Consider the following 122,026-nt stretch of genomic DNA (forward strand, 5'->3'; position numbering starts at 1 on the left):
TGGGAAACCAAAATTAGTATAGCAGTAGGCAAATAGTTGTTATCGTTGTACATGCAAGTCTTGAATGGGCTGAGGAAAGTGAGATGAGAACTGCAGCAAGACAACAGTGTCTTGGTTTCTTCAGAAGAGACTGTTAGGAGGATCAATATGAGTGATAGATGTGAATGGCAGATGACTCTGATTTGGCCATCTGGATGTGCACGGTAAAATACACACTGAAGGTGAGCCACCTCTCTTTGAGTGGGGTCACTGGAAGGGATCGTTAGCAAATCTTGACATCCAGCCTCTAATTCCTTTGGAAGAGAAGAGGAACTGGATTTGTACCTTCCTTCCCCTTCCATGCAACAATAAGCACTATGGCCTCTGCCTCTGAAATAATCTTAAAAATCACCAACATTCTGGTGCCATGTCAGTTCTAGTTCTGTTTGAAATTGTACGTACCTGGCCATAGGATCCCTGAAGTGAAATCTGTATAGCTTTTGATCTTTCTGGCAAACTCAATTAGTCTGTCTCTTTCTTAAAGGAATACAAAAGCTTGTAGCATGCCTTCTGCACAGACTGCAGGGAGAAGAGGATCTGGCAGACACTCATGCGTGAGCAAGAGGCAGTCTTTATGTGTAGAATGTCATGGAAGGAAGGTCATTCAGGCCAAGTTCTCAGAGAAAAAACTGTAACTGAGTCTCTGCCTTATACTGCTTCTCCCCTGATTCCCTTACCTTTCCAAATAGTTTGGGAACCAACACAGCTGTGCTGCACTGCTAGATGTGAGTGCCCTATGGTTATAAGGGGAGCAGATATAGATGGACTTGAATAATTTCTATGGAACACACTTCTGCATACGCTGATTAATTGTGCTGTGTCAGTGGCCTTGAAATGCTGCTGGAGACACTGTGATGCCTGCAGGTTTTCCCAGCAGCTTTAGTCTCTTTGTGTCATGGAAAGATTAATGCTGTGAGACACATGACAGAAGGGTATACACTGACCTCCTATGCCCCATGATGACTTTTGGAATTGGTAGATAAGGTTGTTCTCCAGCTTTCTTGTTTTTCACGAGCTGTTATCTTCCCGCAGGATCCTGCAAATAGTGCAATGACTTCTTAGTAATGCATAAAGGCTAAAAAGATGTCCTATTATGGTAATCTCTTAGATGTGATACAGTTTTCAGTAAGGAGTTGATGTTGGAAGATTATTGTTACTGCTACAGTGGATCACAGAGGCAAATTTCCTTTTTTGTCTTTAGTTATAAAATCTAGAAGGAGAGTAAAAAAACTTGAAGCAAAGTTCCTGATGACATTAACGCCTACCTGATCTCCTAAAGACAGGGAAAAGGGACTATTGCTCCAGCAGCTGTAATGGATTCTTCTTACTTGTATTTTCAGAAAGTCTGATTGAGACCAAACCCTCTAGAGCCAAAACTCTGGAGCTTTGGGTGTTCATCCTTGACTAGAAGGCAAGGAAGAAGCAGCTTTTTCTTTGGAAGGCCCTCTTGGTATTGTAATGAAATCCTTCTGCAGATGATACACCATCAGTAATTTTCTATGCTTCCTACTGTTTCCTTTTGTGATTTTTTTTTTTTTTTTTTTTTTGTTAAGGAGATGGTTAAGTGGCTTCTTTAACAATAAGGACTCTGCAAATTAAGGGCATATTTTCTGGGAGTCTTATCTATTGATCTTCAATACAAATCCATAGCTTCCCTTTGTTCTTTTTAAAGAATGAGTGGGAGGGAAAGAGTTAGGAGAACTAGTCACAAATCTTACTATGTTTTAAACTGTCTTAGAATGGCTTTCTCCAGCAGAAGTATTTACAGTCTGTGGTTTAACAGATGACAGTATAAACTAAATTATTTTTTTTTCCCAGAAGGTGAAACTGCCGGTTACAACTCTAGTTGCTATATAGTATGCAGCAGGTTCTGCTTATAAAGACTCAAAAAACTGAGGAAAGTTTCAATGCAAGGGGACTGAATGTTGAAAAATGGTTCTCATTTCAGAACACACTTCTATCTTGTTTAAACTCATACCTTTTTGCATTATTCATTCTTTTGACTGCAGTTTGAACAAAATCAGCCTGAAGTATCATGTTTTTTTCTTAGATTTGTGTGCATTTTTATAGCCATCGTATTTGTTTGGTGCAAAAGTTCTTATTTCTATATTAAAATAAGGATGTAAGAACAACTAAGGCTTTCTTCGTTCAGAAAAAATATTACAAAAGATTTGAAGGATATGGATGGTTGTCCATTTTTAAATGTCATGTGTCTTTGCAAATCTTATGACATCAGTTGATTGGATTTTGTCTGTCTTTATGGATATAGTGTTAAAAGTTCTTTGCAGAACTAAATCATGTATTTGTGTGACTGGTGCTGTAGCTGCTTTTCCTGATAGCAACAGTATATGAGAAATTGTCAGATACATAAAATACATATTAGTTGTGAAGGCTTGAAAATGTTGGGAGCTGTAGTAATGTCTCTGAAAAACTTTCCTTTCTTGCTTATGTCCTGTCACAGCTATCTGCTGCAAAGTATGCTGATAGTTGTCTGGTATTTTTCTTAACACTATTTGCCCTGGTGATGAATAGATGTATAGAAAAGAAAAGGGAACAAACAATGACTTGGCAATCCAGCCTTTGATTCTCCCTTGCTTTCCAGACTCAGCTGTTGTGGGCCTTTCTAACACTGGAGTTAAAAAAGTGAGATGAGGTGTATCATAGCTTTTAGTTTAGTTCCCACTGTCACATTTCATCTATTGCTTCTACCATTTCCTCACCTGTATGAAAGACTAGTGTCCTACCATCACGATGGTTGGTCTTCACTCATGGGTCTTGTTTGTTCAGTGAACAGGCAGCAAAGTTGTGACCTGCCTGGTAGTAAATACAATTTTTTTTGAAGTTGCATGTTCCTTCCATAATCATTTTATCTAGAGTCCTGCAGGAATCTCTACTATTTTTGCATTGGCTGAAATGTTCTAATAATTGTTAAACAGATTGAACTGGAAGCCTTGCTACTTGACTGAGCTCTTGGCCTGCATGTCAGTGCATGCCTTACTTAAGTAAGAGGACCTTAACTGAACTGCATCAAATCAAATTCAACTTTTGCGGTGATAGCAGAATAGCTTCCTGGTGCCTTTGACTTTTGCTTCTCACTTGCATTATTAGAAAGGTCAGGTTTTCCTTTGAATAGAATGACCTTGGTCTAGTCTTGTTTTCCTGAAGATGCCATGTTGCCAGTCCAATAAAGATGTCAGAAATGCTGGGCGGAGGAAGGTTTCTGAATAATTCATAAGGACAAAGGCACTGACAAGATAGGAGAGTAATCTTACATGTAAATAGATATGTAGGTAATCAGCAGAGTTGACAAAGAGAAGGCATAGTGAAGAATTGAAAGTTAGGAGTGAAAGCTTGTAACGGACTCTGTGTGTGTGTGTATGTGTATATATAAAATTATCTGCTGAATTGCAGGGGGCATTTAAAATAATTTCAGTATAAAATTCATCTGAGTCTTGACAATCATATTATTTTTTTTCAGCAGCTCTGACAATGAAGCTTGTGGGGACATATTCTGAGGCCTCTCATTTAGACCAGGAGAGTTCTTACTACAGTTTAAGTTGGGATATAACTCATTGTTGACTCAGTCCTGTTCAGCTCCCCACTGACAGATAAGCTTTATCAGGAATTGAGCGCCTCAGTACAACTGAGAGGCAAATTAATTCTTGAGGTAACTCCATTGAAGTCAATGGGTTACAATAGCCCACTGGAATATTCAGCATGAAATTAATTTCTATGTAACTAACAATTTATTAAAGAGGTAGATTAATGAGATTTATTTTTAAAATCGCATGGTCTGTTCTCTTGTCTTGTCAGCCCTGCTTACTTCAACAGGAGCTGCCATTCTGGTCAATAGCAAGTAGTGTGTCTCTATAGCAACTTTCAATAAAAGAATGATTTATTTGTACACACACATGTCGTACCTTATTTATAACTTAAAGGATATGTCTGAATCACTGCAAACAAAGATTTATATAATTCTATCTTTTAAATAAATCAAACTCTACCCTGCTTCAGGCCCACCAAGGGAAAATACTCAGTGATTGAGCTTTGTGTGCAGAAGAGGAAACTGATGTGCTGTAGGAATGTTAGATCTGGATGAGGTGATACACACAGGTCTGTTACTGAACACCTCTAAGTTCAGAGACTTCAAGCTGTGTACATTCTGTTCCTTTATAATCTTTGGAATTTGAGGAGCAATTCTCAAGCTGAATCAATCACAGATGGAATTTGTAAAGATCAGCCCTGCTGGCTTTCTAAAAGTATTAGTTATTAGTCATAATTACTACTTCTTATTGCTATTTAAATGCGTAATTATGACTTATAAGCTTGTTCCATGTGAAAATACATGTATAAAACTTTAATTACTTCTGAGCTTTTCCTGGAGTGCAAAATGCATATTTCATATCTATCCATATATCTACAATTTATTCAATCATAATTATGTTAAACCTACTTTTTAACGTATTTGATTGCTTCTGAGTGATAATTTGTACAAGTTCATTAGGCCTAAAACTGCTTTTGGTTTTACTTGTGTAATTCTGAAGCTACCTGCTATTTTCCATGGTTGAGCTGAACGTAGAAGTAGGCTTGCATTGGGGAAAAAATTAGCTCAGGAAACTTATTATAAATTAATGTATTTGCAAATGTGTGAAATATTATTGTTTATCACCTTTGATTGTATGGGAGAGAAAATCAGTATTACCCAAGTAGAAGGCTGCAACTGAAATGAATCAGTAATAGCAGCTGTGTATAGTGTATTAACCAGAAAAGCTGAGAAATTGTATTAAATTCATTGTTTTTCCTTTGGAGGTTTCATAGAACTTATATGAATAAGCTTATTTCTCGAAGAGTATTAAATACCCCAGCATTCACTTGACAGGGGAAGAATAATGCATAGCAGGGTTACCTAAACCTATGCCATGAGTCTGAATGTAATTTCAGTTAACATTATGGACCTCAGTGATGTGCATTTAAAATTGCATAATAATTATTTCACATTAAAAAAAAAAAAAATCTTTGTACTGTTAGGTACTTCTGAGTTTTATCCAACACCAAATTTTGATATGGGTGGGATATGCTAGAAAGAAGTAGTTCCTGAGGCTAAAAGTACTTATTTGTTATTGCTAAAGAGCTCTTCTCTGCCTCTAGATATTGTCGTCTAAGTAGTTTTTATAATAAAAAGCCCCAGCAGGTCATGTCAGGCTTGTTTATTATCATTACTCCTAAAATTTCTTTCGTGTTATTTTTATGAAAGCCAGGCAGTGTCACAAAAAAAGCTATGGAGCCCTATGGTGCTAAGAAACCCTGAAAATGAGTCAGCCTTAAATAATTTGTAACAGACAACAATTGCTCTGTTTTCCAAATATGTGAAAACTATTAGCAGTTGCTAGGGAAGTTAATTTGACATTTAATTGCATGGTATTTGTCTGTCAGCCAGAAAATATATAGAGCGAGCTTTGTTTATTGTCATGTTACGCATCAAAAGCATGTGTGTATCAGTTTACCCCTAGGATAAATAGCAACTTCTCCAGCAATGATTTTTCATTTGGGAACCGTACTCTGTGGTGGAACTGAAACTTTTAAAAAATTTTGCTGCCTAGGAAGTTACATGTAACCTGGCTTACTTATTGTTGGCAAGACATGGGGAAAAGGATGTATGAGAGGAAGGAAAATTTTGTATCATGTTATTTTTGCCATGTGGACATGTTTCTTAGGCATCTGTGGTGCTGTGTTTTAGGAGACAAGTCACAATGTTTGTATCTTGCACATCAACATAAAGCAATATGTATGTGTTGTGGGACTGGTTTTAATAGCAGTCCTGAAGTTACTGCTTTTCCTCCTGGTCTAGCCATGTCAGTTATACCCCACAAGAGCCTGTGATGGTGGCTGATCTCAAACACAGGATTACTGCCAGTGCTCCCTTCTGGGCCAGTAAAACCATTCTGTAGATCAGCGCAGCCCTTGATAGTTCACTTGTTTTCAGGTTTGCGTACAAGTTTTGTTTATTTGGAAGGGAGTGATCATTTTATTTTACAGGTTATAGTTTTTCTTGTGCTTCAGATTTGCTTGCCAGGTCAGAGGCTTGAAATTCTTTGCCCATGTATAGCAGGAGTACATTTTCTTTCTGTGTTTCTAAATCCTTTAAACATTTTAATGTGGTGACTTGGGAAGAACTAATAATGTTTTGGTAATGAATTTTGATAGATATTTGACAAGAAAAGTGCTATTCATAGGGATTGTATTGCCATATAGCCCATAGCAAATCTTGTTTATAAATGGCTGAGGCTTTTTGCTTAGAGAATGCAGTCTAGTATTATTAAGATAGGTAAAGGAAAACTTCCTTCTAATAATGCTGTTCTAGATTTAGGAAAAAAAATTTCCAGCAACATCTAATGAAAAACGTTAATCTGCTTGTTACTACAATTGTCAGTAACCTGATGCTTGTGTAATCCTGGAGACACTTTTTCTGAGAGTTTATTATATGCCTTTGGTTCAGGTGAGATCACGAGAGGAATCTGCTTGTTTTCTTGGAGAGAAAGGCATTGTCATAGCTCTTTCAGAAAAAGTAAAATAGGGTGTGTGATTCCTTAAAAATGTTCAGAAAACATTTTTACGTATTCATCTACCGAGGCCTGTATTGTACTTGACAAAAGCATGGAATAAACTACACATCTGACAAACTTAACAGTACAGGTTTGTTTACTATTTTAAAATAGTACAGAATGCAAAATATTGACACATTTAGCATGAAGTTATATGAATAACTATGGTTTCAGATTAAATGTTCTGAAATTAATTTGCTGTGTTCTTGAACTGGTGCCTTTTTCATGTATTTGTGTAAAATATACGGTTTATAATTCATAAGATTTAAACATAACAACTGGTCTAAACAGAACAGTCTCAACTTATTCAGAGTTAATAGAAAAGCATAATCATCATGAACTGTTGGAAGCTCTGCTCATCTGCTGCAAAATATGGCTGTTGAGCTGTTAGTGGCTCATGAAACAACCCTTCCACCCCTCTGTTTGTTTCTGGCATGAAACTTCTGTTAAAATGATAAAATCCGTGAATGCATGCATTGTTCAAAGTTCTTTCTCATTATGTTTTTCTGCAATTTAAAAAAAAAAAAAAATTGAAATGGTTGCCATATGTATGTTTATTTATCTGTATCATTCAGAAGTACTTCTGTTCTCAGACTGTCCATATCAGAAGATATGTCTGCAAACAGTGCTTATCCACATCCAGCTTTGCCAAGAGAGTTTATGTTGTGAAAAGTAAAATTTGGTAGGTCAGATAGGATGCTACATCCACATAAAATGTGAAGCTATCATACCATAACTGAAACTCACGTTTAAAGGACCTAGTTGATAAAGAGCAAAGACCAAGATTCCAGAAAGCAATTCAGCCTATTAAAGATCTCCATCTTCAATGATGTCTGGTGATGCCGCCTTCTGCAGATTGCAGAAGTGTAAATGTGTATACATTAGTACTTACATACAGATCAGGACCGTGCTTTTAACGCACATTTCCTATGTGTGTCTCCTCATATGTTTTGGCTCACACAGAGCAGTATTGGAGCAGTCTTCATTGCACCTTACCTTCTGTGGTGGTGTCTGCAGAAGGTTGCGATCACACTGTTTTCAGTAATATATTAGATATTTCCCTTTTTCCTATGACTTCTAAGTGGTATGTGACACCAAAAAAATGGAGCCAACTTGGTCATCTAAGCTTGTAACTGCAGTTTTACCAAGGTGTGTGATTGCACAGCTTTGTGGGCCTAAACTTATTCTATATAAGTTTAACATAAGCTACTGGTAGAATGGAGATTAGCCCCTCAGGAGCTGCTTTTAGTTTTTGAGCAAAAAAAATTTTATGTTTGCACAGACTTGGCAGTTCAAAATTTCTTGTTGAATTCCAATGGATATTGGAATGCAAGATGTTCCCCTGTATTTCCTCTGCCCTACATTTTATTTGTCTTTGTGAACATTTCAAAGGAGATTGTCTGGTGACCAAACCTGAGAATTTTCTGCAGATCTTCTGTATGCCTTTTGCTAGACAGATGTTGATATGGTCACACAGTTGAATCTGGCTATATTTCTGAGTTGGTACCTTATGAAAATATTGCTGCTGTGGAAATTTTTTGAAATAATGAAGGCCCCCCTCTCTAGGGATTATGCTAACTATAGTCAGGGGATTTGAGTTTATAATTTATTATAGCCAGGTCTAATATAAGAATTTTCTCTTGGAGTAAACATGCATCAATCTAGTTGCCACTGGTTGGGCACACAAAGTACATAACCGAGACATGAGGAGGAATCTATAACTCTGCATACTTGAATCGTACTAGGGACAGGATTGGAATGAAGTGTTTTCTGAGATTTGGAGAAAGCTTGGAATAGCAGCTGAGTTGTGTTTTGGTTTTTGTTTTGATTTGTTTTGTGGGTTTTTTTTTTTGTTTTTTTTTTTTTTTTTATAAAATTATTTTTTTGTGGAAGTCCACTTGTAAAGAAGCTTTCTGTAAATTGGAACATTGCATTGCTTGACATCAGGTTCTTCTGTTATATTTTGTGATGTTGTACGAATATATACAAACGATATTAATGATAATTTTTAATAGAAAAAACACACTGCAGGAACTTTAGCTTCACAAATGACTTTGCTTTCTTGGATATTTCTTAACTACCTTAAATTTTGGATTTTTTTAATATTCAATATTTATAAATCATGGAAAGGGCTTTTCTTAGAGGCTTGTGCAAGAACCAAAATAGAGTGCTTGCACATATTTTTTTCCTGCTGGAAGATGTTTGACAGGTTTTTATGCAGCTTGAAAGCATTAAAATAAAATCAAATGCAAGTTTTTGAGAATGGTAGCTTTTAGATCAGGAACCAGACAGATTAATGTTTTGTGAATTAGATTAGAGTTGAAATTGCCTGAATGAGTTTGATACCAGCCAGCTAACCAAAATTTTTTTTCCTCTTGAATTGGATTAAACTGTTTTAGTCACAACAATTATGCTGTGGTTTGTGGGCACTTTACCGCCTTTTATTATTTAAATAAATTTTAAGGAATTTTGTAAGTTTGACCTTTTGTAACATCAGATAGCAGCAAGAGATTGGAAGGAAACCAACTGGCTAAAGAACTGTTGAAAAGCCAGATTTTCTCAAGCATATGATCACTATTGAAGATGGATAATGTTAAAACTGCGGAAGATCTTTGAAACCTCTTGAGTAATTCTAAGGGATATCTTCCTAATTTTTAGTCTTTAGTTCATGTCAGTTTTGATTTATTGCTATCTTGGAGAAGAAGCCTTGGAAATGAAGAAATACTGGGTGGTAATTGTTATTCCAGATACTTTACAACCCTCCTGATGTATTTGTTCTAGATAGGTAATAATTATTTATTCTGCTTGCATGCAAAAACTGTTAAATAACATCCTCCAGGAATAAAGGAAGAAAATCCCTGGGAATGTTTGATGACCTCTGTGGAACTCTTATTTGTCATTTTGACTCAAAATGGAAATATGGCAGGTAGGGATTTAAATAAGGATTATATAAACTGTACTCACATACTCGCAATTCCAGAGTTGTTTCAAACCCAATATAAGTAGCAGAAAAATCAGTGAAGTTAATAGCAATAAATTTCTCCTGGTTTTTGTCTGTTCAGGATCAAAATTTGTATGGAACATGGTTTTTGTGTGTGAAACCTAATAAACTTCCCTGTAGATCATCATTTCATATTTGGCCTAGAAATGGGAATGTAGCATGAGTTAAAGGAACTCAGGATCCAGTCAAAGACATTTAAATTTCTCTATCATCTTGTACTTATTCTGTATATCATACTCTGGTCTTATTAAAAATACGAGCAAAAGTTAGCTATTCAATATATATAAAAGGACTTTTTTTTGCTGGAATTGTAGCAAAATGTTATGTAAACCAAAGCAATAAGTAATCTCTCCCCTGCTTTGTAAAGAAGAATTTTCTGAAACAAGATCTTTGGAAGGCTGATTTAGTTTTCTTGACAGAAGCTCTAACTTCTTGCCTAAAAATACAGTCTTTATTTTACAAAATATGTCGCTCACAAGCCATTTTTGTTAGACTAAGGCCCTCATTTTGTCAATTCTAATTTTAATCTTATGGAGACTGAGGTTTCTAACAAAATAATCCAAAAAGTCTACTCTGGTGTAGCTACAAGACATATAGCTGGGTTGAAGATACTCCTGGAAATTGAGCTGGTATTGCTGATAGATAGGTGCTAATGATAGCTAATGAAAAATAAGAGTGGTAACTCACTGGTCATGGACTAGAACTCAAAACCCAGGGAAAAATGAAATGTCTCATGAAAATATGAAACTGAAATATCTCAGAAGTCTTTGGGACAGGCCCTATATAATACCTAAAATGATGTTTCAAGGGCTGTTGCTTAAAGCAAAACATCTAGAAGAGGGGCTAAGGTATCTTTGAAGTTTTGTCATACATGAGACTCCTATGTCTGGAAAAACCCCACAACCTAAAACCCACCCACAGAATAGAGCCTGAACTGAACTCTTTCTGACCTGAACTTGCCTGCTATCCTCATTTGTATTGTGAGGAATGTCAGAGCCGATATATCTCCAACAGGGCTCTGTATGGAAGGGGTGAATGGGAGCAGAAACAGTTGATCATTATTCTTTTTTTCTTTTTTTCTTCTTAGTTGCTTAATTGTATCTTAGCTTTATATACAGTGACTTTTCTGTGCTACTTCTTTCTTGATGACAACAGCCTTGTGTACTTAAAGGGTAATGTCATTTGGGCTTCAGAAAGCATTGAAGAGTCAGTGGAAAATGTGAACTACTGAACTGGCATATTGCAAGGACAAACACATCAAATCAGATGAGTAGAAAACAGCTCATTCTGTTCTTGGATAACAAAGAATATTCTACGTGCCTAGGAGGGACATTAATATTTCAGGTTTAAATCTTAAATGTAATAGATTTAAAAACAAAGAACAAAATAGTTCAAGGGATTCAGGGTCAGTTCAGTAGGTGCATTCAATTATTTGCTCTGTAACATGCTTAACAAAAAACAAAAGAGCAAAATAGTGATTTAAAGGTAAGAGTTTGAAATTCCTAGCCTTCTTGAGTGTTTCAAACTAGAGCAAGGCTGATGTGGGCTTCTGGACTTTCTAGGTAGGTACACTGACACTCAATCAGCACCCAAGCTTTTTATGCCATTCTTTTGGAGGAGACAACTAGAAATTGAGAACCAGTTTGTTCTTTTCCAAAAATGGGAAATCAAAGTTCTCATATAGTCAATTCTCAGCCTTATTTACTATCCCCAAAAGAATGGGGCCATTAAAGCCTGCTGAAACAGGAAGCCAAATGTATTATTTCCGTAATAAATAAAATAAAATCAGCTCTTTCTAACATTCAAACTTAATCATTTTCAAATGCAGACCCTTGCCTATGTTGTCTTAGATTATGGAATGTTTTACAGAAAACTTAAAGCTTCATTTTGTTCCAAAAGGATGGCACATTACCTTTCTCTCATCTGACTGCTCTATTACTTGTCCTTGACCAAATGAGCTGCACATGGTGTAAATAGCATAGCTGACTTGAACTCTTCTGAGTGCAGGGGGTGAGGAGCCCCATGCAGAGGCAGCATAGCTGGCAGACCCAAAGTGACAAGAGGCAGAACTGTAGCCTGTAGCCAGGTGCAGTGCAGCTTGGGGTGGCATTAGTGTTGACTAGCAGAGCTGGTGCTTTTCAGTGTGCACCGTGGCCTTACTCCATTAACGCTGCATGTTCATTTGGAGGGCTCTTCTTTCACTATATGAAACTCTGGGTGATCTGTGTCTCTCACCACAAAGCCCTGCAATGCCCTTATGCCCTTCAGAATTTTCATTACTGATGTCAAAAGCATAATTACAGCAGAATTAAAAAATGGCTGTAAAGTTAAATCAATATATTTGTTACAACTAACTTCACAGTTTGAAAGCAGAAGCTTAGGGAAGCTGTCGGTGACCTCTTAGAAGAACAATGAAGGCTGAATGTTGTTCAGCTGTAAGGACCAAAGTTCTAATGAAGACAGTAGGTGGCAGACAAATCAATCAGTTCTAAGAACTAAAACCAGGACAAGATCCATTATCTTGCAGTCAGTGTCTGTTTCACCTCAGGCTCAAAAATTCTGGTCTGTGGTTCTTTTAATATGCGTTCTGGAAAGAAGTCAGGAAATGGTTTAGATACATGTGTATTTAGTTGCAAGCAAATCACCCATATTTCTTTAAGCCTTGATTAAAGATAAGCTTCCTTTCTGGGGGAAGGAAGAAGTAGCCTTAATTAAGTATATATTGAAGAGATTTCACTTTTTCATCCCTTATATTGTACTTGAAGAACATAAGTTTTCTGTATAATTGGTCCACCTGCACTCAGAGTATCCTTTGAGACAGTAGTTCCTAGAGAGCCACTTTACTTCTGTCTCTGGTTTAGTGACTCTTGCACCATAAACAGAGTAGGTTTTCTTTGTAGGGAGTCTTTCATAGTCTTCCAGGATTGACTCATGCACAGTGGTTAATAGTGATAATGAAATCTTTGATCTTTTATTTTAGATTTTCTGGTTTTCCCTGTATAAATATAAGAATGCGGCACCACTCTTTCATGGTACTCTTCTACATTTTTTTTTTTTTTAAAGTGATTTTTCACTTGCATTTGTCAGTTGATGGAATACTGGGTGCCCTGGCAGGTTTGTGATGCTCACTGCATGTGAGATAGCAATAACAGTGGTGAGTAAGGTTTGCTCTGTTACAGGTTGGATTTGTCACAAACTTGCTTCAGGAGGAAGATGATGCTCTGTCAGGTGGCTGCTGTATTCCAGTTCACAGGCTGTCACACTTATCAACCTGCAGCAGCTTTGCCAAAACTATAGTCTTGCTTGTTCTTGGGGTGAAATGCCAATATAAGTTTTTTTTTTTTTGTTGAACTCCTTAGTCAACGAATGATTTGCAAGTGATTAATTGACATAATGACATCACTGGACCTTTTGATCTTGTATATATTTTTTTTCCTTTCTATTCTTTCTATACACCTGCATATACATGTATATGTGTGTTGTGGTTTGAGCCTTGTTGGCAGCCAACCACCACACAGCCACTTTCTCTCCCTTCTCTTCCGGCAGTAAGAAGGGACAGAGAGCCAGGCTTGAGGTTCAAGATAGGACTGGAATGGGGAAAAAATCACCCTTTATGGACACGAGCAAAAGGCAGACTCGTTAGGAAAAGAAAAAAAGAACATACATTTATTAGACACTAACAACATGTAAAAGAGTAGGACCGTGAGAAACACTGCCACATCTTGAGAACGCCTTCCCCCCACCACTCCCTTCTTCCTGGGCTCAGTTCTGCTCCCGATATCTCTACCTCCTCCCCCCAGTGGTACAGGGGCAGGGAATGGGGGGTGCAGTCAGTGCTGCCACTTTCTCCATCTTCAGTGGAGGGAGATCCTGGAACTTGTTCCTCCTGCTCCAACGTGTTTCCCTTCTCACAGGAGACAGTCCTCCACAAGCTTTCTCCGACATGAGTTCCTCCCACAAGCTACAGCGTTCCTCACACTGTTCTGTTGTGGGTCACCAATTTCTCCGACTGGATCCTCTCCCATGGCTGCAGCCCTTCCCGAGCTGCTCCAGCGTGGGACACCCCCGCATGCTGCAATCCTCCCAGTGCTGAATTACAGCAGTGGGGCTACCTTTTCCCACGAGACCCCGGCCTTCTTCGGCCACAGCACCTTGATCATTCAGTTGGAAGCCACAGGCCATAAATCAATGTCTGCTTCACCGTAGATCTCCATGGGTGGCGGGGGGGGCTGCCCTGCTGTTTCACCACAGGATACAGGGGGTTCTCTGCTCCGGCACACCTCCCCCCTCCTTTCTTCCTCCGTTCTTCCACTGACCTTGGTGTTCACGCAGCTGCAGCAACTCCTCCTCACAAGTCCCACTGCTCGTCACCATGTCACTTCTTAAATACGTTATCACAGAGGTGCAGCTGATTGGCTCAGTTTCCAAACAGAAGTGGAGCTGGGGGAGCTTTGAGAAGCTTCTCACAGGGGGCCGCCCCTATATCCCCCTCCCCTGCCACCAAAAAAACTCCACCACTCACTCAACCCAGGACAATGTATTAATCGCACCCACTGCCCAGTGCATATTGTCTTGGAAGACTGTCAGTAGCTTCCACTTTATCTTACTGACTTGAAACTTCTTTTGCAAAATGCACGTTTTGTCAGTTTTTTCACCTATCACTGAAGAAAATCATTATTTGTAGGAAAAAACTCTGATTTTCAGAAAGAAAAAATTATCCTTTAACTCTACTACGTTTATGCATATGCACTCCTTATTAGACCTCTGGTGGCAAAAGATCAGAGGTAAAATACCCAAAGTTGTTATGGTCAAGCTTAGAAGGATGTGTAGGATAGCTTTACTAGTTGTATTTTTTTTTTTTTTAAAGATAGATGTTTTCATATTTTTAAGGTTCATAAACAACAGTTACTGAGCTGCATGCACTGAGAAAAGACATACTTGGGAATGAAAAAGAATACTGTAGGCACATGCTAATTTGCAGATTAGGTGTTTCAGCTGCTCTAGCAGAGGTTTTATATGCAGATAAACTGTGAGTAATTGATAATTGTTATTAAGTATGGTCAGCAGTAGTCACACAGCTTTGCCTGTTGAGGTAAGCTGCTTCAGGCCTTTTAAAAGGATGTGCTCACATGTATGGATTTTTTTCTTTTTGTTATTAAAACTTACTTGACATTTGCATTCCTTGAATAGGCTTACTATGTGTAATAATAGTATGTGGGCTACCACTGATTAAGGTTGTATTAATGACAAATAACACCACATGGTTTGTGATGTCTGAATAATCCTTCTTTGAAAGTAACACAGAATGAGCTGTTATGAACCCTTCTTTCGACATGCTCCTTTTTTCTTTGTCCAGTTTATACAATAAACAAAGCAGTGACACAAACTGGATTTTTTCCTTAAAAGCCAAGTAGTGAGCCTGGTTCCTTCGCAAGCTTACTTCTGTATGAAAATCAATCTTTTAAAAGTACAAATATTGCAAGACCAAATACTTGCATTAACTGGGTTGGAATTACTGAGTTGGAGCATTCGGGTTGGGAATATTTCTTCCTTCTGACTTTTAAACTCAGCCACTGATCTTTTTTTCTCTGTGGTGAGATAATTACACTGAATTAAAAAGGCAACCTGTTTAAATATGTTATCACTCTGTTCTTAAGCTTTGAAGTTGAAGTATTGGGATCTAATAGGTTAAATGGGGCCTTAATTCTATCTGCCTTATGTTCACTGAGGCTGACCAATCTAGAGGAAAAGGTGTAATCAGTATCTGAGGGCTCTAATGAATCTTCATATGGATTAGGCTAGTGTAGCTGATCCTTCACCATCTACAGCAGAACAGGACTAGAAAATAAAAGACTGGTTACATGTCAGTAATGCTGGTCATGATCAAAATCCTAGTCCTTGTTTGAATTCACACAATTAAGACTCCATATGAAGGTACTCTGAATTCTTCCACGATCCTGGTGTTTTGCTCAGCTGCCCAGAATCAGTGAATTACAAAAGTGGCCTTACAGCAGAAACAGTTGATTTTGGCAGCAGAAGGGCACGAAATCCTTTAATAATAAAAGGTATGCAATATTTTAGAATAAAGGAGCATGTAATGAAACTTGATTTCAAGAGTGGTTTTTAAGAGCAGATATATGCACTGTTGAAGTTCCCAAGAGACTAGAGTATTCCTCAACAGCACTGGAAATGCAACATCAGCCATGCAAATAGTCACAAGGGCCTGTGGAATGGAGCAGTCTAGAGTTGTACCCCGAGCTGTCTGACTTGCAAAGGCACAGCTGAGCAAATATTTCCCAAAATTGTCCATGAATAACCACTTGGACCAAGCTGCCAGTTTTGTTCTCTGTAAACTGTTATATTCACATTTTTTAATATTTTTGCCAATAGTTGCTTGCAGAATTATATGTAGAAGCAGTAATTTTCATCTTGGTATTTGTGGAAAGCAAACACTTTTTTGGATAAAACTGAAAACCTTATTCTGAGCATTAATCTCATGAATTTATCAGAAGTGATATTGTGTGTCAGTTAGTTAAGACAACTTGAACTTCAAGCATTGTTTTACAAGCCAATCTATGGAAAATTCGTGATCAGGAATTTAGAAAGACAGTATTGACTAACAGCATTCCATGCTTGATTGTTTTCTGGCTTTGTCAGTAAGAAATGAAGTTACAAAAAATGGATTTTAATTTTTAAATGTTTCAGTGTTATGTAAGTATGTTAAATTATGGTGGTTTTTTTTCCCCAAGACTCAGTGACTACAAGTAATAAAACCCCAACATTGGTGCCTTCTGAAAATGTATGCAGTGTCCTATGTTTTGGTTAAAGTTGATTTCTGTCTGTGTAGTTTGAGAACTTAATCTTCACTGAAATGAAAATCAATGGCTTGACCATAAATTTTTCTCTGAAATTACAGTAAACTTTACAATTTGATCTTAACAAAACACTGAAGAGAAATTAATTCATTGGTGGCTGAACTTTAGTCTGCTTATGTGTATAAGGAGAAATTAAGACCAGTTGATACTGGTGTTTAGCTTTCCAGTTTGGTTCAATGATGGTGATTTGTGTATATGTGGATCAACTGTTCATTGAAATACGTAAATATTTCCACAGACACTGTGTAGACATCTAAGAAGAAAATTATTTCAGCCTTTTAATGCTTTATTACAAACCATGAGAAGAATTAAAGTTGGGTCTCCCTTATCTTGAACAAGTGATACTTATTCCAAAGTGATTTATAAGAGCAGGGAATCCTTTTTCTCAACTAGTTTTCTATGTCTACATCAACTCAAATCCCTCAACTTCTATATCCTTCCAGTGTCTCAGCTTGTATATTTAAATATAATTTTGAGGAAATGTTTACCTGTTTAACATTTCATGCTTTTGGGGGGATAACTAACTTTTGTAGTTAATGTGTCACTATATTTGATTTTGGAGTAAGTTGCTCTAGTCCTTTGGAGGTGATGTTACTATGAAAGCTTGAAGAAAAGATATCAAGTGGTAGGTGGGAGTTAAAGGAGTAGTCTATTCAGCAAACATTTTTCAGAGAATTTCCTTCTGTGTTTCATTGTGGAGACAGCAAAAGTGTCTTGAGTACCAAACAGCAGTGCTTGCTTGTGTGAGTAACCCAGGTCATCGCAAGAAGCCACAAAATTCGTCTGACAGTGATGTGAGCATCAGAGGAAGAAGTTACTTTTCTTTAGGGTAACTGTGTAGGAAGAAGAAAGAAATTACTCTGTTTGTGTTTGGTGTTATGATGATTGTATGAAAACAGGAAATGGGCTTGGGATATAGCAGAAAAACACTTCAGAATGAATCAAGCAAACACTTGGAGCTGACAGCATCATCGAATATAAACACAATAGCCCATGTTTCTGCAGTATGGCATGCTCATTTGGTGCATTGGGGTTTTGCTTTTCTAGAATGGACCCAAAGTAGGATAGTAATGCCTGTGTGAATGAAAGTTCTTCTGTTCTGTAGTTACAACAGATAGGAAATTAAGTTTATACAGAAGTCAGTTTACGTGAAAAAAAAGTTTGCTAGCTGTTTTACTATGTATGGTTAGAGTTTGACTAACTCTCTCTACTAGGAAAAAAGAAGAGAGTTGTGAACAATGGATTCCACTCATTCCTCTAGAAAATCTGGCAATTAGATGATTGAAATTTGAAGTACCAAGCTATTCTGTACTCTAATGGAAAATGCCGTCACGTATCTGTGAAGATCATCTGGCCTCAAATACATTGAAAAAAATTACTGTTTTATTATGTATTCCAACTATTTGAATATTTTTCTTCCGTAACAATAAAAAAACCTAAAGTAAAGAACAGTTTATCTGCAAAGAATTTCAAACATCATTGCTTTTTGTCAAGAAAAAAAAAGCAGGAATTCTTGAAGATTAAAGGTGCATATAATTTATGTATCTTCCTGTGCCCAATAATTTTTTCCTGCTATTGGCAAGCTGAGTTTTGAATGTCAGGTGGGCTTTGGATCTACTTAGCTGAATTTCTTCCCAAGTCAATGTGAATTGGCATTGTGTAAAATTTAAAGATCTGAAAAATATCAGCTAGTATTATGAAAGTATAAACATGTACAGTAAGGATAATATTTAGCTTTTACAGAACACTTTTCATCCGCTGATTTTAAAGTACTTTACAAGCGATCAGCTGCCTTACCCTGATTAGCCATTCTGTTGAAACATGAATTGATAGGGTATGCTTGTAAAGAATTATTTTGTCACTTGTGACTCCTAGTGTTATTCTGGTGGTTTACCCTTTTAATTCTTTTGATGTTTGAAAACACACTTGCTAATGATGTTTGTTTAATTTGCAAGATGTATCAGGCTTCAGAGTTGCTGAAATATTTGCTAAGGAGCTGTCCTCACTTAACCATTCATGTTTTCACTTCCAAGAATTCTTCATGGTTTCAGGATAGATCAGGAGCTGTTAGCTATAGAACCAATTCTGCTGTTTGAAAATTTAAGCTATTTGTAGTTATTTTGATTCTGCAAGAACTTATCTAGAATGTCTCTAGATTCTCTAGAGTATCTCAGTTGTTACCTGTTGTTTTGATTTCATAAGAAGCTCTGCTCTTCAAGTAGTTCACTCCCATAAATGAGGAGAGGGCAGAGCAGCGTATGTCTTCAGCCTTGTAAAAGTGGAAATAGTGGTTTTTAAAGAGGTTGGCATCTACAGACTGATCTGAAGTTGTTTGATTGGTAGACTTCAAACCTGGTTTATTTTTGCCTTTCATCTATTTTAATCTGACTAAATAAAAGGAAAATCCTTTTAGTTCTTAAACGCTGAATATTTTAGTTTTGTTATTTTCTGTTTTGTTCTTTCACCTCTGCTTCTGATGCAAGGCAATCAAGCTGGAAATTCTATTTGTTTATATTACTGTGTATTTATTTTTTGGGTTTGAAAAATTATCATTTTCCTGTAGGAACTCTTAATTTTAACTTTCATTTTCCATACTTGCTACTTTGTCTTCAGTGGTATGAATACACAATTCTGTCCCTCTGAGATGGGACTCTTCTATATTTTAAACATCAGCTTTTCTATTCCTATGTGTTTCAAGCCTTTAGAATGGTAATGCCTAGATATGGGACTTTCTCTGTCTTTTTAAGACAATTTAAGTTTAGCACTTAAGTCAGAAGAAAATGAATTCTCTAGCAAGATTATCCTGGGAAAGTAATTCTGAAAATAATCTATCATAATAATTTATTTAGTCATGGCACCAGCTGTTTATATTTCTGTCACATCTCATCATATTCTGTTTGTACATCTGCCCACAACTGATGTTTTCCAATCTGAAGTAAAAGCAGACATGCAGATTATGTTTGAATTTGGCATAACTTTTTTTTTTTTTTGGGTAGATATCAATTTTATGCAGCTCTAGAATGTGTCAATTTATTTTGAATGTGCAAGGGGAAGATATGATGGCTGTTCCCTTCAGCAACTTATCTGCGTATGTTTATGTAAATGATATTGCTACTTTAACTGGGTCCATGCTGGCTTCAGATTTTCATTGTTGGCTGAGATGGATAATTATTAATATTAATGGATAAGCTTTTTATAAAATCAGAAGATTGATTCCTTGTCCTGTTACTGTGAGATCTGAGAGAACTGTGCTTCACAATACTGATGTTAAACATAATCTGATATCTAGAATAATTCAGTGGAAAATACTCAGTATTTGGATGTATGTGCTGCCAGGGACTATAAACATATGGTATGCTGTTATTCCTGTATTCTGAAGGAACATAGTGAGCATTGACCTAGTCTGCCATGCCAAAGAATTATTAATCTGATACCAAGAGTATGAAGATGATTTTTGTGGGAAATGATTAGACAATAAATTGTGATAGCATAAGGAAAGATCGTATTGATGTAAGAAGACTGTAGTAGTCACTCTAAACATGACTCTCTAAATTAAATTTCATCTTTTATATTCTCAGCACGTTAAATACATAGCGGGATAACTGATCCAATTTACATGTCTCTTAATTTGCATCTAGAAGCATAAGGAGAAACAACAGAACGTAATTTGACAGCTGCAGTGATACATTAGCTGAAGGGTTGTGACTGGCCATTCTTTTCTTAGTCTGTACTACACAGGGATTTTGCAAATCTGTCACTGACCTTGTGAGACAGATAATCTCTTTTTCAAATTTGGCCAAGTTTGAGGGCAGGACCATGATGGGGTTTGGCATCCCAAGGCGTGGTTCTTCAGTTCTGGACTCTCAGACCCTAATCTGCAGTACTGAGTTAGACAGTGAGCTTTCTCTACATGTGTGTGTGGGAACCCTCTCTGAGAGGAGATGGTGGATTTAGGAGGTTGTTGGCCAAGGCATGTCCAAGGTCTATCTCGTGGATCTGGACCTTTGTTTGCTTTGACTTCTGCAAGTAGCACTAACAACATGCTCTTATGAGGATGTTAGAAAGATAAAGGCACAAAGAGCTTTCAGGAGGGTACTAGAAACCCCACAAAATTCATAGGTGACTTAGAAAATAGTCCAGAAAAAAATAGGAGTAAGAGAGGAAGGCATATGGCTGGATTGAGAGGAGCAAGCAAGAGGCGGCAGGTAGTTTCACCGGAAAAGATTGCTGAAGTTACTTTAAGAACCATGTAAAATGCAGACCCTTTCAATGGAAAAGTGCTTTCACCACTTGAATGATTTAAAGTCCTTAACTGAAAATAATACTTTTCAGTGCAGAAATGAAAGAAAGCTAGCTAAGGCAAATATATTTCCTAAATGTAGGAGAACAGATACGAGCGTACAAAATTCTGGGGTTTTTTGGTGCTTTAGTAAGTTTTGATAACTGTAAGAGTGAAAGGCTAGACTGTTTTCTCTTTGAAGAGTGCAGTAACTTTTTTGCAGCATTGTTGATTTGTGTTACAATGAAAAAAGAATCAGATGTATTCTGACTTTTCTCCAGCCTTCAACTGTCTTTTCAAAGACAAAATTTTTGTTGTGCTTCTGCATTTTAAATTAATTTAGGTTGTAAATATTAGCTTATGTAAGAGAGCAAATTGAAATTTCATGTATACTTGTACAAATCTGACATGCTGAAGAATGAGAGATGCTGAAGCAGTTCTGTTCACTACTAGCAGCATCAGTACCTAATCTGCCTCTCTGTTTTGGGTGTTGAAAAAGGATATAATTTAAGTTCCTGCATTTAGAGTAAATTAGGGGAATAGCAGAAGAGATGATGTAGTTATCCAAAAGCAGACAGGAAACTTGGTTTCTATAATACTTCCAGGACAAAATTCTTCCAGTACTTCAAGTAAGCCCTGCCTAGTTTTACATTAATAATAGTATGCTAATGATGAGTCTAAAAGACTTAGCAATTGACTGAGATTTGAAGAAAATAGTAAACAGGAGAATGAAGAGTGGTGAAAACTAAATATTCTGTAAACAGGATTTTGTTGAGCATCAAAATAGATTGAAATAAACTTCTGTGAAACACTTAAAGCATTTTGAAATTAATTAACTTTTGAATTATTTCAATACTAATTTGTGGTTTTAAGTGTTTTACATTCTTAAAAAACTGACATACAATAATTTCATTACTCAGTTTTTCAGTTATATTAAAAAATAATTTAAACCATGTTTTACTTGCTTGAAGACAGTAGTGGATTATAAACAATTGGAGGCTGTACCTTAATAATTTTGAGATCTGTTTAAAAAAAGAGGGGGGGGGGTGAGGAAAATAGATTAGTCTGTACATGCCAAATATGAAATTTATATGTACATAACTGAGATTTGCCTAACAAAATGTAGCTTTGGAAATAGCACTTCTCATCATTTTGTGATGTTCCATGTGGAAATATAAGAAAATGGTATAAGTTTTAGTAAAAAAAATCATTGCTATCTATTCTTCCTTCATGTTGGATAAGAGTAGCCTTTTCCTGGCTGATCCATAAATTAGGGATAATGCTCTTATGACTACTCCTATTTAGGGCAAAGGTAACAAGTCAAAAAGAATTGCTTGTAAAAAGGAAAACAATGTAGCCTTGGGGAATAGCAGATTTTGTGCTATGCATTTTGATTCATGTTCCTAAAAGGTCTTGATAATTTCCTTTCAATGTGAAAGCTTCATAGCATTACTGTAATTACATTCCTGAGAGGAGTTCAGATGTATAAATTAATCTGTTCACTGCATCCACTAGACACCTAAAAGATCTGAACTATCTCATGAAGGCTGAGAGCTATATAGGGTTCTTGCTCTTGGGCTCTTGTTTTCAGTTGTCTGCTAGTCTTCAGAGTCAGCTCAAGACTGGCTTCTAGAGGCCCTGCCTGCACTGCTGTCCTGCAGCCTGCTCCAGAAGTGCCTGTCCCTGGGGGCAAGCGTGCCACTGCTGAGGACATCCCTGAAGAACTGAGGACCAACTGTCCCGGTGAAGCTTTGGCTAGGAATAGTATTGACAACAAGCAAAACTTTCATTTCAGCCTTTAATTGACTGTCATAAGTAAATTCTTGGTACATAAGACTTTTCTTTATACTCTTTTTATGTGCATATTTGTTAGATTTTATTTAAATAACTTTATACACAATATTGGAATAATCTGTTACATTAATGCACAGCTTAAAACAGTTCTTATTTACACTGATCACAGAAAGACAGAGGAATGAGGACAAATACTTTACATTCACCATCTTCATCAGCATTTTAAGTATAGTTAACCAGCACACATCACACACATCCACATCCATATTTATAAGAAATGTAGTTGCTTCTAAGTACACACATGGGCATGTAGGTGTCTCCCTTTCAAAAATAAAAAAAAAAGTAATTGAAATGCCATTTCCCCCAGATAACCAAAGACTTACAAAAAAAAGGCAAATGGACCTGCAGATTGCACAATTAATGTAATCAGGCATGGAAATGTAGTGGCTGTGTTTGGACACTATTGGTCACTGGGGTGCTTTGGAGAGTACTTTTACTAGTGGAAAGTTTTGAACTCCTATGAAAACTTGTTCCTGAAAACTGCAGTGTCATTTCTTGCTTTGGAAGTAGATCTACTAGACACTAACACATTTGGTTTAATGTTGTCTAACAACACAAAATTGCAGCCAAAGGATGCTCTGAATTTTTTTTTCTTTTCCTTTTTTTTTTTTTTTTTTTTATTAGAATATAAATTAAAAACACATGACTTCCTTCTATGAGATTAAGGCAGCAATGGAGAATATTGTGCTACAATGCGCATTAGCTGTAGATAATGTTCTATTCTCCTTTATCACATTTTTACATTTATAATCAAAGGCCAACATACTGAACTAGACTGGCTGACTACAAAATCTTATAATGGAGAAATAGGTCTTGTGTGATAACCTTGTTACATCAAAGTTGAATTTCTCGCCTTACAATATACACTTATATTCTATGAAAATTAAAAAAACTGGTAAAAATATTAAAATATTTCCTATACAGAGATACCCTTATCTAAGGTAAAGTCTAGTCACTGCTATAAAAAGGCATTAAAAATTAAGTAAAACACTGGTGTAAACCAAGTAAATGCTCACTATAAAGCTTTTATTTGTAAGGCAAATCTTCATCAGACCTATTAGAAGTTATATCCAAAATGTATTATTTGGAGATTCTCCCTTTGTAACTGATGCTACCCATAGCAAACAAAAGCTAAGTCTTGTAGATAGGTTCACAGAGTCCAACATAAATTACAAATGCAGGTCACCTGCAAGTTTGAGGCTTCTTGGCAGTGACCAAGAAACAACAAGACACCTTTAAAAGAGAGCCAGTTTAAGGCTTAGTCATTTGCTTAGTTCACTGAATATATTCTGTTTGCTTATTAAAGAAATTAAGCAACTTCTGTTTAGTGTGGCAGCTAACAAAACACCTTTAGAAAGGAGGAAAGCAAAGCACACACGTGGCCCAATCTTGCTGTCAGTGCTTAGGCAAAGGTGCCCCACTGTTCTCAACCTGAAAGCTACCGGCAGTAATGGTTAACTTGCAGGAGGGCTGCACTGCTGGACTGGCACTTCAGCCTCTCAGTTTCTTCTCTTCTCAGCTCCCCGCCAACCACTTGCATTGAAATACCTACATATTTTTCTGAGGAGGACAGTTTTGCTGAATACAATCGTGATACCTGTGTTACGTAGCCTTCTGGCTGTCTTGTTTCTCTGCGTGCTTCTGCTAGGTCAGGCATACAGTGATTACAATTTGTCTAAACGTATTCTGGTTTTACATGGTGAAGGAAAACTGATCAAATTCTCTACTTTACAGTGTAATATAGCTGCTTTTATGTTTTTCTGCTGGTTGAAATGTCTTCATTGGCCATCTAGTTCTCTATAGTAGTCTCTGATGCATGTAGATGCATCTAAATTCAGTCTCAGGCAGTGAACAATAACACTGTACAAATTAATTGCCAGCTGAGGATCTTGGTCCTATGTTGATTCCATTTTTAGTAGGAACAGTGTGCAAAGATGTGAGATTTTTTGGCCTAGGAAAAGTTTCTGTGTGTATGGCATGGCTTACAAGTCTTGTCATTCCCCAGCTAAGCTTAAGCAGGCAAAACCAAGTAGTTGTACATCTAATCACAGCTAAGGAACACATACATGCTTGCTCAGTAAGTCTGAGTGGTCTTGGCTGATTGTCAGCAAAAACTGTCTTTTGAGAATATGGGTTAGAGAGGGGCAAGTGCTTGGTGAAATGTTCCAATTTGAAGTCTGAGCAACACGCTGAAATGGCTGAACAAAGAACTATTTTCCACAACACAGAAACACTCAAATGTGGATGTTTGAGATAAAGCTGTTCTATATTATGATCCTCTCTGAAACTCAGTTGTGCAAGGTCACAGATGTAACAGGGCTTAACTGAAGGCTTAGCTTCTGTACGTGAACTTATAAACATTTTTTTCAGTCTGTTTTGCAGTATCCTGTACTAGTGTACCTTTTTTCTGAAGGAAGGCAGAATGTGGCTGGTTTTCTCATGTACCAGCTAGTATTAGTCAGTAAATGGAAGACCCTTAATAATTCAGGTGTCCAAGCAGCTCACAGATTCAGTCTTAAACAGTGATTTCTGGCCAGCTTTGCTTAAGATGGTCCATATGCTACTTCCAGGTTGTGTATAGATATGAACCTAGTAAGGTCACTTCAAGGTCTTCTTTCTGACTTCTGTGATGTATTATAAACAATTTAGCTTCATGTTCTAACAGCTCAACTTTCCACTGATTAGCTATGTCAGCCCACAATCACCAACAGGAACATGGGTATGAGTCAGAGGAAGGTAGACTGAAAAAGTGTTTTCCTTTGGAGGAGACTTTTTGGAGGTGTTTCCAGAAGATCTCTCTCCCTGTACTATAGCCAAAACACTCCAAACTTGTTCAAGGGTCTAATCTGAAACATTACGTTGATCTGTAAATTAAGAAGATTGAGGTTTTGCACATGAGCTGATCTGTGGCTCATGAATACTTTTAGCCCTGAGAAAATAAAGTGTATCAGAACAAATGTATCCTATTTTACTGCTCTGAGAGGCTCAGAGTGCACACCTAATTTCTGCAGGTAGATTATATACTGTCATTTGCTGAGCTGTGATAACTGTCTTACATCTGAGTCCTCCAGGCACATTTAACAATGTTTTAACAGGGCACTGCAAATGAAACATTTGTAGCTCTCATCTCTTTTGAAATTGTTGATCTACGGTTTCAATTTGGTTCTTAGGAAATAAATTCTTAAGTGTTTGCCAATGCCTCATGAAATTTAGTGAATCAGTCCAGGATATGAATGAAAGCTATTTACTCCCATAAAAGCAAGTATCCACTAATTAATGCTGTATGAGTTGGAAGAACTGCAAAAGAGACATTAAAAGCAAACCAACTTTCTACATGGCCTCCTACAACCTGACAGGACAAAATGAACTTAATTCATGTCAAAACAATAGTTTAAGAAGTGGATGTATATACAAAATGTTTGTCATTGACCTTTTTAAATAATAGCATTTAAATGGTATTTTGCTGAGAAGAAATGACCAATTATAGCAAATTTCCTCTGGGAAAATTACATACAGCATACATTGCACGTGCAGTTAGGGAATGTACAATAGTTAACAGCCAAGTATTTCTTCTACATTTTATATTTAAAATATCATGTTTGATCCTGGATTTCCTGCAAGATCCCTCACTATGGTAAGATGTCTTTCAAGTGTTGCCAGCGTATGCCTCAGGACATGACAGAACACAAGAAGGACTGACAAAAAAGATACGGTTCGAACAGGGGTCGAACACTAACTGGCACTAGTGCTTTTTTGACTGTTGCCCATGAAAGACCCACTGTTTCTACCAGAAATCTAAATCTATGGAGTTTTAGGAATGCAGCTTTAGAACAGTACCAAGTATCTGAAAAAATATCCTGCTGAATGAGAGCAGGATGGGAACAAAGAAAATGGAGGATCTCTTTCCTTGGTGTTAACTAACTGGCTGTGATTTGATGAAACCATATGGGTCACAGGCAGGAAGGAAGGTCAGAAAAGGGATTTTAATATATGTGATGGCTGCTTCCTTTATCAGACTAAAAAAAAAGGCTTTCAAGAATATATTTTCTGGAACTGTCAAATGAGCTATTTAATTGCTTCACTGAATTCTTCTCACTGGCTTGTTATTAAAACAATCAACATAATTAGCAAGCAGATGATACTGTATCTTGAATAAGCGTGTATCAGAAATTCTATTGTTTTAGAAGTGGGCTGCCTGCTCCATCAGCATATACTTGCAATCCCATGGGGATAGCTGGGAGAGCCCTGTTCCCCAGAGCAGTTCCCCTGTTCCCACCATAGGTATAGCTGAGGGAAAGAGCTAGCTGCTTGCCTGAAAGTTCAAGACTGAGTTAGGGGAAGATTTGCAGTTAAAGCACATGGGTGATAAGGACCTGATTGGGTGATTGTTTTTTGTTTGTTTGGTTTTTTTTTTTTTTTTTTTTTCAAACTACAAGTGTTTGAACTGAAGTGAGATGAGTATCTTAGTAGCATTTGATATATTCCATATTGAGAGTGTATTTGGGAGCTCAAAGCAGGAGGAGCTGGCTGCAGTTCTTATTGGACTGTCTGTACCATATCACTGAGTGGAGGAAAAGAATATAACCTGGTCTTCACAAAGGTGTTTGTCATTTGAATGGATGATAGTTTGTGTCTAATGGCATCATTTATTGTCCAAGAGGCATGAGGTAGTTGAGCATCTTATTCTGTGGAGAATTGAAGATATTGTTCTTCATCTCTGGGACAGAATTCGTATTATGTTTGGGGAGACTTCCTTTGGGCAACCTCTTGAACTTAAAGTCTAGCTGTGCAGTCATGTAATGTGTGTTATCTTTTTCATTCAGGCTATTTCTAGTGATAAGATTGCTGCTTTCTCTGATTTGTCTGTTGTCTTCTGTATAGATTGCAGGTTTTTTGTCTATAAAACTTCAGAACGAGATGGCAATAGTGCAATGGAGTCCTGAGCTATAAGTACTACACTAAACTGAAGAAGGCATACAGTAACAGAAATAAAAATAATGTAGCAAGTAATTGTCTTGGGAGTTGGTATTGAAAATACAATCAAACCCTAATATGCTGGGTAAAGCTGATTTCATTCCCATGTTAAGATAGCTTTGTTCCTATTTCACAGCAGACTGGTGATGAACTTTTCCTGCATGGTTTTTGCTATAGGGATAGTGATGATGGGGTGTGTCACAAGTGAACATTGATGGTTGTTGTCAGCATTTCCAGTCAGGATCGAACCAAACAATGCATAATTTGACAAGCTAGTAAAGTTCCATGTTAGAGCCCCCTAAGAGTTTAAAAACTTAGTAATTATATCTGTGCTAAGAAGCTTTTGAGCCATGCCAAGGCAGTGACTGAAGCAGCTGTATTACTGAAAAGTAAGCTTTATAACAATGAAAAGATTCTCATGTAGTTTAGCAAACAATAAAAATGGGATTAACTATGAAGTTAGTGGGATGGCTTTTTTGAAGCCTTCAACGTATATTCACTGTTTGGCCTCTTATGTAATTATGGAACTAGAACCGCAACATCTGAAATTCCTTTATTATTGAAGTGTATTTAATAACAGGGTTTAAACAGCTATCAGCCATCAGCTGGGCCAGAAAATAGGACTTCCTTTATAATTAGAAAGTATCCTTTGAGTTTAAACCCCTGTTTAAATAAAACTACTATTTGTCACAGAGACTCTTTAAGCAAAGGACAATACTCAGTGTGTTCTAAAGTGTTATGTTGGAGGAAAAGGATGAATAAGGAGAGAAATTTTCCTTCCATTATTTTGAGCAGAAATCAATGTTAAATGGAAATGGCTAAAATCACCTGGTACTTTTAAACTGGGCTATTTTAAAAAAGGCAAAAAATACCTCTACAAAAATTGTTTTATAAATAAAAAAGCCCCATCCTTTTAAATGGTCTTTTTAAAAAGAGGAAGCACTACATACATTTAAAAGACAAGATGAATTGAACGTATAAAGGCAAAAAAATTCAGAGGTAAGGTCTAGAGGTAAACTCTGGGCTGGATTTGGCTGAGAAGCGACTGCCTCTGAAAATTATTGTAGATCTAGTGCTAAATAAGTACGAGAAATAACTCAAAACTACCAAATCTAGTGATCACTGGGAAGCTACTACAGTGATAAGTGACCACAGAATAAGAACAGCACCCAAATGCAGAGTTTGTTCTGTATCTTCTTCCTTGTATAATACTACCAGAAAGAAGAGCTCGACTAGTCTGAGAGTTGAGTATGCCTAAAATATCCTTCTAAATTATTCAACACAATCTTACTATGTTTTGGTACGTGAATCCAGGTTAAATTATAATAATAGCATGTTCACTGCAGGATAGTAAAGCCAAAGTCTGGTATTTCGGTGCCTCTGGATAGATTATGAAATGCTAAAAATTATTCTCTCTTCCTATGTGTTTTACATTCTTTATTTGGAACAAAATACAACAAAAAGATGAAAGTCTATTTGCATGTAACTTTCATCCTTGGCTTGAAAGTCTGTGAAGTATGGATCACATGATAAAGACATTTCAATTGTTGATATAAATGAATCTAGTTTTCCCTAAGTACAGTGTGGTATTAAACTGTAGTCTGTACTTAGTATCTATAACAGGAATTCTGTTCCTGCTGCTTTTCAGCTTTTGTAATTAAACTTAACAGAAAATGGTATGGACATATACAGCAAAGACAACCTTCTTCACCAAGAGAAGAAACTAATAACAAACCACTGAAAATGAAGCACTGAGTCTTCACTTCAGAAGGATGCAAACTCATATCCCAAAGGATAGTATGGCAAGAAAGCTAATGACATTAGTACATAGTTAACAATGCTCTTTCCTCATAATTGAGATGTACTCTTTCCTTAGATCTAAGAACGTTCAGGTGGTGTTTGCTTAAAATAGGTCATGGCATGAATATCTGAAGTAATTATTACTATCAGAAAAGTTTAATTCACTTCTTCACAATGAAAGAGCATTTAACTTATGTTGATTGCTTTTTTTTCTCTGCTCCCCCCTCCTCCACTTCTGCTAATAGCAAAACTCACAAGTTTTGGTCATATAGGGATCTCATGGCACCAAAGGATGTAAGAAAAATTAAATGGAGTCTTTAAAGATCACTTGAAGCCAAGTAATAGAAGGGAGGCATTGAGAACAGAGAGCAGATGTCTTCCCTCAGAGAGTCAGTAGATAAGCTCTGAGCCAGCCTGGTCCAAGCATAGTAGGGGAGCTTTGAACTTGACTTTTCTGTATTCTCAGTTTACCTTAACATATTGGCATTTTCATCAACCTGTTGGTTGTCATATTGCTAGCCAGTGTTGAAGCTGTAAGGGAACAGAAGTAGTTGTTTAATAACATTATTGATTCAAATGATGATAGTGAGAGATGTTTTAAATATATTGGTTGACAAATCTAGAGTTACAAAGAGGTTTCAAAATAATGGATAGATTATAACCAAATTTCTGCTTTGCAGTGTGAAATGTACTGAATATAAAACCTATTTACTCAGCTCTCAGTTCAGTTTTAAAATTCAGAACTGCCAAACGTATATGAGAAGAAAATTTTTGTACTTGTTTGATTACAGTAGTCAGTGTTTTGTTTGCAAACTTAAAACACCGTGAAACAAAGCACCAACTATGCTTTAGAAATAACAAAGCTATTCCTAGTGGTTTGTTGAAGACAGCCCTAAATTAATATGCCCTGGTGTTTGGCATGATTTGAGGTATCATTAGGAATTTACTTCTGTGTACAATCTTTTCTAATGTAAGTGAAATTAATTTGCTTCCTTTTTGCCATTATAGATTTGGGTTCAGAAGACCAGTACTGTGTAGGAAAGGCTCTTTATAGCCCATTTGCACAGGAACATCAGCCTCTGCAAAAATGAAGTTATTACTTATGGCTGGAACATTAAATCTTCAGACAACTGAGGTCAGGAATAGGGGAAAGAGAAGGCAGGAAGAGGTGCTGTGCTACTACATACTCTTGGCCACATCAAATAAATCATAGTCATGGAACAGGAAGCCTTTTCTTCCTGCTTCTATTCTGCATACAATAAATCTACACTTAGATTATTTCCTTTAAAATTCAAAATTATACTTCAAACAGTATTTTTCAGAGTAAGCAAAAGGCAAATTTCTTTTTTCAATACCAACATATAAGCCACCACTGCAAAATCTGGGTCATGTTTTGAGGTGGTGTGCATAATTCTAATTGCTTTCAACTTTGAAGACAGAAAGTGGTCCAGCATGAATGCTGATAAGTGTAACAAGCTTCATATTTGCATCCTTTTTATCTTCTACAAAAAGGACTTTATTTCAATAAGCTCATTTTATTTGCTAAAAGGAAAGCAGTATTTGGAAACCTATAGCATATTTTTCATGGCTGCTTAAGCCTCCAGCAGTGTTTTCAATCAACTGTAGGCGTGTGGGGAAAGCCTATTCCACATAACCTAGCACATTATTTCATCATGGCCATTATGTCTAAGCTCTGACACTGGATATTTGTTTTGCTGTTTACCATGTGTTGTGGTATATAATTGGAGTTTAGGAAACATGACTTCAGATTGCTATGCAATAATTGAGGGAGAGGCTGTGACCTGTTCAAGTGCACATGATAGTTTGGAAATACCTTTGTCCCTTGGTGAGATCTCACTGTATTCAGATACAGTGTAAAATACTCAATTTGGGTGATCTGTAAAATTGTGAGTTCTGCTTAGTCAAAGAAGGAAGGTGTCAAAAACCTTCCAACAGACTTGATGCGTATGGTACTGAGCCTCCTGCATCTTGTAAGGCTGGCAGAAATAAATAACCAAAGACCTGCAAAGGTATTGAGATTGGTGCAAACCTGTAGTTGTTGCACAAGACAGGAAAGGTTTGGTATCAGGAGTGGAAAGGTGGTGAAAGGAGTACAAACCTTAAACTGCCTGACATTTCCTTGGGCCACGAGTTGGTGCTCATTTTCAGGTGTGATGCAGTAAGCTAGTCTCTAAACCAGATGAGAAGAAGAGGAAAAGTCAGCCATATGAAGTGGGATTATGTTTGCAATCTCCAGTCTATAATGGAGAAGTAGCATGAACTTTATTTAAAACAATAACTTAAATCTTAAATATCATTGCATCATGTGCCTTTACCTCAGACACTGAGAGAACAAGCTTATTATAAGCCCCTTGGTATTAGCCTTTAATATAAGAAGCAAGAGTAGAAACTTTATGCAAATAGTAAGTCCAAATATTTAGCATGTGCATATGGAAAAGAACATCAGGAACAGGTATCACAGGCCCTACATCCCCTATATTCATACTTTTCTGTTAGTTCCCTGTGTGAGAAGGAGATACTGACTATTTCCCAGCTCATCTCCCTTGTGTACTCTATGCTGTGCCATTTGGGATCACGCGTAGATTTTCTTTTATCATGAACTTTCACATTAGACTAAGAGCGTACCTTTCCCCATACTTTTAAGAGCCATGATTTAGGGCATCATATCTTATGATAGTTATTTGGATGTAATATATTAGCCTTTTGCTATGTTTCTCATGGGGAGACTGGAGACTTGCACTCTACAGGAGCTGTAAAAGACAAACCAGGACTTGCTAACACTACAAAATGAATGAGAAAATGTGGTTTTGGGCAAAGGCTTCTGAATGCTATTATCAATAAACCCGTGCAAGATGACAAAAGCCTGTTGGGCCAGTACAAATTATTCTTTGATGCTTGGATGCTACTAGAAAGTGGGTTTGTAAACCCCCAGGAATTGAACAAAACAAAGGGCTTATAGAATTGCTGGAAATGAGAACTACAAATTGTGCACAACATTGAGATTTTGGAGCTTATTGAAACAGGGCAGGTAAAGATGAGTTCCCACTTTGGGGGGCCTTTCTGACGTGAACATTAAAAGAGGTGACTGTTTCAGGAACAAGGCATTTATCTCTTTTTGTCTGCCAGGTCTATGTGAGAGGGATGTGCCCCATCTAGGTAAAGGGTGAGATCCTATTTTCTGCTTAATTCTCTGTGTGGTGGTTGTTCAGTGATTTGCCTAAGAACACCAGTATCTTGCTACACCATTGTGTAACTCTAGTTAAAGGAAAGGAGAGCAAGAGAACTAGTCAGAGTCTAAATTAGGTTATAAAATTATGGCATGTGATGGGACAAAAATTGATGCTGTATAATAGTAAGGAGTCTTACTTCTGAGCACCATTAGAGTTTATAAGACTACAGATAACATACTATGACAGTGATGGTAGAATTAATATGATCAGTGAACCTTAATCCTGTCCCTTTTGAATTGATAAATAAAGTACAGGGGGGTGAACTGTAAGGAAATATGGATGCATTTTTTCCCATAGAAGCAGGTACTTTTAAATAGAATTAATATATTAATATTACACATAAATGTATAAATGAAGTTAAAAGAACACTATTAAGGTTGCAATGTTGAACTTGTGGCTGTTAGGCAAATCATTAGGCTAAGATGGTCACAAGCTGTTTTTCTCTCAGTTTCTGCTTTATCTGGTGCACAGACCAGGCATATTATGCATGAAGAGGGTTTATGTAGTGCAAGGTGTTGCTGTCTAGTACCCTGGTTCTTTTACTGCTTGACTTCCAGGTCTATTTCAGCACCTTGGTCTACCTTGAATGTTAAGATTCTTCAAGCATTCTGATATTAGTGATAAACACAACAGAAAGAACTGCATTAATTCTATCCTTGGAAGAATGTTGAAATAATTTCAGTAAATGGAGGATAAGGATACATGTTTGACAGAGAAAATCAAATTGGAAGCAGCTGCTGTTAAAGACAGAATACTGGGCTAAATGGAGTTATTGCTGTGGCCCAGTAAGGCATTTCTTCTGTCCTTGCTGGATGATCATTACATAAACAAAGGCATTTCTGAACACAGGGCTACTCTGGGGGCACATCCCACCTTCCCAGCCTGTGGATATATGTTTAGAGACTCTTATTAATGCTAAAATAGGAGAGTTCTGAATTACCTTTGTTCATGTAACAGTTCACAACACTCCAGTATAGAGTGATAAAGCATACCTTGGGCTGAACTCTGTTTAGGTAGAACTGTGTGAAAACCATACCTCAGAGCTCAATATGAAGATACCATAATTTGTATATTTTTTTGTAAATAAGAAATAAAATAATCTCATCAGATTAATTACATGCATCAAAAATGATTTTTCATAATTACTGTGGTGCTGTCTTTAAAGCTAATTTCTATCTAGAAACTCAAACAGCATGCAGTATTCCAACCTCAAAACTCCAATCTATTTGACGGTTGGATCTAAAAGGTCACTCCTAAGTAATAAGTTTTGGGAGTAAGAGAAGCAAACTGCCAATTTAGATGCAGCCATTTAATTTCATAGCAACATTTCATGACATTTTACAGTGTTCCACTTACTTCTTTAAAGGTCCCACGCACATTCATAAATTTATAGATAATATAGGCAGGCACAAGTATCATTGAAGATAATGCTATTCCCCAGCCAATGCGATTTGCCCAGAGAGGGAAGGTGTAGTCGTCGTAGGTCAGAGGTTTGAAATTTATTATGCTGACTATCACAACAAACTAGGGAAGAAAGAATAAAATGAACCTCAGTTTTGACATTATGAAACTTGGTGGAAAACCAATTTCATGTGTTTTATTAGGCAGCCACCCTAAGTTATATTTTAACCCAGCTTTGCCATTTACCTTCATCCTATTTTGTGCCTCTTATCACTTAAGCTGTTGAAGTTCTTGATACATTTACTAGTATTAACAGTTCATTTTAGCTACTCTGGACACAAATTATTTGAAATTTTGGTGGGAAGATCAGGTGGTTGTTTGTGACTGCCTCATTTAAACTAGTGTTACAGATATAAAAAAAAAGGATTCTGTAGTCAAGAAAAACCTCTTGCAGGATCTACAGTTTTTCCCTTCTTTGTTTGCCAGAGACATGAGGCTTCATTTAGAAGTTTTGTACTCATTTGCATAATGCAAACTCCAGCATGATCCGTTTATTGAGGAAAGGTCAAGCAGCCTTAAGTCTGGGAAAACAAAGTTGTTTTTTTTCTCTGCTGATGTTACCCTGTCCAGTACTAGATGCAAGAAGGAAAGAGTGGGGTACCACCCTACTTCCCTCCTGGTAAATTCATATGGGTTGTGTAATATGCAGTGTTCCTTGATTTGGTTCTCTGGCTGTATACGTTCTGCTCCATATCGCAATTTCAAATTAAAGTATTTTGAGCCTACGGTTTTGAAGACTGCACAAGGAGAGTAATGGTGTGGGTTGAAGGAAGCCAGTAGTGTGAAATCCAGTTAGAAAAATACTAATTCTATTTTGAGATTTTTGGGGGGATGTTGTACATAGCTGCAGTCAGTATGGAGAAAAAGCTTCAAGGAGAATTATCTTTTCCTTATATCTTTTATTTTCCTAATATCAGATACCTGACTAACTCCAACTTACCTTTTTCTTATAGAGAATTGTATTTATTGTTAGGAACTGCTCTAATATATTACCAGTCCCAAACAGGGGCCGCCTTGCACTAAGCACACATGGGATTGTTAGAGCAAGAATTATACTGAAGTCTGACAGTTTTATAGCCTTTTCCAAATTAGCCTAAACTATGTCTATCAGAGAAACTATATCTGATTTTTTTCATTTCCATTTACTATGTTTATGGTCTCAGTCTCTGGTGAGACAGTTTGTATGCTTCATACATGTGCTATAAAAATGCTGTTTCTTAGATCAAGTGACCAAATTTCTAGTTTTTAATTATGTAGGGTAATGGTGGACTACCTTTTTTTCATCCTAGTGACCATCTTTATATAGTTTTCACTTATAAATTATTATGTTAAACCATTTTGGTTAATTTAACATGATTTGCTTTATTTTCTTAATGTATTGAATAAAGAACCCAAAGGATAGGCTGTAAGAAGGTAAATTAATTGTAATGTCCATGTTGCCTTTTAGAAGATTGAGAAAATGTACAGCTATAAGAAAACTGCCCAATGTCCCCTAACCTGTGTGATACCATTCCCATGGGTTATAAAATATATTGATAACCAGTAATTAATTCTATATGTTCCAAGTTAACACTTCCAGCTTGAAAAGAATTTGTGCACTGTGATGGCTGAAAGATGCATTACCTACAGATTCATTCTGACCCTTACGTTTATAGGCTTCAGTAGGAAGGTACTAGGGCTGTTTCACCAAGAATTCTTTAGCTACGCGAAGGTTAGACTGACAGTCACTTCAGCTTTCTCTAGCTAGCTTGCTAGAACTCTCTTTTTGTAAAATTTCAATTTTCAACAGTCTCCTATTGTGCAGAACCTAAGGATGCATGGTGCAGCATTTTTGCATTCTACATCTGTCAGCCTGTTTGAAGTGCTGGAGGGTATAGTTCCATACAAGCTTCTTTATAGAACAGTGTTTAAAGAGATAATTAATACATGCTTTGTAGCTGCTCACTGATGAATCCGGGCCAGAAGTTTTTATATCAAAAAAAAGGACCTGAAGGTTGTCATAAAAGCCTACCCAGTGTATTTTTCGAATGCCAGTACTCCTTTAAGAATGCACAGCTTTAATGCAATTAAGTCTCCTAAAATCATTGCGAGGTCAGATTTCCATATTATTCATCCCGACCTTTTGATTTACAAATACGCATAGGAAAAGATCCCAATATAAAACTGTAGTTTAGTTATAAATCTAACCTTTACACAAGGCAACCACATTCACACTTTGAGATTTTTTTTCCCCCAAATGCACTTGTTTTCCACATCAGGCAGCTTACAAGGTACATTTAATACATTTCTTCAGCATTTCACATAGCTAATTACTGGGTGTAGTTGCATATTAGTTTTTCTAAGGTGTCATTCCACAATTCAGGGACCTTGGTATCCTCCAATGAAAAATACTTGCTAACACAGTCTCTCATCCCTGGATAGTTTATTTTCCCAACAGAATGATTTGTGTTTAATATGCAAAGATGGTGGGAGGGACAGGGAGGACACTGCCTAAGTGTTCAGTGTTCCCTAAGAAAACCTGCTTTCTTTAAATCCTGCTAAAGTAAAGGAACAGAAGATGACCACAGCCATAATTAGCTTCTCTTTCACAACTGAAGTGAATTATACAAAATATAACCAATGCAATTGAGGAGAAAAAAGAATTAAATTGGAGTGTTTTCTATTCACCCTGACAATATCAGGCATAGCAATGGGTAGCTTGTACTTGGTACCTATTGTATATTCTAGGAAGCAACATACTAGCATTCTTTCCATGATGAAATAGTTATCAAAACTTACCAATAAAAAAGCAGGGCTAACAAATTTCCAGCACAATCTCCAGTAGAGGCCTGGCTTGAAGCCCATCATTTGTTGAATATCTTCACTGAATCTGTCCACACCTAGAAGGGATATGAACATCAGACTGGCATAAATCTAAACTGCTGTCCTGGGTTCCTCAGGACATACCACGCTCTTTAACAGTGAATAAGAAAGAAATGGCATTTCAGTCAGTGCCCTTTAATTGCATATGGATTTTACACATTTAAGTAAGTGCTACAAATTCTGTGTCTGAATACCATAGGAAGCACTGCACAAGTGTAATGTGCTTTCTGTGAGTGGCACTAGCCTGATCTAGCTAAACATTTTGAATCATCTACAGGGGTATCAAGATGTCTATATGTGAGAAATGTTTTATGTTTTTTGTTTTGTTTTTTTTTTTTTTCTCTAATGATATTAATTCACATCAATTCACATGCTTTGGACTTTCTGGAAATAATCTAGTCTTCAGTGAGACATTTCCCATTGTCCCTATTTATTGGAACACTTTTTTTGCATTAAGTAATTCATTATAATTTACTGTGCAAAGCAAACATGCATTTTATAGTGACTCTAAAATGTCCATTTGAATGGTAGCTTCTTATCAGTTTTTTTACTGATTCTATTATGGTTGGATTTACCAGTATGAGGTATCTTGCAGGGGTTTAATCTAAGCCCATGCTATTTCCCACACTGTATTTTAGAATGGGATGATTATCGCTGATATAAAAATGGGGAAAAAATCTCCTTCTCAGTTTTCTTTAAAAGTAAAATAATCTCTGACTTTACATCCTAAGGACATTGGCTCACAGAGAAGTAGATCTCTCTAGTGCAATCTGTCATGTCAGACTTAAGTTAAAGTATAATTTATTATACTTGATATCTTCAGGAAGTTTACTTTTAGTGCTGAACCTCATTAGGTAAACAGCAGAAATGCAGCTTTTTGCCATGAATACTTATTCGTTAGGGAGAATACATAGTTTACAAAAAAAAAATTGTTTCTCTTCATTTGGATCAGTTCAGTAGGATTTATTTAATATATTTAATGTAAATAATTAGGGCTGTTTGAGCTAATCCTTTCCATGCAGCCAGGATGTAACGTAGTTACACAGTCTGGACATTTGAGTGTAAACTTCTCTTTGACTACACCCCACCCCACCCCTGCAATATTACCTACAGGTGAAGAAAAGTAGCCAAAAGGATCTGTAAATGCTCTTTAAATTTAATCTAATTCTATTTGCAGTGCCTTCTGTGAACTTTAAAGTGACTGAATTTCAACTGCTGTGAATACTGAGTGAAATTTATCATTGTGCAGAAGGTCAAAGACAAGGACTAGATAGCTCAAAAAATTTTATTCATAGGTTTCTGGACAGATGTACCCAGAGCTCAAGTAGTGCTTGGTGTTCACTTTCTACTGAAAATGAGGGATAAGTAGGCCATGCTCTCTGACTGCTTTTTCAACAACATGCTTTTACAATACTATATATCTTCAAATAACTGTTCTAAGAATCAACCTGTAAAGTGGAACATAGCTATATCTACAGATGACGGTACCTGTAGGGCTTGGGTTTTTCCCATTCTTGAAAGAAGTTATTCTTTTTTTTTCTTTTTTTTTTTTTTTTGTGTGTGTGTGTGATTCTGTAGGATAAACTGAAACTGTGGGTGACTTGTTCAGTTACAGGAAGGAACTGGTGTTCCACAAACAAAACTCCAGATTACTTGCTGGAAGCCTAGTGTTAAATATAGAAATGATTGCCTTGCTCTTCCAGTGAAAAAAAAGAGAGATAGTTACAATTTATGATCGGGTCCTGGTTAAATACACTGAACCCAAAGAGAATTTCAGTGTAATTTCTGAACTAATAAACACTGCAGCTGCCTGAGAATGTCACCACTGTAATGGTCTATTAAATGGCACAGAAAAATTGGCCCATGCTCTATGTACATAATATTGTGTTGTCAAGGGAATTAAATCAATATACAAAAAAGAACAGATTAGGAAGAAGGTGAAAAGTAAATTTGGCTATAAATACAATTTACCCTTCTCACATTGGGACAACCTTCTTTCATCTCAGTGATGCAGAGATCAGAGTTTAGATGGAATGGAAGCCTACATGTCACCAATACCTCCTGCACCCGCTGCCTGCCAGAACTTTGTAAGTCATTTTGCTGTATCAGCTCAGCCAGTGGCTTCAGATCCACTCACTTGCACAGAAGCCCCTGAGCAGGTCCTGGCCCTGAGGTGAAACTGCTTAGTGGCCATATCTGAAATAATCTGTGGGCATGTTTCCAAAAGGTAGTGTCATAGCAACTAGCGTTTGGATCCCTACAAGCAATCTTTGTATGTGTTGTTTTCCCCTCCTGCCTTGTTTAACTATGTGATGTATGGTATTCTTTTATATGCTTCGATTTTGTTTTTATTTGGAAAGTAGAAATTAGTAGTAATGCCTTTAATGCCACACATATGATTTAAATGTATCCAAGAAATCAAATGACTACACTGAAATAATATAGTAGTAAGAAAAAATATTTATTGAATCAGTCTTGAAATTATTTTGGACTTAATTCCCTTTTCCTGTGACTATTACTTCACTGTTTTTCCTCCCATACTGAGTTTTACTTGTGTGGACATGCGTAGAAGTGTATAAGCTCACATGGTTTGTATGCAAATGAAGATTTGCAGTGAAATTGCTTCATTGATCCATCCTATATTTTGACCCTCAAGAATTACAGTTAATCATAGAACCATCAAATTATTCCTCTTGGAGGAATTTTTGGGAGGTCTCTAGTTCAGTTTCTTTCTCAAAACAAGGTCAGCACAATTCAGATACAGCTTTCTCATGGCTTTGTCCAGTTGAGTCTTGAAAAACTCCAAGAACAAAGTCAGCAAGCACTCTCTGGGCAAACTGTTCCAGTCTGAAATTATCCTTATATAGAAAAATGGGTTTCCTTCTTTCAATCTGATCATTGTCTTCTGTCTTCCCATTGTGCACTTAAGTGAAAAGCCTGACTCTCTTTCTTGATAACTTCCTTGTAGGTATTAGAAGGCCACTATCAGGTCCTCCCTAAACCTCCTCCAGGCTAAATGAGCTCAGTTCTCTCAGACTTTCTTCACAGGGCATGTGCTCTAGCTCCTGAACATCTTGTTGGCCCAGCACTGGACTCTCACCAGTTTGACACCACCTCCTTTTAATGACCGCCAAAACCAGGACGCGATATTCCAGCTGCAGTCTAGCAAGTGCCAGGTAAAAGAGAGTAATCATTTCCCTTAGTCTCCTGGTTACGCTTCTGGTACAGCTCAGTATGCTGTTGGCCTTCATATGCTGGCAGGTCACTCTTTCGACTCGTTTAGCCTGCTGCCCACATCCATGAGCAGCTCATCTTTGAGTACAAGTAGCAAATCCAGAAAGTGTCGCTTCTGGTTTGCCCACCTAGCATCTATGATAAGAAGTTGCTCCTGATAGGCAAGATGATCTGCAAGAACCAGCATCTGATTTGGAGACGTCTTTAAGTCATCTAAAGAAGGTTTCTTCCACTTCCTGATCCTGATCAGGCACTTTGTAGCAATATTCACCACAATGTCACCCTTGCTGGCCTCTGCCCAGACCCACAGGCACTCAGCCATCCTGTCATCCACTCGCTACATTTGAGTTGCTCTTCTGCACATAAAGATGACACCTGCTCCCAGCTTCTCTTAATGAGCACATATCTATCAACTGCAGAACCCCAGTCATACAAGCCATCATCCAAGAGAAGACAAGGAAAGACTTTGTTATTCCACACAGTTCAGTGATTGTTGGCATTGGGAACATGAGAAAGAAGGGATAAAAAGAATATAAAAAGCCATTGTGTAGCATACAATTGCAAATCCTATAGAGCACAGAACAAGGTATCTGTTGATTAGCCATGTAGTGAAGTAACAATAACTGTCCCTTTCTGTTCCTGCGTCTCCTCACTAACTCTGGAGCAATATTGGTACTCACTGGAGGTGACCCTCAGCTGGTGGCAGTGAGGGAGCAAACCATACCAGTACCATTCCCAAAGAAGGTCAGCTGTGCTAGTGTAAAAGAGAGCAGAACAGTAGGAAACATGTCCCCACCATGGCAGTGCAGTCAGCTCTCCAAGTTGGTTTGCCCCATTTATACTTCCATTCTGTGGAAATGTATGCATTCATACTTGGTCTCTCATGCCAGGCACACATCCATCCAAAAGCATTTGTGAGTACCAGCAGGCAGGATTTGGTTCATTTCTTTCCCTTTTACAAAATCACAGTTAACCTTAGATTTTTTTTTCTTTTCCAAATAAATGCACCTTTTGGTCGGAAATTTCAATCTAAGGGATCATTTTTGGAAATTATTTAAGTAAATGAAATGTAAAGTAAATGGGAGAGGTGTCTGGCTTTTCTTAGGATATTCATCAGAGGGATGATATCAGGATTGCACAAGAGGAAAAATGGTAACAAGCTAGCAGTCATAACTAAAATACATCTGTATGGGAAAACAAACTAGCTCTCCCTTCTGTTATACATACATTTGGCCTTTGCAAGAAGAAACTTCACAGTTAGTGGTCATAGGTATAATTTGAACTACATTTCCATGGTTTTGGTCTGTGCCAAAATGTCAGTGCTTGCCTTCAGGCTGGCTTAATATTAGGTTGGGTCATTAAGGCAGCTGGGGTCTATCAGAAAAAAGAGGTAGACAAGACCATGCCAGACTTAATCAGTTTATATAGCACCTGGGGCTGTAATAAGTTCTTTATAAAGCAACAGGTCATGCTGTGTCAGTAAAAACATCTGTCAGCTGCTTAAGACAAATGGATAGGTATTTTCCCAGTTATGGGGAGGTGGGAGGGAGAAAGGAAAAGATGAAGGACAGAAGGTGCAACAAATAAACAAAATTTGACTAACCTTGGCTTAGTCTATGAACCACATACATTGCTACTGTAAAGTGCAGTAAATCCTATTTTAATAGTAGCTCTTACCAACTGAAGAGTATTTTTATACCTCTGCTTGCAATCTAAGGTATGATCACTCTTCTGCATTCAGCTCTTTTACAGGGATTAAAGACAGTTGTCTGAAATTTAGTGCCTCCACTATTTTGAGAGAGAACACCATGTGAGCTGCTAGCTCCATGCTGATGTTGGGTGACAGAATTAGTACATTAAAGCTAGCTAAAAACTATTTATTTAGTAGATTTAACAGCTTTATGCATGAAGGCCATTCTTTCACCTCACTCACTCATCAACAGTTTTTAAGTGCAAGAGAGAGTTTATTTGACTAGAAGAATATGGTGGTGCAGAACTGATGGATAAATAAGTGTCTGAGGGAGGTAAATGGCACTAAGAATGATAATGTCCAAGAACCTTCTGAGTCATACATTAGCTATAAACACTATCTCTGAATAGAAATGAAGATGACTTCTGGAGGAAGAACAATCTTATTGGGAATCAGGACAGCTAGTTCGATACAGGCTTCAATGGAAAAAAGGTTTGCTGGCTGCTATGACATTGAAACCTGGTAATAATGAAGAGAATTGTGAGCAACCAGAAAGTATAGCATGAGAATTAGGAGATTAGGAAGAAAAACAAGAGCTCAAGAAACTTGATTGATACAGCAGCAAGCAACTTCAGATATAACTGATAGTTTGGACTATTGCAGGGAGATGACTTGTGTAAAACCTAGGATGCAGAAAATGCTATCGCTTTATTTCAAGAAAATTAGATGTTCTTTTTTGGGTCCTTAAAATTTTAATAACCCTGCCTATGACAAGATAAAGAACTGATAGCATTCTCCCCAGAAGAAAGGAAAAAATCACTTTCACTGTTGCTTTAGCAAGGTATGCCTGATTCAGATTAAATTATGACTTTTTTTTTTTTTTTTTCCCCCCCTGCTTGGTTTGGTGACTTAACAGCATTTCAATTTCTGCTCTTCTAGAGGTGGCATCTTTTCCAGTGAATAAGCTTGAGGATCTGTATTGCCCTACCTTCCTGTATGATAGGGAAAATTCTGAACTCTGGGTCAGTCCTAGAACACAAAAAGAACTCCTCTAGGGTTGAGGGCGAAGGAGAGAAGGGAAATCTTTGAAATACTGACTTCAGATATTTAAACACACCTCATCTCTTAAATACTTAATTAGGGACGGGGAGAACACCCACAGGTCAGATACTCTCTCATAACTTTATAATTAGAGGTTAAGCAGGCTATGTATATAGTAAAATATTTCTCCCGTAAGCAATATTCTGTTTAACCTTTTTGTTTTGCTTCTTTGAGAGTAGTAGTAGTCAACTTTGTCACTTATAGCAGAGGATTGTTTTTTTTCCTTGGTGAAATTAGACAACACAGGACATTTCACAAGGCTGTGAAGTTCTTGTAGGCTAAGGACTGAGCCCAGTGTCCTGCTATGTTGCCAAAGTCAGTATTGTGGCAGAAAACACAGCTTCAATTTGTTGGGCTTTTCCCAGTTAAGGTTATCCAAGTGCATTCATATGGGTTTAGAGTAGTGAATGTGGATGTTTGCCATCTTTGTGGTCATTTATACAGGGGGAAAGAAAAAAAATGTTTTTCTTCTTTCTTATGAAACTTGTGTATCGAGTGTCTTGCTTTTTATTTATGTTCCTTTAGGGAGGAGAAAAATATTAAAGGCCAAATAAGGCCAGGGAAGTTGTTTAATAAGCTGAGCACATCGTTGGAGACCTGAGTTAAATTATGAGCCATATTTTTTCCAGGGTACTGTAGCACATCACATCACACTGGTTGGCACACAGTGATTCCAGCCTAGTGCCAGAGATCAACTGAATACTCCTAAAACTGGCCATACTGGGGATAAAGCAAATTACCGCACCCTTTTTGTGGCATAAATTAGTATGAAATACTATAAATAGTATTATTTCTGGTATCTAGAATGTTGGGTATTCCACAGTTTACTATGAAATGAGACATACTTTAAACCACTACTGTTTTACAATTAAGTAGAATATTGTCTCAAGCAAAATGGACTAATGTAGGAATTAATATAACTCTCTGAAGACAAACTACCTTTATTTGTATTGCCTGGGTGGAGCTTGAGATTGGCCCTGGGGAAACCATGGAAAAGAGGAGCAGGTAAGTCTGTGTTTAGGCAAATCTGATTGCTTTGAAACTACCAGGTATGAACCTGTTACTGCAAGTTATCAGCTATGCTGAGAGCTGCAAAAGTAGTAACATTTCCATCCCACTGCAGTCTCCTTCACAAGACAGTTTTCTTTGGCTTTGTGTAGGATTTCAAAGCTTGGCTCACTGAATGTATGCATTCCTGTCACTATTCGTAAGTCGGATGAAAATCACTGTATGAAACCTGGTTGTCATGGTTCCATATATACAGGGCTATGCTGTTTTCCCTTAAAACGATGTGTAAGCCTGTCATGAGCACTCAGAATTTCAGAAAAGATTTTGCAGGTGCAAAATGAAGTGCTTACCATAAAACCAGGAAACTCCAATTGCCTCCATTAGAACAGCAAACAATATTGAAGTCCCAGCTGCAAATGTGTCCAGAAGTGTGAGCACGTAAATTCCACCCTAGCATTGGGGAGTTAAAAGAGGCAACAAAACAAAGTTACAAATAGAATCATCTCAGTAGCTTAGTATCTAGTTAACAGAAATCTGCTCTATGTGCAATGTTGTTTGAAGTCAAGTATTTTAATATGGAGCTCATGCTGCAGACATGGGTTCATATGTACATACAAAATAGTGGAATCAGACTTGCAACCTTTCTAAAGAGTCTTCCTTTCACCTGTGTCCTCACTTAACTGGGAAAGAGAGGCCTCAGTTCAGCATGATTCATGAGTGCTCTTGGCTCTCAGTGTTCATTGGAAGTTGATGGCACTGGCTGTTGGGGAAAATGCTCAGCAGCTTGTAGGACAGGGCCTGTCCTACAGGGCCTCTACAAACTACAGCAGTATTGGCAGGGATGGAGTTTCCACAAGCCATTATCAGTCAGTTTTTTCATGAGGCAAATTATTCTGCAGTCCAGTGAATCTGCAGTCTTAGACTGATGTCTCCTTTTCCCCGACTGCCTGCATCTGTCTTTTCCAACATTCCTGCAAAGGGACCAGTTGCATGTTAAGTCTGTTACCAGCCCAGCATGGAAGCAGCTTTGCCCTGTTTAGTTTCTTGGCTGTGGTATTAGCAAACCTTTGTTCAGTGGAGAGAGCAAACCAGATCATCTTCCTTCACAACAGCACATTTCTGTTCTTCAGTGGCTCATGACCGAGAACTGTAAATGCATTTATTAAAGCCTTGTTTTGCTGACATTTTTTTCAGCTGCAATTTTACAACTTTATGCCTCATTTTACACTGTGGTATGAATCTGTGTAAATTACAGCTCATTTTATTTAGTTTGGGCTAACAAGGAATGGAAGACCATGGTATATTTACCTGTTTCAAAATGAATCTGAATAAAGTATTTCAGGACATTCTTTGTCACATGTAAACAACTGAAAAGTTTGCAGTTTCAGTAGATTTTTGTTAAAAGTTTTTTTACAACCAAACTTAATCTCACTGTGCCTGTTCAGAAGGGGAGGAACAAAGGAATTATTTTCCATGTTTTTACCAATGGTATAAATAGCACTTACACTATTTAGATCCCTAGGTGATTTTAATCTCTGCAATCAATCAGTTTTCTATTTTCTTATAAAAATATGGTTTTCTGAAACAGCTGTGCATATTTACAAAAATAGAGAAAACAGTACTTAGGCCTTGTCTAGGTTTTGAATTCTGTGGGGACTTGTCCGGAAACTGAATGAACTTTGGTTGTTGTATTAGAAAGAAAATGTTGCTTATTGAATGACATTTGAGTTTGACCTCTTGTTTTTGCTCTACACCTGCTCTAAATGAATGTCTTTGCTATCAAACGTAGTAAAGTGAATGACAAATATGGTTTTGTAAGAAACATGTTTTGAAAATACAGCCTTAAAATTTCAGAGGACGAAATCAAACAGATTCATTTAATGTGATGGTATCTTAACGGTTTTTCTTTGTATTTTGTACACATTAGAAATGTTGTTCTTCAGTTATGCGAACCAATACATTTGAACAAGTCTGGGCAGTTTTGTGCATTCCAGCTGGTGGGGTGAACTTAAATCTAAGCAGGTGCCATTATTTAAAAGCTAGAGCTAGGTTGTTATCGTGAACTGCTGTAGCTCTCTTGAAGGCAGTGGAATTGCATGCATTGGCACCTCTTCAGATTCTTAACCACCAAGTTTAGTCTTGTGCTTGAGGAAATTTTATTCCAGTCGAAGCTTTGAATAAGGAGGGAGCACGTTCAATTCTTTAGGTAATAATAGAGATAGCATAGTATTAAAAGGATAGGTATTTAAAATGATAAATCTATTCTTAGTGTCTCAAATCTTTTCCAGTTTGAGGAAACTAGAGTAAAATTATTGTTGTATTCTTTAGGTCTAAAAAGATCTTTGTTATTTATAAACTTATGTCATTTCATTAATCTTAATAATAGATCTGGAAACCATTTCTAGGGAAGGAGGGAGGTTCAGCATATCTACTTTTATGGTGGCTACCTCACTTTTCAGTTGTTTTCTGACACTTGTGGCATCTTTGCTTACAAGGATTTTTGCTTTTTTCTCAAAAAAAAAAAATGGGAAGTTGTTTCCAACTTAGAACACAGTGATTCTCATCCTTTAATTAGTTGTCAACAGCCTGATGAGACAAATAATTCAGAATGATGGTAGTGATAAATACAGGTTACTCGATGTTCAGAGTAAGTTATCGGTGTTCTCTTTATGGTGTTAATAGTAAGAGATAAGACCTAGGTACATGAAGGAACATTAAGAAACACATGGGGGAGAGGAGATCATTATTCTAAACTCCTTTCACAAGAAGTGACTGTTTCATACTTGCTTCAAGAAGAGAATAGCCAGTTGACTGAGGGTCTGGTCTCTTGAAATTCTTAGTTCCTCACACAGGAGTAAGCACTCATACAGTTCCATTTAATGTGATTTAAATACCCACCAAAATACACAAAAGGAAACAAAAACAACACTAGCACAGACAGTTCTTTAGAACAAAGACGTGTAGATTCAGTTGATAGCTAATGATCTTGTGCAAAAAAGCAGAGAATCTTCAAGTAGATAAGAATAAAAGTAATGTTCTGGCCATAAAGTTGTTTAAGAATTAAAATTTATAACAAAGATAGTCACTCGACCCTATTCATATTTCTGTTTGATGAGGTTAACTGCATGTTTAAAGTAGCTTGTTGATGGAAAATTTTGTTGTACTTACATTGGTGATGCAAAAAAGGGCAAGTAGGAAAGTGCCAAAAGAAACACCAAAGGTGAAGAGCTTTCTGTGCTGCTTCAGAATTTGGAAATCATCTGCCAAGCCAGTGATGACAGCCTCCATTCCACCCATCTGAGGAAGGGAAGGCAAGAGCTCTGGTTAAACGCTACTGACTTTTGTAAATACATATTGAAGAATGTAAAGCAGCTTGTATAATTAATTCCCAACCACTGTATGATTTCTGATATTTCAGCTGTAAAACACTGGTATTCTGAGCTATCATTTATTGTCTTGTGGTAAGGAACAGAGTCAGGGATCTGGACATCAAGTGCCTTGGGTTTTGGCTTGATAGCCTTATCCCCTGCAGACCCTTTGCTACTCACCAGGATAGTAAGTAGACAGTGCTTTGGGAAAGATAATATACATTTTAATATACTTTGGGGAAAAGGCTGATAGCTTAAGTAACCAAACTCCTTAAGTGATTTCTAATATGAAGACATACACAATAAGCACCTAGGGGAAATGTACTGAACAAAGATTTTTTTTCAGCCATTGATTAACCACATCCAGTTTGACAAACATGAAAGAATTTTACTTTGTTTTCTAGAAGTTAATGCTGAATATTAGCCATTGTTTTGCAATATAGGAAAGGTACTTTCCAAGTTTTTATTGAACTTGCTGAGTTATGTAGTGGTTATGAATTACATTTCTTTCCACCGATGAAAGCATTCAGCCAGCCCTGCCTCCACCGAGAAGTTGTGAAAATGAATTCCAGTCTTCTGTCATAATAAATAAGTTTATTTAATATTTTTGGGAGGCTTGATTACATGATTTTTCTGATGCTGAAAGATCATGGCAAGACCTGGAATGCTTGGTGCAATACAATAGTCGGTTAGCAGGTGCTAACGTGGCCTGCACCTTTCCTATAAGAATATGATGAGACTAACATCTCTTGTTGAAATCAATAGCAGAGAATTATATCTCTAAAATTTCAATGATTCCTGATTGCTGGGGGCAGTGGGCCTGCTATTTTTTAAAGGTAACTAATGTTCATGAGTAAAATGTTCCAAAACCTACTGTAGGTTTTTCCTAGTAGGTATTTCCTACTGGGGGGGGGGGGGGGGGGGGTGCATCAGTGAGTGCCCTGCAGTTAAGATGGGTTACTATATTATTTTCTCAGAAGTTATTACTGTGTTGGCATTTAAATGGTCTTGGAGAAGTTGAAATTGGAAAGAGACAGCTTGGATTATTTTGCCTAAAGACCATCTTAATGTGCCATCATTTATTCCCCGTGTTAATTACCCTATGCCAAGATAGATACCTACTCCAAAAAACGTTTGCAAACATTTGTTCCGTTTTCTGGCCTTTCCATTGTTGCTTGCTTAAACTTGCATGATCAGATTTCTCTTTGCTTAAACATTTTGGCAGTTCCATTTTTGTACAGATGTCAGTATTTCTGTGCCAGTGCAGGCTTATATGCACGAATAAAAGTATTTGTATGTAATTATTCCTCTTTAGATATGGGATTATTTGAATTTTAGCTTTAAACATTGTTATTTTTCCTCCAGGGACTTGATCAGTCAAATGTTGGGGGAGTCGAGAAGATCACCATAAAAAATACTGCATGATCTGAGTTTTCCTAGGTAAATGTTGAAAAATACTGAACAAAATATGAACAAGCAAATCCCTCCCTTTCAGAAAGAAAGAGCTATACTTGGCCACAGTTTATCAGTTCATAGTATTTTAATTAGCACCACAAGAAAGAGCTTTCTCTACTTGTAGAAAAGGTGTGTTCTGCAATCTAAAGCTCTGTGTCTTTGTCATTCAAGTGTTTCTTTAGCTTGCCTTAAATTTACTGTTGTTGTAAAGTTAACTGTTTTGAATCTAAACACTTCTGGGCATGTATTTTCTTCTTTATTCTGCCCTATTTCTACTGGTCATTCATGCCCTTCCACTGTGCTAAACCCTTCATTTACATCCTTCATGTTTGCTTACAGTTGAAAAATGGCCAAGCTACAGACCCAGATATAACCGTACCTCAAACTTTTGAAAAAGGATCCAGATCTCAGTGTTATAAACACCACTGAACCTGAGCTGGAATCCAAAAATCCAAACATTTTGGGAACATTTAGACCTGAATCTGACCTTTACAGCCCAGACCTCACTCCACAAGATCTCATTCAGCTATTTGCCAATGATTATCAAAGCTTCATGCTGCAGCCTCATTTTTCTTAGTTTTGCTCTCCTCCATGTCAATTAATTTTTTCCCTTTCTTGTCCTTGAAAATGAATGAAGTTTGCTGAAGTTGTAAGCAATGGAAACACTTTTTTTTTTTTTTGCCATTACCATCAAGAAATTCCTAGACTGGCTCTGTACATTTAGAACTACGAAAGAGACTTCTATGCTTTAGAAAAGTAAAAAACCCCTATCCTGCTAAAAATGATGAATGTTTGTACATGGTTTGCTATTCCTTAAAGACCCTGTTTGTTTTTCCCAGACCTTTAAACTAAGTGTAGTAGGATGTCTCAGACCCTCTTTGGCAAGAACAGAGAAGTTCAAAACTTGTTAGGGAACTTGGGATACTTTTTTCTGGGCTGAAGTTTCTGTGATCCTGAATATCATGGTATAGTAAAAGTCATCATCTTATGGAGTGAGCAAATGCACTCATTGAACTAGGCATTTTACAGTAAGATAGTAGTAAGATGAAACCATGATGGAAATATTCTGGTGTGATTTTAAAATTGTGACTAAATTTACAGGAAATTCTGTATCATTGCTTGTATTAAAAAATCAGACTACCTTTAGACATTGTTTTGAGCAGATTAATGAATGCCAGTACATGTAAAAATCTCTTCTAGAAACCACTCTACTCAATGTCTTACTGTGACTTGTGTTATGACAGTAGGGTTCCAAAACCTTATTGGAGATTCGTAGTAGTAATAGTTCATAGCATTGATGCTGGGTTATACCTTTAAATAGTAATAATTGTTGATGAACAGCCCTTCTGTAAGGTCATAAAAAAAGCAGTGAGTAATTATTTGTAGGCTTGTAAAAGATTTGATCTTTTCCTAAACCTCTTAAATATTGTGAGTCTTTAAATATACTGACAGGAGTAACACTTGGTATGTCAGCTGTGACTGTGAAAACAGATTCAGTGAATGTACAGAATGCTTACTGGAAATGTAATAAACCCCCTGTTTAAGGTTGATACCTCTCCAGTTACAGAATATAACACTAAAGGAAAAATATCAAGGCAAGAAGGATAAACTACTCACAGAACTGTCAATGCCAAGAGTAAGGAGCATGATGAAGAATACCACAGCCCAAAACGTAGATCCTGAAAGAGTTGAAATTGCCTCTGGATAGAGGATGAAAACTAAACCAGCTCCTGAAATAGAAAGGAAGAAGTATTACTAAATGATGTTTCTTAGCTTCACAAAAGTGTTCATTTTAAAATTATGACTAAGTTGACTTTTATGTCAATCCACATCACACTCTGAGTACCTCTTAAAATAAAATTTACATTATACCAGAAATATATCCAAAATGCCTTAATAAGGTACTCATAGTCTTGTATTAAAAAAAAAAAAAAAATCTATCCTGTTCTTTTCCACTTCTGCTAATCTTTTAGGGGGTTTGCAATCTTACTAGCTATTTTTCAGCTATGTAGTAGAGAAGGAACCGTGTGGATGTGGACCCCACTGTGTGGCAGGAGAACTCTTTGATGTGATGATGGATACAGGAACTGAAATCATGGGTGAAACGTTACCAGTGAAAGGACTCCACAGCTGAGCTAACCAGAACGTCCAAACGAGTAACCAATGGCACTGAACAGCAATACTTTTGCAAGATACGATGCAGTAGTAAATGCCCGTTTGTTGCACAGGCTAAACATGTGAGGGGGGAGATGTTTGGGAACCTCAGTTCGGTAGAGGTGAGATGTGTCAACACCATTTACAGTTCGCATTTCTGAAAGGCATTTACACACAAAGTTTTAGTTCCAAGTAAGTTAATTCAGGTCACGTCCATAGGATTTTCACACTTTTCTGAAACAAATATAAACACATTCACAAAAAAATGGTGGATAAAAAGGGGGATAAAACTAGTATAAAATTAACCTCCTACCTTCAGTGGCTACATCCTCAATTTTAACTTTGTGCTCATGAGCCATGTAGCCCAGTATGGAGAAAATTGCGAATCCTGAGATGAAGCTTGTGACACAGTTAATGGTACTAGTCAGCAGAGCATCCCTAATGATGGAGAGAAGAACAGCCCAGTGAAAAAAGAAAAAAAACAAACCACTTTAAGAACTAGATGGGGATTGTTTTATAGCGATAGGAAGGTTCTTGTGAAATTGCCAATTGTGCAAATCTCGTATCATCACGCTCTGCTAGGAAACTACCTGCTTCTGTTTAATATTTTGATTTAAAATCGAGTTCTGGTCAAAAAAAAAATCAACAAAGCTGTATTAAATATTAAGGTATTAAAGAGTAATGTCACCATCCTAGCTAGTAGTTGCAACATAGCAAGACAGTAGCTTGTAGTGAAAGAGCCTTACTATTCATCAATTCGTGTGAGCAGATATTTAGGAGTATTTTCACACAACTCCAGGAGTGCATTTTTAGCAAACTGTGTTGCCATTCAGATGGCCCTGGATAATCATCCTTAGTCTGTAATGAGGTCCCTTCACCTATGAAGCTGGCTAGGTTTTTCTGAAAAAAATACAACTCTTCTTTAGGAGATTGTTACAGTAATGAAATTAGTTTAAAGGTTAAATGTTGTCCAATGTGCATCATACGGTAATGATTGTACAAAGTTGTGGTTTTAATCAATCTGCCATGGTATTATGATAGATGTATGAGTTTTCCTGGGTATTAATAATCCCTATTACCAAATCTTGCTTGAAGATAAGTAGGCCATACATCTTCAGATGTCTACCTAATCTTCACAGTCTCTTGTATGGGATCTTTTGCAGCCTGTGGCTTTTAGAACAGAGAACATGGCTCTGTGAACATCAGTAATGCCAAACAGTGATTTAATAAGCAGTAAGTAAATATGATTTCCTTTCATCAGTTACACTACCCAAAAAAGCATAGGTGTCATGCACAAAACTTTATCTTCTTCCTTATATTACTTTATAATATTGAAGGATTTATGTCTTGCGATTCTTAAAGTGTTTTCCTGGGGGAAAGCTGTAGGATCAAGAGGGACCAGACTGGACCCATAAACTCAAAGTCTTTTTAGTTATAAAAAAAGAAAATTGCTAGGTATTTGTCACTGATAAAATGGCAACAGTATTTCTTGTTTCCCACAACTGAAAAACATTCTTTTGCAGGTGGATAATGCTTCTTTTTGCTTACTCAGTGACTGGATTATGGGACGCTTATCTCCTAAACTGAACTGAGATAGCTTCTGCTATTTTGCATGTAAAATTAGATAATAATTTAAGTACAGGTTTTCATATTTTCTGGCCCTGACTTTCAGTATTGTTACCCTAGCTTACATTTATTGACACTATTCCTCTCAAGGAAGGTGTGTTGAGGCATACATGGGACAGTACAGTGCTGAGTCATGGCCTTTGGAAAAAGTACTACTTTGAATTTGTGCTGTTTCAACCAAGCCTTTTGAACAAAATATGTCAGCACATTAAAGAGTTATTTGACCGAAAGAAGGATATTTATAAGTGTTGGAAATGCTACTGAATTGAAGCTTGTTTTTATGGTCTGAACTGAAACATGGTATTTAATGAAACCACAAATTACTCTTACAGGGAAGGCAAGGCTTTTGAAGCAACATTTAACAAATATAGTAAGCTAAGAACTAAATAATATGATTTCACGTATGGTCTGTGGTGCTTTCTTAGTTTCAGATGGATTTTTTCCATTTCAGAGCAAAATTCTAACACAGAAGAGAAGCAATTATATAAGGAGCTGCTATAAGATTAATGCAAAATTACTTGTAGAAAATGATAAATGTTATTTTGGAAGACTGCTATGGCTAGCATTCTAACTGAAGGGTTCTCAAATCTGGTATTATTACCTACTGCAAATAATCATCTGGCAACTTAAAGTTGCTCTAGGTTAAGTACAAAGCTCTCTGAAGTCAGTGGAAGTATTCCATGATTTTGGTTTTCAATCTGTTTAAGGCAGTTCACATCTATATATTTTCTTGTATCTTTTCACTTTAATAATTTTTTGCCATCCTTTGGTTCGCAATATATTTATAATACATGTACTTTCCGAATTTATATTTCATGGGAAAATTTAAAGCGATGCTTGTTTTCATTCCACAGTGGAATGTTAACAACAGTTCTAAATGTTGTAAGTTCTCAGAAGGTACAGAGCAGTTCTGGTTGATTTTCCATGGCAGTGATTCAGCAAAACACTTACAAGCTAACTTTATTTAAAGTGCATTCCTAAAGTGGAGCTCAACATAAAATATCAGAAATATAATCCCAAAGCACAGAAACACTCCTGGAAACTGGAATAGTTCTGCTTTTAGTTCTTGGACCAATAAGATTTCGTCCTGTGTTCACTGTTGCACTTAATGGTACTTTTGAAAGGCAAACACAAGCACAGTTTACACAGCTGTCTAAAGTCCAAACCCAATCCCGTTCTGTTTTGCTGTATAGCAGCTATCTTGGCAGGTTCCTGTTACTAAAGTTTCAATAAGGAAAGCAGTGTTTCAAGATTTGAGTTGGTTGCTATGTCTACACAAAACTGACCACCATCATTAATAAATGACTGAAGATAAAAAGACAGTACTCATTCCAGCTGCAGTTGGAGTAAAATAGTTTAATTCTGAAGCAGTAATGAAAGAATAGGCTGTCTTACCTGTAACAGTTGTTGTCAAACTTATTGTAACTGGCAAATGCAATTAAAACGCCAAACCCGGCTCCTAAGGAGTAGAATATCTGAGTAGCTGCATCAATCCATACCTGCATAATGACACCAACATTGTCAGTGTCAGTTCAGTCCAAAAGATGTATCAGGGAAATGCAAGAAGTATACAAGACAGCTGGCTTTTGAAAAATTATGAGCATTCGTGCTTATGGGAGTGTAAGTGCTTCTCAACCCCCATGAGATGTCACATGGAGTACAGTCACAGTCTGGAATGGCTTAACCCGAAAGGGTAAGGGCCAAAGCAGTGGTCAAGTTTGCTGTGCCTGCACCCTGCTGCTCCAGTGGGGTGTACCAGTTGAATCTGCAGTTCTGAGCTTTTACTGAGTACTGAAATGATTATATGTTTTTTCTCTCGGGTGACAGAAATACACTTCCAATAGTTCTTGTTCCAAGTTAGTTTGGAATGTACAACCAGAAAATTAAAAATAGTTAATGGGCCAAGAGTTACAGGACTCTTTCCCATAAGAGAGCTTTCTTCATGGGACTGTTGGTACACTTTATATGATGCTTTCTTGTTTCAGAAGCCAAAACACGACTGACATGCTGTGAACAGAAGTGGGTAGGTTATCTGTCACCTTTCCCACTGAGTTGGAAGAGGAGTTATTCTTGTGATAGTCATTAGATTTCAGTTGAGATGCAGCTTGGTCATTTTAAGAATTTCCCACTAGGGAAAACATGTTTTTAATGCTGTAACATTTTCTAAAGTGACCTTCCAGCCCAACATCCACTCAGGATGTGCAGACAGCAGTCAGGAACAATGCCACAGTGCTGGTCTCCTGAATCAGAAGCCTGAAAATAGCCTACTGTGGTTAATGAGGGTTTCATTTATTCAGTTGTACATAGAAATACCTAAACAAGCATCTTCAAGAAAGGTAATGAAGTCATTGGAGTGAATAATACTCAACATTTATCAAGATGAAATTTTGTTTGATTATATCTGCCAAGTGCTCAAGACTGCAAAAAGCACTGGATTTCATCTCCATCCATCTCAACAAAATGAGATCCAATGTATCTATTCAGCAGCAGCTTTCTAACAGATCTAAGCAGTTTATGAGCTCCAGCTGCATTGGGATTTTAATGCTGAGCTATCACATTTGGCCCAGTGGGAAGAAAAAGGTTGCCTTATCCCATTCTGACATGATATATGAAAGCACTTATGCTAGTGATCTACTTTTTTCTCGACATAGATGATAGATGCTTTCAACTACTGCTTGCTGAAGACTGTGAACCATTTATTGAACTCTGGATTTGTAGAGAAACTTAATTTTATGAACTGGTGAGAGTTAATTACTTAATAGATTGTTCTTCATGTTATCTTTCATGTGTTTATTGCAAACTAGTGGATATAGGTGGATATGATTTTTCTCTAACTACAGTTCGTACAGGGCTTTTAGGTATCATGGACTTCTTCTACTAAATAGCAAAACAATCTTGTAAAATTCATTCCTTGATCATTCCTTTTGCATACCCAGTTACATCTTAATGTTTTATCTCCACACAAAGGTTGAGATCGAATAGGGTTGTACTCTGAAGAGTGTTTATGCGGATGAGTGAAGAAGGAGGGGTACAAAGCCTCTTATAATTTTTCTTGTTTTTTAAAACTTATGATAACTTGTGTTCTTAATGAGGTTTCTGAAATTTTTTAAAATAGATTTTGCTTAAACTATAACTAGATCTGCATGCTGCCACCATAAGGCACTTGTTTTTAGGGGTTCTCTAGCTCTTTTGTGTCTTGCCAGTGGAGTTGTACTCACTATACTTTCCCTTTCTTACTATTTAAGCACCATTAAGCATGTGCTTAAGTCCTATTGATTCAAATAAGAGGTTAGCACCTGCTGCCTACCAAAGGAGTTATGCATATGTTTAAGTATCTGTTGCATAAGAGTCTTGGCTCATAGTAGCTGATTAGGAAACAATTTGAGAAGATCAAGGTGAAGGGAAAAAAGAACAGAAGCCAGAAATTCCTTTGGAACTAAGATTAAATGCAGAACATTCCTTTTGTTATAACAAAGCAGGCTGTGAAACACCCAGTGGGGCTGGTTCTTCTGCAGTTTATGCTCATGTTCTCTGTCCACTTCAGCTGAATGTCATCTGATTGAAGCATATTCTAATATATTTTATGGTAGTGTATTGTTTTTATATGCACTGAAACATTTTACTGGAGACAGTCATCAATCTTTCCAGCTTTCTTCACAGTTGTTTAAATGCCATTATAACTTTTGTGCATACTCTTTCTTGTGTATGTGGATTTAAAGAATTCTTGTGATGTGCGGAGTGGAAACATTCTGTGCACCTCCAGATGTTACATAATCTTCAGGAAACTTGTTAAGGTGTATGGAAGAGCAAGTGTCTTCCTTGTGTCTGATTTAACTCTGCATTTAATGCTGATTCCTTTAACAGAATAGCTGCTGTTTTACACAGGTGTGTAATGTATCCATTTATGCAGTCGACATCAGTATTGTGGCTTTGTAGCTCCTGGACTTTCATCAAGGAACATAGCTAGGCATTGGTCTAGCTAAGAGGTCCTCAGGTGAATATCTTTCTCTCCTCTTTATAGTGATACCCATTGTGGATTTAATATCCCTGAAAATTGATGTGCCTCAGGGCTTGCTCAGTTCTGTGCAGTATGTGGTCCTATAAAATGAGGCAGACCTTGACATTGATCAGGATGTTCTAACATCTCAGGAGAGCATTGGCAGAGCCCTCTGTAGGTCACTAATGTTTGTGACTTAATACGTCTCTCTCTTAGACACTTCATCTAAGAGAAAAAAAAAAAAAATCGTAAATCGGAAAGATTCGGGAGCGCATTGGCATAGAACTGAAGCAGGAGTCTATTCTTTGGAGCCTGAGAAAAGAGATTAAGCACACAAGGCCATTGCAGCAGCAGGTATCCCAGTCTCAGAGCAGGAGAAAGGCTGATGTGACAAAACAGATTGTGAAACTTCTCCTTATAATAGATCTTTAGTCTTCTATTATTCTGGAGAAACTTTGTTGTTGTCTGGAAAATTTAGTTTTAGAAACAAATAACTTTAGGATCATCCAAATAGCAGCTGCAGAAATACTAAGCCAAGAAGGAGCAGTGCAAGGAATATCCTTCCAAAAGCCGAAGGCAGCTATGATTATGGAGGCCTAGATTCTGAGCTGATGCAAGCTGGCACAGCTCCGTCGACATCTAGTTGAACTTGTGATGTTTTTTTCCAAATAGCACTTAAAATATATAAGAAAAATTTAAGCATGTCCTTTGTTCATCCTTGCTTCTTTGTATTTATGTGTATGCATATATGTGAACTACTGAGTAGGCTACTGCCTTGGTGACAAAGGTGGATGACAGTCCCATATCTGAAATTCAGTTTGACTATTCCAAAACAGAGTGAGATGGGGGTCTCAGTTCTGGTGATAACTTGGGTTGTTGTAGAAATGCCAGTTTCCAAATTTAATATTACAAAACCAAGGAAGGATTTTTTTGCTAAGAGTGTATAAAATAGGTCTGTATTCAAACACTCAAGGTCTTTGTAATTATTCAGGAAAAGGCAAGATAGAATGCATAGGAAATGTACAGTGCAACTATATAAAGACTACAGACATCTCTGAAAGCTGCTCATTTTCGAGACTGTTCATTTCCTTTCAGTAGAACTATGTCCTCGCTTTTCAGTATTGTAACCATTTGAATGACCTCATGACCCACCCACAGACACACCACTGTTTTATAAATGATTTATGATATTTTTAGAATAGCACAGTGGTAAGATCTCTTGGTAGTCACCAGATCATTGTTCTTCATATGTCTGAAATACTGGTAATTTTGTGAGTTAGTGACTATACTCGTAGATCTTTCTTTACAATGGATGAAATAATTCTTAGTCCCAAGGTGCTCCACAAATTGAGTTGGTTTGGATATATTTAATGAGGATGTCTTGCAATGTTGTTAAGTGATGCAGTGAAACGTACATTACTTTCAATAGTAAGGTAAGAACACCATACTGTTGAAAATCTCATTCGTACGAAGAACCAAGATTTGATTAGGTGAGTTAGTCCGGATTTAGTTTGTTTAGTAAGGGTTTTTGTTTACCAGGTTAATATTTAACCTAGTGATTCAAAAGGCAAAATCTTCTTCCTGAGGGAATTCTTAGCCTTTTGAGAACTAAATTTTTGCATGACTCAATTTTCATGTATAAAGGATACCGCAATTTACAGGGTGCACAGTCAAAGCATGGACTTTTTTAAGGGACTGCTGCACCTGAAACTGCCCTCCGACAAGTTATTTGTGATCAGAACAGTGTGGGTTCAGGCTGAGATAGTCCTGTTACAGAGAGGGTTGGAAACTTAGACTGTCGGGGACAGTGCGCTAGTGCTTATGCAAAAGCAGAAATGTGGATATAAAATTTCAGAAATTAGCTCTAATATCTTCCGTTTTAATAACAGGGGACAACAGGTTTAATAATAGCAAGAGAATGAGAGCAGAAGAGTACACTTACTGTGGCTTCTTTTAATCTTCTGAAATCTATGTGCAGGTATGCATTTATTCCATTGTATGCACCAGGCAGGGTTATTCCATGTATTAACAAGACAAATAACACAACATAAGGCAAAGTGGCTGTTATCCAAACAACCTGCAGACAACAGAGGTTAACAACGGTTAATCAGCTGTTGCAGAAGATTTAAGAATGTGTGAAAAATAGAGCTGTCACTTCCTTGGTTTTGTCCATTCAGTTTGATGGAGAAACTCTTTATAGGATGTCTTGGGGGAAAATGCTGTTATGTGTCATAAATCTTTAAATATGTATGTTTACAGATAGCAGTAGGAGACAGTTTTAACAAGCGGAAGACTAGGAGTGATTATAGCTTACCAGTGTGCGTTATATTGCTGATTAGCCCTTCAGCTATATATTTGTTTACTAAACCAGTGCAGCCATTGCCTGATGCTAGGTGATACTTTCATGAAAATGTACAAAAAACTCTCAGATGCATCCAACCCTAGAATTTCTGTTGAGGTGTTTTCTGAGGGATATCAAAGAGTAATTTCAAATTACTTTCATCAGATATTTCCCTTGTCATGGCATTTTATATAATAAAACCAAAGCATCTTAAACCATTGGAACATTTGTACATTTGTTTAAGAATGGAAGGCACATTTCAGACAATTTAAAGTCTTTCAGAATATTTTCTGGATGAGACCACTAACCTTGAATTGAAAATAATATGCTAATAAAATTTCCAGTTGCAGCATCACACAAGCAAAACTTATAAGTAAAATAAAGGCTGAATCAGGAATGTGTATTTCCACTGCACATATATGAAGGCCTCTCACATGGTTTGGTCCCTGAGGATCCTCAGAAGCAGTGATTTAGTGTCTCGCTTTCTAAAATTAGGAGACTTCTTAAAGCAGACAAAGAATGTAGTCAAGATAGAAGGACAATATTAGCTCTACCTTTCCTGAAGTCTTCACGCCTTTCCACAGACTAAAGAAAAGAATGATTACCACCACCAAGAGGCAGAGGGAAAGTTGCCAGCGAGGCAAACCAAGGTCATGGATTCCGCGGCTTTCATGCAGGTGCAGAACTCCTCGCCTACATACCAGATAGAAACAAAGCGAAGTCACCGGGGAGAAAGGCTTTTACATACCTCAGCCTGTGAGCAGCAGAAATGGATGCTGGACTGCAGTAGTAGTTGCCCTACTGACATCCTTAGCAGTTAGTGAAATCTGTTTTGTGAAGCCATGTATTGTGCTTCTTCCCACAATGCCTTTATGGTCTCACTTGGCCCATCAGTGGCTGTTTAGCACTTCCTCCTTCACTGGAAGCGTTTGGGGATTTTGGAAGTGTCTTTCACTGATTCTTGCTTGAACACTGAACAGATGCCCAGAGAGGCTGCATGAATCTCCATCCTTGGAGATTTTAAAACTTGGCCAGTGAAGGCCTTGAGCAGACTAATTTACCTTTGAAGTTAGCCTTGCTTTGTGTAAGTTGTATTAGATGACCTTCAGAGACCTCTTTCAACTGAAATTGTTTTGTGATTCTAGATAAGCAAACAGCTGGCTTCCTGCAACTGGAGCAGTTCCAAAGTTACTTTAAATTTCTTTCTAAATAGAGTATTGTGAAGCTGCAAAAAAAGTGTTTGGATAGGAGGAGCAACAAATGGTAAATTTAAATTGGATACAGTGCTCTGTGTTGTTCACTGAGACAGTGGATTGACAGCAGAGGAAATTCTTGAGATCTACACAGTGAAATGGGTTGAAGTGTAGAAAAGAGTATTTGTCCTCATGACTGGTGATATCTACAATTAGAGTTGAGAAAACACATTGTGTGCCACAGGGATATGGGAGAGTGTATCTCCCTTCCTTTAACTCAGTTCTATGCTATTGAAGTATCTCTCGATGCTTTTACAAATGTAGAAGATGCAGAAATATTTTGCTTTACTGAAAGCTGTGTTTGTAAAGAGAAATGGCATTGTCACTGGAGCCCTGCACTAGAGGTGAATTGCAGAGCTAACTCCTGATTCTGATACAGATCTACAGGATGCTGGCTCAGGGATTCAATTTCTTAGTGTTTCAGTGCTCATTCAGATAAAATGGTCACGACCTTCCCTTGTCTCCTCCCCTTTCTCTATCACCTTTTATTTGCTATGAACTGCTTGGGTAAAATAGAAAGTTGATCTTTGTTGGCTTCTCTTAGCACCATGATAGTATAAACAAATCAAAGAAGCCCTTTTCACTGGAGGACCTTGACATGTTTTATGAAGTTAAGTGCATTTTAGAGAAACTGAATCATTGAGTTATTTGCCTTGAATGATTTTGCAGACATGTAGAGACTAAAGCCTAAGGAGACTCATTCTAGCCCCATTGGCTGTCCCTGTACAATCTCTTACTAGCTAGATGGCTTCAGAATTAACTGAAGCACTTATCAAGTCCGAGATGTATGAGATAGTTGGATAAGTTCCAAGACAGGGCAAGCCTGTGTCAACTTAAATGAGGAAAACTGAAAAATGTCTCTGTACTACTTAAACTGTAGAAACATGCTGGGAAAATTAAGGCCCATTAGAACTAGTAATATGAGAGAGTTGCATATAATTCCCTTATGATCCCTAAAGCATCCAGATAGGATCAGCTAAGAATTGTAATAGTTCTGCTCTGTAGTTTCTCATGTTTAAAAAGAAGTGCTGTATTTTTGAATTGTTTCTATGATTAATCCCAGGCTGGGTAGAAGATACTTGTAGAAAGCATTCTCCTAAACTAAGCAGGTGATCTGTTTCTGTTGCATTATAAGACCAATAACAAGTGAGGCATTAAAAGGGTAGTGACCATGTGCTTGTGCCATATTATTCAAGAATACTCCTAATTAGAAAGTATGAAGTGAGTTTAACTCACTTATAGCAATAGAGCTATATAACAATATTGCCGTTACCTGTGGAAACAGTAAAACATAGAGGCAGACTTCTTGATATCTTATCTAAAAACCTATTCTCTCTAATTAAATGTAAATAAATAGGTAGGTCTCATTCAACTTTTGCTCAGAGTGTGAATGAAATCTACTTGTATTTCTGCTAATAAAGTATAATTGGCCAGAGGATCCACAGGTGTAAGGAAATCCCGGGCAAGGATTCTTGATTCCATTCTAAATTTACCACCTTGACAGTGATAAGTATAGCCAGGAAAAGCTTCACAGGCTTCTGATCAGAACATCTGTCCAGGATCTTGGGACCGTTTTGGCAATCTCTGCTATCACAGTTACACTGCTATCTCCATCAGAGCTGCATGCTATAAATAAAGTCCTTTGGATTATGGTATGTGGATATCTACTCAGAAAAAGTGAATCTGAATTTGCATTCTTTGTGCCCATTTAACTATTTATTCTTCTTGCCTAAATATTTTCCTGGATTTGTAAAGAAGCCTGCTTCCTTCTGTGTTTGCTTTCCAAGAAGCAGCTAGCAGTGTGTCTTGCTGTTTGGAACACTTGCCAGAACTGCCATTTCAAATGTGGGATTCCCAGGACTTCCAGGAGAATCTCCATTCCAAGAGTTCTGCTCCCATAATCAGGGTAAAGTATCATAAAACAGGCAGAGAAAAATACTTTTGTAACCAGTCAAAACAGCTGTGTAACTGGGCAGCTAAGCAAGGAAATCTGCATAGGCAGCTGCTGTTCCTGAGCTGTAATTCTGGCAGGTTTTGCTTCCTTTTCCTTTTTTCTTTTTTGTTTTCCTTTGACCTCTGAAGATAAGTCATAGAAGCTTTCCAAAAGATGCCCTTTTTGATGGTTGCTGAGAAGTAGGTGAAGAATATTTACATACTAGAAGCTACATTTCTGTTCCAGCAGTGCCATAAAGTATAAAAGATCTAGTGCTAGACTGCAATTTAGGTTAAGATGTGCTGACTTCTGAAGAGATGGAGGAGAGAAGCAGTAGCCATAGTAATAGACAGAGTAAACCTTCTTGGTTTGAAGGATACAGATCTGTAATGTTCTTTGAAAAACAGTCATTTTTGGAGAAGGGCAAATTTGAAAAGAACCTTGCATTCATCATGTTCATTCAGGTTAGCATACATCAGTGATGCTATAGAAAATCCAGTTAGCTGAATTATGCCACAGTTATTTGACATCAAGGAGTACTTATTTCAGGAACAGCTGAGGCTGTTTTTAGCCTGTCTATGCTAAGGCAGGTTTAGTGATAAATCCCTGACTGGCTCCTTTAGATCATGCTCTGTCACTTCCCTTATACTGGCCACAAAGAGGAAAATGTTAAGTAAGAGATACTACAGAAATCCCCATTCAGGAAACTCTGAGGTCAAAACACCTGAATTTTCAGTCTTTTTCTACAGCAGAATAATGCAACATGGTCAACATCCATTCCTGATTTGAGGTTAACTTCACTAGCTGCAGGATTGTCCAATTTCCCAATGCTATAAAGACATGTAGAAGCCATAGACATGCTCTCTGTTAAATCCCTAAGCCAGGGAACCAAAGGAGACACAGCACCAAACAGTATCAGCCTCTGTTGTCTGACAACTTCTTTAAATGATGTCCAAAGTTACTCAGAATGTCTTAAGTAAAAGCTTCTGAAAGTAATTCCTGTTTCATAAGTATATAGATATTTGTCCAATTCTGCAAACAAAATAAACTCATGATTCAGAACCCTGAGTCAGAAAGAAAGGAAAAATCAGAGGCACTAAGACAACTAGAATCAGTATTTTGCCTGCAGATTGTTGTTATTGAGAAAAAAATGGAACTAGATGAGAAATACGTGCAAAAAGGAGAAGAAAATGTTATGGGGGAAAGATTAAGAATAAACAGTAACAGATGGGGCTGACACAAAGTAGAACAGGGACCTATTATATTATGATGAGCAATATACAAGAGCAGCTAATAAATTAAGTTTTCTGATATTCTAGTCAGAGGTTTAGCAATATTTAGTTAGTAGAGCACCAAGAATCAAAGAATATGCACTAGAGATAAGAAATTCACTTTTTTTTTTTTTTTTTTTTTAAATCAGGGATTTGTGCAAAGGAGATTGATTTATGCTAAGACTGCTTTCCATGCAGGGGAGTGTAAATTACAGTTGCAGTGACTTCGAGGAGACTGTACATCGCTGTAAATATGGGTCCCAAGAGTCTTCTGCCTATCTTCAAGAGGAGCAGGAATGTGAAGGGATTTCACATTGAAGCTGCGTTCAGACATTCTGGCTTCTCTCTTTGGGAGATTTCTCCTCATTCTCTCCCTCCCTGTGTTCTCTGCTGCGAAGATTCCCCATGTCACCTGATAACTCTGGCACCAATTCTTGACTTACTTCCACACCTTATTCAGCTAAAAAGAAATAGTTCAGCTCTGTTGAAACCAGCAAACAGCTATTCATTTGCTGGTACATCTGTCTTCTGTTTTGTCATCGTGTAGCACTTGGGTCCTCTTTAATTTGGTGTCAGATCACAAAGAGCCAACAAGAAGCCCAGCTGTTTGGTATTCACACATAAACCCTACTAAAGACAAAATATTGAGGCGGCAGGGCTGCTCAGTGGGACTCAGTAAATGAAGGATCCAGTCACAGTTCTAATAATAGGTAATGTTGGAACCAGTAAATTCTTCTCTGTGATTTAGTGTTCGCACCTATAAAATAAGGATTATTATAAACCTTTGCTTTGTCTCTACTGAGCAATTCAGAACATACTCTTTATGGAAGTGGTGAGTATTTGAGTATAAACAGGGAGCCAAACTGGACGAAAAAGAAATGCCAAGGGTTGTGATCTGAAAATTACTCTGTATCTTGCTCACTCCAAAACATTTAATCCATAGCCAGAAAACAGGGGATAAGAGTTCTGGGTGTAGAATTCTCCTAGACTTTTTTGTCAGACTGGTTCTTTCTAAGGACTTTTTAAGGAGCCTTTTGTATTATTCATCCCTAGGCAGATGCACATGATTGTATTTTGGAAATTTAGGTTTTATACAAACAGATTAAGTTAAAGGTCTTGGAGAAGGCTTCATTTTTCCATTCTCAAATCAATTATAATTTTAGGTTTCAATCCAAATATGATTATACAGCTCTATAGACTCATTCTTTCTCTTGTTATTAAAGGCAAAAGTTATTTGCCTAAATTTGATGTGATCAATTGAAGGGTGTCATTCATCTAAACAATTTTTAGATGTGCTCTATCAGGTTTGTTCAGATTGCAGAAATGTCATCAACTTGTCAGCAAATCAGTATGTTAACTAACAAATGTATTTGTTAGTTACTTCTGAAAACTTAAGTACTTCTAAGATCTTCTAAGTATTTCTAAAAATTAGTAGCTACTTTTATGGGATCAAACCCAAATCACTTGCATAGAGTAAGTATCAACAAATTGGATAAGATATAAATAGATATAGTCCTGGTCCCCTGAGCTCTATTCCCTATTCTAGTAGTTAGACTAGTTTTATATGATTTAAAACTTAATTCAAATTGTAGATCGAAGATGCTAAAAGTACTGTCAGTGTATACCATGTGCAATCTATAGAAATTAAATTACATATTCAATTTAGAAGGCAATTTGAAGCATGATAATCATGCTCAATGAGAAGGCTCTCCTAGATGCATCTCTTGTGTTATAGATTTGGGAAACCATAGTTCAGTCATCATTGCTGCCAGTTTCCTTCAGAGTATAAAATGTGGTTTGTTTTTTTATCTATGGAAGGTTAGGCTATTGCATTAAGCAGGTGTGGATAGAGTTCTTTTGGAAAAAAGTTTGCCAGGCTCCAGGTATTTTTACTTCAGGTACAGCACTGCTTAAATTCAGGTGTACTGTCTCCATGGCAAGTTGTCTCCACAAGATGTGTATCACAGCAGTCTGGGGCTGAGCACGTGGTATGAACCCTGCAGAGCTGAGGTGGCTCCATGCCCACTGAACACCAGAGTCTCCTCACTGTCATTCTGGGGCTCGAGGTGGCAGAGTGGCTCCGCACGAAGTCAGCAGTGCACCAGGGATAGCCTGGCTCAGACCCAGCTCTGCCACACATAGAGCTGCCGCCTGAGCTGCTTGGGTGCCTCTGGGTGCTCCGTCAAGAGCCCTCTTGGGGACCAAGTTGCCTTTTGCCAACACCTTGGTTGTCCTGGCTTTTCTGTTTCTCAAGATATTTCAGCTCCCCCTTGTGTTGGAGAATGGAGCTGTGTAATGGACTTCCGAGCTAGATTTTGGGAATCGCTTACAGAAAGATGCTTTACCAGTGGCACCCTGGCTGGAATATAATAAATTATTATTTATGCTGAATGAAATGATACGTGGCCACTAGGACTAAACTTTTCATTCACTGAGAATGCTTATCTCAACTCACCGAAGTCTTTACCCAGCTTAATTCTCGCATTAACTTCATAATTCTGATCTCCCCTGATATTCGTGCCCCACTTGGGTACATTCAAGTCTGCACAGAACTCTGAAAAGAGATTTTCAAAATCTGCTGTTAAACCCATTATACTGACATTTGCAGATGGAGTGAAAATGCTTGAATTTCACCCCTCCGTAGGTCTAATGAATACCGAACTCCTGAAAAAAGGTTATAGTTTGAGGATACATGGCAAAGCAGTTAGAGCACACGTGCTCCCAGCTGCCCCAGCCCTTAGTTGGCAAGTTAAATGGTGTTTCAGTCAGCATCGTCAATGGGCCAGGCACTGCCCTAGACAGGAGGGTCATGAAAGAAGAGCCCCAGCCTCTCTAAAGAAGCTATTGAGCTTTCAGGAAGTTTTACTTATTTCAGAAGAGCAGCATGAAAAGACACAAAGTTGCCAGAAGAAAGTCAACCATAGGAATAGGCCCATGCACCACAAACTGAAGGATCACTGACACGTTTAAACAAATGAATGCTCACTTTATGGTTTTTCATTTGTTGTAATGCTGGTTCCTTTACACAGTGAGATTAAATTTACTACCTTTTAACGGATTAATGCTTAGATGTGGTAGTTCTGGATGAGCAAACACTTCAGCTATAGGAAGCAACGCACAAAACACCAATGGTGATACTATGTCAGTAGTGTGTTATAGAGAACATTTGATGAGAAATGGGTAAATACAAATAAATGGGTGTTTTCTTGTGCGTGACACCTTTATTGGCTTTATCTTGAGCAATATGTGCAGGTAGAGATGTTCCACTGAGAAAGGCTTTGCTTCTGCTTCCAAGGGTTTCAAATGCAAGGTAGTATAGAGGAGGTGCTGCAGCACTGACCTCGGCTGCTGTAATTACTGCTCAGAGCCTGGTGCCACTACCAAACTATATAGGATCCTGTATGTAAAGATAAGCAGTTGGAATTCTTCCTGCGAGTTAGCACACAGCAAGCCAATTGCATGCAGCATAATGTGCAGCTCCTGACATTTGCAATATCTCACAAACCTCCCCCCTTCAAATTTAAGTTGGCAAAGTGGTCATTCTTCCAGTCTTCTGGACTTGCTACACAAAGGCGTGTTGTAGTTTAGGAATACTTTCCATAAATCTGTCCAAAGCCCAAGAACATGTGCGCACACTTATATGGATTGACTTTCACTGTACTCGCATTTCATTTTGTTTTCTGTTTATGTAAGTAAATGGTCAACAAATGTGAAGATGTGAACATACGTGAAAAGTAAATTTCAAAGCTGCACATGTAAGCATTTGGAATAGCTGTTTTTATTTTATGCACATAAATACTGGTACCATAATTTTCTGTGCACTGAGTCAGAAAAAGTCGAGTTACTTAGCTGGGTCCAAAAAAGTCAACACAGTCAAAAAATAAATATACAAGGTATAGGGATGCAAATATGTTAGTCTCAGACTATGGATGTGTAAACAATGCACCCAAACACTTCCTAAATATGCCTGTGCAGTTAACGTAGGATTGATATCTGAAACAGCTTGCTTATTGCTCTTTCAGCAATGTGGGCATAAATTTCCCACATAAAGTGTTCAATAGTGTACCTGATTCTAAGCCCACTGAAATCAGAGCAGGTCTTCTGTTAAGTTTAGTAGATTTTCTAGGGGGCAAAGCTACAGAATGTGGTGAGAATTCTTGTTAGTCTTTGATTGCATGATCTCTGTGAAGGTAAACAGATGACTGCTACCCAACTCCAAACCTGTAAGAAACATCTGACAACTTTTCTTTTAATTAAGATGCAAAAGATGAGTAAGACTAGGTGTCTAGAGAGGTTCTTAATTTCTCATCACTTAAAAGCTCTCTACTTAATAGGGTATGGATGTTGCGTGAAGAAACCTCTTAAAGAAGCTTCAGATGTATTCAGTGGAGGTTTGTTGTCCAGAAAGGTAGTATATTGTTGAGAACTGCTGATCACGTTTAGCATGAGCTTAGAGTCTTTTCTTACCAGATGTGATGACGAGAATATAGGGCTATCCACTCTCATTAGTTCTTGTTGTCTGATTCCATTTTTATAAGCATTTATAGTCAGAATTACTTATGCTTACTTTAGAAGTGGTGTTTTCTCTCTTTTGGGAGAGGTTGCTTCACAACTGTTTTATGGGGATAGGTTCCTGCCTCTTCCTTGGGAACACATAGTGTTGGTCACTCCATTTGACATCATACTGAACTTCGTGGACCCTTTGGTCTGTGATGGTATTTCCAGTGAGAACTTGAACCCCAAAGCACAAGCCTATTGGTCTAGTAAAGTAATCTTTGCTGATATTCTTGGTTCACACACTCAGAAATTTATGTTCATAAATATGATAGACATAGACTGCCATGACTGGACTTTGTCTTTTTTTCTTGTTCTTAGGTAGCTTTTTGCCATTATTCACAGCTGGGCAGACTTGTGAATTCTGTGAATTTCCTTTACTGAATCTGGCACAAAAATGTCCCTGTAAAAACGTGGTTTATTTCTTATGCAGAAAGAATGGATTAAAGCCCTGAGAAAAAGTACTATCAGAGGAAAACAGCCATAGCTCAATACATTTGTTGACAATTTCACTGTTTTGTTTAAAAAATTGCCAGGATTTGTTCCTACATCATATCATGATTTTTTACAGGCACAGTACCTCATGAGAAGAATAGTGCTTTTGTTCCTCCAAACTGGTATTTTTTAATTATCAGCATAAATGAAAGCAAGATGGTAACAAACTTTTCCCAGACACAAGAATGGAGAGAACAAATATAAAGTATGCCAGTATTCAGATAAAGGAATATTATGCAGTATTCAGGAACTTTTCTGCAGTGATGCACTTGTGTTCTTCCAAAAAAATGTTTATAATGAATTATTTTAACATATGTTAAAAGAATAGAAGGTCCTTTGCATATTGTGTGTTTAATTCCAAACTACTGAAGAGGGGAGTAATTAAAATAATGTACGTCTCCAAAGAACTATGGACTTGACATTTTATTCCTAACTGGATTTCTCTTATGACTGACTATTACTAGCAGCAAGGCAGCAGTTGCTACCAGATTTTGGAGTGCTTGCTTTGCCAAGTTTGTAGTGTATAAATACTTTGTAAGTGATTTTAACCATCTCTAATGTAGTATTGTGGAGGTCCCATTCCTTCCTGTTGTAAGCAACTGTTCTGTTGATATCATTGACTCCTTGGCCTGAATTTTAAGCCTGAATGACTGAAACTAGACTTAGTAAAATGAAACACTCTAGAAAGCCTAAGTATAGAACCACTTCTACCTGGATTATTGCCCAACTCTTACGGCTTGAAAACAAAAGCCAAATATGTTTGTCAAAGTTTGCCTGTCACTGTCTTGGCATGAAAATTACAATTTGAAGTGATTTCTTCCAAGTCTGAGGCTTAGAGTTTTCTGTCTCCTTTCATTCCCCATTAAATACTGGACACCAGAAAGGCTTGGCCTAGATTCTTAGCAAGTTTTCCTTTCACTCAATGTAAGTGGTGAGAATCAGCATATTTCTGTTGAGTGCAGAGGTGCCTTTCTTGAAGCATTAGATGAAGTATCACATCACAGTACTCCCACCTCTTCCTCCAGTTTATTCCTGTGCTAGTGGAAATAGAGACAGTCAGCTCCAACAGCTGCATGGTTTTATGAAATAATCTACTCTGAATTCATGGTCAGGCCAAGTTTCAGTGAAGAAATCATGTCCTGAAGAGAAGTGTCTGTTTCTCTTAAGGGTAATCACACCAGCTTTCTGCTTGGGGCCTGTTTTGGAAGTACCTCTTTTCAGTCATTCTCCAGATGCAAATTACATGTTCAGTGTTTTTGGTCTCCCTGCTTCCAGTTCAGCCTGCCCACCAGAAGGCAGAGTTTGCATATATTCTTGGTGTAAATGTACAACCTAGAGAACCAAGTTCAAGATGTACTCACTTCCCATGTAGTCTTGAGGCTGAAGACTTAAGTGCTTGAGCACATTTAGCATCCTTAACAAGTTTTCTATAAGCTGCAGTGCATCCCAGTAACACAAAGCAGCAAGTTCTTGTTGCACTAGTTATTGTGGTTGAAAACATGGCCCCAAATGCTCCAGACTGGATGGTCTCCCATATGCCTTGGTAGTACTGAGGAGAATAATGGAGCTTATTTTCATCTCCACTGCCAAAATCACTCCCTTTCTATATTTTTACAGTGGGCACCAGTGCTATTGCTGTTTTCAATCCCTGTTTTAATAATGCTAATTATCATACCTTGTTGTGTTAATGCAGACTCTGGGCTTCCGTAGGTACCCCCACTGAAGTTTGAGTGGCATAGTTTGATTTCCCTTGGGTATAGAAGTAGCTGTTATATTTCCTTGTTTCTCTATATAACTGATCAAAATTCAAAATCTGAAATCTGCCATATTAAATCCATTGCCCCAAAATTAATTGTTTCTGTTATTGCTAATATCTTGCACCACTGGATGGGAGTACAAACCTTAAGCAAGCAAGCATTCTCATAGATTTTGGAAACCAGTGTCTTCATGATGCTGTTACTTAAGAATGGTTACCCATCCACAGGTATTACTGAGGAAGGATCGATTAGCTATCCAGTTGATAATTTAGGATTTCTGGTTGTAAGGAATAGACTGACCTGACACAAACTATTCCATCAGGAACTGTAATTCTTCTCTGGCAAAGATTTGTTGATTAAGAAGTGACTGATAGCTACCTGCCAGAAAGAATCAGGTGTGAATCCTACACAAACACTTGGGTCAAGTTCAGCAGTCATTCAAGCAGTAGAGAAATATGGTATAAGGACACCCAATATTCTTAAAGGAATCTTCAGCCTTTACTTGAAGGGGTTTTCAGAGTGAATATAACCAGTCAAGACCCTTACTTGAACTATCACTTAACATACTGCATTCAAAAATGGTGTAACATTTTGTAAACCCACTGTACCGATGCAAATTTAATCTTACAACATCACTTCTAATTCCTGACCTTGTTGCACATAATATGAAACTTTATAATCAGAAGATTCAGTTGTCCCTGTTGTAAGAAAGACCATGGGCATGAGTTAGGTTATTTGATATACGAGAAGATAAACCCTGTTTTTTGAATTGGGCTGCCTTTGTTAGGTTGGATCTGAATACACTAAAACTTTGCATAAGTTTGGGTCCACACCTGAGCTGTAGAGCTGTACAGCTGGATTTGATGAGCTAATCCAAATACTGGATAAGTGAACATAATGCCCCTTGTGATTCCCTGTTTTTACAGCTGGGAAAGCAGATGTTACAGATTGTGTTACTTGAGTGGTTATCTTCTCATTTTTGCAATATAATCTAGCTGTTAATAAGTAGAGGGCCTAGAGACTTAATTACGGCCCCAAAATTCAGGGATCAAAGCATAATGAAATGTCAAATTCTCTTTTTATTCTTACCTTGTGAAAACTGAACCTTGAATCTATTTCATGGTGAGGAAAGGACCCTAATGTTTCAAGTTTCAGTATACAGACAGAGTCACAAATTGAGCTGTTGCCCAGATCAGTGGAATGAAATCAAAACACTGTGAATAGCTTCTACCAAAACCTCACCCGCTACAGACTCAAAATCATACCCCAAGCCTGATGTGATAACAGAAAATGCATAAAACCACTTTAAATCATAAAGGAGCAAAACAAGAATATAGGGATTGCATATTGCTTTACAACACCTTAAGCACAAGAAAATTATAAAAACAACCCTTTTTAAAAATACTGTTTGAATGAAAGTTCTTCAGTAGTGTGGCTCTTTGTCTGAAGATGCTGAATGTGAATGTCTTATACTTCCCTTTCAATACAGGTCCTTTCACTGACTACATCCATAAGCAGCCTTTTGCTATAAAAGATCTGTCTTTACATTTGCATTATGAACACAACATATATGGTCTTTGTAAGGGCAATAGATCTCCTAGCTGTCATTATTCGTCACTGTAGTGAGTTTCTTTGAACTCAGCCCCCCCTTATTGTTTTCAAAGCACTGAGTTTAGTTTACTCAAACCCCTGCCAACAGTTTGCGTATCACTACTGATCTTTCCCTGTGCTGTCTTCAGAGGAGAAATAGCAGCCACAAATGTTTTAGAGCTATAAACACAGACCTCAAGATCCCTACTGTAGTCAGGAATGGTTTAACACACACTAGGTTATTTATGGTAACAGTGGTGTCCCTTTGTTTCTACAGGATTGGATTCGCTGCTCAGCAGGTGTGCGTCCTGATATCCTTCTATTCCCAACACAGAAATATTAATTGATTATTCAGATTAATTCGACAGCTGATTCAATTAGCCTGATGCCTATCCTCCTTTCTTCATCCTAATTAAATATCATTTTCCCCTGGAGGTCCATAATGCAATTATTTATACACAGATTGATATCTTTGTTTTATAGTTCACTTGTTAATCTATATACCTTTTTGGTTTTGATTCCAAGTGCTTGATTTGAGTGTGCCTTTGACTGTCTCAGACCATATTGCAGAATTCTCTTTTGCTTAAAAATTAGAAAAAGCTTGTCTTTCTACAACTGTGGTGCTTTCCTCCTGCTCACTGCTTCATCTCACTTCATTGAAGCAGCTGAGCAAACAGGTCTGCTCCAAGATATTTTGCAAGTAGAGAAACAGGCCAAGCCAGGTGAACAAGTGATTATTTTAAAGCCTTAAAGTCAACTCAGGTTGGCATGCGGTCATCTTTGTCAGAATATTGCTGTGTTCCCTTGCCCTGGCAAAGCTGGTGCAAGCAAAAGTGGTACATCAGGGAATATTTGTGTCTTCGGTCCAAGTCGATTTTACTCAGTGGCAAATATTACATTTGTTTAGGAGAAGCCAAACCTCGCAGAGGCAAGAGTCTTAATCATACAGGAATACAGATCAACATTACAGCTGCATTTTAACCTTAGTCTTCTGATGCTTATTCTAGAGGCAGGGTGCTAAGCTATTTTACCTTCCAGAGGAAACATTCTTAGATATAGAATTCTGAATAAATAGCAAAATGAAGTCAACACTTACTCATAAAATTCAGCTGCAGGAGTGAGCTTGTACTTCGAGTATTTGGTACCATTGCCAAGCACTGATGCATTGAAGAGTTTGGGATCTGTACAGTTTGGACTGTTCCAACTGTTGTCGCAGTTTGTCCAGGGGAGCTCAAATGTGAATGATGAAAATAGATAATACAGAGACCAAGCTATGATAACGTTGTAGTAGAAACCCACGTAAAGAGCTATGAGTATCACTGCATAGCCTACACCTAAAGACAAAGGAAAACTAGATTATACATTGCATTTTACATGCAACAGTATATGCAAACACTGTAGTTAAACTCAACCATACATAACTGCAAATTCATTTTAGGTCTTCAGACCAATAAAAGGAAATTTTGATGTTTATATACACACATGCGGACACACTGCCACTGATCTTAAAACAAAAGATTACATTAATGATTTTGGAAAATGACTGGCTTTTAGCAAATCCAGTTGTTTGCCAGAGAAAGAAATTAAGCAGTACAAAGTCAAAATTTGCTCTTGTACAACTCCATTGCTGATTTGCTTCCAATGCAAAAGATTGCAAGCCCATGTTAGGAGTGAAACTCACTTCATCTTCATAATGTCAGAGTCCTTGGCAACTTTTCTTGGAAAAGTGAAGCTCGAGACTTAAGTGAAGTTTTCCTATGCCTCATGTTCCCACCCTGAGCTAGTTTGGAACAGACACTGAACCTTCCCCTGTTTCTTTCCCATTGTTACTCTCCCGATTGGCTTCCGTCAGTGTGTAGTTAGGTCCAAAACATTCATGAAACAGTCTGTGCTGTTCCACTGAGGGGTTCCAAGTGATTTTTGGGCATGCCAGTAAATCTTGGTGAATATCAAGCTTGGGGCTAAACTGTGCGTGGACCTTCAAACTATTTTATTATCTCCCCAGGATTACAGAATCCTCACTGTAAGAATTCTTTTTTGACTTTGAACATTTGTTTTGTATTTATGCATACTGTGAAGTGTGCTTGGAGGGTCCCTTTAGTGAGTGAGCCCGTGAGAGTGCATGTTCTTCACATGAAAATGGACATCTTCCAATGGTTTGGGAGGAAGCTTTGGTACTAATGTCAGAGCAGAGCAAAAGTTTGTTGCCAGAACTGTTCAAGAAGCTTGCTTTATCTTGGCTGATATCATCTTTCCTTTACTCTGTGCGCAGGTTTGTTCTCTGAATCCTACCCCAGAGCTGTATGTATTGCATATAACGGGCAGAGACAACAGCTGTTTTATGACTATCATCACTGTGCTACCACAGCACCTAAGTATAAACCTTTACTTCTAATTTTCTTCAGTTTAGTTATTTTATTTGGAGATACTGCATTGGAAGCCTAGCAGTTGGAGATTATTAGGCTTTCATATTTCTTGATAAAGTAAGGAAGTAGCACACACTTTGAGTGTTAAATCCTTGGTTTAAAATTTGCATAAGGAACAGATGCTGACCCTGAAGGAGTTGGCAGTTCAATGACTGCTGCATATACCAAATTACTCTTTGCTCTTCAGGAGGCTTTTAATACACAGACCAGTTTGCTCATCCTTAATGTTGGGGAAAAGATTGTGAAAGTAAAGATGAAACTGTATCTTCAAATTCTTGGTGCTTAAATGAATCCAGTATATTAACACTCAAACTCTAGTGATACGTTATGATCAATAGAATGGAGCAGAAGGGGGAATCACCTAAGGGGATAATTCTTAAATATTCATGTGAATGTTAAAATACTAAGTACAAATAATATATGTTGCATGATTTCTGTTTTAAAAAAGTGTTCCTGAAATTCCTCCAATTCAGTTGGGCAATGATACATATTTAAGATCAAGATTAAAAAGTACTAGATCAAATGTATCTTAAATGTCAATCCTCTGAAATCATAAGACTGTTCAGGAATGAATTTGCTCTCCTGTTTCCAGGTCTCGCTTGTCTTAAAAGTAATGCTGCACCACCTACCCTCTAAAACAGATCCTGGAAAATGCAGAGATGAAAACAGACAGTGTTGCAAAGATTACAGGGTATATTTTGAATTTTATGTGTTATGAGAGGATCTCATTAGGAGTAGAGTCCTGAGAGTTCCTACCAATAATATATAAATAATATAAATAGCAAAATTAGTACTATAGTGCTGTTCATTTAGAGAAGGTGTTATTAATTTGTGTAGACTGCATACCTTTCATTTGAGTGAGAGATTTGAGTTATCTCAGAAACAGCTCAAAAACATTAGCAGTAAAATGTGTTTGTATGTTATCAGAAGATTTGGCCAAAACTTCAAAAGTACTGAGTTTATGTTTGTGCTGAGGTGCAGATACAACTCAACTCTTATTCCTTTTTGAGAATCAAATCACTTATGCTATCCTATATCCTAGTAATAAGAACACTTAAAAATCAACAGTAATGTATGTTTAGTCCACCTTGAAAATGTCAGCTTAAAAACACAGCTGGAATGTCAACAAGACTATACATGAAATAAGTTTTATTTTCCTTTCTCATCATCTTTTCAATCCTGAAGTCAACAGATGGAGTACCTCTGAGCACAGTGGTATTTGGCTCAAACACTTTGAGATCTGTACGGTCTAATTTTTGCAGTTAGGTTTTCAAAATCCTCGTTGCCATCCAAAGGTATTAACTGATACCAGCAGGAATTTTGATTGAGCAAGGGTCTTCAGGCTCCTGGGTGCTCGAATGAATTTTGTCTCCCGTGAAGGGATTATAGAAAGGCTAGGTAAATCTATATGAATTAATTTTAAAATTTTGAAGCACTTATTTTATTAGCTTGCCTATTTATTTTTTATTATATCTCTAATTTTGCTGTGAGTTTTGGGTTTGATAAAAAAAACTCTGCAGTTTTCCTACTCTGCAGCACTAGACTCCTTGAAGAAGAAAGCTGTATTTTGAGAAAGAAGACTAACATTTACTCAGTGTAACCTATATCCAAGCACCGGATCCACCAAGTTTGGATTGTTATTGTTAAGCTCCTCAGCTTTTGTCAGTCACGGGATGAACATGATCTGAATTTTAAGCTTCTAAGATCAGCTGAGCTTGACTGGTTTCATTTCAGATAGCTCTGTGTTGAAAAGGCTTTTACATAAGATTTTTAGATACAATCTGGTATAGTTATAAGGGAACTTAGAATTTTTGCTGGTAGGAATTAAATAAGAAAATTCTTGAGGCTCCTTAACAAATATTTGTTCCGTGTACAGAAAGCATATGGCTTCTTTCACCCAGGGAGATCCCTTTATCCCTCATCAATGCCAAACACTCTGATCAGTATCCCGACACCTAATCGCGGCTATTTGTTCCTCGCAGAATGATTGCAACTCAGTGCACAAGACAACACTCCACACCCTTTTATTTGGTGACGCTGGAGAGTTAACCCTAGTGCAAAACACTTGAAAGTAATAATAATGTTCAGGTTTTAATAAGTGCTTTTCATTGCTAGATTTGAAAACCACTTTACAAAGTCTGTCAGAATCATTGCTCCCATTTCATAGGCAGGAAAACTGAGCTACAGAGCCACAGATAACTTGTGTGATGTTACAAGTATAATGGATGGAAGTGAAGTGAACAGAGCCAGTGGTTATCTTAGTCACTGTGGGAGACAGGGCTGAACTGCCCTGTATGGGATGAGGTATTTCCAAATGTTTGCACTGCCAACTCCTCCCTCCACCTAGAGATACCCAGTTCCTCCCACTCCCCAGGAAGGGGGGGGAAAGGGAGCACAGGGCTGAACTGCTCCTCCTCATTGCTCTCTGCACTCCTCTGCAATCATCCTGAAGATGATTTCTTTGGCTTTTCCTATTTTGTGCTCCACCTGTGATAACAAAAAGATTTCTGACTTCAAGGGTTGGGGAAAGGTCAGCAAATATCATGCTGTCTGTGGAAAGATGAGAGACCTTTACTTTGTGCTCACAAGTGTGTGGCACCCTCACAGTGCTATTCAAGTGAGCAGAGGGACACTTACCTTTGAAAACTGGACAGATTTTCCACACAGTGGCAGCCCCCTCTCGGTTATATTGTCCCAATGCCAATTCCATATAGAACAGGGGCATTCCAGCAATGATTAAGAAGAGGATGTAGGGAATAAGAAAAGCACCTGGAAAGAGAATAATTAGTCATTGTAGTCTATGTTATGGCTACATTTTGATTTCTCTGCTGCTTACTTTTATTGTCTAGAGACAAAGCCACTGCCTTTGGGAAGTAGAAAGGAAATACCATATTCTCTTGTCCCTTCCCTGTATTTTTTTTAGTGTCTCAGACATAGAACCCCTGGAAAAAGATGTAAAAGATGAAAAAGATGCCCTTATTTCCCCCTAATGTTTCCCCTCTGCTTTTTGGCTTCATTGGGAAAAAAAATGGGTCCCTTAAAATTAATCCCTAACTGAAGATGATGCTGAATGCACTTGCAGAGCTAAAAAGGAAGGGGACTATGAAAATTTTTAAGTTTTTTTTTTTTAGTGTAATATGTTCAAAAGGGAGCATGAAGGCCAGTAACAGAGGAAAAAAAGTGTTGTCTGAGTTCCTGTGCAGTTTAAGTCCTATTGTGTATGGTGTCCACATGACTTGAAAATGAATCACTACTGGTCAGTCATATGGAATTTGGGCTTCTATAGCTAATTTTGGGGTTTGCTATAATAAATTCAATTATTCTTATGAAGTGTGTTAGACAATGCACCCCTTTCCAACCTAGTGATACTTATTGCCACTGATGTGGAGTATGTACTAGGTTTTGCTGATAGGCCCGAGTACAGCATCTTTATATTGCAGCAAGACAGTGCTGGGGCTGCTCACGCCTTCCTGGAGTACGTAACTTCACTTGAATGAGGATTCTTCTGGGAGTTCATTCCACAGAAACTGTCACCTGTGGAAGATCCTGATGTGTCAGTGTTACTACCATAAAAAGTATTGCCAACTAAAATACAAAAGGATCATCTAATGTAGAAACTATTTGAAAATTGCTTAGCTATTTTATATGATTCAGGTCACCGAAAGAAGTCTCTACACAGGATACTATAAAACAATTACAATTGCTGTCATGTTTAGTTACTGGATGCTCTGTTAGTCCTCTGCTTTGTGGCACCTGTAAAGTGTAGCTTCTACTTTATAGCATAGCTTACTTGGTCCAGAACAGTTCATCTAAAATTTGTGTGTATAAAAAATGATTAAATTGTTTTGATAAATAAGGAGCTGACAGAGTAGCTGCATATCCTGAATAACTGACTACTGTCCTCCTGAGGAGTTAAGTACAAAAAAGAAACTAGATTGTGAAAATCATGGTTAAATTGTTCTAGCAAAAGAAAAAAGAAAAACAGCAGCAGCTGTCTATTTCTCCCAATAGCAATGAGTAGGAACTTTTGCAAACCATTAAAGTCTGCTGTACTGCTTTAGTAATTTGAAAACTTCCCTTGCAAAAGGAAGTAAGTTTGCATTGCTTCTAGATATATAAACCTACAGAATGTATGTGTAGTCTATAAAAGTAAAAAAGCTAAAAGCATAACTCTGCCTGAAACATGCTAGTAGGCAGAATGAATTTCATATTTTAAAAGTACTTCTGAAACTACTTTTATGCTTTTAAAAGTCTGAGTGGTTGTTGTTCCTTTACCTTTCACGTTAGCTTTTCACAGATATTACTAGTGTAAGCTGCCTAGCATGTTCAGAGAGGTAAATTTGAGTATATGCTGGAGAATAAGAAATGGAAAAACAGACTGTACTCTTAGTCATACCACAAATCTACTTCTAAAAGTAACGTTCTGTAACATAACGGTAAGGACAATGTATCCAGCATTCAGTCATAAGTTTAGGCATTTGAAAGTTGAAATCTTTCAATGAAACAGAGACAAGGTATATCAACAGAAATAAAGAATAGCCTAAAGCTTTGAGAATGTATCCTAAAAGCTGCAATATATTGGTTGTGTCACTCTGGGAGCAAGAATCTTCTTATCCATGATGTTTATATGGAGTGTAGTGTGAATGCGATATGCATTCATGTAAGCTACTACAGTATCAGTGATAGATGTTTTAATAATATTTCAGTGTTGTTCATAAGCTGCTTTCTATGATTGTCAAGTTGAACTGTCATATGTTTGAATATTGTGGAGAGAAAAGGTATTTGTATTCAACAAATACTTGATACCATGCAGTTCTGAGCTCTGTTCAGTGTTGAAACATACTTAGCTAAATCAATCTGGGTTACTACATATTGCTTTCACTATATCTAGCATCTATAAAAATTATTTTAAGTGGTTTTACTGTCAGATTTCTTTTAAGTGACAGACTTTGAAGTGCTGTACTTGTCTTGCTTCGATAGTATTACACCGTGTGGAGCTGACTCACAAACCTAGCTTGTATTTGGGAGGACTGGAGTTTGCAGAGAGTGCTGTTTGATTAACTTGAATGTCAAGAGACTGTGGAAAACATGATGCCACAAATTGAATAGGGAAATCTGTGTTTGAGAAAATTAATGCTGGAGATGTGTAGTGGACATACATATTAAATGCTAGTTTAAAATACGTGGGTTTTAAGTATGACTAATACTATGATGAACTGTGAAGTGTACTGTACTTACGCATACTTGTTTAAGCATCATCTCTTTGGCTGAGTGTCATTCCAGGCTCTAGTTAAAGGAGGTTTCTTTCTTTTTTTTCCTTCCCCCGCCCTGCCCCCGCAAGGGATTAATAAGTTGTGGTGTAATTTTCAGAAAAGAGCAGTTACACAGTATGGCAGGGTTTCATAGCTGGGTTACTTTTCAGGTAACTAAATGATTGAAGTATTTTGAAATTGAGATAAGTATCAAAGTAAGGGTGCTTAGTCACATTAAGTCAATTTAATGTTTTGGAGAACTTCTGGAATCTTCATGTTTAACAGATTCTGATTAGGATTAGGTGAAAAATACCAAGAAGTAAGGTATTTTGTAAATATCTTGGTATTTGCTCTTCTCTTCCTAGCCAATATCCAAAATCAAACAAAAACAAAAGGTCTTGTTTGGAAGGAGACTTCATACCATCCTGCATGTGTGAACATCCTGTGGGCCATGGAGGAGGCAAACCAGCATCCTGGCGGGCCTCTTGCTTTAGGTCCCCTGGTGTGGATCTGAGCATCATACCAGACTTCTCTGAAGGATCAGCCTCACTGTTAATGCCTACATGGTCTATGAAGTCAAAATGTGTTAGGAAGAGTGACATGATGCCAGCTCTGTCACTCCCGCCTGTGCCACTAGCCACAGAAGCTCCTGTGCTTTAAGTGCATGAATCCAAGGGGCCAGTCAGATTTGAATAGCCCAGACAGTGAAACTCACTCTTAGGGAGCACACAGTTTGGCTAACACTTCAGACTAGCTTGCCAAGATCTACCTACCTCAGAGAGCTGAGGGAATGCAATCTGTGCGATTGCTGCATTGGCAGCAACATACTGAAAGTACTCGAGGGGATTCCACTCCCCCACTGTGTGATGGGATGGGGCTGAGCACACAGCTGCATCCCACAAGGCAGTCCTGGTTTCAGCAATCCCTAATGGTTCTCAATTTCCATTTACAGCTAAAGATCTGGAGTAATTAACATCTGTAGTACAGCCCTGGCATAAGAGCCATACTCGACTTGCTACTGAGTCACATGAAGCTCTAAAGCCACAGGTTGGCCTTGGACTGTTGCAAATTGCTACATCTCTCTGTTAACAGATTTCATGAGATCCATGTACATTCCCTAAGGTACCAGTGTATACATGGAATTAAGACAGCCTTGTGTCTTATGCAAAACTAGGTTAGGTCAAACCCTCAGCTTCTACAAGAACCATCTGTGTGAAATTTCAAGTGGAAACTTACCCAAGTTTGGTTTTGTTTTGTTTTTGGTTTTTTGTTTTGTTTTGTTTTTTTAAAAAAAAAAAATTGCATTTAATGAAGGACAAAATACAAGACAGACTTTGCATTCCTGTATTCAGTGCCAAACCAGCTTCTTAATTTTGGTATAACAGAATCCACACAAAGAGTGTCTCCTCCCTCTGTTCTTCAGCATTCACAGCATCCTGGAGGGTGGGAAGCAAAGAGGAATACAGCTCTAAATACTCCTCTCAATCCTACAAGGACGTCTCATCTCGCTTTTAAATACCAGAAAAAAAGAAGCATTAATCTACTAATGACTGAAAAAAGATCATTTAAACAGCTGCAGTTATCCTAAAAGCATTTGTTGATGCACGTACAAGAAGCAGGCCAGGCCAGGGGTAGTTGGAACAACTTTGAACTATTTGTGCTAGTTAGCCTTCTGCATTTGTTACCATGGTTATTTTAGTCAAAATGTTAACTGGTGGGGATGTCTGCTAAAACAACAAACTTTGAGCAAATATTGCAGTATATTTTCAGATAGGAGTGTTTCCAGTATTTACGCAGGAAAAGAGTCTAAAAACAAAGATCTCCCACTCAGTGAATTGAAATACAAGCTAATCTCTGTATCTGATCAACACTGCTTGTTTTTTTCATACAGAATAAATAGTACCCCAAACAATATCAACAAACAGTTGATAGAATGCAGTATGTTTGCTCGGACAATGAGGAAAAATGAGTGGAAACTAATCTGTGCAGGCTCTTGTGAATGAAGAAGGAAGTCCTTAATGCAGAGATCTTGAAATCTAGATTGTACGAGATCACCATAGGTAGGAAAACTAGGTAATCAGCAGGGCAGGCATTTCTTAGTACATGAACATTAGTGCTGGCTCTCCAGAAGGCTGGCTACCAGCTGGCTTGCACAGCCCCAAGGGCACCTCTGAAGGGCCAAAGCTTGAGCCTGCTGCTGGCTCTTGGGAAGAAGGGGTGCAAGGGTAGACCTTTACTGACCCGAGATTAAAAGCAATGAGGGTTTGTGTGGTACAGCAAAGAGAAGTCAAAGATACAAAGGATCATGATGTAACCTGTATCAAAACCAAAATGATGATTTTAACAGCAGCTGTATAATGGTGTTGAGCCCAGCCAGCAATAGATTATAGTAGTCAAAAATAACATTTTTCTGCAAAACAGATCGCATGACATACTATAAAAACTTCAGCAGCACTTTGCACATATAAAATCCTCCAAGTATGCAATACAATCTTCCAAGTATGCAACATTTTTCATGGAAAGTATTTCTGAATCATAAAACTAGTGGAGCTATACCACGGTGAGTGACATGTTTCTTTTGAAGCCCTTCTACTTAGCTACTCCCTCTTAAAAAACATTGCTAGATTTGAACCTATTTATATTTCTACTCTCAATTTGGGCTCAGAGCCTTCAGTTTTTCCAGAATTCCAATTTTAATAACGTTCCTTTCACTGAAAAGGAAGTGAAAACAAATGGTTTCCAGAAATGGTACAATGCTGATCATGGGCTGATGCCAACTGAAGCCTACATTTTTTGTCTTGAGCTGTTAACCTGCTACTGCCTTGAAATCACTTGAAGTGACTTCAAGTGCAGTGTACTTACAAGCTGGTCACCAAGTTGTAACAGAAAGGGTTACCCAAGCCCTTCTATGCCAACTTAGTCATCTTTTAGGCTTTTTGTTACAAGAGTAATGAGCTAAAGAAACCCATTAGTAGCTATTTTGAACAAATTAATGAGAGTTAAATATACCCAGCCACTCAGAGCAGCATGATTCATTCATAAGTAGCACCCAAGTCATTGGCTAAGGTCCTATTTACATAAATTAATGAAATTTCACATTTACAACAGTGTGTAGTTTAAAGATAATCACAGGAACATATAAGAATAGAACCCTGGCCAATGTTTTTTGATAGGAAATTAAAGAATAAATAAAGAGACATGGTGGGTTTGAGAGAATATAAATCAGGCTGGTCCATGATGGCCAGTATGGCAGTGGGAGCTTTGGAGGGGAGGTTCCTGCTGCTGACCTCCACAACACTCACACTGCTGCTAGCTTAGGAAAATAAGCCATTCCCATCATCTGCCAAGAGTGTGACTATAGGAAGTCCAAAAATCTGCTTTACAAAGTTGCAGTGATAGCTTTTGTTTTTACATTGTGCCTCCTTATACCTGAGGTACTATTGGAGCTGGCCCCTTTGTTTCTAAATAAATGAATTAGCATCAAGGCAAGTTTTGGCAGTAGTTTGGTAAGTAAATAACCTGGAGTTTGTAACAAGGTGAAGGTCTAGCTACTAACATTGCTGCCCAAATCCACCTTGTTGATTTTGTGCCTTTTTCTTTTTTAACTACCTGACTGGTTTAAACAAGAAATGAGAGAGTAAGTGAGCTGGAATGTAGAGCCAACTTGTAGACTGTTTTGGTATGTGAGTTATGAAGTCCCTATAACAGGACAGGAGTTGTAGGGGTGGGAGCATCCTTCCCGGGAACACCTAACACTATTTGGAACAAAATGGCAAACTTCCTAGTTCACAGACTCTTCAGAAGGTGCTGCTCAGGGGAAGTGCGTGGTGCTGGACTGCTGGGCCAGCATGCAGATGCTTAGCTGGAGAATGCTGCTGCTTCACAGTAGACATGACTGGAAGCTTAAGAGGTGCTAAATTAAGATGAAAAAAATACTATTCTATCCTTTTATTAATAGGAGTGCTCTGTCATGTTTTGTTTTTTTTTTTTTTTTTCCCCCAACCTTGCAATTATTATGCGTGACACAAGAATATATATTCATCTGCAATTGCATATCAGCAAAACCACCCATGTATGGTGTAGGCTGTACTTGAGATGTACAAATTCAAGTGGCTGTCAAAATGTACCCTCATTTATTGGGGCAGAACATCCATGGCTAAAAATATTTTTGAATGAAGACATCAGAAACTACTTGCTGTGGACTTATGGATCAAGATAAGTACGTTTTACTGGATTCCAGCACTAGAAAATCCAGAATAACATAATGTCATGTGATAAGTTTTCCTTGAAATGTGTGTACTGGAAAACTATTTTGTGTGATGTACAGAATACAGTAATGTACATGACAGGAAATACTACTTCATCAGCTTTATCTGTCTCTTAAGTGTAGAGAAGTTCTTGCTTGGTGCCAGGGAGATTTTGGCAACTACAGTTTTACTTTGGTTCAGATATAGACTGTTAAGCATAGATTCTCTTCCTTCTCAGAGAATTTGTATAATCATTTGTGTTTGTTTTGTCTCAGTCAGTGGTAAACTAAAATTAACCTTTTTAAAATCAGTGGATCCATTGGATTTTGATGGCAGAATGGATTGTTAGATATTTTGATCTAGCTTCCTGTCTAACATAAACCAGAGTTTCAGACAGAAAACCATGCAATCCCGATTTGAAGATACCAGGCAGATCCTTTGCTTTTTTTTGGTAGTTTATTTGATAGGTTAGTAACTTTGGTGTTCTAAAAACTAAATTTTTTAAAAATCATTATTTCTAATTTGAATATATCTGACATTTGATTGTGGCAGTGCTTTCCCTGATAAATTAAAATACCTTGCAGTATTCTCTGTTTCCCTCCTGTGAAGATGCTTAAGCACTGCAATCAAGTGTTTCAGTGTTCCTTTTTATAATCTGAAGAGACTGAGAGAACTAAACTAATGAATTACAGTGTAACAGTGATTACTACTTTTCTGTCTCAAACACCCACCTTACAGGTATTTCTTGTTGTAGCAGGTTCATATATTGGCAAGTTGAAGCATTATGTGGGCACTACTTTTTGTACCCACATTAAGTTATGGTACCCACTTTGAGCTGCGCATTTGATGCTTCAGGAATGCCAAGTTTATATCCCTGAGATGTTCCTTTACCTTACTAGAAAAGAGCCTGTGATGAATCCTCTGTATCCGAGTCCCTCATTTAAGCAGTGTTAGTCCTTGCTTTGGTCTTTCTATTCCTTCTAACATTCTCAGGATTGTCTTTGTGGGAGCTGCTCGCTGTCCTGTGTACGTTGTACATGGTAACACGGGGAGACTCACCTCCTAGTTATGCCACCTACGTTGGGTGCCTAATACCAGGTGATACAACTGCACTGGCAGAGTTAATTAGAGCCACAGGAGTAGCTAATGTACACAGTGAGACACAGCATGTTAAATGTGCTTTGCTCTGTATATGTAACAGTGCCATTTCTGGTTCACAATACAACCTCAGATGGTGGGTGTTTCTCTTAAAGACTGCTTTTCTTTTGCAGGTTGTCAAAATAAAAAACAGCCACAAAGTTAAGCACCCTCTGGAGAGGACGCAGTACCCATTTTAGGCATCATAAGATTCATAACTGTGCCAGGGTAAAACAAAGTGCTTAAGACATCTTAAATCAGCTCTAGACAAGTGCCAGGCAGCTTTCAAGAGGATTAATGTACAAACCAATGGGAGGTAAATGCCTTGAAACTCTGCTAGAGAAGAATCAAGTATAAACACTCCAAGCTACACTTAAAACTTGCTTTACTGCTTAGTGATTAATCCAATTTTAAGTTGTAATGCCAATTTTTGGACTCAATGACCAAAGCAAAACATTCCTTTTCCTTCCAGGCTTTATTAGAGATTTCTTTCTAATAGTGTAATACTTTCTGTATTATCTTAATCTTTACAAACTCCTGCACAACAGAATCCTCTAAATTCTTCCTATGAATAAAGGGTTATGTTCCATCACAGAAATAAGGGAGAGTTATAGATTCCTATCTATAAGAATTCTAGTAAATCTAACCTTTACTCTCAGTCATTATAAATGAAGCCTTCAGAATGAATGTTCTTTCTGATGCCACTAAAGGAAGCAAAATAACTATAGTGTAAACTATATATAATGCATGTTTATACAGGGCTTTAAAGTAGAAGGCAGTTACATACACTGTAAAACCATCTTCTACGTTTTATTAGAATTCACCTATGTTTTCTGTCAACACTACTGGGATGTATTCTTTATGTACAGTTTTCTGGTGCATCTGTATTTCTTATACATGCTATATTAACTACAAAGTACAGATTTCACACATATTTTGAAATGGACAGTATCCTATTTGGGCATAAATAATATTTTCTTATATAAGACAGATGTTGCACCAATTTAATTTACTTGTAAACTTTAATGGCTGTGGGTGATGACGTTAGCAATGATTTTGGCAAATATATCATTACAGTGATGGCTACTACTGCGTAATTGCCTAGAACAATGGAAACCTCTGTACTCTTATCAGAGATTATAGTTGCTATTGGATGGTGCTAAAATTTTGGAAGGTCTGAACAACAGTAGGTTCCAAACGGCTGTGGCTTCCTTTGTACCTTTCTATTAGCACTGAACACAACAATTTCACAAAAACTCGGTGTTCTTCACAGAAAACCTTTCAGTTTGGAAAAATTATGTGTTTGGCCTAGGGTCCTGCTGGCAATATTCTGTATTCAATGCAGAGCCATCGAGTGGGGACTCTGAGAATTTGGGCATTGTGGGCACAAAGCAAAACCTTTCAGTAGCATCCCTGCAACAGGACTGTAAGATCTGCTTCTCTTGATGTCCCCTTGCTCCAAAGGGTAAACTGAGTCTCGCCTAGACAAGTATGAAACCACAACCATGCTGCATCAATCTCGCAGTACTGGCTGGCAACATGTTTTCTTCATGTTCTCTCTGACTACTCTCCCTCATCTGTGGGAATTAGTCAGACAAAAGTTTTTGTTTAAGTTTGAAACCTGAGCTTTATCTTTGTTCTTATTTAGGGGACTATTTTCCTAATAGGCTTCAAGCAATGAAGTAAATTTTCCCCTCAGTCCGAGCTGTCCAGTACATACTTCATCACTGTCATTCTGCACAGGGCCTCCTAGCTTGAAATGCCATAGAAGAATGTGAAAATGACCTCAGGGCCCATCACAGCTCACTGCCAAGATGAAGCAGAGGCCTATTAACAGTTTGAAGCAAAATCCTTTTTGTTTCATCACAGTGCAAACTTTTGCTAGCGCAGATTCTGGGGGAATTTTGTTCACTGATTACTCAGACCTTATGATAAATTAGTGTGGCTGAGCTTGATGTTTTCAACTTCTCACACAGCTGTATTTTTTTTTCATATCTCTAAACAGCTTTTAAACACATAACCTTTACGTTTTACATGACTGTAAAACAGTATTTAGAAGGAAAAATGTAGGTTTCTTGAAGATCTCCAAATCTCTTAATTTAGTGTTAAAGATAGTGATTTTTGTCATCAGCCTCTGTATGCAGCAAGGAAGGATTAACCTGTGATTTAGGAATAGCCTAGTTACTGTTTTCTGTCACTTTCTTTTACGGCAGAGTCAAGGGAGTGAGAGTAACCCATGCCAGCTCTACTCCTACAGTTGCCAATTTCAAAAGTTCAAAATCTGTGGGTTAGGCCCCCTGAATAATTTGAAATGTCTCAACATGTAAGATCTTCTAGTCCAATCCTTTTATTTGCCTGTTGGCTTTTAGTCTTGAACATGCTTTGTATTTTCCCAGCTTTTCTCTTTAGTCTTGAGAGCTAGAGATTCTTGGCTAATCATTTGTCTCTATGAAACTGTGAGAGTAAAAAGCACTTCTTAAAATAGTACTTTTTTTTTTTTTTTTTTTTTTTTTATTGCTTGAGCCCTACACAGGAGAATACTAAGGTCATAGTCTAACTCTCACAGAGTAAATTTTGTGTAGTAATGACCATCATCTATGTAAGTCCTGACATTTTGCTTATTAGGTAAAGTACTGAGCTATTGTACTGAGTGAAGATCAGTTATTGGCAAGTGGAAGTCTTCCATATCAGTTTAGTCTGAATAGTTTTTTATTACTTTACTCTGTTTTTCTTCTCACATAATTCTTAGTCTGAAAATCCTGTCTACTTAGGAGTCCTTAAGAGAGAGACGTCTGTTATTTGGGTTGAAATCTTGGCTCTGGTGACGTCAATGGAAAAAAAACACCCATTGACTTCAGCTGGGTCAGGATTTCTCCCTTGAGGTTTATGAATCTATTGATTTTAACTAAGGCTGTAGAGCCATACATAAATGAGAAACAAACTGCAAAGGAGCAAATGATCAAACTCTTCCCCAAAACAAAATCGTGGAGTGTCTCTGGTCTCACCAACACCTGCCTCATGATTTCATTGACACATCTGCATTTCTCTTTAGAGAGGAGACAAAAGCAGTGCACAGCACAAGCTATTCCTTAGTTTTGTGATAAATCTTTTTTACAAGCCTATGTACAGCTATAATCACCCCTCAGTTGGGGGGCACAAACTTTTAAGGTTTCTTCTAGCATCAGTCTTATTGGACATCAGTAGACAGATACAGCCCTGCATGCTGATGCAGTCACATAGCAAAGATACTTTTGAGTAGCTTCAAAGCTGTGAACTTGATGTTTTGATAACACTTGGCCTTGAACTTTCTGATATCATAGTTAGTCCAATATACTTAATTGTTCCTGCTCACTGAAACCCTGTTTTCTGTTACTGGTGTTGTGAAATAATGATGCTTCTGCCAAGAAGGCAAGGTGCTGAGACTTGCTGGAGAGCGTGTTACATTAACATTGAAGAAGAAAAAAAAAAAAAAAAAGCATGGTTCTTTATTGTGGAATGGTAGTGAAAGTCTGTGTGGAGCTTGTTTCCCAAAGGTAAATCTTTTGAGGGGACTGCAGAGAACAACCTCCTAAACTTAGTTTTTGAGAAATTATTTCCTTTTGTATCATTCCTTGGGGCTAAGAGACTGTATCTCCATTTTAATGTTGCACTTGTTTAAGAAATTGTGTGCTTGGGGGGTAACACTTTGCTGTTAATGGATTTTCTCCTTACTGTCATTGTGGCCATGCTGACAAGTAAGCTCCTTGATGTGGATTAGACATCACTAAAAGCTGCCACTCCTGTAACATCCTAATAAATGAAATGAATCAAGAAATCTAAGAAGGGTCTGCTTGGGAACCATCATTGCTATTACTGGGCGGGTCTGTACTTGAAAGTCATAAGCCACCCTGTTGGGTCTTCCAGTAATTCTTTTTTTCTACAAATGCAGTAGGTTGCTGTTACATTAATTACCAGGTTATGATCTACTATAAGGATCTACTGCTCCACCTTGTGGTCTGAAAAAAGTTTTCCATTATTCTACGGTGGTGTGCCAGAAAAAGTCCACCTTCTCCCCTTTTTTTAATTATACTGGAATTTGACTAGAATCAGTATCAAACTTTTCCTCGAGATACAGATCTTAAGGGCAAGTAATGTGTTGTCACTTTTGGCATGCTTCAGGATAGACATTGCAATAGGTGTTTGATTACAGAGGAGAAAAAGAGAGGAAAAGAGAAATAAAAGTTAAATCAGTGAAGAGTGTTATTCAGTACACATGGTTCAGAAGGTGCAGAATAACTTATAAATAGCTAGCAAAAAACAAGATACACAATACTCGGCTGCTTTTTTCAGTATGTATGCCAGGCCCATGGTAACAGCTTGTTTGTATGGTCAGTGAGGTAACCAGATGAGCTGTATTCTTCCATGCTGCTGATGGGCCAGAAAATCAGCAGCTTCCCACCATTCTGCAGACTTCAATGAAGATGAACGCTATGCCATTACCCAGCCACAATCCTTCCTGTACATCAACACCACAAAAGCTCTTTCTCAAACTAACAAGGATGCTATAGCAAGACATGGCTTTTTACTCACTCTGTCACTAATTGCAGTGCTTGGAAACCATGCAGTATTTTTCTCCACCTCTGAAATAAAGACTGTAAAGGAGTAATGCTCTTCTGCTGTTGAAATCACAACTCCTGTGTACTTGAGTGGGGTGGGATCAAACTGGTACTGCCCTTCTGATGCTGGGTTTGTTTTAGAAAAGCAATTTATAAAAAAACAACCCAAGAAAGGCTTCATATTCACGTAGGCTAACACTACCAGTCTGGGATTGTTGGCTCTTATTTTGAACACTTAAATTAGCATATATTCTTAAACAATAGTAATAGCCAAACAACAGCAACCAGTTAATACCTACATTAAGAGCATAGCTTCTGCGATCACTTGTGCTTTTGGAAGTGAGTGGTTGTGCTCATAAAGCCTTAGAGAGTAGGAGCACTGGAAAAATTACCATCTTCTATAAAAAGGCTTATTGTATAATAATGGCATCTTGTCTTACTGCATACCACCAATCAGAACGCTAGTCATAAAAAACATTTATGGACTGGCAAAAGACAACTGTCTGCCCAATCCTGTCCAAGTTTTGTTTAGTAATATGTTATCACAGAATTCTCTGCACTGGAAGGTTGGTAGTTGGTTGCTTTGGATGAATATGAGTGTAAAGAAGTATGTGTCTTGCACAGCCAGACCTCCCTGCTGACAGTTTCTGTTTCTGAATGGTAGACCCTAGTTCTCAAAGTGGTGTACTGTGCTGTCACCTTTGTCATGCTTCAGGAGAGAGATTGCAAAACTTGTTTAAATGGAGAATAGGGAAAAGGAGAAGGAAGAGTGACAATAAAACAAAGGATAGTTTTGATAAGGAGTTTAGAAGTTCTTTCCTATGGTCTTTGTGAAGAAGAATGTGTCACAAGGCAGGGAACTTAACTGTTTCCCTTCCATTCACCCCCTACCTCCTTCCCCCTTCTTTATGGATTAAAGGTTTCAAAATCTGTATGGCTAAAATTAACTATGTTGAATCTATACAGAAGTTAAGATGCAGAATTATACTACAGTTATCTCTCCAGAATTTCCATGAGAATGGGGATTATTCAGAATTACTGGGGGTTTAGGCACTTGGTGCTGATTTCCTGAAGGACTCAGGTACCCATCTTTAGGAAGTCATGTTTTGAGTGTCAGTAAAGCCTTTCATTTGAAACTATTCTGACTTGGCACTAGTGCGTAAGATCTACACAGTTAGGAAGAAATCTTGTCATGAAAGATTCAAGACTTAACTCAGAGGCAGGGAGAAGGAAAGGGGAAGATTAAGAAGTTGTAGTTCGAGAAGGGAATTACAGGTTGTCAAGACATGGGTAATAGGCTACTAATGTGAATCCTTTGTCTCCAGATGCCCTGAGGAAGGGAAACTGAAGGTTTATAATCAGTGTGATATTCCTGGAATCTTTAGTCTTCACTGAAATTGGATTGGGGCAGTGGAGTTGTCCTGAATACAACTTAATTTCAACTTTAATAATAATAATTTCTTGTTGTCATATTTCAAGTCAAGAAGTCAAGAGTCAGTTGCAAGATTCCACCAAATACATGATCATGGTTTTGTATATTCTATGTGGAAGATATATACAGAGAGAATGGAAAGCACTAAGAGCAAGGGAGTACTGCAAGATCTAGAACTGTATTGAAAAGACACTCCATTTAAATGTCTCCTGACTCCTGAATGACAATATATCCATATCAGTATATCTCTAAGTATAGGATTTATTTAGGTACTGTTTATTATTTTGTAATAGTACTGAGAGCAGTTAGGTACAACCTCATCTAATAATTACAGTGTATGTAAATGCTATGGAGTTTACAGTGGAAAGTGATACTAGAGAGTCATACTAGAGTTCTAAACTGTTTAATCAATCAGTTAACCTGGGACAAAGGCTTTAGAACTGGCAGTTGCTGATGTGCTTCCCATCAGACATATCAAAAATGAAGGCATGAGCTATTTAGATGTTACTCCTCAGAACTGCTCAAAATTCTTTAAACCATTTGTTTCCATTTTAATTCACAGCAAGAGGTAATTTGTGGACTGATTTTAATCATCATTTCGCTCACAGCGTATCTAAACACTGACTAAAACTGTGTGTTCTCTCTGATCTTATGTGTAAGTAATAGTATTATCATTCTGTTTTGTATCGGCGTAAGTAGGGGGAAGAAAGGATCTGTCTTGAAATAACGTCTTTAGACCGCTGAACTGACAGACAGGTTTGTGATATTTTGCCAAAAGATGAAAGGGAAATTCTGCCCCCAAACCATGTAGATCATGTCTCAGTCTCCTTAGAGATATTTTGGTTTCTTCAGTAAAGAAGGGCTGTTGGCTACTACACTTCTAATATGGCCTTTTTATTTTCCATTGCTCCCAGTGAATTTAATAAAGAGCTTAAGAAGATGTTAATGAGAAAACATACTGGAAACAGATGAAGCTTAAGTGCCTGCTATTTCAGCTTGAATGAGTATCCAAAACCTGAGATCCCTAGCCAAACTATAAGAAACTCCTGTATCTGTTTTAATAGGTGTTAATACTAATGTAGAAGGCTTCCTAATGCGACTTTCAGAATTTACTTGTCCAGGAGGAATATATTGGAATGGCTTTCTAGGGATATTTCAGTACTTCAGTTTCTTGGTAGAATTGAGAAGGACATGAGGGAATGAAGGCTCAGGGAGAAGACCTTAAGCAGAGATTTTAAATTTCCAAACAACGGAAATAGGTTTCCCTTCTGATATCTTTTCTGCCTCTTACTTTAGAATAAAGTGCTTCTGAGTGGTAATCAAAATGTGTTCATTTAGCATGCTTAGAAAGAGGTATCTTTGCTTTTGTCAGAACAGCTTATTTGGTTCACTCCAGCTTTTTTATTGTCTTGGTAACGTGGAAGAGCAGAGGTGGAAAACCAGTTTTTGGTGATTGATTGGAGCACCCCTTAGACCAGTTCTGAATGCTTGCCCTGCATTAATCCCATGATGGTCCTCTTAAGGTGTAAGGTCAAGCGAAATACTATAAATCTGGTCTAGAACCTTTCTGTGCTTGTATATTTCTAGAACCTTTGTAAAATTGTCAATCTAATGGTTGCTAGAATTGTTCAGGGACAAATAACTTCTCTCAGCCAGGTATTTAGCTGAGAGTCCATATAATGTACCACTTGTACACTATTTTGTTGTGTCTTACCCCAGAGTCAGAAACTAGAGTTTTAGAATTATTGAAACATTTGGGTGAAAAAGTTTCAGTTTTTCCTTATCAACCATTCATAATGCTCCATAAGTAGTACATGGTATGATATAGTAGCTTATAACCCTGAAGACATTACAGTTCTGAAGATTTATTCTGCGGAACCAAGAAGACTTATAGAGGAGAACAGGGAATTTCAGAGAAGCAGCGGGCAACTGGCACATGAGCTACAGGGCTGGCGAGCCTGGGTGAATCTGTGCTGTGTGCACACCGGATTGGAGACTGAGCAAGGAAAGGAACGGGAAGAGAGCAACTGTGAGCTGAGCACTGAATCCAGCTCTGGAGAAGGAGGTACTGTCAGACCACACAACTGAGCATTGTTCCCAATGTCACACAATGCCTTGGAGCCCAAAGCTCCTGGCCACCATGGGGAGATCAGCATATTAGTTTAATTTATCTGAGGTCCCTGGTTTGATGTGATAACGGGAATTGAAAACCCCCAGATAGGAAACCAAAATCACTAGATTTGCATCTAAGCTTTGACTGATTGATGAGTCAAACTCTCAGCGTAGGCTTTGCAGTGGGATTACTTCAAGGTTGATTTATCATCATCATCATCAATGCTGTTTTGGAATTTAAACCCTGATATTACAAGGCAAAGGTCACCCACCTTTGATGTATAAAGCACCAGATTATATTCTTAAAACAGTGATTAAATTTGGTGGCAGACATTTGGCACAACGCAGGGGGCAGAGCCTAGCAGAAAGGCAAGGTAGTGCATCACAGCTTGCTTTTGGTGAAGTGCTGCGCTAGCCGGGCTCACAGCTCTGGGGGAGCAGGTACTTTCACAGGCATCGTTCTCAGTGTGCGACAGCTCTTGGTTCCTGCCTTTGTGCTGGCCCTGTTTGGGGACATTCAGATTTGGCTGTATGCTGTCTGTCTCTGGTACCTGCGCTGGGGATTGCTCAGTCCTGTGTTACAGTTTATGGCAGTATGAATCAGAAAGGGAGCATTAGGCTACATTGTAAGATGCTTCTTTTGTAAAGTGTATTGATTGCTGGCCAACTGTCAAATTTCTTCTAGGAATACTGTGGTCTAAAAACACTTAGAAAATAATGTTTCAGAGGCAATTAAAAGTCTATACTATGACAGCTACAGGATTGTTAAAATATTTACCTGCAGCTATTCATAAATTCATGAAAAGCTTAATCTGATTCTTATGATACAGTAAGTCTCCAGTGACTAATCCGACAATTACATGCTTCCTAATGAGTAGTCTGAACATGACTGACCTTGCAAATACTTTGGCTCACAAAAAAAGTACTTTATGCTGGTAAATTATTTTTTCACAGATTTCAATGGGAAATACTAATTTTGCCTATGACTAGGCAGGAAAACATACTGAAGGAAACAAAAATGAAGATTAATACTAGAAGTATCTTGTACAAAAACTACATTTAACTGAGGCTGAGCATCATCCTCCCCCATTGTGAGCACATCAGTTAATCATACTAGGCATTACTCAACTTCATTTGGCATCAGTAAAATTTTAGATGTAGTCCAAATATCAGGGCAAGTCTCTCCCTAAATTGATGAGAGTCTGATTTTAATACTCTTCTTATTTTGTAATTCAGCATAGCCTCTTACAGAACTGGGGAGCAAGAAGGTTGGATGGGTTATAAAGGCTTGTTTTGAGGACACTGATGTTGACCTCTTACAGAGTCAGTCATACAGCTAGGAAGTCTCTTTAAAAAAAAAAAAAAAAAAATGGGCTCTTGCCAGAAATGAGTTATAATGAGGATATAGCACTTTTGAGAATAGCCAGTAGAAATGACTGTAGTTGATGATTTCTCCAGTGACATATCCTGCTCCTTGAAACTCTCACAGATGGACTGCACAAAAAGTATTTGATTTGCCGCAAACTGTGTTTTTCCTTTGTGCTGCAAGCAGCAGTCAAATACATGCAAGTTGTGGAGTTTGTTTGCCGACAAGGTGATGTTTGAGAATTCCCCCCTCTGGAGTGTTGCCATATCTGCTTAATGAGAGCTTGCAGAATTTTACCGTCTGTACAGAGCCTCCCTATCATCTTATAAAGTAGTTCAGAGCACATGGTGGGCATATCTTGCTTCCAAGAAGTCAGTGAGAGAAAGATCTCATCCAGTCTGTTCGTACTGAACTGTCCTGAAAGTTTTCCATGGCTCGTTTCATACTATAATACAGCCACTGGATCTGTCTTTGCCCTTGTAAGGCAGGCAAGTCCTATGGAAGTAGGTAACTGATACAAACAAATAAACGCTCTCACTTTTTAGATCTTATTAAAGATTGGGGATTTTTTATTTTTTATTTTTTTTTTAATAGCAGAAGAATGTTTCCAAAAATCACAGTTGTTCACAGAAGGGTTACATTCTGCCATCTATCTTTGTGCAGAAGTCCCATTGGGGTCTCTCAGCAGGCTACTCCCAAAACACAGATGTTTCTGGCAATTCATTCAGCATTTCAGTGCTGCTGGATGCTTCTTACTCTCTAGTTTTTTGTTACTGGGAGCTTGTTAAAGTATAAATAGGGTTTTTTGTTAACACCACTGGTGCTATCTCCAGTTACCTAACATAAAGAAGTCGATATAATTACCACTGGGCAGTGTATGCCTTGTGTAAATAAAACTCACTGAAGTAAACTATCAGAGTTTTGTATGTGTGGAACTTCAAGATCTAACCCAAGAGCTTGTATGTCTAGTTTTTAATCAGGAAATTTCCCTGGAGTTTATCAAAGAGAGAAATTCAAGGATTTGGCTAGTAAGAAAGTGGAGGTATATATACATGCATGTCCTTGTAAAATTCAACTTTGAATGAGGGAATACAGTGTGTATTTATACTTCCCTTCTGAGTTCCTGTAAGTTCTCATGCTTTATTGAGAACCACCTATTTTTACAAGCATGGAAAGGCCCTTAGTGTGTCTGCTGGAATCTTAAATTAATCATACCCAGTCTTAGGAACGTAACAGTCCACATGTCTCTCATGTCACTTTTTTCAGATGTAAAAGGAGATGCCATTTTCTACCACTTCCATGTCTTTGATGCTGTTGTTCAACATCTAAGAGCATTTGTAGAACCTTTGTGGGTGTAGATATTGGAAGGATAACAGAATATCTTTTTGCTAGATAGCACAAGCTAAGCTGAAAACAAGTGTTAAAATACTTCAGTGGCTTAGGACTTGTGACATTGCAACATGGTTCCTTTTCACTTCCTATTTTATGTCAATCTGTTGAACCTGCATTTGACTGTCTTTGTCTAAAGTCAGCCCTAGTTAAATTGCTCAGGCTGAGAAACTGCTGAGGCTTTCAGAATAAAGAGAAACTCAGGGAAGAAGAGGAGAGATAAACTTTTTCCTCCCACTGATTTACTTTATATATGCCATCCAACTCAAGTTTAATCTGTACTGTTTTTTTTTTCCTTTATCTAGTAGCTCCTTATAAATATCAAAAGGCAAACTGTAACCCTATTATGAGCATCTTGTATAACTTCTTTTAAAGAGCAAGTCTAAACATGCTATACAAATATACAAATGCCACCTGATTTGGTCCCTTTAGTTTGCTCAGCAGTCCAGCAAAACTACTAAAATGATGAAATTACATTTTCTCCATGTCTATTAATACTTTTATTTGTATGGAGATACATAATCCAGCAGTTATATGAAACCTATTGGATTATTCTTTTCAGGTAGCAAAACTTGCTCTAGTGTTAGAAAGGTTCCGTCCCACAGTAGCAGTGTGTGTGTGGGAAAAACAAAAGAGAACAAAATGTGTTTAAGAAAATCTCTGATTTAGGACTGGAAAGATACCAACGAAATCCAAGGATATCCCATAGCTATGCCAATTGCCTCGTATTCTTTGGTCTTGTAGGAAAATTCACCCATAGAGCAAATAAGCTTCCAAACCCAGTTTGAAAGAGAGAAGGGACTGAGTTGGCTTGAAACCCAGTAAAGTACTTTTAGAGCCCGAATCTCTTACATAAGTTTCTACTAAATAAAATCGATATATATGTCCAACATGGGAAGCCAATGGATGGAAAATTTTTAAGATACTGTAGAGACTAATTGTTGTAAAGAGAAGGAAGAGAGCTGTTAACCAGTCCCTGGCTATATTTCCATTCCCCACTTCTCAGTCAAGGTGTATCCTGGAAATTCTGTCATGACTGAATACTATTAGCTGATATGCTGATGGCCATATGCTATCAAACAACACAGAAAAAGAAAAACAATAACTAGATATGATTAAACTTCATTAAGCCAAACACAAACAAGCTAAAAATTAGTTTGTCCCCCTATTAGCCACAGCTGATGTGTGTTTGTCCGGGTTAGCTAGCTGATGTCCTCCATGAGAACACCTCCTTAGGAAAAGCCCATTGTTGATGGGTTTTGACCATTGGGATTATCTTTCATTTTATGGTAAAATAAGTCTTTTAAGTGCCAGTAAAGGATGTTGAGATATTATGTATGTGTTCAAGAATGACATCCTGGGTGTTGACTGAGATGCTTCATAGTGCAGTTTGCTCTCTATTGAAGAGCAGAGTAAACGAGTGTTTATAATCTCTGTATCCATAAGAAGTTCTCAGTCATTCTATAGACTTTGCTAGCATAGGGCCGCTCTACTTTTGCTTGTAAAGGTCTGATTTCACTTTGATGGTATGGAAGAATTGGTGCAAACTTTTCACTGAAAGGTGCCACTTGTAGCTGTGAAGTAGTTAGCTGTCTCTCCACTGTAATTTGGAAGTATTTGAATTAAAAGATGCTAATGAAGACCCAGGTTTCTCTAGCTGAACTGACATAAGATAATACACGGAGATCAAACGAAATGCAAGATTGTTGCAGACTGTTACCTCCTGTGCCTGAGCCAGTAGCAAATTGTCAAGGAGGCAGGTTAGGAAATTAAGTGACTCAAAATACAATAGAAAGAGTTCAAGCACTCTGGGTGTCCCCTTGTGCAATACATCTCTTTCCCTAAAAGCTGCCAGAAGACCTGGTGATCTGGCAGCGGTGCATATGCCCCGAGTGGCAGGAATGCTGCTGCTGCCACACCTGCGCCTGGCACCACACAAGCTGCCGGGCTCACGATGCATTGTTCTGCTGTGGTGTGAATGGCTAGAATTATTTTTGGGTGTAATGAAATCAGGATGAAGGTTATTTTTCAGTACTAACTACTTTCTTCAATCTGTCTGCGTGGTGAGCAGAGAGATTTTTCTGACTCTCAGAAGTTTTGGAGGTACCAAACTAGACCAAGTGTTTCGGTACCAGCCCTTTCTAAGCATCCTGTTAAGTTCCAAGGAAGGGTGTAATTCTATGTTAATTGATAGGGATTTTCCCACCCTGCATCCCTCTCTTCACAGGAAGCAAGTATTTTATGCTACAAGTGTGAACCATTAGCCTTTATCACCAGGCAACCATATTATAAAGACATACATAACTATCTTACAGAACATTCTTTCTATCTAGCAGCTCTTCTGTTGGTATCGTTCACCATTCTCAGGCACAGACCTCCATCTGGTAGGCAGGGTCTGTTCTTCCGATGTGTGATTCGAGAGCACCCCAGGCACCTGCCCGGCTTGCAGATGGTGTTACTCCATCACAGCGTGGAGTCATTGCTGACAACACCGCGTATTTCGGGGAGATGAAAGGGGATGATGGAGTTAAGGTCTTACTGAAGATGTGCCAGGCAATCTGAGCTAACCGTAGTTATTGTAATTTTATTTTTTGTTGCTGTTGTTGCTGTCATTGCCAAACTGCGCAGGAGGTGAGGTTTTGTTTTGTAACAAGTCTCCTACCTACTTTGGAGGGGGAGGGGAGAGAGAACCCCCAAACTGCAGAATGGAGGGCAGAAATCCTCATGCCATGTTAAAATCGCCCCCAAGAAACCTTTCAGTGGTCCGTCAATAACTTTTCTTGGTGCCATTTTTTCTGCTCAAATGTTTTTGGTTTGTGTGTGCTTCTGTTCTGCCCCCCCCCACCCCCCCGCCTCCCCCCTCGCCCCGATGCTATTCTTTGCAAACGAGAAAAAAAGTGTCAAGCAAGCTGAAGCGGCAGCAGAAGGCAAATACGCCTGTGCTCAAAACTAAGTTAAACTCGGAGGGGTGTGCGAGCACCCTTCCCCGGGCGGGCCGGGAGCGGGTCCGGGGCTGGCCGGGACGCGCGGGGCCGGCTGGCGGAGGGAGGAGCGGGGCAGCGCCGGGCAGAGCGGCACGGCCGCTCCCGGGCACCGCGGGCTGAGCCTCGGCTCCTGCTCTGCCCCTGCAACTCCGGGAAGAACAGCGGGAGGTGATGGGGAGAAGCGGGGGGGATGCCGCCTCTCGCGGCGGTGCGGCTTCGGGGCGTGGGGCCGGGGAAACCGAGCTCGCAAGCGGTGCTCTTACCCCCTCCATTTTTGTAGCAGAGGTAGGGAAATCGCCAGACGTTGGCCAGGTCCACGGCGAAGCCGATGACGGAGAGGAGGAAGTCGATCTTCTTGCCCCAGGTCTCCCTGTCCTGGGCGCCGTAGCGCGGCGCGGGGGCGGCGGGCAGGAGGCTGCTGCTGGTGTACTGCACCCCGTTGTGCTCCTTCACCAGGATCAGCTCCACGTCCTTCCTCGGGGGCGGCGGCCCCGCGCGGTCCGGCAAGGGGGCCACCACCGACACTTTGCGGTCGGGCTGGATCTGTTTGTTCATCCTCGCCTTAAACATCCAGAGAGAGCGAGCTGAGGCGGGGGAGCGGGCGAGGCGGGGTGTGGGAGCGCAGATAACGGAAGTGCACTTCCCGCTGGAGGCGACTCCGCGCTCCAGCCCGCCGGTGTCAGCGCGGCAGGAGCGAGGCACGGCCGTAATAAGAGCCATGCAAATGAGGCGGGAGAGGGGGGACCGGGGTGCCCCCGGGGAGCGGGGCTGCCCGCGCCCTTCCTTCCGCCGCGGGGGAGCGGCCGGGCGCTGCCCGCAGCCCGCCCCGCCGCCGCCGCACCTGGGGGGACCGAGCCGTAGCCTCCCGGGCTGAGCCCCAGCCCCGGCGCTTGCCCCTCGCCCGGCGGCGGCAGCTCCGCCGTGGAGTTAGGCGACTGGTGGGGCTCGTCCTGCTGCGGGGCGCTGGGAGCTGCTCCTTCCCGCCAGGCAAAACCCGCGGCCCTGGTCCAGCGATCGGAAAGCGCCGGTAAGCGGGTTACAGGTAGAGCTAGCGGGGATTGCTCTCTTCCCTCCTGCCCCGGCTGAGCTGCAGGACGGAGGCAGCTCTCCCCTGTCTGCTAGCGCGCCTTTGGTTAAACGGTAGAATTTGGCTTTTGACATCAGAGCCTGGTGGGCTGCAGGTTGAATGGCAGAGCTGGACACCGCTAACGCCAGGACTGGTGGGTGCCCGGCGTTTTCTGCCCTGGCAAGTGTGGGGCTGGTAGGATTCAGCTGTCAGGCTGAGGTATTTGCAGGACATTAACTATTTACTGCTATTCCAAACGGGACCTGAGTCTTTTACTTATAAAAATGAGCAAAGAATTAGCTGGCAGAACAACAGTGATTGGTGCCAAAAGTTGGCTGAAGGCAGCTGCAGAAAGAGGTTTTCAGGGGCTCTTCCTGTTACAGCTGGGAGCAGTAACTCTATGTTCAGTGTCTGTTAAGGGAATAAAATTTGAGCACAACAGGCAGAAACTGGCTCCCCCTCCCCAGTGTTAAATAGCTTCCCTTCTGCCCGGCATCAGCGAGAATAGGTCAGATCACAGAGGATTTTCAGTGATGTTGCAGCCTTCTGTTCTTACTCACTCTGCTAGGAGTGATAATACAGTATTGTAATTGTAATATGTGAAGAGTTGCTACTCAGGGCTCGCAGGGAATACCAGGTTCCCCTCCACACTTGGCATGTGAAAAAGCATCCCAACTCAGAGTTAAAGCTCGCATATTGGCATCTTCCCCTCCTCTCTTTAGGCCACAGACTACAAGGATGCTAGAAAGACATTGTCCATTGACAATTTGCAGATTTTCTGCCTTCACAAAATGCTCTTGGTTCAAGCACCAAGATCCAGGCTGTGACTCGGATCCTGAAGCCCTCACCTGGGTGAAGTATTTGAGCAGCCAGCTACACTGTTTCAGAGCAATTGTATGCTTAGGACACGCAGCTCCTCTGTTCTCTTTCGGTTACTCCGTGATTTCCCGCCCTCATCTTCTCCAAATACACCATGTAAGACCATTTTCTCTATTCTTTCTGACACTTCACGCCATACGTGCTGCAAGTACTTCCCCTGTGCACAGTCATTGCGCAGTACCCTGTAAACACTTGCTGTTTGCCCATGCAGTACAACCCACATTTTTACACTCATGCGCAGCTACACCGTCTACTCCCAATACCATCCATCAGTCACTGCTGCAACATGCATCAGATACATACCCGTGCTATATGCAGTGCCCCCAATATGCCCCTGCTCCCCTGCGTTTCAGTGAGCCTGCGCACCCATTCTCCCATAGCAAATAAAGGACAAGCTCTGTTGCGGGCATGAGGAGAGCCTCTGCTCGCAGCCACGGAGCCCTGAAGCTGTCTTGCTGCCTCACAGACTCACCAGGTAGCACTGGGGGTGTCTCTGTCCCATTCCCTGGTACCTGTGGGGAGATGGAAGATGGCTGAAAGGGGGATCCTCCTTGGTTCCACCACTCTGGGACTGCAGTCTCTCTGGGAGCTGAAGCTGTAGCCTAGCCAGTAAGGAGCTTTTAAAACCTGGTTTCCCTCTCTCCACGTGACTGTTACTGCCTTAATAATCTGCACACCCTTCCTACGCTAGACAACAGCACTCCCATATTGCTTCTGGAAAAATAAGGCCTTGCTAAGGAACACCCTTTTTCCACAAGGTTTCAATTAGCCGAGCTTGATCATGATGTCTACGGTGGGAGGAATCTAGAAAGCCCCCGCTTATTTCCTAAGAGAATTAAGTCACTGTGCGTATATATATATGCCTTTAGTTCTTGCATGGAAAGTGTGCACAATCTGGTTAATGCAATATCTGCTGCACCCTCAAGGTAAGAAAGTCCTCAATTGGATTTTATAAAAAAGTTGCTTAATCTTGAATCTGTCTGGATCTTGTTATACCTAATGGGGCCTGACAGCGGGTAGAGTTAAAGTCAGAGAAGGGAATATTGTATTTAGAAACCTCAATGGATCCAGGCAAGATGGCAGGGTGTTAGCAATATTCTGCTGTTGACTGTGAAATCAGCTATAATTTACTTTAGAAAATAGTCAGGTGTTGCTAGGTTAGTCATCAATTATTCAAATTCTTCTCTATCATTCTCTTTGCAACATATAGGAGAATATACTGTATGCTCTAACAGTGGGGTTGTCACTTCTGTACGTTAGTGTCTGTGAAGAAAAAAAAACTCCACCACCCAGTGAGCAACAATTTAGTGTGTACTTCCAGATCTCCATTTGCTGCTGGTGTGAAGGCTCACTGTGCTTGTTGGCAGCAGAGTTTGAATTCTCGGCAGCACGGCCCTCTGCCACTGATGTTACAGAACTACTGGAGCTGGCTGCTGCCCTTCCTATGAACCAGCTTTTGAGAAGGGCTGGATCAACCCGCCTTCAAATGTTGGAACTCGCACTTTACAGCTGGTGCATCTGAAAGGGTCTTGCTTTGTGTTATGTCTGATGCACTTGATGAAGGGTCTTGGCAGTCGAGGCAAACCAAAGAGCGACTGAGAGAGGATATGATTGCTTTAGGAATTAATTGAGGTAAATGTCACCATTTAAACCACAGGACGGAAGAATCTTGATAAGTGTATTTGGAAAATAAGAAGAAGAGTTCTAACTATCAAAGCGGTGAATACAGGGGGAACAAAAAACCTGGGTTTTAGGATACTGTTTTATGAGTAGGGTTGTATGATGAAGCTGCTTGTGAGAGCTGGAATTTGGGTTGAAGACCCAGGACACCACTTTCATACTATAATCCAAGACACAGTGAAAAGAATAAAACTCAGCAGGGGATATATACACCAACTATTTAGTTTCATGTCCTGGTACATCCACAGAAACTCTGAGCTCATTCTGGCCTTGGGGCTCATCAGTACTGAAAGACTAAACATTTTTCAAACCAAGTGCATAAGCTGGGTGAAGTTAGGTTTGGTTATTCTGTGATAGCAGAAACTCAGGAAATAGCCAGTTGCTGCAGGAACTGGGAACAATGTAGACAATAGCCTTCTGACTGAATCAATGTTAAAACAATTTCACAGTGATAGGAACATGGCAGTGGCAGGGGTGCCCATCTTTCTAGGTTAGCAGGTACAGGATACCACGCCGTAGGCTGTATCAGACACCTTTTGATGACAGTAGATATATCAGCTCCAGCTTCTCAGACTGTTATGAGTGCGTTGGGTAGTTTTGCTTCATAGTATCTCTAAGATCATATTGCCATTCCAAATGCAGTGTTTACTACTTAGTATTTAAAAGCTTTGTGTTGTATTGTTAGCAGGTTGTTGTCATAGTATCTCTTCTCTAGAGCCAAAAAAATGCATTTCCCTCGCTGAGACGGCCCATTTGGGCTGGTCCAACACTGCATTTTGACAGTCTGTCATGCTACAAACTGTCTTCACACTGAAAATAAATATTACAAAAACACTCCACACTGTTTTGGTATTCCATTTATGCAAGAATGCCAAGTTCTAGGGGAAGACAAGGTCTCTCCCTGTTTCTTACGATAGTATTTGTATCTTCCTTATCAAGTTGCTTGAGATTGTCACAAATACACTCCTCCCAAGCTCATTTTACCTGGGATCGGCTACCCCTGGCATCAGGTGACCTTCAAGGGAGCCATCAGTGTCACCCAAGCAAGCTATCCCATGGCATCTTTATCATTTTATCACATACAGAATATCTGTGTGTGTGTGGAGAGGAGGATCTTGAAGTCTAGGAGGTTTATCTCTCATAATTTCACTGCTGCCCTGTCTCTACAGGCACACCCTCTTCACATCACTTTGGCCTCTTTCCACCTTACTAGCACTTACTACCTTTTAAAGATTATCAGTCTATGTTGGAACATTTCACAGCAGAAATAGTTAAGTTCCAGCTTCAACAATATTCGTTCTCTCTACCTGTTTTGAATCACTAGCTCTGGTTGCTGCTGCTTTAGCATCAGGTTTATTCTATCTCAGAGACAGTTTGCAAAGACAATTTGCAAAGCTGCATGTAAGTGGGGTGAAACTGGGAGAACTCCCAGTTTCAGTCTGACTGTGCTTGAGGTGCACTCCACCCACCCTTCATCTGGGTTTGTGCAGGAGAGAATCCAGGGGCAGGGTCCAGAGGGGAGCAAGGGCCCACAGTGACCTAGTCCCTACTTCAAACATTAAGAGAACCAGAATGCTTGGGTCCGCTGTAGTCCATCCTCTGGGTTCACCATGTCATATGTCCATGTAATCTTTCTCTTTTCTAGTCAGAATAAACCTTTCCTGAGCAAAAGCAGCCTACATTTCAGATGAAGTTTTACCAAGATTTAGTGAAACAGTAGTAACTCCCAGGATTATCAACCAAGGCTTTAATGAGAAGGGGATCTCGCTTGCCTTTCTCACACCTGTATTAAATGTTTGTCCACAGACAGTTTATCAGGTTATAAACACACCTAACTCATTCTGCTCTGTCGCTTCTCTAATTCTTAAAGGCCAGGTTTAACATTTTATTCTGTTCACTTCCATCCCGTTTCTGTCACTCTAGGATTCCTTTTTTTTTTTTTTCCCTGTGTGAGTCCCATTCTTCACTGATTTAATATTGCCTGCCAACTTCATCATCTCCAGATTTCATTAGCAAACACAAAATTTTGGGTGCATATTATTAATGCAAATATTTAATAAGCTCATTCCCAATAACAGATCTTTCAGGATGGGTAATCTCACTCTGAGCCTGTAATTACCTTTATAGCACAACATAGTATTATATCCTCCTTAGTCAGTTCCTTTCTTGTCTTAACAATGCTATTTTTCTTCATCTCTTCTGCTCAGACTAACAATTACAAATGTCATTGTAGCAGCTGCTTTTGTGAAGTCGTGATAGATTAATATCTACCGCTTTTTCCTTGCTTGTATAAAAGGCAGTTATCAGAATAAGGTACCAGATTAATCTGGCTTCCTTTGGGGAACTCTTCTTGCATGTAGCAGTCTCCTGTGCTTATATGCCTATGGGTAGAATTCACAAAAAGTGTTTTAACTTGGGAACCCCAGGTGGTTGTAGGATTATATGCATCTCCCTAAAGCAAGGTTTTTGTAAGATACTTCGTAATTTCTGTTGTCTGCAGACTCTGAACAAGACACCTTGCTCAATGTCCAAAGCCTAGACTGAGAGATGACCCAAAATATATAATGAAAAATCACTGAATTTCAGATGGTCCTAAAATTATATTTTTTACTGCACTACTGAGGGCAAGTTGCTGGATATTATTTTCCTCCTGTTGAAAAGACTGAACAAAAAACTAGAAACAATCTGTCCTTGCTTGCTGGGAGGACCTGTCCTTTCTCTTGGTGCCAGTCTCTTGCTGATATCTCTGCTTGCCCAGCAAGTAAAATATGTCCAATTGTTCAGGCTGCAAAAAAGACTGAGAATGAGCACAGATATGTTGCTTAATTAGAAATAGGCACCTTAAGACAGGCTTCTGATCTTAAGTTTGTTCTCTACTGCACTGATTGCTGAACATATTCAACGCCAACCTTTATGTAGCCTTATTAATTTTAAGAAACATCATGCACCTATATCTGAAGACACAATAGGACAGATTCTTTTTCCGAATGCAAACCAGCAGATTTCACTGACTACACTAAAGCCCAAACAAACAGTGAGAACATTTAAAGTATTCACTGTTGGTGCTTTCTACTAGGCCTAATATTAACATTTGGGACAAAATTGTTTCTTTTGGTATAGAAACAGAACTCCCTTTGTGGCCAGTGAGAATGGTATGCACAGATCTGGAGAGGAGATGTGGGAATGAAAGTTTCACGTAACTAAGTTCTGTTTGTCATTTTTGACTTTTCTAAGAGTGTTCAGAAACAAGTGAATTGTGCTCAATAAAGTTGCCTTTTTACTAAGGGAAGGCGTGCAAGCAGCAGCTCATACTACTGTTGCCCAGGGCTCACAGTGCAATTATATTCAAATCAGAGTGTTGATGCGCTAGATGCTGTCAGATTCACCTTATCTACCTGGAAGCAATTAGCTTTCTATTGCTGGTAGCTCGAGAGAAGGGACCACTGTGTCTGTCAGTGGTCCTAAGGCAAGTGACTTCCTTAAGCTTCTGATATTGTGATTCCATCTCTTTGAGATAGAAGGAGAAAAAGACCCTAATAACTAATTGAAAATACTCTCCTCCAAAACACTGAACAAGACCAGTTCTTTATTTCTTTTCAAAACAAAAGTGAATCTGTAAAAATATAAACATTTAAAAAGATCCAGGTCTCATCATGTACATTAGTTGAGGAGCCAAAAATAATTTCTTCTCAAAGTTTAAGAACTTTTGTGTATATTTTGCCTTATGTAAGTTTACACATTCATCTTACAGGTCTTTTCACGTGGTCACCTCATGTATAGGTTTGAATAGGTTTTACTTATTTTTACTGTCCAAAGCCTTTGCAGTTCTATAGCAACAGGTCCATCAAGTTGTGAACTGATTTAGTACTTAGAAACCTCCAGTTGCCCTTAGTTGTAACATTTATCCAAGGGCAGCACCAACTAGCAAATTAACTTCCCATCTAACATTGACTAGTTTGGACAGTTATAAGTAAATTGTTTTTGTTGAGCTGATTGTTTTAAAATTAAGCCTCCAAGCTCTGAAAGAATCAGCAATGCTGAAGGAGAGTCAGAGCCTGTCTTCAAAGTTATGACAAGTCAGGCACTTGGCAGTTTTCACAAGGACCTATATTTTAATATGGGCTATTTGATTATTTCTAAAGAGGCTTCTTAGCCATAAAAGAATTATGCTCATTGGCTGGACTGTGGCAAAAATACAATTGAATTAAGGATTGAAATAATTCAGGATCCAGCTGGACAAGTTGTCCCTGCGGCTGAGCAGTAACAGATGTATTAGGCATTAGAAATTGCACAGAAAAAAAAAGGTATAATTGATCTAAGGTAACCTCGCTACTTTATATTAAATAAATCAATGCTGATAAGCTGAAAGGTTAGAAGCAAGAAGCTGAAGGTGGACTTGGGAAAAAGCAAGTCTAGGTAAAACAAGTTAACTTTTAAGTCCTAAATGTGATAGGGACTGGGGACACTTGAGCTCTGTAAGTACAGTGGCTATGAGCTTCCAAATCAACAGGAACACTGTGGAGTGCTGGGGGAGAGCGAAGGAGGGCACACCAAATTGCACATCCTTGCAGAAGAAACACATCTTCTAAGTGAGAAAAAAAGTTATAATTAGCCATCTCTATGTTAATTTGTGTAGCTAAAATCATTCATCACTGAAAGCCATAGGTGACCCACAGTCCTCACTCTTACACACATATGTACCAGTGTGTCTCACTGCATTTCAGCCCAGGGATTAAAAGAGAAGGCTGCGCTGTTACCACCGCATTACAGGGAGCAGATGATGTTTTAGGAGTGCAATGTGTGTGTGTGTGTGTGTGTGTGTGTTAAAAGAAGCAGGTAACCCCAAAATGTTGGCCAGTAATATAGGATACTGTAATTTCCTTCTGGAGACACCCAGTCACCCAGTGCCTGAACACTGGCAAATGGAGTGGTAGAGGAGTGGGAGGCTGTAGAATGAAGAAAGAAAATAATTTTCTAGCTATATCTGTTATTTGAAAAGACAGAGACAAATTTTACACAGTGAGTCTGATTTCAAATAAACTTGTGTGTGTATTTAATGTAGATATCCATTATCTACATAGTGAAGGGTAGTTGAAGACAGGATTTCCCTGTTTTTACTCACTTCACTTCTAATTTCTTTTCTGCATTTCCAGACTAAACACAAATGGTTTCATAGGCATTAACCTCATTTCTCAAAGAGTGAAAAGCTATAGAAAAAAAAACTTGCATTATTGCTTTGGGTGTACGTATATGAAAGCAAACATATACTTGCATGACTACTGAAACTGAGAAAAGGAAGCACCCGAACTGGCAGAGACCGTATTTCCTTGACCAGGAGGCTGTAGTGGGTTCTGTTGCCGTGTGTGCCGCAGAGCAGATAAAGCAGGTGCCGGGATGGGGCTGCGTTTGTCCGGGTCGGGGCTATCAAGTGGCTAGAGAGATAGTAATGCTGGGGCTTTGGTTTCTGGTTTCTGAGTGGCTCTGCTTTTCCAGCAGGCGCATGGCTGTGGGAACAGGGCCGGTGTGAGGAGTGGGGTCCGCCTGCCCTGAATCTCCACGAGCCGGGGGGTCTGGGGTGACTCGGGGAGGGTCCGGGGGGGCTGGTGGGGGACCAGCAGCTGCTGCCTTGGGCACTGCTCAGCAAGCAACTTCGGAAAAGGCACGTAAGAGAAGCTGGGTCTTGCCTTGTCTGCCTGTTCTCTTACTCTGATCAAATACTGCAGAGCTCTAAAAAAGACTAGGGCTATGTGGTTTTTCTACGTAAATTGAAGACACCTGCTTTGAAAATAAGGAAGACACAAACTTCCTTAATGATGCAGCAGATATGCTGATTTAAAGCACGTATTTGAGACCTATGAATGGCAATGTTAAAAGCCACTCCCAGCTGCAAAGTCAAGCAATCAAAGTTTAGGAAATGTCAAGATAATGTTTTAGTTAAGATTTTGCTGTGGCACAAACGAATGGAAGAGCTGATATTGGATCTTAGAAACATGGATGCGCCTCTGACATTCTTCTGACAGCCAGCCCTCTCACACACCAGACGTCTTCTGTCTCTCTGCCATTTCCAGGAATTGAAATTTTTGTGACCTACTAATTCCATGTAGGTTTCCTAAAGTTAATACTGAATTTTGCCTGATTGCTCTTTGCTCTGAGCAGACAAGAATCATTGACGTAAAAGGAAGGGTAATGAAAATGCTGATTTTGAAGTTAGATGTAGATTTGAAGAATTGGTTGTTTCTTTGTTCATTTCAAATAAATGAGCTGAGATATAACCAGCAGGTAAACATGCGGTTATCCCTTCTTGCTGTGATTATTTAGTTTTCAAACTGTTCTTAATCAAAGTACATTGCTTGCATCTCAGTAAAACATAAGCATAGGAATGGCTAAACATAAAATTATGTAATTAAAAAATATGATGATACTTTGCCCAGACAAAGCTTCAGTTTTTGCTTATGTACTGAAAGAGTAGTGATACCAGAAGATTAATCAGCATGAGAGATTCTTTGTCAGACATACTCTTGAAGGAAAGATGGAGTGTTCAGATGAATCCTCAATATTAAAAAAATCTCTTTTGCTTTCTGAAGATTTGCATGTTTCATTCTCTTGGCTTCCAAGTTATGATGAGAGAGTGTATAATTCCTCATGGTCAAGGTCAAAAATTATCATTCATTGGGAAAATATGATGGGGAAGTTGAATATACTCACCTCTATATTGTCATCAACAATTTCCAGGCTGTTTCTGACAGAATATTGTGATTTTTTTGATAGCAGAGTCTAGAACCATGTTGTAATAGCAAGTCTACAGTGGACTTCATCCTGTGGTCATGCACAGTTAGAGATAGGGACGGGAGATTATGGTGGCAACAGATTAGAGAGAGAGGCAAAGAGATACATTAACAGTGGCTCAGATGAGGCAATGGAAGAGGTCATCTCCTAGTCCCTGGACAGAATCAAATCCTCTGAATGTTAATTCTTATCTTTTTTTTTTTTTTTGTAGACTGAGTGTATCTCTGCAGACTATATGGTCTCTCTTCTACCTGAAATCCATCTCCTGGGTAGCTTAATATTGGGATAGTTGCTCTTCTGGTACACATTAGAGTACAAAGTTTTGTAGCATTCCCAGGAAGGATCGTGGTGGCAAGTATGGGAACGCTGGGATTCCACACTGATGACTGGAGTCCCATTGCACTTCATGATGTATAAGGAGAACGTACCCTGTTAAGAAGAGATGACAACTATGCTTCTTTTCTTTCTTAGTGAACACCTTCATTTGCAGTCTTCCCATTCTCTGTCCTACTGGTAGTCTCTTATATCCCTTTGCAGATCATTGTTATTAGCTGATTAGTCCATGTAATCTCAGCAGAAGAGTATTCTGCCTGCCTTCCCTGTGTCTGCAATTTGGAGTTTTCAAATTTAAGCATAGAGAATATGACTGTGCACGGAAAGGCAAAGTAAGTTGCTACACAGCTTATCTCCAGGCATGGCAGAACATTGTGCTATGCTCCCGCCTACCCTTCATCTGTGCTTTTGCCTCTGGTGAACTGCGGCCACTGTTCCTTTAGGATTCGGGCACAGAATGGGAACCCAAATGACACCATTCGCTCCTGTTTTCAGTGACACCATTCACACACTGAGGACAGCACAGTGGGAATGGGATGGGACCTGGGCCTGCCATCACTATATAAGGGGAGGAACTGGGCTGAGACAAATCTAGTCACTCTCTGGCCATAGAGAGGAATTCAGAAAAATGAGCACAGGGTGGAACAGCAGAGCATGCTCTGAAGGGATCTCCTGCAGAAAGGATTCTCTTTTTAAAGAGACTCTGAGAGCGTGCCAGCCCCAGGGGGTGACTGGCAGCCTGGCTGAGGTGGAACTGAGCTGGGGAGGGCTCATCAGTGGTGTGGCCTGGTGAGGGTGGGCCGCTCCACTGCACCTCCCCAGGGATCCTCCGCCTCTGGGGATGAGCCCAGGGCTGCCAGCTCGCCCAAACTTCACAGTATTTACAGTATTTTCATAAAGTTCCACTTTCTGAATTCATGTGATTCTATTTGAAACCCAGCTTCCATTCAAGAATAAAAAGATACAATTCTAGCTCATAAGCTTGAAAATGTGAACCACAAGGGCTCAAAACCAGAAGGCTAATAAAAAAAAATAACTTACTATTTTTTTTGAAGAGAAAGATTAATTTAGGAGGGTTTTTTTAGTGTGTTTTTTTTCATATCCTCAGGAAAGATAAACCACTTGAACCTCTTTCTGTGCATTCAGGGAGACATCTCAGAACCTAAGATACTTCATGTTCTGCAGGTCTAACATAGTAGGGAGGTAAAGATGGGGAAACAAATGGGATCAGGCCCTAATTACATAACGTTCTACTCAGTTGTGCTGTCCTGTAACTGTAGAGTGCAGAAATTTCCTGCACAAAGGACCACATGAAAATTTTTAAAATAAAAAGGGCGGGGAGGGAAGGGTTGAGCTGAATGTGTGTGAAAAGATGTCAAACCAAAAGCAAACTCACATTATTATAGAAAGTCAGGATATGCTAGCATACACAGTGTGAGCTATTAAGCAACATAGAACAATGTTCTATGTGCTCACTCCTAATTCCTCAAAGAAACTTTTGCTATTAATGGCAGGCTGTTGTTAATTATTAGTCTGCATATTATTAATGTAGGCAGTACTATTTCTTAATACATTCTTTTGCTCTTAGTGTTTTTTGGGTTTTTTTGTGTTTTTTTTTTTTTTTTTTTTTTTTTTTTTTTTTTTTTTTGTTTGGGCCTTTTTAATGTCCAAAGTTTGGATAAAGATCTGCCTGAGCTTCCATACATACTGCAGAAGGAAATCAAAGGGCCACTCTGATCTCTGGTTTCTGCATCCCATTAGCAGTTTGCAGATTTCAAGGGACTACAGGGCATTGAATATATTTAGTACCTCTTTGTGAGGGTTCAGACTTGCTGGGCCACACAGCAGTGTGGCTTGCCTTGAGTTCAACTTTAGCCAGGAGTTCAGAATCTGCCCAGCGAGAGCTCTGAGCTGAGGCAGTCTGATATAGATGAGCTGAGTTAGACTCAAAACTTTCAGAGGAAGCTGGGAAATGTGGTTTCTCCTTTTTTATTTTATTTTTCCTTTATGAAAGAGAAAAAAGAACTGAAAAAAGAGATGGGTATAAGTACTGGTTGGTAGGACTTAGATGTGCTGGCAGCTAAGAGCTGGTTTGTTTATTTGGGTTGCAAGAAGGAATAGGCTAGTGTATTTGCTGGACTCCAATCTCTGGTTAGCACAGGAGTCCTTTCAATAAATTAATAAGTACAGAGGAAATTATGGGGGAGTTTGAGGATGGGAGGATGAGTTGTTTGAGTGTGGGACTTCTCTGAATCTTCCTGCATCTTTATTTTTTTTCCATCAGGTCTGTGCTCTAGGAGACCCTGTCTCAAATTTGGAAGGCAAACTACATTGAAGGAATATTGTGTACTTAGTTATGTCAGTGTATGCTGATTTAACAAGATTAGAAGAGAGAAAATAATAGAACCAAATTAAGTTGGTATGGTCAGTAGCTTCATCAGGGAGAGGGCTACTGAAGTCAAAACTACCTATATTTTACTACACCTGGGCCAGTTACCAGTTCGTCTGCTTCTTTCAGTTCTAGAATTGCTGAAGTTGCCTTTAACATCTCCCTTTCCTATGGGCCTCAGCCCCCACAACTCTTTATCTGTGTGTTTATAAGGAGGCATGACCAGGGTTTAATACAGCATCAGCACTTCAGTATTCTCTTCCTCAATAAATTAACCATTAACATTGGCCACTGACTCCCATATTATTTATCTTACACTTTTCCCTGTTTTCTCTTCCTGTGATTCTTTTTTCCCCTCTTCTGAGCTGATTTCAGCAAAACTTTGTTCCAGTCCAGGCTGTTGGGTAAGTCTCTGCAGCCCCTGTGGGGAGAAGAAAATGGGTCAGAGCTATAGGGGCAGCAGCAGGGCACAGTCTTCTTACTGGAATGAGCATGAGGCCAGGAACAGAGAAGTGCTGGAAGCTTTGTGCTGTGTTTCTGTGGTATAATAACACAGCTCTGATGGCACACTAATTCAGTTGTTTTACTTTTAGGAGCCACTAAGGCAGTATTGATGCTTCCTTAACTGTGCTAGTTCATTATCATACAATGTAATTATCTGATTCTGGTATACAGTTTGTAGGACCTATTTTCTGGGGCCTGTTTCTTTGCAGACCCACCTGATGGTGCAGCTTCCAAAAATCTACATTAAAGGATCAGATTGATGTGCTGAATAAATTATAAAATATTCTGGTGGGGTTTGGGCTCCTGTTGTGATAGGTTCTGTACAATGTCTAACGTAAGGCTAGTCCAAGCCCTATAAAATCCAAGCGTAAAAAAAAATAACAGCAAACCAACAAACAGATAAGGTTATGTAATAGGCTCAATTCAAAATTCCAAACTTTTGGAAGGAATTTAGATGTAAATTGGAACTTGGCAGCTCTGGCTCATTTATAATTAAAAATGCCAAATAAAACTCTGGTAGAAGCCTTACCATGTCATTGCTGAAATTAATGCCAAGCTGCCTTACTGGGATTGATAGAAGCTTTCTTCCTTCTTATTTAATATGTATTTCCTCTTGGAGGAAAACTGTGGTGGTAAAACTGAGCAAAGCCAACAATGTGTCTCATAAACAAATTCATTTCCTTCTTCAAACATTGTTTCATTCAAGAGCAATACATTCAAAATTTCCATTTAGAACTGGGTCTTTAATTGGTTCCTTTTGCAAGAATGAAGCAGCCATTCTTTGAATCCCTTGAAGTTCGCTGAATTTGTTAAAATCTGCTATGTTATGTCCTGTTGGGAATGCATCCTTTACTGAATTCCAGCAAGGGAATGACCTTGATAACATACCTGATGTAAGACTTTATTTGGAGTTCCATAGGAAAACCCCACACTTTTGTTTTTAATGGTGAGCATTTGCCTGTAATATGAAAAAAAATTGCCCTTAACTTTTCTCTAGAGTTTCAGTTGAGTTTCAGGATTTCTTAATGATTTTTAAAGCAAACAAATGAGGGAGGCTTGTTCCTGGAGTGAGGAGATCTCATTTAATCTGTCTCTGAGAAAGTCTTAGCTGTGCTGCTTCTCCCAGAAACTTATTTAGTAAGACCCAAGGAAGGGGTAGTAGGACACTTTCATTTGCTTAGCATTAGGCTTTGCTTTTGCTGCATTTCTTAATAAATTGATTTTTTTGTTTTTCACACACTACTGTGATGTACAGATGTGATTTGAATACAGGTGTTTTGGTTTGGTTTGGTTTTTTTTTTCTTATTGAGACTATCCAGTCTCTTTGCCTCCAGTTAGTAAGTGCAGTTATTTGAAATGCAGCCGTGTCTATGTTACTTCCAGTGTTTAATATTCTGTACAGAGAAGATACAGAAATGGAGAGAGTGAAGGTAAAGAAATGATCAGTGTGAATAAGAATAAGCGATAAATGATTTTGTGGTTTAAGACTAAGTGCTGATGATTAAATCTGGGAGGAATAAGCACCCGTTTCAGAAGTTTTTCAGCAGTTGGAAAAACTAAGGTCAGTTTATGATATTCTATAGGAACAAATGATATTCAGATTGCTACTTGCCAGACATTCATTGAAACAGATATGCCACTAAAGTTACCTTGATTTTATTGTTACTATTACCTGGAAGAGCATTAAAATTTCCTGGAAGGCTGTGGTTTAGGTTAGTAGTTTGTATTTCCCTTACTCTTTGGGATGGTTTGGAATTTTAAAAAATACTTTTATCGAGTCAAGGAGTAGGGAACGCATCATGTGATTGCAACCATATAGCAGGAGTGATGAGTAAGGCAAAGGCTGTGGATGATGGTCTGCAGTGTAACCCAGGGCTGAATGTGTTCAATTAAAACTATTCATTAGATGCTCTCTCATGATGAGTGGATTCAGAGAAAATGAGCACTAGCTTTTGAACCATTTATCAGTTAATGAGAAACAAAGGTTGTAATGAGTATGGTGATGAACATTGACTAGTTATAGTAGAAGTTCATAAGCAAGAAGAGGCCAGAGCAAAATATGGCACCATGGCAATGTTCCTTCACCCAGACCTGAATAATGAAAGGATTGAATAGAAGTTGCCATTGTTGGAAAGAAGCCTACAGGCACAGACACACACTGACTTTCAGTAGCAATAACAAAGTCAGTGTGCTACTGTGCCATATAAATGAGATGAGCTTCCTCGTGCATAAATGAGGCTTTCAGCAAAGAAAATACAAGGGGTTTGCTGCATTGGGTGGCAAACACCTTCCATTATCCCCATAGCAATGCTGACTGGAAATTACTTGGCTTACTGCTGTAAGCCAAAAAGGCTGTGTCATGCTACTGCTGTGCCTCTAGTTGCACTTGCCTAATTACCAGGACGAGTGTTGTTCTGCCAGTACTGTGAATGCTGGTGGGCTTCTCATCAGTCTTTGTCTGCTCTAAGTAAGCAGTGGAGGAAGAGTGGCTTGTGGTTTTTTACCAGTCCTGTGCTTAGGTCCTCCAGAGAGCTTATTTTCACAATCAAAATGGAGTTAATAGAGATTTTCTTCTCTTTTATCACACCTTCTTTGTACCCTGCACTTGGTTGGGCTGTGTTTTCTGAAGAAACAGACTGAAAATGTATTTTAATGATACTTGGTCCTCTAAATTGTAAGTGGCTTTTGGAAAATGGTACTTTAGGCTCAGAGGCACCTTTGAGCTTTAAACATGACCTTCTGTCTATGGGTGCTTCCACACAGCATTTATCTAGAGATCAGGGTGAATTTTTACCTATCTGAGATGGTTCCTCTGAAGTAACTGCTCCTGAAGGAAGAGAAAAGAGCTCTTGATTTTTCTTTTTGATCATTCCCCACTGTCTGAAGGTGGATGCCACCAGTGGGTCACAGATATCTATCTAGTAGCAAACTTCTAACCCAAAATTAATATTCTTGTTTGTTGGTTTGTTTCACTACTAAAGACATGAGCTATAGAATTACAGTACCTGAAGACTCCACATCTACAAGCATTTTATCCCTTAGAGTTTAGGTGATCTGATTGCAATAGCACTGTTTTTAGAAGAAAAGACCTGCTAACCATATCATCCTGGCTTTATTATAGTTAAGCTTGCATCTGAAGCAGTTGCCAAAGTGGTCTCTTCACTGATGTTTTTAATTGGGAAGCATCACCAAAATAAATTTGGCTCAGTTTTCCTGTATCATTATCATTTATTATGGAGAACATTGTGAGCTGAAATATATCTAGATGGCTCACAACTTAACATCATTAAGATATTTTATATTTTCTCAGTCAGAAGATGGTGGGATACCCTAATGGGTAGGCCTGATGTAGGATCAGGATAGGATTAGAATATATTTTTCATCTAAGAGTAGCACGGGAGTTTCAATATTTTAAAGAAAGGGGTGAAAATATTTGTTGCACTTATAGTGTAAATTACCTTCAGAGAAACATCCAGTGATTAGGAACGATTGCCTTGGTGAATTACCCTGCCTTACACTGTGATATAGCTAAAGGACACTTCTAGCTGGCCTCATTTTGTATGACCGGTGTGACACATTCCCAAGAGACTGAAGCACTTTCCGAGGAGGGAATACATTGTCCTCATCACATCAACAGCCCTTTCTTAGGTACATGGTGACATCCTTTTTGTAGGATGTGTTTGTCATGGTGCTGTATGGGAGATGTGTGCGTAATGAATCCAGTGGAAATAAACAGTGTTTTCCCCCTTATGAATATTTGATCTATGATTTATTTATCTACCCAGACTTGGACTAATAGCATGTCAAATGCTGCCTGTTTGTTTTCCTGTTGACATATTTCTATCAGCAGTGTCTTCTGTATTATGGACAGGAAAAATATTAGCAGACTTATAAAACAATGGCTTAATGAGATGAGTTCTTTGATGTAAGCTAGATGGACTCCACTTGGGAAAATAGTAAGAGATTATGTGGAGGGGAGGGGTTTTTCATCTACTGTGAAATTGTTCACATTAGTCTGGAAGAAGAGTAAATTGAGACTGACTGACTCCATCAGAAGGTCAGACGCTGACCGGTGCTGGCAGGCTGGTGTCTGCTAGGGCAGAGCTCACCTACGTAGCCCTGTGTGACTATATGGGGACCTGAGATCTCCTTCTTTTGCACCTTAGCATGCACCAAATCATGGTGGAAAGAATCAGGCTTGGTATCACTGAAAATGCCTAGTGACAGCAAGCAGGTCAGAGATAGCTGCAGGTAAGAAGTATAAGTATTTTGATAGGGAAAAAGATGGTAAAAGGATCTAAATGCACCATCTTCCCATAAATGATAACATCTGTTTAATCAGTGTTTTTCATGATCTGATGCTAAGTTCTCATTCTCGCATCTGAAAAAAAAAAGTATCAGTGGGAGTGTTAAAGCAAAGAATGTCAAATTCGATTATGAGGCTTGAGACACCATGAGCACCCAAGGGTAATTCATTTAATCAGAACTCTTGCATCTCTCTCTCTGCTGTGCTGGTCCCCTCCTGTGTAACTTTCGGCAAGGTAGTTGCTTTCCTTTTGCCTTGTCTATTTATAAACTGTTAAATATCCAGGAAAGGTAGAAACCCTTATTATGTGCGTAGAATATTTAGTTCAATGACTCTTTCTTCTGTTAGAGCTGCAAGGTCCATTGTAATAAAATGAATAATAATGGAGAGTTTTGTCGAAGTTGTCTCCTATGACTTCTCACTATCCGGAGGACTGGTCCTCTCTGGTCCAGAGTGTATATTTTCTACTAAAAGAGAAGTTTCCACTATATAAAGCATAGACTTTTGCCTTTAAAATGGCAGTATCAAAGGTAGAAGGAATGGCTCCTGCTCGTATATATATTTCAAAGGTTAGTTAGGTTTAGTGTAGCTCTGAGTTAATAATAGTTCAAACCTGCATTCAGACTGCATGGGTGAAAATGCTAGTTTCTACCTCCCCAGTGTATATGGACAATATATGATTCTGCTTACAAGAGACAGGCTGTCAAAGACATGTAATTAAATAACATTATGGGGATTGGCATGCTTTCATTTGAAAGACCAGCGTACAAAATCTAAACATTTTAAATTATTTCTGCTTTGAATGGCTGCTGTAGTTGGCAGCTGGTTATCTCCCATTTCAAAGACTTCCGGCATTGAGGAAAACAGCTTTCCTAAAAGCTGCTGGCAGCTCTGGTATGACTCCTTCTAGTCTCCTAAACTTTTTCCTGTTCATTTCTTTTTTACGTTTTAAGAAAACATTTTGAATTTTCCTACAATCTTTGATATCAGGAGATACGAGCAGAAACACAGACTTGCGTATCTAATTGTGCACTTGGCCTTATCTTTGTCGGCAAGGCAGATGTTTACCTTTGCAAAGGAAATTATTCTTTTGAACAATTATAGCCTCTAAGCTTTCATCATACCTCTCTCACTTGTATTGCTTTGCTTCTAGTGCACCATCAGATGCTTAGTGAAGTTTTAGGAAGATAATGTCCTTAAAAAAAGGGAAGGATTTTTTTTTTTTTTAGAAGAACACTCTTTTTAACAATAATCTGAGCTGATCAAAATGTTTTTGATAAACTGGTCTTTTAAATTCAATAGGGATAAAGTTAAGATACTGTGGTAGTCAGGAATGAGCAGATGTAGGAAGAGAGAAATCTGGAAGCTGCTTAAAGAGCAGTTCCTTAGAAGAGGAGCTAGGGCTTACAGACCAGCAATAGGTGATATGAGTGGGCAATGCCATGTTGTTTTAGAAAAGCAAAGCCTTACGCTGGATGTGTATGAGCAGGAATATTGACTGCAAACTACAGAAAGAAAGCTGCTTAATCTGCTGAGGAATGGTAGGGCTGGAGCTGAAAGTGCTATCTCCAGGGAACCTAAATGAAAATACGCAGTAGTCCAGAAAGTGCAACCTGTGATGAAGGGAAGAAAGAAACTTTGGTTTTTGGTTTAAGAAAGGCAGGCTGGGAGATGCAAGAGTGAAACAGACGTGATGATAAGCTCTGGATATAGGTATGTACAGATATTGTTACCCTGCAGAGAAATAGGAATTAGTCAGTTCTCCTTGAGCAGGGGACACACAAGACCTAGTGACATCAGCTGCAGAAGTATTCAGGCTAGACCATGAGAAAACCTTTTCTAACAGTAGAAATTGTTAAGCAATGGACTAGATTGCACAGCCTTGCCAGACAGTCTTCCTCTGCAGAGGCCTTTGATGGCAGGTTCAATCTACTGAATTCTCACTTCTGCACGCAAATGCTATTTGCTGGGTTTATAGGAAGGGAATGATTTTTTGCGTGTGTTTATTGTGTATTTTTGCTAACACCAAATTAACAATGAAAAATAAACTAAGTAACATTCTTAAAATGCCTCAACTTTGTTCGCAATTCCTAGAAAATACAGATTCCCCAGTCTCCTTTATAAAACCCATGACTGGTTCCTATTGTAGTACTGTTACACTATGAAATTGCATCTCATGCAGCCATTGCATAACCTCAAGGGATAGCATGCTCAAGGAGACTTCTAGAAACTAGCGAAACATGCTCTTACCCGTGCCCAGTTTAGACCAAAGCAATATGCATGCAGCCATAGCTTTAACGATGAGCCTCACTTGAACCTCTTTTTAACATGCAAAAGAAGATTTTCAATAGAGTATTTTCTAGGTAGTCTAATAAAAACTGATGAAAAAAGTTAATATAATTGTTTTAATTTCAGCACATTAAAGCCTGTAATAGCATGAAAACGTAGAATAATCGTGATGTGAGAATAGAAGAGGGGCATATATTTACTTTCAACCTGTTGCAGCACGGGGGGCTTAAAAAAAGTCAACAGTAGGTAGTGTCTAGCTAAGGTAATGAGGTATTTCCTATTATAATGTTGTCATGTGTCTCTGAAGTCTCACCAGTCAAGCTGTGGTTGTTACAGAGTATCTTCAACTAAGAGAATAGCACAAAAAATTAAAACTTTCATAAAATTTAATCAATTGTGATACTGTTCTCCTTGGTGAGGAGGATGTAATGCTTACCATCATTAACAATAACTAGCCATGGAAATTTTTCCTGTTTTCTAATTATTAGTATTATTGTGTTCTTTTAATCAGTACAAAGTATCTGGTTGATGCCAACAGGATTAAGCGTACACTTAAGTGCTTAGCAGAAGTTGGGTCCTTAAATGACCCTTATGTATTTCCTTTGTCTTGGCACTAAACCTGCTGCGCCTCTTGAACTTTATCTGAGAAAGTGCTACATACTGTATTTATATCAGACACATTTTTTTGTTTGCATTTTGGCTTTGTGAAATGTCAGAATCAATCTTATACTAATGAAATGTTCAAATTTCATCTCAGCTATGAACATAGCTGCTAATCCTATAAGATGTTTACTTTCTGCCTCTCTGGCTATGTATAGTAACAGAGAGTCTGCCAACTTAAGCACTGCTGACAAACGTCTCCCTGCTGCTAGTCAGTCTAACAAATGTTATTTCATTGAGTAAAGATTTAAAATTAATTAATTAAATGTCATTAAAATCCCTTGCAACCTTTGACAAGTTTGCTCTCACTCCATACCAGTCAAAGTAGTTACCTGAAGACTGCATGTGCCCCTGAATCCCACACAATTCAGTAATTTTTATGTTTTAATCTTACAGTTACTTAACTTTAATCATTGTGGAATACATCTTTTAATGGTAGTAGGTGCTTTTTATGTGGAAACACGGAGGGAGAAAGTAGAGAGGAAGGTAGGCTGTTCCAAGGGTTCCAAAACCAATAGGAAAAATGTAAGCCAAAGGCCACTGACCAGAGTCCAACCTTTCTAGCAAATCATACAGAGTATAACTACAAACCTCCGAAGCCTTTCTTTAAAATAAATTTTAATTTTTTCCTGTGGCATTCTGAGAGTAGAGCTATGTAATTCTCAGTATGAAATCTCAAGCTGCTTTCCTTCTCGAAGGCTCTGGTCAACCAATTTGCAAGCAGACTGTCCACAGAGGAGTGTGGGTGTGTTTTTGTACGTAGTGACATTTTTTACATTTCATTTCTAAGCTTCAGACTCTGATTTTCCACATCCATGCATTCTGAGTAGCCCTTGGAACCTATGCAAACACTGCCAGAAGCCTGCTCAGGCAGAATGGTGTATTTATTTGTACTGGCATAGTGCCTGAGGAATTACCCAGGAATAGGACCCTGGTGTGCTGACCACCATAGAAAAATAGATCTCAACAAATATTTCTCAGATTTCTGATAGCCAGGCAACACTTTGCTGTAGATGGGAATTGCTAGGCAGATGACAGATGTGGCCAAGCAGCCCTTGCCCCGTGCAGCAGTCCCACAAATGGTCATTAGACCTGTCACAAAACACAGCCCTTCTTTAGACTTCCAGGGCTCTAAGTCCTGCTGGGTTCTTGAGAGTGGTTGAAGAGGTAGAGCACCCAGCTGTCTTGCAAAATTTCCTTTGCAAACCATTTGGGAGTGACTGAACTTTTTTTCCCCTCCCATGTTATGGAGCAAGCTGATGAGGAAAAGGAGGGAATATGATTTGGCACCTAACTTTGTCTGATGTAGATGAGTGCAAAAGCTCAGAAGCAGTAGCCTCTGACTGATGCTGCACAGCTGTTGACTGTGAAAATAGATCCATTTTTGGATGCTTTCCATCAAAGTGCTACTGCTCCTCATAGTTCTACTGATGGACAGCAACCAGCCAGGAATTATGTAATTTTTGGTAGTTTAGGACCAGATCTTATAGTAGTGTGATCTGATGTGAAACCTGGATGTGTTTTCTCTATTTCTGCATTTTCTTATGCAGTGCCACTGATACAGCAAGGGAGTACAAATATAGCTTTAATTTTCTTGGATCACAAGATCTGCCCCTCAAAAATCGACCCGTGGTGTGGCTGGTGGAGACCCTGTTGATTCACCTTCCTTAAACAAATTGATCAGGATTTATGGTATTAATATCTTGTTCTAGTGTGAACAAGGAAGGTCCACTTTTCTAGGCGACCCACCATTGCCTTTCATGTGTTCAGAAACAGGAGCCTAATTTTTAAAAAATGTAAATGAGATTTATTCATAGTGTATGTACATAGTTATCAGAAAACATGAAAAACAGCAGCACACAGGCCTCTGTTCTTGTGAATTAGGTGTGTTTTCCTCTTGTAATAGACTTGTCCTCGTCTGATTCTCACCCTTGCTCAGTTAAGATTGCTGGAGTTTCTATATACTTTACAGTGTCTTGGTATCTGTGAAGGATTTATCATCAAATCCATGTTATAGCATGACAAGGAAGTACTTTTTAAGTAAGTGATGTTTCCTATGGTGACATGGGACCAAATATACCTTCCTACTAGCTCTACTGTGCAGGACTCAAAATTATCCTTAAGCAGCCCATAGACTTAAGAACTTGCACCTCAGGAAGTCTCAGGAGAAGCGTGTTATCCCTCAATGCCTGATTGAGAACCGTTTTCTGTTTAGTATTTTTAACCTTCTCCTTCTGTTTAGTTCCTGCTCTGTCACTTAATGTAATGCTCATTTATTGCAGACTGCTTTTAGTTTGGTCCTTTTAAAAGCTCCCTGAGGCACAATGATGCCTAGAAATTAATGTATTCCCTTCCCGCACATCAAGCAG

At 38.6% G+C, this 122,026-nt stretch overlaps 1 protein-coding gene across 2 annotated transcripts; it reads right to left on the bottom strand.

Moving 5' to 3' along the window:
• Positions 1-22,580: 22,580 nt before the first annotated feature.
• Positions 22,581-101,252, bottom strand: SLC6A2 (solute carrier family 6 member 2). Of its 2 annotated transcripts, XM_032998575.2 has the most exons (15): positions 101,183-101,252; positions 99,029-99,326; positions 76,889-77,020; positions 72,922-73,159; positions 59,527-59,665; positions 58,574-58,708; positions 54,030-54,133; positions 51,322-51,446; positions 50,472-50,584; positions 47,200-47,328; positions 44,382-44,481; positions 36,915-37,015; positions 34,032-34,199; positions 31,544-31,615; positions 22,581-29,955 (listed from the first exon to the last, which is right to left on the bottom strand). In XM_032998575.2, exons 1-15 carry the CDS (start codon positions 101,210-101,212, stop codon positions 29,932-29,934), a joined length of 1,908 nt encoding a protein of 635 aa, XP_032854466.1. In that variant the 5' UTR covers positions 101,213-101,252; the 3' UTR covers positions 22,581-29,931. The 2 variants fall into 2 exon arrangements, with proteins under 2 accessions (XP_032854466.1, XP_042653665.1); XM_042797731.1 differs by lacking the exon at positions 101,183-101,252 and having other exon boundaries at positions 99,029-99,485.
• Between the last annotated feature and the right edge of the window lie 20,774 nt (positions 101,253-122,026).

The sequence above is a fragment of the Tyto alba genome, unplaced genomic scaffold, assembly GCF_018691265.1.
Source record: "Tyto alba isolate M040663 unplaced genomic scaffold, T.alba_DEE_v4.0 Super-Scaffold_26, whole genome shotgun sequence".
Lineage (NCBI taxonomy): Eukaryota > Metazoa > Chordata > Aves > Strigiformes > Tytonidae > Tyto > Tyto alba.

Excerpts from the sequence above, each read along its gene's own strand:
- SLC6A2 (XM_042797731.1), bottom strand. The coding sequence starts at position 99,485 with ATGGCTCTTATTACGGCCGTGCCTCGCTCCTGCCGCGCTGACACCGGC. Across the intron at positions 51,447-54,029 it reads TTTGACAACAACTGTTACAG|GGATGCTCTGCTGACTAGTA; the intron begins GTAAGACAGCCT and ends CTCCATCATTAG. Across the intron at positions 50,585-51,321 it reads TGAGGATGTAGCCACTGAAG|GAGCTGGTTTAGTTTTCATC; the intron begins GTAGGAGGTTAA and ends TTTCTATTTCAG.